We start from the raw sequence: 141,226 nt of genomic DNA, 5'->3' as shown, positions 1-141,226 counted from the left end.
ACTGTTTAGCATACCCATGTATTTGTTCGTGGACAGTTAAAGGACGGCACGATTGAGGGCCTGGACACGTGTGCGCGCATTAAAAAAGTCTGGGGAGAACCCTGCTCTCCATGAGAAACTTTCCCAGCCGCCTACGATTTAGCCATTTTATTTTGCGACCGCCCGAAAATATCAATTCAGTCTACATCACAGACAAGTCCTCCGAAAACAACATCACATGAATTTTAATTTGAATTATAGAAAACGAGGCAGTGTAAGAAAAATATGTACTACACTAGAGAATTGTAAAACCAGAGCTTCTCGGCTTTGCTGTTACAATTCTTATGGAGGACGTGATCTATCGGCCTCCGTAGCAGATGATTTAGGTTAGGACCACTTTTTCAGCTATAATTTTGCCAGATGTCGAAAGCTCTCGATAAGGCGGTGACAGTCGTCTGCTCGAACCCAAAATTCGCATTCATGATAAAAAGGAAAACTAATCCGAATTAAAAGAATATAATAAAATATCCGTTCGGTAATATATATCGCATAAAACTGTTTCTAATAGGCCTAATAGTAATTATAGTGGAAAAAGCTCAGTCAGTTTTAATGTCTTTTAACTTGGGCCAATCCCTAACACTTAGCAATAAATTAATTTCGCAGTTCAAATCAATAAATTAAGATAAAAACGTTAAAACCCCGCAATCAAGCTGCTGCGGAACTATCTCCATTCTCAACATCCTTCTTCTTTTTCTTCTTCTTCTTCTTTTCCGTCGCTGGAGTTTCTGGAGCGGGCGTTTCTGGCGCTTCAGTCGAAGATGATTCAGCTACAACTGCTTCTGAAACAAAGAAAAGTTAAATAAGTTCAATCACTTGAACAACATGAACAATAAAATCTGTTATTTTCAACAATTTTTGCATGAAAACCTAGCTATTATAGGTATAACTAACAAGACCTTACAATTCATTACAAATAAAAACAACAATTTTTAGGATTATTACCACTTTTCCTCTTCTTCTTCTTCTTCTTGGGAGTTTCAGGTTCAGTAGTTTCAGCTCCTTCTTCAATCTTAACTTCAACCTCTGACCCTTCTTCCACCTTTATCTTCTTCTGAAGTTTTGTGATGGTTTTTTGTCGGCTATCGACTAAAAATGCACGATCAGATATTTTATCTTCGGCATTTTGAATAGCCGTGATATTTGGAGTGGACCTCATTTTGAATTGATTTCATATGCCATTTGTATTATCTACCACAGCAATAACTGTGCAGGTTCAACACTAATGGTACAATTTCTGCGGGAACGTGGCACTAATTAGCGTTTAAAACACTAATTTTAACATGTTAAAGCAACTTATGTCTAAGCAAACCTACTAATGTGGAAACCAATCTATCATTATTTACAAGAATAATGTTCAGACTTCAGAGTGTTTAGAATGTTTAGAGATACGGATAGATCCAACCAACCATGATTTATCTAAGATCAAATTCAAAGAGTAAAAACCTTCTTCTTCTTCTTCTTTTCAGTAGCCGGAGTTTCAGGAGTCTCAGAGGTCTCCATCTTGACTGCTGAGTCATTAGACTCACTCCTCGCCCGTTTCTTGGACTCTCCCTCTCCGGTTACCACGGTGTTTGAAGGAGCAATGGGTGTTATCGTTTCTGGAGTATCACCTGTGGATGGTAGTATATTGAGCAGGAGATAAGAGAAAACTGGTGCCGTCTAAATCTAGGATATTTCCTTACTTTTAGAATACGTATAATGAATCTTTAGTGGCGATATAATAACATTTCTCGATTTAAGTGATAAAAACAACAAGTGAACATACTTTTGATAAATTTGAGCCACTCAGCGGGAGTGTTATCATTAGGTTTTCCGTGTTTGTCCAGTTTTCCGACCTTAACAAGGCCCTTCTTTACTGAAGCCATTGGGCCTAGACCCCACTTTCTTGGATACACGTCCCTGTCCATGATGACTCGTTTCAGTTTTACTACAAAGCCATGGTCACATGTTGCCATGGTACTGGAGGTCATGAGAGCATGTCCAATAGCAATAGCTTCTCCTTTTGTAGTCATGAGAACTACTTCTTCTCCTATTTCAATACCACTCTCGAACCGCAATACTCCTGAAACATGATAAGTTAGAACATTTTGAACAGTTGCAGAAACGTGACAAGGTGTAGATGTAACATTACAGAGGGCGGAGACAGAAGCACTAATCAATTAAAATGTAAATGTCTACAAAAAATATGAAATGATACTACTTATGGTTCACTGTAAACCGTAGAACAGTAAAATCTAACCTGGAAGAGTGAGTCTAGCTCCGTAGCAGATAGCATTGATAGCACTGTCCTTAACAACCACCCTCTTGTGGTTCACCAACAAGCACTCCAGTGGTTTAATACACCTCCTCAGATATGACTCATCCTTGGTGTTGTCATAGAGGTACTGAGCGTCCATAACATCGTGCATGGTGACTAGTCCATCTGATTCGTGCTGAATTCCACTCCTGCATCTTCTCAGCTCCTGAGGTTGAAATGGAAATGAAATCTCGGAATCTCAGAAAAACATAAAATGAATATAAACTTTAAAGTCTTTAAAATAAAATGATTATTCAGAAATGCTGTAAACAAATTCTTAATTCAGAAATACAATAGAGAATGCACGATTGTATATGCCAAATTTCAACATTCCTTCGATTACTTCGAAAGATAATTATCTAATTACAAAGTTAATTATCAAATACCTGCATGTGAGCTCCAACTCCCAGTAGTAATCCGATATGTACACAGAAAGTTCGGACGTAAGTTCCAGCTTCACATTTCATCCAGAAAATTCCTGAACAAAACGCACGTGTTAACCTCACTAATCGCAATTGAGTGGGTGCAATATTTTTGAAATTCCATGCGCTGCACTGGCTCCTTGGGAATGGGGATGGTACAAGTCATAGAGTTATAAATAAACTTAAATCTGAACTGACCAAGTTTCTGTTCTGGGTCGTATTCCAGCAGCTTATTCTCGTAAATGGTTCGTATTCTCAGCTGTCTCTTCACAGCAGATATCAGTGGAGGTCGTTGGAATTGAGCACCTAGGTGAGATGGAGGTTGCAAGATGTGGTCGTAAAATAGGAGCGGTAACCTTGATAACTAAGAGGTTTCATCAGACAATCTGATGTTTTAAAAGTGTTATCGAATAGAAATCTTCATGGCTTACCTTTAAGCTTCTCTAAAGTCTTGTGGAGGTCTATTTCATCATCAATTCCGTCATGAAGTCTGACAATACCGATATATTCCTTTCCTGCATTCTGTTGAGATTTCACCAATCGGGTGGCTCGTTCGATACAAACGATCAAACAACCTGGGAATAGTATCATACTTATAATATGCAACAAAAAGTTTCCAAGTTCACACTACACATATGTTAGCCGTTAGGGTGAATATCAAAAACAAGCACAACAAACTTAAATCAGATTTAATTAAGCTGTCGCTTTCCAGGAAAATAAAATCATTTGATAATGAGATTCTGATTGTAGAATGGAAACTGATCGTACTTGTAGTCCAAGTTAACGTTAGTGAGAATAAACACCCTACGCGCGTGGGGTGGACTCCTGGGGTGGACTTTTATTCAGCGCGTATTTTGTAGCCTGTTCAACTTGACGTTTTGAATCGTTACTATCTCAATGTCACAGATACATAGAATGTGAGGTGATCATCTTAAAGAGAAACGTCTCAGCTTTCACCTGGTGTAAAGTTTATCTTTGTTCTCAAAATATAGCTCGCTCAGTGTGCAACAGAAGTTGACATTACAATAACCACGTCCGCGACCGGTCGTCAGATACCGGAGTCTTGCACAAAATTGGGTCCCTAAATTAAAATTTTATGACACAGTTACGATGAACTAGTGTCTAGGGAAACATTTGGTGAAAGTTTCAACTCTCTAGTATAAAAATAGCTATAGTTATTGAAGATAAACCGTGAGAAAATTCCTCTTGTCGGGATCGACGCCATCAGAAAATCCCTTCTGTACCACGTGACAACGATTAGAGCGTCACGTGGCCGTCACGTGACACAAGTGCGCGCATCTGGTCGACCTTTCTCGTGGGAAATCCTGATTGCCTGATCGATCTCCTGGGAAATCCTGATTGCTACGGAAAGGGCTGACAACCACTGTTATTTTTGTTCCTCAATTTTCCAGTTCACTTGCTCAGTGCTGTCAGTTGTTTTTTGTTTGCCCTGCTAAATAAATTTCACTCCGTCATAATCCCCTACTCCCCTATCCAATGAACTGTTTCTGTTACAGCTGCCATTCTGTTGACTTGACCCTAACTTAGTCTTATCATTGTCACTTGATAACTTTATCCGTGTGCACTTTCTCGAAACTCACTTATCTTTGTCAAGACTCAGCCTATCTCAGATCTAAATGTTGCCTTAACAGACTTACTGGTCACTGCACTGGGCCCTCCTTTAAATGCAAATATCATATGAGCAGCCGATCGATTTATTGCTTGAACTGTGCATCCTTTTTTTTAAATACATAAGGTCAATTTTTCTATCGTGAAACTTAGTCACTGAAAGTGAAGACAACGCAATCTGGCTGTGCCGGTTCCCCTCTGCCTAGATCACTTAGAATATCCATAGTTAGCAATACTTTAATCGTTTAATGCAGCGATATAGCCAGTTATAATTAATGCCACATTGTAGATTTTAGCCTGTTCCAATCATCCTTATATCGAGTTAATGAAATTTATGAAATTGCCTACCGTTCAAATCGCTCTCTGTTGTTAGCACCACACTGATTAACTACAATGTTCCAATTTTTTAGAATTATGTCCGACATAATTCTAATTTTTGCTGTTACAGCAGATAGTTATGGTGAAATGGCACGCAGGAATAAGTCATCCCTGTCCTCCAAAAAGCACATGAAAAGGTACTTGGTAAGCCATGTCTTTTCCAATATCAAATCCAATGTATCACAATCTGTGGACTTTTTACTCAAAAACTAGATTGATTAATTGATAATTCATTGCTGATTGTTCACGCGCCCTGTATGGAAGTATAAAAATGGTAATCCGCATACTCCAGGAAGAATTGAAGCAATCTCAAGAGAAAAGAAGGGAATCTGGATCCTTCGTCGGATCGTCACAGAGCTTAGAGGGGAGCTCTACGCTTTACTGGCCATGCAAAGCAGGGAGAGTGACGGAGGCGGAGGCACTGCTGGCTGCTGGAGCGGACATTAACAAGCTGGACAGAGCGCAGTTGAACCCTTTCATGGACGCGATCAACTCAGGTAAATCATTTGACCGCCTTAACAATATGGGTTTATCTAACATTGGTAATAGTAGCAAGAGGTTTTAGTCATGCGTTTGATTACAGCACAGTGTGAAACCCTGAAGCATACGTCGAGCTCTAAACTCTGTTTTGTCTGATAATCAATTATTTGAATAGTGAAGGATTAAATTTGGTAACTTGATGATCACATAATTAACAGAACAGGTCGACTGTGCTAGATGGCTGCTGAGGCAAGACGGTTGAAAGCTCCAGCCCGAGATATGGTCGTTTTGTAGGGAGAGGGGGCTAGAGTCAGTGCTAACAGCTTAACAGAAGGTAAAATCCTGAACTTTTGTTCATTGATTCTTTGAATCAATGAACAGATTCAAAGAATCAATGAACAATCGTTCAGATGTAAAAATTATTTATTCACTATTTTGCATTACATTTAGTTACAGGACTGACATGCGACATCCGTCGTTGACCTTTGTCTTTATTTCAGCAAGGTACGGAGAGCGATCCATGGCTGTCCCGATAGACCCACTCAGACTCCTGCCGGAAGATACTCCTCCGGTTGATCCAGATGAGACAGTTCTAGCAGATGATCAGTTACAGACTGAAGAACATATCCCACAGATCAATGCGTCAACATCTGCAAATGAAGGTACTTCAATCTGCTCTTCTTGTATATGTCTTTGTGCCTGCGTCTGTGATTGTACTGAAGTGTACTCTGTGTGTTTGTGCTTGTGTCTGTCTTTGCATCGAGTGTGTGTCTCTGATTGTACTGCGTGTGTCTGTAATTGTAATGTAGTGTACTGAAGTGAACTATGTGTGTTTATGTGTGTGTCTGTGTGTGTATGTGTCTGTGTGTGTATGTGTCTGTGTGTGTTTGTGGGTGTGTTTGTGTATGTCTGTGTGTTACTGTGTCTGTCTGTGTGTCCGTCTGTGTCTGTGTGTGTCTGTGTTTATGCTGTGTCTGTGTGTCTATGTCTGTATGTGTTTGTGGGTGTGTGTATCTGTCTGTCTGTCTGTCTGTCTGTGTGTCTGTCTGTCTGTGTGTGTGTGTGTGAGTGAGTGTGTGTCTCTGTGCGTCTGTGTGTGTGTGTGTGAGTGTGTCTCTGTGCATCTGTGTGCGTCTGTGTGTGTGTGTGTGTGTGTGTGTGTGTGTGCGTGTGTGTGTGTGTGTGTGTGTGTCTGTGTCTGTGTGTGTCTGTGTGTCTGTGTGTGTGTGTGTGTGTGTGTGTGTGTGTGTGTGTGTGTGTGTGTGTGTGTGTGTGTGTGTGTGTGTGTGTGTGTGTGTGTGTGTGTGTGTGTGTGTGTGTGTGTGTGTGTGTGTGTGTGTGTGTGTGTGTGTGTGTGTGTGTGTGTGTGTGTGTGTGTGTGTGTGTGTGTGTGTGTGTGTGTGTGTGTGTGTGTGTGTGTGTGTGTGTGTGTGTGTGTGTGTGTGTGTGTGTGTGTGTGTGTGTGTGTGTGTGTGTGTGTGTGTGTGTGTGTGTGTGTGTGTGTGTGTGTGTGTGTGTGTGTGTGTGTGTGTGTGTGTGTGTGTGTGTGTGTGTGTGTGTGTGTGTGTGTGTGTGTGTGTGTGTGTGTGTGTGTGTGTGTGTGTGTGTGTGTGTGTGTGTGTGTGTGTGTGTGTGTGTGTGTGTGTGTGTGTGTGTGTGTGTGTGTGTGTGTGTGTGTGTGTGTGTGTGTGTGTGTGTGTGTGTGTGTGTGTGTGTGTGTGTGTGTGTGTGTGTGTGTGTGTGTGTGTGTGTGTGTGTGTGTGTGTGTTCTTTCATAGAAGTTGTTATTTCCAAGATACGAAGTTCGAAAAGCTAGCATTTAGTAATAGACGAATTTTGCAGCTGATATCAGAATCGAAATGATGATGGTACTACACGAGATGCTCATGGAAAAGGTATCAGTTTGCTTTTCTCCTCCCACGAGCAGTACAAAGTGTGGGTTCAACTTTAATCTGATAGAAGATATCGTATGCGGAACCCAAGCCCGGCTATGTCTGTACATAATAACGAAAGAAACCGGTAAGTTTTTAATCATGTAAATGTTCGGCCGAACGTTTGCTTTCATTTTAGACTAGTGACGAAAATCAACAATCGTTTGCCAGTTTGGTTAGTAAAATCGACAAAAAATAGTCCATTCCCCAAGGCCATGATATTCGAATTCTGCCCGTTGAAATCGGCCACTCTGATTTTTATCATTGAACTTTGCATTGATGACATGTTCATTCTCTACAGGTTATGCTGCGAGGGCGTTTAGCTCGATAGATGTTGAAAATGCCCACAGCATTATAAATCATTTGGACCGCCGAGGGGTCCAAAACTCCTCAATCGAAGAGCTTAGTAGACATGTCAGCAACCTACAGAGACTTCAAATTCTCAGGAAAACCTCTCTAGGACGGTAATACATTAACTTGTTTAGTTAATAAATTTAATAAGTAGATTTTGAGTGATGATTACTCAATACTGATATCGAGGTACCATAAAAAGGGTATATAAACTTATCACTTATGCTTATATGCTTATACTCTTATACTATCAATGAATATCAAATCGCCTTCTCTAGTTATCAAACCCAACATAAATTAAATCTCGGCCTACAAGGACTATTCGATATTTACAACAGACCGAGTGAATGTCTCAATCTTTTCAGGAAGCTTTATACTCCGACATCCACAATTTACCACGCCCCTGAGATCGACAAAGGTCTTTCTGATAGATTGACTTCCAGCCAATTCGATCTATCGAAGCCGAGTGGGAAGAACAAAGAACTGAAACCCATGGTCGCAACGATGCTCCTCGCGGACAAGGGAGAGTTAGGGCCATCGGTGGTCACAAGACTGCAGAATATTTATTTTTTTAAGCGTTGAGGTTGTCACGAAAGCGTACTGTAACGGGACTGTATCAGATTTGAGTGATTTGATTTTGTGATTCGCAGTTCACGTGATTTTATTGTGATCTTAGACTGTAAAAACTATAAAGGTTCAAGTTAAACTATCGTTGCCATGATTATGTATTTTGGAACTGTTCACGTTGAAATTGCTTCGTTAATCAGCAGTCTTCCTTGGTTACCTTCTACTGTGTAATGCAGCTACGATCAACGATACTTAGCTAGTACATTCATAGTAACTGCACTGAGAAGAGTAAAAAATTTGAGCTTTGACGGAATAACATTTCCTTGTTTTTAGATACGGTTACTATTCTAGTGAGGGGTTCATAGCTGACCATTAAGGTCTTACTCACAATAATTTGTGCTCTGATATTGGCCGTACTGACTGCTGTTGAAAAAGCCACGCCATCAGATGTGCGTCACGAGAGTCCACCCCAGTAGACCCCACTACGTACAAAATTTGAAATTTTCCCAAAAACTTCTGATTAAGCTAGTTTGTTTTCAATAACTTTTGCAATATTAACAGTAGACCCTTCAAATTTTCACCAAATGTTTCCCTAGACACTAGTTCATCGTAACTGTGTCATAAAATTTTAATTCAGGGACCCAATTTTGTGCAAGACTCCGGTATCTGACGACCGGTCGCGGACGTGGTTATTGTAATGTCAACTTCTGTTGCACACTGAGCGAGCTATATTTTGAGAACAAAGATAAACTTTACACCAGGTGAAAGCTGAGACGTTTCTCTTTAAGATGATCACCTCACATTCTGTGTATCTGTGACATTGAGATAGTAACGATTCAAAACGTCAAGTTGAACAGGCTACAAAATACGCGCTGAATAAAAGTCCACCCCAGGAGTCCACCCCACGCGCGTAGGGTGATAAAGGAGATATTAAGTATTTACCGGTAACTTTGGGATCCAGAGTACCACTGTGCCCAGTTTTCTCTACCCTGAGTATACGTTTTATCCAAGCTACTACTTCGTGAGAGGATGGGTTGGCTGGTTTGTCCAAATTAATGTACCCAGTTCTAACGTGAAGATCTGTAATATGTCGTGTTACACACAAGAATAGAGTGTTATATTTAAATGTTTTAATAAATCTGTTTTAAGCAGTTTACTGAACAAAAAACATCTTCCATGGGTTGATCATAGGGAAAAAACTTAAATTGTTAGCAGTCATTTTTACTGTATATTTTTAAGCAGTGTTAAAGTTTCATGCGATTTATTACCCAAAGGACGTTTAGTAGGAGAATATCCCTCTGTCAGCGGAGTGTAATGTCCAGTCCTTACATTCAATCTGTCGTAGTTCTTTAAAAGTATTGGCCACTCGCTCGTATCGAGTGCTGGAGTTTTGGTCGAGGGTTTTATGACAAAATCTGCATCTACATTAGCGTTCTCAGCAACTTTTTCTTTCTTTACCTTTGGCTTCTTGCCAACTTCGACCACTTTGGTCTCTGTAGCCAACATAACTGGGGCCTAACTGAATAGTGGAATCAAATGGAATGGATACACAAGTGAAAGACTGCATGTTTTTATGGTAGTTACAGTGGTTAAAGAATGGTACTTAGGAAATATTTTCGATTAGAAAAGTCATGAAAATTGACTGGGATCCCAGCAATGTGGGGTTTGAAGTTTTAATGTATTCTTCGTTTTGGAACTTATATTACTACACTATATATTAAACCACTACAAAACAATCTAAATTTCAATATACGTTTTAAGCAACAATATTCTTCTAAGAGATGCCTTCAACAAAAATTAGTGCTTATTTCAGCTTCCAAATTTGGCCAATGAAACAGATTAAACTTGTATACGAAAAGAAATGTGAAGACAGTATACACTGCACCAGCCCTCCTTGGTAGCCCAGTCAAGAGCACGAGAGATATCTTCGAACTCCCTGTTCAATGTAGCGGCCTAGGCATCATCAATCCTGTCAGAACATCACCTCGTGAATTTGATCAACCAACAAGACCCAGACGGGGGGGGCCAATGGCATAAAATGGCATAAAATGGCATAAAATGGAGACTTTTTCTATGGAGAAAATGGAAAAACCCATGAGTAATTCTCCATTTTCTCCATTTTATGCCATGAATTTTGTCTTCGAAATTTCATCTTTAACACCATTTAACACCTAAATTGGACATCCTAACATGTTTATTTACGCTTACTAGGGGCGTAACAAGCTTATGAAAGCTCATAGTAGGATACTAGATGCTTATACTAGGTTAGTAGAGGCACACTTCAGGCAAACTCATAATTACTCAAGCCTAGTGTAAAGTTATTTCTACAGGCTACAGCAGGAGTGAGTAATACTAATAGGGGAGAGTAATAGGCACTGAGAAGTGAGATCTCGGCCTGCCTTCCGAGATCGCATTACCAGGGGGAAGCCTCGAGTCCAAATTTGTGTATCGAGGGGTAGGTGTAGACTTCGGTAAACCGAAAAACCAAAAAAATATTTTCGGCTAATAATGAAGAGGGTAGCATGAAACGTGGAGAAAAGTGGTTTTTAGAAAAACTTTGAAAAATTTTGACTTAGAAAATTTTCGGCCCGAGTCATTCTCGATACGTACCTCTCGTATCGAGAGCTCCCGATTCCGAGCTCGTGTTGCAAAGGGGAGGCCTGCCTTCCGAGATCGCATTACCAGGGGGAAGCCTCGAGTCCAAAATTGTGTACCGAGGGGTAATTTTCTAAGTCAAAATTTTTCAAAGATTTTCTGAAAAACACTTTTCTCCACGTTTCATGCTACCTTGTTCATTATAAGCCGAAAATATTTTTTCGGTCAAAATTTTTCAAATTTTTTCTGAAAACCGCTTTTTTCCACGTTTTATGCTACCCTGTTCATTATTTGCCGAAAATATTTTTTCGGTTTTTCGAAGTCCACACCTTCCCCTCGATACACAATTTTGGACTCGAGGTAATGCGATCTCGGAAGGCAGGCCTCCCCTTTGCAACACGAGCTCGGAATCGGGAGCTCTCGATACGGGAGGTACGTATCGAAAATGACTCGGACCGAACATTTTCTAAGTCAAAATTTTTTTAAATTTTTCAAAGTTTTTCTAAAAACCATTTTTCTCCATGTTTCATGATACCCTGTTCATTATTGGCGGAAAATATCTTTTTTTTAAATAATTTTTCTCGAAATTCTAAATTTTTCAGGTTTTCAATGGCATAAAATGGCATAAAATGGAGACTATTTCTATGGAGAAAATGGAAAAACCTATGAGTAATTCTCCATTTTCTCCATTTATGCCATTGGCCCCCCCCCCCCCCCCCCCCCCCCCCCCAGACGTCATCAAGCTGGATTTGGGCAAGATGAAAGAAAATAAAGAACTGAGGAAACAGAAGAGAATATTCTCCCTCAAAGGTCCTAGATGCTCTGTACTAAGTCAGATCATCAACTAAAGAACCACGTAGACCAAGCAAGAGAGAAGGGAGCCTCAACATGGCTCTCAACACTACCACTGAAGGACCTCAACTATATTCTAAACAGGGAGGAGTTCCAAGACATCATAAGTCTATGCTATGGAGTACACAATGTGGTCTTCCTCCAAAAAGCAAAGTGTACAACAAAGATAGAACTGCACTCCTGTCTGTTTAACCAACTTCATTTACAAAGACGACCAACACCGAGGATGAAGCCCGTCGGTGCAGCTGTTGGACTGTATGTGCCCTTTGAAAGAACATTCTTTGACAAGTCCTAACTACGGCTCAAACACCTTTAAGTCATTAGATAAGATCTGCAGTGACCATGAGAAGGAGAAGAAATGTTTGCATGAGGAAAGTATTTCAGTCAGAGTAGTAGAGAAGTGATCCTTTTACCACTGGTCCCACAGCTCTGCACTGCATTTGTAGATTGGGCGTAGAATCCGAACACGTGTGTTTAATTAAGTAAAACAAAATTTAAGTAAAACAAAATTGAATAAGATAAAAGCGAAGAGAGTTCAGGCTAATGCTAACTTCCTGAAGGTTATCTTGTGAAAATTTAACAGTAGTTTTTAGCGCTCGATTTTCATACAAAGGTGTAAATTAGCGAACATATATATAATATGCGCGGCGCGCCTAAAATTTTTGTTAATTTTTAAATAATTTTTGTCCACAATCGTATTTATAGCGCGATGCGTTACTGTGCCGCGCCGCGCACTCAATGAGGCTTCTCTCTAGATCAGCGAAATGCGCTACTGTGCCGCGCCGAGCTGAGATGAATTGACATCGTCAATTAACAATCGTATTAAAAACATTTAAATTAATTCATATTACAAAATATATTGTCATACTTTGTATGACCCGCCGCGCACGAGTGCGCGGCTCCCCCTGTATCGTCAAAACTCTACTATAGTGAAGCGACCGTGGGGGTCACCACGTGATACAAAAATGTCATGGCATCAAAGTACCAAAATTTAAATGCGCGCGAAAGTCTAAATTGTGAATATTTTTTATTTTTATCAGAAAAAAATTAATGATTAAGAAATTGGCTTAATTTTTTAACATTCTTAATTTTTGATGTTTAGCGACTTAAATAAAATATAATGCTTATACAACATTTTTCGATAAGCGAAAAATTAACTTCCTCAACAAATTTTTAAAATATTGTTTGCTAAATTTTGAGTTCACATACATACATGTTACATGGTAAGGTCTCCTCCTAGTCGTTGGAGTGGCCTGCATCACACACATCGCGTTGGCGGCGTAACATATGTCTCCACTGTACTCGGTTGGTAGCCAAAGCTTCTGTTGTGTTGTTGTCGATGTTTTTAACACCTGTAAACTTAGCAGCATCTTCGAGTACGCAGGACTTCCAATTCTTACGGGGTCTGCCCTTGACCTCTTTCCATAATTTGGCTTCCAGTGAGCTTTGAGTTCACATAGCCATGTGTATATATGTGTACTGCGTGACGCGCTTGTTTTGCGTTATAGCGCTATGCTGTATGCGTTACTGTGCAGCGCCGCGCACTCAATTGTGCTTCTTGCTAGATCGGCGACGCAAATGCAATACTGTGCCTCGCCGAGCTGCGATGAATTGACATCGTCAATTAAGTTTCGCGCTACTGCAACATGCAAGCGACAAAGCTCTGGTCAGAGCAAAATTTTGAGTAAAATCAGTAATTTGCCATTTTACCTGCGGAAACACAAATTAAAAAGCACTAAGCAGTGCACAAAATTATTTTCGTCTATTTTCGTCTATAAACGTAATGCAAAATTAAATATGTACGTTTCCTTTCTCAGGTTAAAAAAGATTAAAAGAATAATTTCAGAACTAATGAAACCACTAAATTCTATTTCATATCTGTAGCTTACCAAAACGCGCGCCGAGTTGAACTCGATCACTCGTCGACGGTGATCCTGGTAGGTCGAATTACGAGTCAATTGTGGCAGAAAGTGCCTTTGATGCTGATTGGCTGAAAAGTTTGCGCCAAGAGTTCTAATATTTGAAATAAATATTTTACGTCTATCACCCGTTAAAATTCTACAGTCAAAAATATATAAGAAATGTATTTGTATGTTGTTTTTAGTTGTCATACGTTGTATGACCTTTATTCATGTCATACGTTGTATGACCTGCCGCGCACGAGTGCGCGGCTCCCTCTGTATCGTAAAAATGCCACTGTAATGAGGGTCACGACGCGACGTTATACAAGTCTTTAGTGTATAGAGTTGACGGATGTTACTCGTCTAAATTTCTTCGAAGTAGCGCACGCCGGGCCCGATCATTAACAATGGTCAATGTATAGAGTAGAAAAAGCCCGTAAAGCCTTTTTGCCTCAACTATTCACAATTTATAAAATTATGCTATTTAAAAAATCAAATATTGTAATCGTTTTAAAGTTGCTTCTTAGATTCGCGCCACATGCAAACAAAATTTAATGAGTATCATCATACATATTACATCCGTCAATCACTTGTGACCCGCTGCGTACGAGTGCGCAGTTCTCCTGTATCGTTGAACTTCTACAGAGGGTTACAATTTAGCTTTGGGGGTCGCGATGTAATACAATTTAATGTTTAATCAATCACCATTCTGATTATACATTTGATATGTTGTAGCGCGATTCACTTCTGACCGCGTATCAAATAATGTTTATTACACTTACTAGGGGGTGCACGATAAAAATAAACTTGCTCGGATTTTCAAAATTTTTGTACCATTGTTTTCTAGAGACTGTGAGAATTTTCACAGTACCAAATTTTTCATACCTTTTTGGAATGATCAGTGAGTTTCGCCTATGTGCCATATTTGATGGTGCGCGGCTTTTGGAGCAAAATTAGGTGTAAAACTTGCGTAATTTGACCAAATTCGTTGACTTTTGTCGTATTATGTTATCATATCTTCGGTTCCTGAACATGAATCATGCTGAAAATTTGTCAGAACCTTCCAATCATACTTACCCACCGAACCTAATTTAGTTGTGAGAGATTGGCCTTGAATAAGAGGTCTAAAAATGACAAAATAGGTATAAATTCGTCGATAATTCAAATTCTGACCATCGAAATTGCTCAAACTAAATTAGGTTCAGTAAAACATAAGTGTTTGCGTACGCTGACCAAATTTCAACAAAATTGTTATATGGGAAGTATTATAACTTTTTGATTATTTCCGAAATAATGTGCTGGCCGAAATACGAGCTAAAAAACCATTCAATGGTCAGCGCGCGCGTCTTACGGTCGATGGCGCACTGCCTACACTTACGTATCTAGAGCTTGCTAATCTATTTAATTGTACTCACGTACTCAGAAAGCTTGAAAATAACGCCGCGCACATATATTGGGGCGCCAGGTAACCTTAACGGATGTTACTCGTTTAGATTTTGTCGAAGTAGCGCGCGCCGATTTCTTCTCGAAATGTTAAGTTCATGTTAACTAGGCCCGAAATGCTAACTTGGCCAGAGCAAGTCACAAGTGATATGAAGTAGCGTGCGCCGGGCTAGTTCATTAACATTAACAATTGTGGACAACGCGATACACGCGCACTGCACTGCTCTGAGTTCAACCAATTCTCTAGGTGGCCCTGCACCCTGATATGAACCACTATTCGAAACCCGGAAACCGGAAACCCTATCTCTCCATGCAATCTGATCCCATCCCTGACAAAAAGCATATGCCGAAACCCTAACGATAAATTAGACCAACTTCCTTATTAAACAATAAACGGTCATATCACGTGATCGAGCTATGACAGTTTTTCGTTGTAGGTTTGAGGTTTATAACCTACCAGGACGCGCGCCGAGTTGGACTCGTCGACGGTCCTGATATTTGAAACCAATATGTTACGTTTATCACCCGTTAAGTTTTTCGTCGATATCTTGCCAGGGGAGCATTTTAAGTTTAACCCTATTTACAATGTCATGGGGATGAATTGGAATGCAGAGTCAGCGTCCGAAAATACTTCGGTTCGAGTTGGTTTCAAAATCAACTTTTTAAAAAAAATCTCGAAGATCGAGTGTAGAGTGATTTAGCACGCTCCAAGTCCACGCTCGCAATTCTACAGAAAATCCGTTAGATTTTATATTTATTTGGTTTCATGTTTCAGTGAAGTTTAATTAAGTTTGGTTTCAGTTCGAGTTAAGGATTTGAATTTCAATTAAAGTTAACTCAAAAGTTGGGTGCCTCGTGAAACTAAAAGTGAAAAGTAAAACGACAATATTTCAAATTATAACAAATTCAACTTTTATGAAAAATGTTGTAAATTAGCGAGCTTGGTTATCATGCCGATTTTACGTATAGTATAGAAATTTACTAAAACTGTGAGATAATAACTCGACAGAGCAAAGCAGAAGCTTCTATTGAATAACTGATGTAATGTGTGTAATAAATTAACTATGAAAATGTACACTGAAACGGTCACCAAAATGTGACAAATTATTTACAGGTTTACAACCTCCCTTCAATACGTTTTACAAATAAACTGTACAAAAAGTTTGGTCACTACTATAAACTTATAAAAGTGGCTTTTATACAAACTGGCTTATGAAAGTTGATCTTTATCAAATACCATTGACCATACATTCTACAAATATTGCTTACTGTATAGTGTATACTGTACAAATATTGTATACTGTACACGATGATAACAGAACATGTTGACTGAACAACATATTACATTATTGATTATGCAATATGCATTCCTGAATGCAAATACAACAAATTCAAACCCACGTCTGGTTCAAAAATTATCTGATTAACTAAATTACGATCGATTAGTCCTTTCTTTCACCCAAAATCCGGCAAAGGCACACCAACATAGTCATAATATCTTGAAGCTTACTTTCGTTATCATTCATCATCAGTAGAAGTTGTATACTCGGTAAACTATAATCTCCTATTGAGGTTTGCTCTGAGCTTCCTTTGAGGCTGCAGGAGTTTGAGGTTTGCTTTGACCTCCACTTACAATTCCAGGAGTTTGAGGTTCGCTCTTAGCTCCAGTAGAGGCTGCAGGAGTTTGAGGTTTGCTCTGACCTCCTGTAGAAGCTGCAGGAGTTTGAGGTTTGCTCCGAGCTCCAGTAGAGGCTACAAGAGTTTGAGGTTTACTCCGAGCTCCCGTTGAGGCTACAGGAGTTTGAGGTTTGCTCTGAGCTCCCATTGAGGCTAAAGGAGTTTGAGGTTTGCTCTGACCTCCTGTAGAAGCTGCAGGAGTTTGAGGTTTGCTCCGAGTTCCAGTAGAGGCTACAGGAGTTTGAGGTTTGCTCCGAGTTCCAGTAGAGGCTACAGGAGTTTGAGGTTTGCTCCGAGCTCCAGTAGATGCTACAGGAGTTTGAGGTTTGCTCTGAGCTCCCGTTAAGGATACAGGAGATTGAGGTTTGCTCTGAGCTCCAGTTGAGGCTGATGGAGTTTGAGGTTTGCTCCGAGCTCCAGTAGAGGCTACAGGAGTTTGAGGTTTGCTCTTAGCTCCCATTGAGGCTAAAGGAGTTTGAGGTTTGCTCTGACCTCCTGTAGAAGCTGCAGGAGTTTGAGGTTTGCTCTTAGCTCCAGTTGAGGCTGCTGGAGTTTGAGGTTTACTTTAGCTCCAGTTGGGGCTTCTCGAGTTGGAGGTTTACTTTGATCTCTTACTTCTGGAGAAAGGATCTTGACTGGATCACCCACGACACCAGGAGCAGATTTAGCGGATCCTGCATCACTGAGAGCATCGAGTGGAACAGATTCTACAGCGTGAGGAGTAGCTGTCTTTAATTTCGGCGTGATACTCACAGGATTTACCCCCTCATCTGTATTAAGATTTGAGAACTCGGGAGGTACCATCACCCCTGCGGACACAGGAGTCACTATGACAACCTCTTTTCCCGCTAACATATCTGTTTGACTCTCTTCTGGGAGTAGAGGAAGAGATACCTCATCGTCAGAAACTTCTCCTTTAGGACTTCCTGGAGGAGTCTTATCTCCGTTCTCCGAACCAGGCGGCGACTCCCCTCCAACAGCCTTAGCTGGGGAGCTAGATGTTCGCCCGAGGGACGCAAGTGGGGAAGCAGATCTAGAACCACTTCTTGATCGAGAGTGGGATTTTCTTTCAAGAATTTGCGAGGCTACAGATATCCTCCTACTACCAGGCTTACTTCCAGAAGGAGGGGTTGGCTGCAAGAGCACGGGTGATTGGGGCTGTAATGATAGCTCAAATTTTTTCTGCGGGGTGGCAGAATGGGGTCTGGAGGAAGGAGTTGGAGCAGCTGTACGGGGCACTGCAAACGATGAGGCTCTGACTAAAGCCTTGTTAGCATACAGGTGCTCTTTTGACTGGATCTGAGGGAGGTTATTGCATTTAAAATCCAAAATGACAGAAAATAACTTCACCAAATTGATTACAGTTTTGAATATTTCAAAGAATTTCGTTAATTATTTATTAAACTCACATCAAATAGAGATGAACTGTCGAAAGCCTTGTACTTGGTGATGTTATGATGCAACTGAAACCGAGGTTTGGTTCTCACGACCACAAGACTGACAGTTAAAAGAGACCAGTTAGAGATTGGTGTTTTGGAGCTCAGCTGGAAATCTACCACACTCTCTGTTCTCTGCTGGTCCAGATAAAGGGGACAGTTAAAGGTGTAACCGGAAACTTCATCGGAGGAAGCGTAGATGTGGACAAAGTGGGGAGCATATTCGGCGGCTCCGTCTTTTAGCGTCTGGTTTTCAGTGTTCCAGTCAGCTCCTACTAGTTTGATTCCTAGTCGAACATCAGCGATGAGAATTGGATACCGTGTTCACTAAAGTGACAAAAAACAAAATTTGTAGATCAACATTTATGAGAAGTATAGAAAAAGTACCTGAAATAAGGACTCCCCCCTTCAAAGTAACAAGTTGGGTTCGTTCGACAGCTGGTAGATTTTCCAACAGGTTTATCTTTAAAGACACCTGAATTGCGGATAAATATTGAACTCTCCTTTTTAAGGCTAAAGATGGGAATAAAGTAGACTAAATTTGTCCCAAATCAAAACGACAATAGTGCTTAACTCTCCCAGTTCAACAAACCTGCGACACCTGGATTCCATCTGCTTCTGATTTCTCCTGCACCAAGGAATGAAGAAGAACTCTAGGATCAGCCAGACATCCAGCCCATATACCACTGCCTCCCTCGTGTAGTGTGATTAGTTGGGCACGTGCTTCAAACAGGACTCTGATCCACGACAAGTTGGTTAGCTTGTTCGGGGACACAGCCTCGTACAGCCAACTTTGTGGCGGCTGGTTCCTGAATAGATTGTAATTGAAAGATTAAAGGGTTGCATGAAGACAAAAAAGTATAATCAAATTATAATAAATAACATTTGTGCCAGGATTTTTGTTTCTCACATAATAACCCAAAACGTGAGATATCAATGCGAGAGATAAAAGATAAAGAAGCACATTATTAAAAACTTCACTGACCTGTAAATAGCCTGGTAAACAACCAGCTCCTTCTCACTCAGGGTAGAGAAACCCTGGATTAGTTTAGCGTGGAGGGTCTTCAAGTCACGTGCTATCTTGTCACGTGTTGCCGAATAATGCTCTATCTCCAGTGATAGCCAGTATTTGTAGAGTTCAGATCCTCCCACAGCTTTGGTAGTGCGTACTCGGGCGGGTAGGGTTGGTGGTAGTACCTCCATGTATTCTGAGGATTGAGATGGGAGATGTGAGGGTTACTATTGTACTTAAATGGTATAAAGTGCTAAATGAGGTTAAAACGAAGGAATACCATTTAATTAAAACATTTCAAATTACAGCGATTTTGAATAAATGTGAGAAATTATAAGTGTCATGTTGGGTTTGAAATAACCATTATTTGAGCTAAAAGTGTAACTCACCAACAATACGTCTCTGAACGAGGACTAGAGGAGAGACAGGACTGGATAGTGTTATCGCAGTTTGCTCCATCAGGTGACCCACCTTCTTTGACAGCACTGCATTCCTGAAATATTTCACATTATATCGGACATGCTATTTACCCAACGTCAGGTCATATTAAAAAACATCAATAATTGAAGAAGGTTTAACTAATAGCTCAGTACAGCAGCTTACCTTGCAAGTATCTTGTTCTCAATAACACTCTGACTTAGACCAACAAAGTCTAGTGATATAGGAATATTATCTTCTACCCACTTCACCCAGGAAGCATCTGATGTTGGTAATGGAACTGCGGGTTATAAGGATTCAGTATTTAGTAGGCGGTCATTGCTCGAAAATGTTACAGTAGGAACAGAAATAATACAGTAGCAACAGAAATAATATAAGTAATATAAGTGACTTTTTGGGGATGTATTTGGATGAGAGTAAAAGTGTTATCATTATTTTACAACGAGAATAACTCGTTTCGTTAACTTATTAAATTATTTTAAAGCAGTGTGATTCTGAATGTGTCCCGCATATCAGAGTATCAGGACGTCGGTTTATTAAAAACAAGTGACACGATTTGACAGCCTAACTTACTTCGACATGTGAATTGAACGAGAGTTTGACTGACAAAACATAATACGTTTTTGTCACAAGATTGGCAGTGTTTAGTTGGCTGCTTTGATAACGAGATATCAATTCAATACTTGAGTTTACTCTATTGTATTTCTCTGTCGTTTGCACATCAAGCGTTTTTGGGTCGAGTTTTAAACGCGATAAATATCGATGGTAATAAAGTAAATCTTGAACCATGAAAACGATGACGACAGATAAGTATTCGTGAATTATTGCAGTACAATTTTCTTTAGATACAAATTATCCACTCATCTTACCCCCTACTAGCAATAATGGACAAGTTCCTTGCGACTCTAAACAAACTACAAGATGTCTTCACAGCATCAGGAGTATCATGCAAGGACATAGACCTCCCCCAGATCGTAGTAGTAGGGAGTCAGAGTGCTGGCAAGAGCAGCGTCCTGGAGAGTATCGCTAAACAGAACTTCCTACCTCGAGGATCTGGGATTGTTACAAGACGACCTCTAGTCCTGCAGATGATAAAGGAAGATAAGGGGATGGAGATAGAAGGGGAGATGAGACATACTTGGGCTAAATTCTTACATTCCGAAGATAAGGTCTTCACTGATATGGAGAGGGTTCAAGACGAGATTATAGCGGATACTGACAGGATATGTGGTAAAGATAAGGGCATCAATGAAAAGGCCATACACCTGAAGTTACACTCCACAAAAACACCCTCTTTGACTTTAGTTGATCTGCCTGGGCTAACTAAAATAGCAATTGGGGACCAGCCTAAAGACATAGACCGTAAGATTGAGAAAATGGTGCTTTCTTACATCAGCCGGCCAAACAGCATAATACTGGCTGTTTCTCCAGGGAACGTGGATATTGCCAACTCTGATTCCTTGAAACTGGCGCGGGAAGTCGATCAAAGTGGGTCTAGGACCCTGGCTGTTGTAACTAAATGTGATCTCATGGAGCGAGGTAAAGAAGCTCATGAGGTTTTAGAAGGTAGCAAGGTTGGTATGAAGTTAGGTTTGATTGGGGTGATAAACAAGAATAACAAGATGCTGGAGATGAATGTTCCTGTTGAAGAAGTCATGGAGATGGAGGAGCAGTATTTCCAGGAGACGTTTCCTGATCTAGCAGACAGAATGGGAACAAGATATCTCAGCAGCCAGCTCTGTGACATCCTCATCAGTCATCTGAAGAAGGTACTACCGGAGGTCTCAGAGAAGATAACCGAGCAACGAGCGAAACACAGGTCTATTCTAGAAGATGTAGGGGAAGAGTCCGTGGATCCAAGACAAGCTCTGGTCTCTTTAATCAGTCAGTTTACAGAAGCTATTACTCAATCTATGGATGGAAAGTTCAGCTATTCGGAAGATGACGCCAGCGAAACGGCCAGAGGACGCACAAAAACAGGGACATTTTCTGCAGGAGCTGAACTTTTCAAAGTTTTCAAAGCCGAGTGCATTGAAAGATTGTCAAACATAAAAGCGGATAAAGGTCTTGTCAACATCAAGGAACTAATAGAAAACACCGGTGGAATTCAACCAGCCCTTTTCATTCCTGATGGAGTGTTCAACAGCCTGGTTTCAAAGCAACTCAAGTTACTAGACAATCCTGCCACTAGTGCCATTGATAAGTCTTACGGAAGCCTTAAGAAATCACTGGAGCTCATCGCAATTAGAACCTTGGGGAGACATCCCACACTTGCATCAGAGGTTACGCAGATCTGTAACGAAATACTCGTAGATCAGATGAAAGAAACAAAAACTTTCATCAAGCAATACCTCGCGAACGAGCACGCTTACATAAACACGAACCACCCTGAGTTTATTGAAAGATACGAGGTTGCCGCTGATATGTTCAGAGGATCTGCGGAGGCAATGAAGTCAAAGCAAGCCACCGAGGCTAAAAAAGCTGAAAACTTGACATACATGAAGACACCAGGGTCCAACTCTACAGCATTCGGCAAACTCATGGGCAGATACGCTGAAGGAGAGAAAACGACAACAGAAGCCAGGTCTAACAACGAAGCTGAACTCCTCCTCAAGTTGATAATCCATTACTTCTGTATTGTTAGAGGTCAGTTGGTTGATGTACTCCTGAAAGCCATTATGAGGTACATGGTAAAGGATTTGACCACGAATTTGCCCAACAAGCTGATTAAAACCCTGTACACGACAGACGAGAGGATTAATTCCCTGGTACAGGAGTCAGATCAGGTCGCCAGAAAGCGCAAGTCTTCTCTAAGATGATGAGTGTTTTAGCAAAAGCAGAGAACTTGATATCTGACATTGCTATTGGGAAAATTTCTGACAAGGAGGAGGCTGAGACATCCGTTGGGGACGAGCAGTGAAAATTATTATGAAATTTGTATAAGAACTGACGATTTGTTAGTTTTTCTGCACAGATTGTTAGTATGTTAGTTTCACTGCACAGATTTTTGTCTGGTTAGGTAAATGTTTGTTATTGAAGTTCGCACATATTTACTGGTCCAGGTACCTCACGTGCCTAGAAAATGTTTTGAAGCTGTTGTAACGTATAATACTGTTTCATTGTTTCTGCTTTTAAGACGATCATAATGTTACTGACAAGTTGCATCAAATTCTTTTTATTTGAGCTGCTTTCTAACAACATTAATAGACTCACTTGGGGCAGTAGCATCTAAGAGGATGGAGTTGGGAGCGGAAAAGATTCTCTCTGTAAGACACATGACCAGGTCCCTCTCTTGTCGTGATTTTAACATACTGCTGTAAACTACCTGACCAAGAACTGCCATTAGTTATCAGTTTCCACTGAACTCTATATATTCTTTTTCTTTTTTTTAAAGAGAAGCTGGGCCAAGATAGCCCACGAGAGGATAGCATTGAAATGCTCTGTCTATATATTCTATTTGTTCATAAAACAGTTCAATAATGAATTGCACATTCGATAACCTACAGAAGAGGTTTATCATTGGTAACCACTGAATAAAATGGACCTGATTACAAATAATAATACCTGTGTCAGCACATTAACAATATCCTGCATATCCATAATATCCTGCGTCTCCTCCAGGGCCATGGTTACAGATACACTGATCTCGTTCTGATCCTTGTAAACCGCCCAGTATTGTCGAATTATACTGTGAAGTATCGCTATTCGCATTTTCTTGGTCCTGGAAAATTAAGACATTCCGGATGAAGTTTGTGGAATTGAAGGAATTAGGATAGAACCGGACCCAATCAAAGCGTTAGGACTTAGGCAGAACATTAGCATTTATCACGAAGCAAAAATAATCGAGAAAAAAAAGCAAACTTAAGGAAGCTGTAGCAATAAATGAAACTGAGGCAGTAAACACTAAACATGGTAGAGACAGTACAAAATAAACTCACGATAGTTCAATTGGCGGAGCGTTAGAAGCACAGAGGGATGGTAGGTGGAGCACGTCAATTGGGGGGATGAGTGTGTCCACACTCACAACGTTACACAGCTTCACCAAACCTGATATAGAGAGGGTTACGTGGATAATATGAGATGTTTTTATATTTAATGATTCAGCTTTCGAGGTAGCTTTAGGTGGTAAGACTAATATATATTTGGGTTATCAAGTAAACATCGGTGAGAAATTAGTAGATTAATCACATTCATCACTGACGAATATCTAAAAACTGCTAAAGATTGACACGAATCTGGTCAGGAGGAAATGTCTGATGAATTGGTAAGACAAACCTTGGTGAAGATTTGATTCCCTCTCAACAGTCAGAATACACCGACTAACACCTGATTTAGCTGTCGGCGTCTTTCCTAAACTCCCCAAACCATTCAACAATCCCATCACATCCTGAGAAGAAAGTTCAAACTTCCTGTTGAGGACAGCCAGCTGCTGGTGCAGGACAGATAACCACTCCTCACTGCCCAGTTGTATCTTGTGGAGCACCAAACATCCGTCGTCAGTGAAGACAGAGTTCAGGTCTGATGTGTTGGACCCTACTGTTATCATGTTCACGTGGTTCTCCTTCTCTATCTGTTACATTTTATGTGAGTATTAATTTATTACGTATTGACAGTTTAAGATTTGTTTAGATAACAATTCGCTAAACGATGAAATATTGCCAAGGGTCTTGAAAAAATCACATCTTCATATCTCACTATATCGTGAAATCTAAAAACTAAACAAGCACAAACTTCATTCTTGAAGTCGACACTGACCAAGTTTTTCTCGAGGTAGTTGTTGAGCTTGTTGGGGCAATGGTCGTATATGAGTAGAAGGGGTTTCCCTGCACCAAGGTCTCTCAGGGAAAGCATCCTGGCGGGGGAGGAGAAGGCTGGTTCCACTGAGGCTACGTAGTGGATCATAGCTTCTCTGACGCGCAGTGGTCTCAGCACGTGCAGAATGAGGATGTCGTAGAAACTACCCTCAGCTGGGTGGTAGAAAATGTGTTACACGGAATATGGTGGTTAGGCATGTTTGATTAAATTTAAATTAAGTATATAATGTAGGGTCAACCTTGCATCTTACAGTTACATTTAGAACCCAAGTAAAAAAGCAACCTTGTGGTCTTGTAGCGTGCCATATCCCAGGAGAAGGCTGACACTTCCAGTCCTCCAACCACTCGTTCCAGCTAACATCAATCATCTGAGAGAGTCCCTGTAAGGCAGGTACCTCTTCTAAAGCACAGATCTTCTGCCACTCGTCTTCAGTAGCTACCCAGTCGGGCCGGTCTACTACCCCAGATCTTGCGAGTTATCTTCACTTCCTAAACCTGAATCAATGATTTCTTGACATTTTGGGAGAGTGAATTCAGGAAACAAGGGGATAAGATGACAAAAACCAACGCTTCAAGTCGTGTTAGGTTATCTATTTCATCTCTAGCCGATCCAATTACAAATCATAATTTAACTAGTCATCATGATTGAGGGATAGTGAGAAACCATGATGCGACTTACTATCAGTGAGAACTTGGAATACAGTGTAGGGTAGACGTTCGATGTTTGTTGCTACCATCACACTGAACAGCACGCTTACTATCAGGGAGTCACTCTTGAATATGCTCCTGACAGACAATACAGGTTTAAAGGTATTTCATTTCCCATTTTTAATGGTTTTAACTAAGCGATCAAATGTCACAATTTGATATAATATCAATTTTGATTTCTTTGGTTCGACGTTCTAGTGGCAGGATACAGCTGTCGAAATGGGAACTCGTTACTGGACTGGAGTGGAATAAAGGCAGCGATCTCGCTGTCCGGGTGGTCAGCAACTCTGATGACCCGATAGAGGATTCTATGAAGCACACCAAAGTAACCAAAGTAAGTACGTGAAACTCAAGAGAAATATAACTCACGAGGATATGCTATCCCAGATAGCAGAAGTAACGGTTTGGAGAATACTCTCAACCCTCGAATCATCTGGAATTATTAAACTCTCCAACAAGACCAACATTTCTGTTTCTGACATTTTGTCGAGGTCTCCTTGTTTTGTCTGTGGATTTATTGGATCGTTATCTTGTTTTCCTTTTAATCTTTTTTAGATTCGAAAGAAAGATTTACGCAACTTTTTTTGAAGAAGCGCTGTAAATTGACGAAATTGATGAAAATGAATAAAATATCACTTACCGCTATAATTTGAGGACCTTCAGTTTTCTCGATAGCATCAACAATCCAAGACTTGAAGGTTTTAAAGGCGACAGCGTACTTATTGTTGAGATGGGAGAGGGATTGGATGGCGGTGTGGAGAGTGGAGCATCTGTTGATAATGGGAGCAAGAGAGGCGGATACGAGGAGACATTTCTCCTTACAGAGGAGCAATTTGGAAAGAGTCTCGTTCAGCTGGAGTGTATTTAAAAGTGAGGTTATAGCAGAAATACAGATAACAAGACAATAAAGACCGAATAAATGTTAAGATTTAGACAAAATGATGAAGAACGAAAAACAAACCTGGTCTTGCTGCGTTAGTAAACTGTTCAGCCCATCTATTTCAGTCTCAACACTCTGTCCCAGTTTCTTTCTCAGCTGATTGCAGGTGTTCTCTAATTTCACAGCCACTTTCGATATCATCTGGGGCACGGCTTGTTGTACCCACCCTACCGCCGGGAACAGCTGAGGGGATTTTAAACTGGTTAAATAAATCGAATTGGCATGTGTGAATGATAAGAATGACTAGAATGACAAGAATGATAAGAATGAAAAGAATGATAAGAATGAAAAGAATGATAAGAATGATAAGAATGAAAAGAATGATAAGAATGATAAGAATGATAAGAATGATAAGAATTATCGCTACAGAAGTTAAAGTTGAAACCTTCCATAAATCCACCCATAAGAACGATAAAATCAGGGGCGGGGGTTAACTTACGATAGCCAGTAGAGCAGTTTGTAACAGCTCCTTCACAAGGGGAGGAGTGAGGGTGAACTGGATAACAGGGGTGTAACTCAGCAAAGTCTGACTGATAGACTCCTCCGGCTCTGTTGTTGCGAGGTACAGTCTGAACTTTCTGTTGTACTGGAACTTTTGTCCTCCTAGCTTTATTGTCTCCACTGATTGAGGTGGTGACTGGTGAGTTGGGTCTTACAACCGATAATAATCACAATTACATTGCCAGTCAATGAAAAGAAAAATGAAATAAATTAATTTAAACAAGATAACTAATAAATTAGCAATATATTCGGTTTAGATCTAGACTAACCATCTCCATCAATATGGCGCCGCTGTTCAAAGAGAGGGTAGATGAGGGGAGGTATATCAGTTCCGATATTCAGAAGAACGGTCGGGAGCCCTAGTGAGATTGCTCTACCCAATGCTGCAATCGCACGTGACTCGCTGAGAACAACGATTATGAGACACGACATAACATGGGGTCTTAAGAAACATTGTTTCGGATTAGCGGGGGTTGGCACTTATAATTTATAAATTGTAAAATATCCAATAAATATTACGACACTATATTACAAGAAAGAGTTACGACGATTTATTGCAGGCTGATTGTTGAATCTGAACCTCTTACCTGTTACTCATATCGATAGTAACGAGTTTATTTGAACTCTCCCACTCTTGGATACGCTGGTATCCGATACCATCGGGGTCTATCAGAAGGGGAAACTTGGGAGCGTATTCCTGGAAAAGTGAGGAAATTAAGGAACCGTTTCTATCGTAATGCAAATACTAGCTAGTTTAACAGAGATTCATCTCAAAACATTAAACCACAATCAAAATTGATTACTATAAAAAAGATGAATATTTCAGATTTAATTTCCATACCCCATCAGAAGAGAACTGGGCCGAGACGATACCAAGAAGATGACCCTGGGTAGGACCATGTCCGACATCCCACCTCAACAGATCCTTAGACCCGGATATTAGGGTGAAGATTTCACTCAGTGATAGGTCCTCTGGCGAGGATACTTTCTTATCTTGTCCTGTAATAACCGTGGTTACTGTTTTTAAGGGTGATACTTAATATAAAAATCGTACTTTGAATTTCGATCATCGAGAAAGAGTATAAAAAAAGGAACCATATTCTTAAAATATTGCCGGACTTAACCGAATAAAGGCAGTACTGGCACGCATTTACCTATGTATCCAGGGAAGGTGGAAACAATCCTAGAAGTGAGATCCTCATCATTACTGAGCTTCACAGAAATGGAATGCTCGGAGAGACACGGTAACCACTTGTCCGGAGGTAACAGCAGTTGTTGAGAGTAGGGGTAGGATCCCATGTAGACGGAGGAGGCGGCCGCTATAGCTGCACTGCCCTCCAGGTGCCTGGTTGGGGAAGAGATGTTATGACTTATATATATACATATCACCGGAGACTCGCGGGCGGAACAAAATATTGCACGCGCACGCGCGTGCAATATTTCATATGTCCCCGAGGGCGCTAGCCCGAGGAGGACATATTTTCGTATAGCACGGAGGGCCCATAGGGCCCGAGTGCTATACGATTTTTCCGCCAACGGGTCGAGGTGATGTGGATTATATCCACCAGCGGGCGTATTACAGTTAATATATAATTTTATAAATAAACAATGGAGCTTGTATAAAAGTCAACTCTAGAAAAGGTCGCCACTAATTGTTGTAACCATGGTAACACGTCACGTGTTCAATGTAAGCCAATCATAAAGGGCTGTGTCGTATATAGGGGCTGGAGATGCACTGCATTCCTGGGCCGTGGGAATAATGAATGTAATGTCAGTGACGATGAATATCAATAATATAGGGGGATTATAGTGCTGATGTGTATTATGTAGTGTGTTATAATAACTTTGATATAAATCAAAGTATCATGTCATCTGCTCACGAGCTGCATGAGCAGCCCTACCGGACACAAAAATAAAATGTATATAATATAGTCAGTGTAATAAGGAATTTCACATGGAGACGATACAGAAACTGAAAATATTTTAGAGAACTCCGGGCTATATTGCTACTGGTCAAATTAAATGTCACTTGTTAGCGGGCTATATCATGGGCGGGCTGATACTTTGATTTATATCCACCAGCGTGCGCTTTTTCGCATAGCGGGCTCTCACCAGCCCGCTGTCAAAGGGCCCGATATCTCTACAGCCCGCTCATGATATAGCCCGCTAACAAGTGACATTTAATTTGACCAGTAGCAATATAGCCCGGAGTTCTCTAAAATATTTTCAGTTTCTGTATCATCTCCATGTGAAATTCCTTATTACACTGACTATATATAATACATTTTATTTTTTTATCCGGTAGGGCTGCTCATGCAGCTCGTGAGCAGATGACATGATACTTTGATTTATATCAAAGTTATTATAACACACTACATATAATACACATCAGCACTATTATAATCCCCCTATATTATTGATATTCATCGTCACTGACATGACATTCATTATTCCCACGGCCCAGGAATGCAGTGCATCTCCAGCCCCTATATACGACATGACAGCCCTTTATGATTGGCTTACATTGAACACTTGACGTGTTACCATGGTTACAACAATTAGTGGCGACCTTTTCTAGAGTTGACTTTTATACAAGCTCCATTGTTTATTTATAAAATTATATATTAACTGTAATACGCCCGCTGGTGGATATAATCCACATCACCTCGACCCGCGGGCGGAAAAATCGTATAGCACTCGGGCCCGATGGGCCCTCCGTGCTATACGAAAATATGTCCTCCTCGGGCTAGCGCCCTCGGGGACATATGAAATATTGCACGCGCGTGCGCGTGCAATATTTTGTTCCGCCCGCGAGTCTCCGGTGATATGTATATATATCAAAGTTATTATAACACACTACACAATACACATCAGCACTATAATCCCCCTATATTATTGATATTCATCGTCACTGACATTACATTCATTATTCCCACGGCCCAGGAATGCAGTGCATCTCCAGCCCCTATATACGACACAGCCCTTTATGATTGGCTTACATTGAACACGTGACGTGTTACCATGGTTACAACAATTAGTGGCGACCTTTTCTAGAGTTGACTTTTATACAAGCTCCATTGTTTATTTATAAAATTATATATTAACTGTAATACGCCCGCTGGTGGATATAATCCACATCACCTCGACCCGCGGGCGGAAAAATCGTATAGCACTCGGGCCCTATGGGCCCTCCGTGCTATACGAAAATATGTCCTCCTCGGGCTAGCGCCCTCGGGGACATATGAAATATTGCACGCGCGTGCGCGTGCAATATTTTGTTCCGCCCGCGAGTCTCCGGTGATATGTATATATATATTTGCAATTCTATCAGCTGGTTTTTTTGCCTATGGACAATTAAATAGAGGTAAAATTGTCGTCACTATGTTTAATGCTAACAAAAGAAATGCGGTATTCGTAAAACTAACTCTTTGAGGAGAGGAATGCTGGCTAGTTCGTTACTCCACGTTTTCTCCATGTTCTTGAGAGCGTCAGTAAATGAGACAGCAGCAGCCAGACTTCCTCTCATTTGGATAGTCTGACTGTTTTGGTGGTCCTTGTCTATTGTTGCTTGCTCGTATGAGCCTTGTAAACCGTCCAGCCTTTCTTGGAGAACCTAGTAAAGTTTGGCCGGTTTAAATTTAGAAAGATAGGTTTAGGAGCCTGAAGATGGTGATATATTATGACGAGATGATATTTTATTTTCAAAGGTTTAAAAACGCTTCCAGAAGAAATTCTCACATTTATTTTGGATTCCATGACAGCTAGCTTCTGCCTCGCAATATCAAGAGCCTGTGTAGCCTTATCAACTCTAACAATGGCTGGCTGCACTTTGTTCAGAAGATGGACATGGTACCTGAAATATGGTTAATATTAATGAAAGTCACGTGATCAAATATCGATTTCCAGAATCAATGCCAAATTTGAAAATATAGCAATACTAGAAGTACTCCTACCGAAACAAATTAAAAAGAAGAGACTGTTCGGTCTATGATAAAAGTATAACCTCACGATAAAAGACTAACTTGACAACTGCAACAACCCAAAGACTGAGTATAGGAACACAGCTGATGGAATGATCCTTGGCTTGGTACTCCGGGCTGAAAGCATGACTTCCCAGCAGTTGCGTCACACTCTCCAGGGCCTTGTCAGGGAGGGGGTTCTCGTCGAAACCGTGGAGCAGCTCTATAAGACGGTCTATACCGGCTAGTAGTCTCTTCCCTCCTTTGTTCCAAGTTAGGTCAGCCATAGGCGATTTTACTGGGGAGAGTAAAACGGAGTCAGAATATAATGTCTATCCTGGATATCTTATTAACATTTATCTTGCGATTGCAACACATTAAAGATGCCACGAATACAGCCATGATCGATTAATAACTTAAATATCTCCACTTTTGGCCTATTTGACGGCCACTTATATTTTTCATTACCGCACCGGATTTTCCCCCGGTTTCTTCTCCTCCGGGCTAAATGAAACTTGTGACCAGACGTGACACGACAGGGAGTACGATTATAAAATAATCGCACTGTTTTGAGAAACACCAAAAACATAGTTGGTGCGATTAAAAAACTAATCGCACTGATCTTCTGAAGGTCTGAATATCGTGTTCCGCAATTTGCTGCTCATACGCTAAGTTTACATTAGTTGAACGAGTGTAATAATATAATGTCAATAAAAAGTCACGTGTGAGTCACAAGATCGAATAAACTTGACAGATGCAGGCACGTGCCAACGTATTCACTACTCTGAGAGTTGAGGTATCTGGTAAATTGTGGAAACTCCTAAAATGCATCTATGGCTTGGTTGATGGCCCAAGAATGTGGTATGTCGAAATGAGAGATACCCTAGGCCTAGTAGAGCTTTGTGTAGCAGTGTCAGTGTACGATGAATCCTTTTTCTTTTTACAGAGAAATGATAAGCCGTGTGGGATCATAGTGATCCATGTTGATGATCTTATATTTGGAGGACTGGAAATATTCATCAGAGAGGTCATTGATGCCTTAAAAATTAAATTCAAGCTCAGTATGGAAGTCGATACATCCTTTATATACAGTGGTCTCGAATCTCGATCTCAGTCAAAGTTACAGAATACAGGGCAATCAAAATAATAGAAAATCAAACAATTCATTCACATTCACCTATGAGGCTTAGTGTGATCAGTCATATCATGAGGTGTATTCTGCACACATAATACACATGATAATACATAACTTGTTATTATTTATCTTGCCATTGCATAGATTTTCATATTTCGATGTTGTATAGATGCTGTCCACGATTACAGTCATGATTGATTAATAACTTAAATAATGTAACCATATAGTTATAAATTAGTCGTTGTATTTATAATTTGAATCTGTTATAGAATAATATTTGGACATATCTTTTAGGAGATCTTAGTTATTAACCTTAGAAAGTATTGCACATTTCTCCATTTATTATTTGTACATTTGTCAACAGTCATACCAGCTAGCAGATATAAGTTATAACTAACATAATTAACATAATTAACATAATTAACATAAATAACATAATTAACATAATTAACATAATTAACATAATTAACATAATTAACATAATTAACATAATTAACATAATTAACATAATCAACGAATAGGTCACTACTCACATAACATGATAACGGCGACAATAATATCCTCAATATGCGAGTCCGGTTTATTGATGGATCTCAGCTCTGTCAAGCTGATAGAGGTCAGCTGACCCAGAGTATCTTTTATTGTCAGCTTTATGTTCTTCGAGTCAGATTCGAATCTCTTCCGCTGTATCTCCAGTTGAGGAAGAGCCTGTAAGAATAATAATCTTGATCTTCAGCGTTAGAGGAAGATTATGGTCAGAAGTTTCTATTAAAAATAGCAAACCCTGTATTAAATAACTATTTAAGCTTTTAAAAAATTATTTTAACTATTTAAGCTTTTTGAGCCCTTATGATCGAAGGGTAAAAACGTTGAAATTCTACAATATATTGTCTTTTCATTCCTAGACTAGATAAACTGAAAACCTGGCTAGGTTACCTGTTGGATTTGGGCAACTTTATCCTGCTGCTGTTTCAGCATTAGTTTGTGTGCCTCTATGATAGCAGTATCTCGACCCAGCTGTACAAGAATGTTGTTTACTCCAGCGTCCTTCTCTATCAGAACTGTGGCTTCTCGTGCCAGCCTGGCCTCTAGCACTTCTGAAACAGTTGAAATTAGCCTTTTTAATTGCTAGAGTTATAAAGCCTAACGGAGTTGAGAAGTTAAACTTTAGCACCTCTTGCACTCAGGTCCGATCAAATTGACGTGATGAAGTTTTTGTATCATTTGAGTGGGATAAAACATTCAAAAAGTTGCTCGAGATCGATGTTAATTTTAATCTTTGTATCCTGATTTTCTATTAGAATTCTGAAGCAAATATTTTACTATTTATTTCGAACAAGATGGTTAATCCAGATCTCGAACCTGAAATTAGACATGAAACTGGTTCTTTAATCAAACCAGTAAAACTGTGGACAAGAATGGATAAGCTTTTGTTAATATTTGGTGTCGTCATTAACCTTGGAGATGGAATGGAAATCTATTTGCCTGGTTCGTCCAATTAAAGAATTCCCAGATCATTTGGTGCTTTCTAGAAAAAAGTCAAATTTCTTTCATTAAAAAACTTTTAAAACTTGAACCCAACAACATATCATCAGAAACTAGAAATCACCATTTTTAATCCAGGAGTGATAACACAACAAGTTTCGTGCGAAATTGAACTTTCTCCATGGAAGGAAGCAATACTGGACTGCATACAGTACTCCACTTTAGCAGTTGCTGTCGCCTTCTCAGGAATATTGGCTCACAGGTTTGCTATCTTAAGAAATTAATTTATCGATCTAGCTGACATACAAACCGGAAAAACATTAATATTTATTTTCGGAGAGTTAAAGCTTACTGGGCGGCGCTCAGCCTGTCATTCCGCCGAATCTCTATTAAGTTTATGAACATAATAGCTTGGAGTCCCCAGATAAGTTAAAGCTTACTTCAGTGCTTCGTTTTCCAACACAAATTTAATCTTTTGCAGGTTTGGGTGTAGAGTTTTGACTCTGTTTTCCCTCTATTTGAGCGCTATCAGCACAGTTGCCTGTGCTATAGTAGCTAACTACACCACACTTCTCATTTCTAGAGCCCTTATCGGGTTTTCTCTTGGACTCAATTTTTCCGTCCATAGCGTCTTGATTGCTGAGCTGATCTCTAGTAAGAAAGTTCTTGACGAGATGGTGATGGCATTGTTCATAACGTACAGTGTCGGAGGAATGTGGTCGGCGATTCTGGGATACCTGCTGTTAGATGTGGTAGGATGGAGGATTTTCATTCTTCTGACATCATTACCTTTCTTCATACCACCCATTTTCATGCTCCACTTTAGTTCCGCGTTGACATCAGGACAGAAAACGGGACAAACTGTGAATGAGCAAAACCAAAAGGAGGAGAAGGAAACGGTGTCTGCGACTGTTCCAAATTTTGTTGCCAGAACTACAAAACTAGGGTTGTTCGGCTTTGTGGTCTTCTTCCAGGGCTGGCTCACTATTCTTCTCGTACCCACTTTAATCCAGGCCTTCAAGACCAAGGAAGCCGAACCAAACAGTGACTGCTCAGTGACTGTGACTCAAGGAAAGGAACTCCTGCTACTGGCCCTCGTCACATTTGCAGCTATCCTCGGACGGTTATTCATGCACTTCACGAGGAAGAAATTCAATTTTCGCAAATTTCAAGTGATAGTTGCCATACTGAACGTGGCGAGTTTTGGAGGCATGCTTGCACAGGATCATCTTGCAGTAGTTGTAACAACCAACTTCATCGTCAAGTTCTTGTATGGGGTCACTGGTATGGCCAAAGGTTACATTCTCTACGACATAGATTACTTCGGAGCGGAGATGTTTGCTCTTGGCTCCAGTGTTTCGCTTGCTATGAACTTGGTTGGAGGTGCAGTTGGAACAGCTATGGTGGCCTTTGCACCGCTACCTTCTGTTATTATCACTGCGTTAGTGCTCAGTGCTCTGCAGATTCTGGTGGTTCTCTCAATGACAGAAGTTCAGTAGATTTCAGAAGAGGGATATACAAATATACGATGCATCTTTCATTAACTCGGGGAGATCGGAAGACCCCTAGTTGGGAAAACATTCTCGGCAGTATCGAGATAGCCCGACCACGGTCCGCGGACCACTGTCCGCGGACCACTGTCTGCGGACCACTGTCTACCAGATCATATTACTGTATAATAACAGTATCCCCTGAATCAAGCAGGGTTCACATCATCCCCTGAGTCAAGCAGGGTTCACATCATCGCACGCGAATTCCAATCAGCGGTGGTGTCAAGGCTTATTAAACGATTAAGCAACCTTACGAGATCAGTTCACATCATGCAATATATAAAGAATAACTATTATCAGACTGCATCAATCATTTCTAGTCGTAACTAATTGCATCCAAAATACCATACATACCATTCATATGATCTGGTAACCAATCAACTATTCACAAACACCTGTTGCTTGATTCAGGGGATACTGTTATTATACAGTAATATGATCTGGTAGACAGTGGTCCGCAGACAGTGGTCCGCGGACAGTGGTCCGCGGACCGTGGTCGGGCTATCTCGATACTGCCACATTCTCAACAAACCTTCGAAAGGTGCCGAACCCCGCGAACTTTTTAAACCATTTACTGAACTTTTACCGAACTGTTAACAGTTAAAGTAAATATATCAAATAACTTATTGTGGGCCGACCCGATAACAGAAGCTCAGTAGATAGCTATAGGTTATATTATGTTAAGAAAAGGAAATAACAAAGGGATTTTTGATAAACCTGGAAGCTCTTCCTCAAATCGCTGTTTGGTCAGGACAAGATTTTACATTCATGAATAATGAATATGCCTCTCTATATTATGCGGAAAACACAAAAAAAGCACGGAAATTATGAACTGCGTCAAGCCAAAAACCGTTTTTCGTCCATATTTCCGAAAAAAAAGCATTTAAAGATAATAGATACATATATTATATGTTGCTTCATAAGTGGTATATAAATATGGCTATTAGGCACATTTTGGTGTTTCAAAATAGTCTCTACGATCTTCCTTGGCTAAAATACAAAAATTCAAGTGATCGCGAAACTCTAGAAAAGGGAGTGGCCCAAAACACCATTATTACATTTAAAAGTAAAGAGTGAAATAAAGGCGAAATATTTTAAGCATCTAGAAAGGTGATAACAGTCGAGAAATCGATTTTAACCCAAAAAGCAAGTGAGTTCCCCTTTCGTCTCGGAGTATTTCCATGTACATATTTTGAAATTGTTTGTCCATTTTTGTCCAACCTATTTTTGTCCACTTTAAAAATATAGGGTGCCACATGGACAAAAATGGACAAAAAAATGATCCCCTCCCCTATATAACCACTATGATTTGCGTATACGCTCTCGCTTTACTTACAATGTTTTATTTTACGATCGAACCTTACTGTACGGAAAGTGTCATATTTTTAATAAAAATGAATCCATATCAACTAGTTGTTTCGGTATTATATTTTTCAGCACAATAGGAATTTACAGTTGATTTGTACAGATTAAAACAAATTTCCCACCTGCATGAGATGACACTTTTCTAATACAAGACAAGCTCTGTTCCAAGTGTTTCCGCTTAGCTTTCACTATTACCCCCTGTTTAAGAAATATGTCCACGAACCTGCACAGTTACATTATAAGTATTTCGTGAGAATGAAATTACAGATGCCACAAACAGGGCAGATAATTCAAATTCCGCAGAGGAAAAAACGATATAACAAACTACGAATAGTACAAATAGAGGCCATATGACAAACTTTTTGACGAAGTTCTCAAAATCGGTGTTGTTGAAGTTTCCGGAAGGAGATGTTGCTTTGTGAATGTTTGTCAGAAGATGGCCTAGATTATTAATTTCCTTTTCCGTTTGACCTTCTATACCTGTAGAAGTATCACATTAAATAATTCAGGGAGAATTTAATCTAAAGAGCAGGAAGTTTTTAATTTTCAGAACGATTGGTCGCTAAATTTTTGAGCTGAATTAAATCAGAAACATAAGAAATTTCAAACTGTTATAAGAAACAATTTCATAAAATCAGGACGAACCCTCAAGATGATATTTGGAGACATGGAGCAGTTGTACGCTATCCCAGTGTGGTAACCACATGACATTGATACAGTTCAACATGGATGGATACCGGGACGACCATTCCCAAAGCTGGCAGTTGTTTGTTGAAGTCGTCATTACTACTCTTAGATTCTCTTGTACGTTCCTGAAATAGGTAAGTTTGACAATTTTCATTCGACCTTAAAAATGTTAACTTCAATAAAGTTATAATTATGCTATGATGAATTTCTAGAAATTACGATGTCCTTAAACTTACTTCAAGAAGAATTGAAAAGCGATCTCGTGGTTGAAACTAATCCCAGCTTGAGTGAGATCAGATCTGAGGGAATTGCCGATGTTGACCTGCTCCTCCGCCGAGAAGAGCCCAGCGACAGAACAGGACGAAACATACTCGCTAACGTGCACTAGAAACTCAGGATCCGCCGCCTCGTGTTCTTGAAGCAGAAACATGATCTTTTTGCCCTGCGACAAGAAGGATAGTTATGGAAAATGAAGATTAATTTGCAAGTAAACCGGCATAGAAGTGGAAGTTGAAAGATTGAATGTTGATACCTTGACTCCTGCTTCGACTATGGCACTGGTGAAGTCAGCACAAAAATCAGCAAGGGAATAGTTTGATGGATTCTCAGGAGAGTAGGAAGGGGAAACCACGGCAGCACCTGGGAGAGTTGGGTTTAGTTTTGATAGCTTGGGCCTTGGATATCGCTCGATTATTAATTGAATATAGAGTATTTTTAACCAAGTAATATTATAACTTAAATTGTTGCAAAATTACGAAAAAGTACGTCAGACAGTTTTATATAACATACCGAGAATGCTGGCAGCGATTGCAGCAACCTTGTTGGCAACATCCGCGCAGCCATCAGCAACAAGGAGCACGTGTCCTATGTCGTGAGGGTTTTGCAACACATGCAACACGCGCGATACCAGCGAAATCGTGCTCTGGAGATAATGTGATAATAAAAAGATACCAATTATAGTAACTGTAAATAAGTCTAAAAGTTTAAGTAAATGTCCTGGTTCGAAGTGCAAAACCTAATAAGGCGATCCTGGTCCTGAAAATTATAATTTATTTTCAAGAGGACACAGCAAATGCATGTCATGATAATGATAAAGATCAGTTCAACCATTTACCTCGTAAAGTTCGATGTTGATGGAGCCGAAGTGTTTGACAAACTCAGATATGTTGTGCTGCATCCTGATGACGACGGAGGCAGAGTCCGGCATAGCCCGGTACTCTTTTAGTGCACCTTCACTACCTGCAGAATCTTGACCGTTATCTTTAAACATGTGCTTTCAAATGTCACAGATCGGGTGTTGATGTATATAATGTATCTAGTGTATATAATGTATCTAGTGTATATAATGTATCTAGTGTATATAATGTATATAATGTATCTAGTGTATATAATGTATCTAGTGTATATAATGTATCTAGTGTATATAATGTATCTAGTGTATATAATGTATATAATGTATCTAGTGTATATAATGTATCTAGTGTATATAATGTATATAATGTATATAATGTATATAATGTATCTAGTGTATATAATGTATCTAATGTATATAATGTATCTAGTGTATATAATGTATCTAGTGTATATAATGTATCTAGTGTATATAATGTATCTAGTGTATATAATGTATATAATGTATCTAGTGTATATAATGTATCTAGTGTATATAATGTATATAATGTATCTAGTGTATATAATGTATCTAGTGTATATAATGTATCTAATGTATATAATGTATCTAGTGTATATAATTTTTGATTTGTTTGGAGAGGCGAATCATACACAGTTTAGGCTCTTGAAATCTTCGAATTAAAAATCATCTTGAGAGAACCTCCTGAATAGAAATAAGTTAGGCTCATATATAGGTAGAAACAAAACAGACTTAAAAACAAGAATCCCAAAAAATTTTTTGTATGTATGGAAAAAAATCTTTTATTTTAATTTAAATAAAATTAACGGGACACCAATCATAATAAAACATAAATACTGACAAAAATTACGGAAGGCAAATAAATTACACAACAAAAATAACTAAACTTATCATCTTATAACTTTTATTCTATTAATCCCCAAAATATTAGTTCTGAATATAGAAATTAATCGATGCTCTTCTCTATCAAGTTCTATTGCTGGACACTTCTTGACAAATGCAACTTTAAAATTAATAAGACTCATAAATTCCGGGTGTTCATTAAAGCAATGCTGCGATAAAGCTGATTTAGTATAAGACTTATCAGCATCTAATTTAAATTTACTCCTGTGCCCATTAAAACGTTGTCTCACTTCAGTGGTTGTCTGACCAAAATAGGTGCTCTCTCCTAAATTACTACCTGTACAAATACTACACTGGGCAACATATATTACATTTTTGTCTCTACAGCTCAAACTCATGTCCAGGATAACTTCTTTTCCATTGACCATTACTTTCTTTCCACTCTCAAATAATAGGGGACAAGTTCCACATTTCTTACCACCACATGATTGAGAGGATGCTGTACGAAATTGGTGTTGGGCAAATCCTCGGCTAAGAGATCTATTCTTTATGACATAGTCATTAATTGCCTCGTGTTTCTTCAGGGCAAAGATAATTCGTACATCACCTATCAATCTCTCTATATCCTCTTTCATGTCATGTACTACGGATTTAAGACTTTTCACCTCTTTGAAGTACTTTGTCGTGAACACCAAGGAACTTGCACTCTTTTCCTTCTTAGGGGCTATTCTGTGTGCTGCACTAGCATTTCTCAAGGCTCTTTCTACTGCTAAAGGCTCCAATTCGTCCAATTTGTCTGCGTTGTGCCCACATCTAGAAAGGTCGGTCTTCAGATCTTCCAAGTCTTTGAGGCTGGTGTGTTCCTGAGAGTTCCTTTTGATGACTCTAAGCAGTTGGCTGAATGCCACCGAATCAAATACTTGGGGAGGGTGGAAGCTAGTAGTGTTCAAATACTGCCTAGCGTCAGTCTTCTTCCTATAGAGTGAGTACTGGATCTGGCCTTCTTCATCTAGGTACAGTTGGACATCAAGATAGTTCACAGTTGTATCAATCTGGGCGTCAGTGTATATAATGTATCGTCAGTGTATATAATGTATCGTCAGTGTATATAATGTATCTAGTGTATATAATGTATCTAGTGTATATAATGTATCTAGTGTATATAATGTATATAATGTATCTAGTGAAGTTGTTTTTGAATACATTGATTATGTATTCATCTATATATTTCTACAGCGTGGTTTTAGTTTTGCTCATCCTGGAATAAAATTTCGATCATAAACAAAAATATTCCGTGAAAGGGCCAATCCCCGTCAACCTATTCTCATTAAAAAACAAATTTATTTTGTCGTGATTCATATGAAGATAAAATGTACCCTCGTATCCGTGGTAAGCGTCCGATCCCACAATACTGCTGAATAACGGTTGTTCAACTGCTGTACACACCGACACCTGAATTTTATGAAATTGTTGTTATCTACCAAGATTTTGTACCCTTATTTTCTCGGGTTACCAGTAATCATCATGAAAATCTTTCAAACTTACTTCAACAAATTATTCAATGAACACTGAAATTATTCAAAAAAAAAAACGAAGCTAAACTTACTTCAACAAATTATTCAATGAACACTGAAATTATTGAATGAAAACGAAGCTGAACTTGGGGGGGGCCCCCCCCCCTGAACTTACGTAGTCATCCTTGGAGAAGTGTTTCTTGGCGGACATGGCGAAGGTCTGCTGGAATCTCTCCTTGTCGACTGTGTTTATCATCCTGTAACTGTACCCACACGACATCTCGTGACTCCACAACAGGAGCAGGTCCTTCGCTGTGTTGTCCTGACAACCAGAGATCAGAAAAATACAGAGAGATTGGATAGATAATAGATAGAGATGATACAGATTACAGATTGTACCTAGAATAGAAACACCCCCTATAATCTATATTCAATTGAAAACATTCCTACGACGAAAGAGCCTGGAATATCTACGGTCGTACAAGAATTATCGGAGGAATAATAAAATAATTGTTCATAAATCAAGAAAATAAATGTCTGAACTAAATCATAGACACAATTGCTTAAAGTTCACATGTACCTTAGGTTTGAGAGAAACAAGGAGGTTTCTGAAGATGTTTGATATAGTTCGGAGACTAAACCGATAGTGACATCTTTCTTTAGTTGGCAGGTACATCGTTCTCAATCTGAGAAGATTGTGAAATTATAATGATTTAACTTTAAGCCAAAAAAAGTTTGCATCATCTCAATTCCCGATCCTAGAATGTACGTTATCGTATCAAAATATTGGATCCTAAGCCGTAATATAAGCGAAGATTTAAGATTCAAATGTCAAGACCGGCGGCACGAGGCAGTTATCGAATTTTTGTTTTCACTCCATTTTATTTCGCTATTTCAACACTACGCCCGCTCTGATTTCCTGTGCTGCACTTCAATGGTGATCCAATTTATTTTAATTATGTAATTATGCAATTATTTAATCACCTGTCCTGCACTTCAATGGTGATCCTAAGAATGCTATGGATAAGATCCTGCGTTATCTCCTCCTGAGAAAGCCTATCCTCTGACAGTTCTGAGAATTTGCTCGAGTTTATTGAGCAAGAGGATAGTTTAGACTTTGTGACTGCTGTGAAGATGTGCTCCAGTGCTCCTTTCCTGCCGGGGATGCCACGTTATACATTTGAAATTCACATGATATAATCACTGATTCGAAGAGCAGCAAATTAAGGGCGCTTTCTAATAATCAGAGCATCCTATACTCAATATTCTATAATTGTAACACCAGAAATTGTAACTAAAATGGACTTTCGGCATCAAAGGCCAAACAAAAACAGAGCGAAATCCGAAACTTACTCTGGGTAGTGGAGAACAAAAGCGGCGAAATGTCTGGTAAATCTGGTGGATAGTTTGTGGTTCATTCCACAGGTGACGTTGTAGACGGTGTTGCGGAGGTGGTTCAGGGACATGGTGGACTTGTTGAATATGAAGGTGTGGTCTATGTGCTGTCGGATTGTTTCACTCACCGTCATCTGCCCATCTCCTTCCACCTGGGTAGAGATTTTAGGGTAGTATTGATAACAAGTCATAATTACATAATTACATAATTACATAATTAAAATAAAGTGGTTCAAGTTGCTAACCTTAATGTGTTTGATATCAGTAGTCAATAACTACACAGGGTTTTTGTAATGAAAATGAAATGATGGCGTCTAGACTTGAGACCAGCTCGCAGTACACATAAACGATCACTCAAGCAAATCTAATGATAATCTACCTTGGCCATGTTGAGGTTGTCGATAAAACATATAAGGTATCGAGAGTTTTTGGGATCGTAATAGTTAGCTGCTTTCCACTCCATGTGCTCATGTAACCGGTTACTAAGCACGTAACCATCGGTGAAACTGAGGTTGTTTTTAGCTTTAGATTGGTTAAATTAGTTGTAGAATGTCGAATATTGAATTTTGTATCTACCTCAAATAGTGTTCAGTTCTAGGGATTAAAATGTCAAGAGCGAACTTACTTATCACAATTGAGGGTGACTTGAAGGCCCTCTAAAGCCTGACTGTTCCTTAGCTTCTCCCTCATGAGAAGTGTTTTACCCACTCCCATCTCGCCCACCAACAACACGGGCCGTTGTACGTTCGTGCACATATTCATTACGCTTATACACCTCTGTGGAAGAAGGGCGTTTTTGTTAAGGAAAAATTCGACAAAGATTTCATCATGAAGTCACATGAATATTGAATATGTACAAGACAAATCCTTCAGACTCATAAGTATTCAGAAAAACACGAATACCATTTACCAAATACTATCAAGAATCCAAAAGTATTCAGCTTTAAGTTCAGTCTTTGCAACCAACCTTCATGCGATGTGTATGGACGAAGGGAATACCAGTGTTGACCTCGTTAGAAAGACCAGCAGTAGGAGAGGTCGGGCTTTCAGGGAGTAGCACACAGCTCTCTCCCAACGTACAGTCCCAGATCTGAAATAGAGGTATGAACTGGCATGGGGGGGGGGGGGGGGGGGGGGGGTTGGAGGGAGCCGAGTGGTTCAATTTTTCAAAATTAATTATCAGTAGCTTTTAGCTTTATTTCCATCAACTGCAAGTTTTAGCGGAGAACTGATCCGTCTCATAAAAAGTGATGGTGCTATAAGTAATTTAAACTATAATTCAGTTTTAGTTTAACGATTTAATTGATGTAATCAGTAGTCATAGTATTATTATGATTTTCTACTCCAAGAGGTGTTCCCAGTTAAATGTGCATTAACTAACTGTAGAACTGTTGTTGGTTTGGGGGAAGGGCCACGTTTTCAGAACGAAATCGTTAAACTTGGTTTGCGAATCTGGCGTTAGGATTCCTCCGTATGCCCAGGAAGCTGCAAATACCACTAAGCTCTCCACCAAAGCTGTCTCAAGAGGGTTCGCTTGTAGTAAACTCTGAGGAAATGAGATTGTAATTGGATATATAAATTATCATCAACAGTAAAATGTTGTTATATATAAACCATTTCTTGTACACGGTTATTCTTAGACAAATTCAAGATACAATTTACAAAACACTGAATTATTAAACTCAGTATTACCGAGACTATGGCACAGAATGTCATGACCACACTTTCCAACGTCATCTCAACAGCTAGCTCCACTTTATGAGTCTTCACAAAGTTGGACATTGCACTCAGGACAGTGATGGCCGTGTTGACCAACTCCTCGGACTCGTGAAGGAACAGCTCCCGTTCCAGAACGCGGCACCACAGATCAGGGTCGGAGGCGATGACGAAGATGCCGGCTGTCGCACAGGTGGTCGGGGACAGACTCGACAAGTCTTCCATCTAAACAATGTTAAGGTTGTGATGAAATGTTTCCTGGTACTTGTGGGGCAGGGATAAATTTTATCAAGCCGGTCCTGATGAACATAACCGTATAAAGGTAACATATATAAGTCAATGATATCTAAAACTAAGCTGAAAACTATGAAAATAATCAAAATGGCGCGTCGTTACATCTTCTCGCTAGGTAGCTTAAGAAACTGACCTCCCATATAACCCGGACATTTGCCCCGGCTTTAACTCTTGCAGAGTTGGGGAGCAGGAGAGTATTGTCAGAGTGTAGAATGGTCGTTAGCGTGTCCAGCTGACCTAAAAATCGGGATAATTGTACCATTTGAATCATAACTATGAAGATTAATTTTAATTTGTTAACCCATAAGATACTCTGAGGTATGAAACCGCACATTTTATTTTACTGACAAGCTCCTAAAAATAATAAAAGAGCTCTTTCAATACCATTACGGAATAATCGCCCCTTGTCTATCTAAATTTATCGTGAAACAAGCACTGTGTAAGAAATCGATAAACTCAAGATAACGATATCAGTAAATCATTTAAGAAATATGACCGATTAAATATCGCGTGTCTAGTCAAGTGTGCTACTGTTCCCACGCCGAGGAGAGGGAAAGAGCCGCGCGCACGCATCCACTCACAGCTGATTGGCCGAAGAGTGGTCGCATGGGGCGGTTCTCTTACGTGATAGGTCGGACACTCAGACAATCAGAAAGTTCAGCTCGCCTACTTCGCCATTATTAAAAACAGGATGGCATGAGGTAAAAGTATCAATTTATGATAAGCACCTGTTGTAACCAGTCCGTCAAGGACGAGCCAGCAGTACCCTTCAGCTTCACTCATGGAACTGAACTGCTTTAGAAGCAGGGTGAACATGCCATCCTCCCACGAGGAGCTCTCAGAATAGCTGCCGAACAGATCCGCTGTTTTCAGAGCGTGTGTGACAACAGTCTCGGTGTTGACGGGAGTCCCCATTACACGGTGAGCTTGGCCGACGGTGTTGATGCAGGTGGTCTTACCGCAACCAGCCTCACCCACAACTATCACCTGGGAGTATGTGAATTCAGCAAGTAAATCAAGGGAGGGATTGTAGGGATTTGATGTCCAAAGATTGGTATCAAAGTCATAAATCACCATGGATTGAACAAGGAGTAACACAGTATGTTTTAGTTTTACTTACGATTTTTTGGGTGGATAGAAGCAGAGCGAGTTGGGAAAGCTTAGCTATCATGGGTACGGTCGGACAGATTCCATTCTCTTTTAGAACTGACACTAGGGCCTCTTTGGGGTCGACAAATATTGCAGTGTCTGATTTGTTGGGTGCCATCAGGTCACTGGTTGATTGTAGGGCAACTTGAAGCCTTGATTCTGTCATCGTCATATCTTCTTCGATAGACCTGTCGCTTTATCGATAATTTCAGTATTCGGGTGTCTTTATCACACTCAACAGTCAACATATTCCATTAATTACCGAGAAAAAAATACCAAAAAAATCATCATGTACACTGTACAGATTACAGAAGCTATTCACTGTCAGTATGCCATGTATGCGGAATCACTCATAAAACAGTATCCTTTGTACCAACAACAGGGCTTTATTGACAATGTTTCCAAAAAAGCTGAGAGTACCTGTTAAAGTTGACATCAGGATAGAATGTAGAGAAGAGGTGCTGAAGGAGAACCACATGATCCTCAGTAAGTCGAGGAGTCAGGATATCCCGGATTGCTAGCAGCAACACCTCTTCTTCTGCAGCTAGGGTGGGTATCTCGTCTTCTTTTACTACGTACTCCCTGGGTTTAGTAGGTGGGGGATCTACTCAAGATAATATCAAGCGTTCGTGAATTGAGTGGAGCTCAAGCGGAAAAGGCGGCAAATTAAAGTATTACGAATTTAAAGTTCCTGAAGATCCAACAATATATCAGGTAAGGCCGATTGTTTTATAGTTAAATACGAACCTTCTATCGGCTGCGTCAGTGAACCAGGCCTTAACATTGTTGAGCGAGTAAACAGAGGGCTGTACCAGCGCTTTGAAAGATTCTAGCAGTGAGACCAGCTTTGTAGCGAGACCTCCCGCATACACAAATCCGTGTGTCAAAAGAAGTGCCTGCAGCGGAACATGCATAGCGTGAACAAATGTAGCAGGTTAGCTATAATAGAAAAACAGGAAGATTTTAGCTTATGAATCGGAAATATGCTAAAAATGCTTAGAAACACAGTAACAAATACTTCTAGAAAAGCACACACCACATGGCACATTCTTACCTCGTAGATAGTGCGCTCCTCAGGTTGAGTAAGAGTGACAAGACGGAACACTCCTTGAGTTATGTCAGATAGGTTGATAGTAGGGGTGGGGAGGGAGGTACCGAAACATCTTCCGGTTAGCGTGAGAGGTACATCGTGGTCCTGCAGAACCAGATTTCAAATTAATTGGGAATTTTTAGAAATAAGTATTTGATAAAACACTTATTTAATAAAACAGTTATTTATTTTTACGGCGCAATCAAACAATATCAATGGTAAACAAATAAGCTATAATGTACAGAAATTTCAAAATACTCTGTATTGAACGAGATGAGACTCTCAACAGAGTTGCATTGTAGAAGTTAATTTTCAAAATCTATCGTCCCGGACGTTGTTTGTTTGTTTATAGGACCCGTCCCCAATCTCGTATCGGAAAATGACTAAACTCAGGTCTGAGTCCCGGACGTTAATGCGTATACAAAAAAAATCAGTTATAATACTAACCAGAACGTTGACATGGTCGTGTTTTTGACTGATAGCTGACATGATGTCCCGGACAGCGACCACTAGGAGGGACAACACCCCCGGTACCAGAGACGGCATTCCTTCTAAACACACGTGACAACCTGGCAGTGGGCAGGGGGTGAAATTGTGAAATTAGAAACATGTTACAAATGTTACATTTTCGCACTTATGTTCAAAGCTTACGATATTATTTTAAGTTTATCTTAAATTATTCATATTGTAATGAAAAAAGTTCTAACTCCTACAAAAATATTATATTTCAATCGAATATTTATCACACTGTGATGGTGCATTATCTGCAAAAGGTAAATAATCTCTCACCGGAGCTGGCCATGCCAAGACAGATGTCCCGGACAGACTCCAGACTGGTGCTGGCAGTAACACTGAACATGTAGAGGGTCTCTCCCAGACATCTGCTGATGTCACGTGTCAGCTCCGTCTTACCACTCCCCTGGTGTGATGTCTTTAATGGGTATTGTCCATATTTACACTTTTTTGTTTGAAATATTCCAGATTTTAATGAAATAGACACAAAAACTTGATGTGAGAAGATTATATTACACAGAACTGTGAAGTATTTTAAAACCACAGCTTGCGTTAGCAACACAGTACTTTAATCTTTGAATAAATAGCAACATACCCGATGACTGAGGAGGACGGTTCCGTTGTAAGCATGGCAGGCAGCAAAGAGTGCTAGTCTGGCTCGGTCAGTATCAGGAGTAGTGACTATCTTAGGACATGTGCCCTGATACTCGTACCCGTACCTGAACAAGTTTCCCGGTCAAATATTTGACATCCTTTAAAACGGACTGCAGTGAGGTAACAGCGAATATGGCTCCTACAAATTTTCAAATCCACGTGACATAAACTGAACAAGTGCTGGCCACTGAATAAAACTTTAGAGAAAATTTACTGACTTGTAAGATTTGTTCAGAACAGAAACAGTAAGCTGATTCTCCACCATGGCATAGCACAGTTGAGATTTGAGGGTGAATGAGTCGGGATTTGCTGGTTCTTCAATCAGCTTGTTAGTAAGGTTTCGTAGACCCAACAGACTCAGGATGAGGTTTCGTACTTTCTCCAGTTGGTGTGGTACCAGCTGGCATCCTGCGAACATACCAGATTAAAACTGGTAAAAACTTCAAGCTAATAATAAGGAAACAAATAAATGATTGATAAAAAAGGATTATTGATGAATTTATTATCTATATTATGTATGATATTGAATATCTCAGTGGTATCGCATTCTCAGAGCTCATATTAATATTTTAGAGCATCAGATGCAATGTACGTTCGAGGTTTAACTTTAGTTCTATTTCAAATTATTAAACCGTATCTAGATATTGGTTAAATAGGTCATTCAAAGTTCCATATTTCGACATTTATGGGGTTGGGTGTAAACGAGAGCGGTAACGTGAGTTAGTGCGGCCACTAAACCGCTGCAGCTCAGTTACAACGAGCTTAACACATACACGTGACGATATTATAATAATTATGGAAACAGGTGATGTTAGCCAGTACAATTATTTATAAACCAAAATACTTAGTAGCAACTAGCACCGAATCCTCCCCGCTTCACCCTGCTCCATATTTATCCCAGTTGAGATGCTGATTACAGCTGTTCTGCTACTCGTCTCGGTAGCCTCAGCTGACGACTGTCCACTAGGTCACTATCTAGCCTACCAGTCTGAAGTCTGCACACCTTGTCCTCAGGGCACGTTCAGCAACATCGTGAACCCTGTGGCCTGCAGAGCGTGTCCTAGAGACCAGTACAGCTCTGTTGAAGGAGCAGTGCAGTGCGTGTCATGTCCCAAAACTGCTTACACTCTGTCTGAAGGATCCAAATCTCAAGATGATTGTGTTGGGCCTGTCATGGAGATCTGCTCGAAAGTGGAGTTTGGAGGGGACTGTTATAAGTTCCATGATAACAGTTTAAAGGTACATATGGCGGTAAATTCGCTAAGGGTCATTCGAGGGGAGTTCAAGGTCTACGAAGACGTTGAGTTAATGGGATCTTCTAGTATTCTTAAGGAAGGCTTTGAAGCAAGGAATACGTCTGATATTTCCGCTATTGGTTCTTTTTCTGCCCTTACAAACGACGTCTTTTGTTACATGGAGAATGGAAAAACCTTCCGCGGAAACTTTGCAAAAGCCCAGTCAGGAGACTGCATTAACTGGAACATAACCTCTTTAGCACAGTTTGCCAAGCCCAACAACCTCTGTCGGAACCCCGACCCAACAGGCGCGCGAAACAAGCCCTTCTGTTATGTCTCCGAAACAAAGACTGAGACCTGCGAGGATATACCCGCGTGCGTGTGGGAGCAGGAATGTTACTTCGGATTAGGGCAGGATTACCGGGGCAAGGTCAGTGAAACTGTGGGAGGGAGCACCTGTCAGAACTGGAGCTCCAACTTCCCTCACGTCCACGGATATGATTCTGATGATTACAGTTGGGCTGGGATTGGGGATCACAATTATTGCAGGTCAGTTCTGTTTCAGTAAATAAGGAAACATTGCGTTTTAATCGTTTAGTTGAAAAGATTCGTTACTTTTATTTGTATCTTTCTAAATAAATATTCCCAATATATATTTCATTCGGCTGAAACGTATTTTACTTTTGAAACATGTTCTAATCCACAGGACCCCTGACAAAGGCGGGAGACCCTGGTGTTACACAAGTAGTGTGTTTACCAGGTGGGACTACTGCGATATTCCAATATGCAGACGAAATTGTAAAGTCCCAATATGCAGTGGGAAGGAGTTTCCTTTCTATAAGATTGCTTAATAGAATCATCTTTTTCAGTCAAAAATGTGTTTTGCTACGACTTTTCCGTGCTGACCACTCAGCTAATTTAGTGTCTGCTTTTTGAGCCCACCGCGTTTAAAATATTTAATATGATAGAAAATTTACAAATCTGATGAACCGGACGACAAAATATCACTAACCCTCGCTTCTAGCCTCGCTCTTAGCATCCTCCTCCACCTGCTGTACAACAGGAGAGGCAGGAAGAGGAGTTCCTTTCCTGCTTCGTTCTGGAACATTCTGAGAGACAGACCGAGGAATCTCGTCATCTGACGGGGGTACATCCTCCTCGGCTACTACTTTAGGTCTCAGTTCTTCTCCGGCTGCCTGCAGGATCCGCTGGAGTTGACCTGGGAGCAGTTAGGGGTGGTTTAGAAAACCATCCGGTCATGAAGTGTATTATAGTGCTGTTACCAACGAAGGAAGCCTATCAAATCGGGTTTTGAAATGTTGGCAGATAGATTAGTCCAGAGGGATAAGAAAAGCGAGTTCAGCAGTGTTAATTACCAAATATTCATTTTACCTATCATATGAGTTAATTCCTCAGCAAATTCTGACAGAGCACTTTTGTTGGATCCATCAACAATGGCTTGACAACAATCCCGTAACTTCTTCCCCAACAGCATTTGTACTGCCAGTAACACACTTTCTGTAAACAGTAAACATTAATTGAACGCTGGAGACTAAGAGGACTAGGACCAAAGAGAGGGAGAAGGGAATGATTTGGTTACCAAAGAGAGGGAGAAGGGAATGATTTGGTTACCAAAGAGAGGGAGAAGGGAATGATTTGGTTACCAAAGAGAGGGAGAAGGGAATGATTTGGTTACCAAAGAGAGGGAGAAGGGAATGATTTGGTTACCAAAGAGAGGGAGAAGGGAATGATTTGGTTACCAAAGAGAGGGAGAAGGGAATGATTTGGTTACCAAAGAGAGGGAGAAGGTAATGATTTGGTTATCAGATAACCGGTGAATAACTGAGGACTAGGAGTTATATTATTAAAATGTAACATGTCTGCTGAATTCATATAATAACATAATTATGATGCATATTTTTGTTTGGTAATTTTGAGCTACTTAAATGGGTAAACTAACCGCTAGAACACTGGAAGATCCAGTTTTCCTCATTCAAATTCTCAAACTCAAACACGGCAGTTCTTAGAGTTTCGTTCAAGTCAGCGGTCACCGAGAGCTTCATTATGTCCAGCAGACAGGATAGCCACTCGAATATTTCAAAGTCAGTTGGCACCGGCTGAAAATAAAGACGGATTAGTTGTTGGAATACTGCTAAGATACGATATCGAAGTTCGAACTGTTTAGATGAGAAATCATGTATGCAATTCTACATTGATTCTGAAAATTTCATGAAAAAATATTGAAACCCTGGGGGGGGGGGGGGGGCCAACCATATTAAAGTATATTAAAATGTAGGATTTTTCCCGATTTTGACCCGGGGATATACTTTAATATACTTTAATATACCTACAATATACTTTAATATCCCTATCTCCTTGGAGGCCTACTTCAAAAATTGTTGCCCAAAATAAGCTTGAAATGCAATTCTTAATCTATTCCAAAAAGTTCTTGAAAAAATATTGAAAACTGATGGAGTTATTTCAATTTTAATGAAGTCATTTTGGCTAGTATTCCGAACCGAGATATTATGTGCAATTTTCCCAATTTTGTTCATGGAGGTCTTTTTACTTAGTATCCACTATATTCAACAAACACTGAGTTATATCTTTCACATAGAGTTAGTCTCATTAAAAAATATTGAAATTTTATCGAATTTGGTCAAAAGCGAATTTGGTCAAAAGCGTATGCCCAAATATGGGCATACTTTTTAAAGCTCATAGCTCAGCCAATTTTTGACCAATCTGGATGGAAATTCATGTACTAGTCCTAAAACAGGCTTAGCTTGCGAATCTGAGTGAAAAATATAGTTCATCATGTCAATCTTAACGAAGAATATAAATCTTCTAATTGTAGGTATATTAAAGTATATTAAAATGTAGGATTTTTTCCGATTTTGACCCGGGGATATACTTTAATATACTTTAATATGGTTGGCCCCCCCCAACCCTATTTATTTCTATGGTTTTGATCAAAATCAGCTTCGCGAATATCGCGAACTGAGATATGGGCGATTTTGTTCATTTTTTTGCGATTATTTGAACACAGAATTCACAGTGCAGTTAGGTAGAATGTAGATATTGAGATGATAATCATAGAGAACATGTGAAGTTTAGGCTTACCTTTTATATAAAGTTGGTTTCATTCAAAAATATTGATATTTGAGCAATTTATGGGCCAAAATCAATCAAATTTGGTGCGTATGCCCAAATATGGGCATATGGTTTTTGGCTCACAACTCTGTCATTTTTGTCCGAACTCATAAGTTCGGTCACAGGCCCTAGCTTGTTGGTCAATTGTTATCTCAGAATCAAATTTCACAAAAAAATCAGGATGAAAATAATATATTTTCAAATAAACCCATATTCACTTCATCACTTGGCCCGGATAGAAGACAATCCTTTTAAAAATTTGTATGAATTTCCAGTTTAGATTTTAGCCAGGAACTCTCAACCCTCACGTATGCTCTTATCAAACTTGCACCATTTGAATATAAAATAATGAAGCTTTGCCTCACCACCATGAGGTGATAATCACATGTTTTTCATGAATTTCCCAGCAAATTATCATCGTTAATTACCGTAATCACATTATGTTTCCACGACCATGGCCTGAACAGCGTGATTATTCAGAACGAATGAATTATTGGAAATAATCAACACCCTAAATTTGATTTTTTAAATTATTGCAGCTGAGATAATCCACATACAAAATTTAATTAACAAACCGCTTACCAGTGAAGAGAATAAAAACCATAATGATATCAGCACAATATACCATAAAAACACAAACTTAGTCGACTTTAGAATCCAGATTTAGGTTGAAACTTCCATCATTTCAGATGTAATTTCCAAATCACAAATATAAATCTAGAAAAAGCCAGCTTGATAACAGACCTCCTGTAAGATGAGCGTCTCCCCGATATCAGTGGAGAGTGCAGTAACGGGCTGTGCCACACTGTCCAGGTCTATCTGGAGAGAGGAGACGGCAGGAAGCAGCCTGCTGATGTAGGACGACATCGCTACTAGGTCGTGTCCTGAAGGTGTTCACTGTTCAGCAGTGTAGACTAGAGTATAGACTAGAGTATAGACTAGAGTGTAGACTAAAGTATAGACTAGATTATAGACTAGAGTATGGACTAGAGTATAGACTAGATTATAGACTAGATTATAGACTAGATTATAGACTAGATTATAGACTAGAGTGAGATTTATAAACAGTGTCTTGTTATGAGTCTCGTTATAGTTTTCAGGTCGAATGTTAATGAACACAATTGGTATGGTGAAGTTTGTGCAGCTTTATTAGCGAATAATATAAATAGTATGATTACATTGCCCATGAAGATCTCATGAATTGGCAAGTATGTATAAAAAGCTGAGCACCTAACTATTCCTGGCCAGTAACTATCCCTAGCCAGGAATTATTACTGGTGAGTTAATATTACTGGCATGCAAGTGTTGAACTAACCGTGACACATGATGTGGAAGTGTTGAACTAACCGTGACACATGATGTGGAAGTGTTGAACTAACCGTGACACATGATGTGGAAGTGTTGAACTAACCGTGACACATGATGTGGATTGTGGAAGTGTTGAACTAACCGTGACACATGATGTGGAAGACGTCTTTAGCGGACAAGAAGTAGAACCGGGGAAATCTGGAGCACTGTTTATGCGTGAAGTCCACGAGAGCTCGCTCACAGGTTTCTAATTTCTCTAAGATACTCTTCAGTGCAGCTAGAATTCCTGTAGAAAATTATTTTGTATACCTCTATGTTATATTATATTTAACACGTTACACAGATGCGCAATGTTGATAGATCCAATGATATCTTTAGCTCACTTAAGCTCACTCCCTAGACTTGGTGACACTGGGATTTGAACTGGTACAGTATTTGACAATATCGTGGTCCCGGACCCAACCCGGATTTATGATGTGATCCATGCCGCCCCTTGACAATACTATCCGACATATAACTAACCAGGTTTGCAGCACTGCTGTACGATGTTAGGATTCTCCCCGACACTCTTCATCATGTGAGTGAACTCTAGATCCACGTGAGCGTACACACGAGCGTGGGTATTCAGAGACAAAATAATATTTATCATGGAAAACATTTCCTCCATTTCCAGCCACTTGGTCTGTACCGACACCCACGTCTTTAGAGCCAGCTCGACTGTCTGCAACTTCTTCTGCCACTTGCAGATATCGTCACTGAACGCTGAGCCTGGGCTCATGATACTGTCCAGTATCATCTCGTGATGCCACAGACACTCGAATATAGAGTCAGTTTCTGCCAGAATGGACACCGGCTCGGATTCCTGACAAAGATATTATTCAGGGTTAACTAACAGATCGTCCGATATCTTCAATATCTGAAGAATATTTCATAGGAAGGTTAAAGCAGTGTGGGATGAGGGGGGGGGGGGGGGGGTTAGGATCAGGAGGGGAGTCCGGGAAGAGGCAGGTGAGAGAAAGGGTTCAAGATCTCACCTTATAGCTGTTCTGATCAGTAAGTTTACTGTCTTTACTAGCGATGGAGAACGCTCGGGATCTACCTTCAGAGAACGAACCCAAAACTTGAGAGTCCCGGGTGGTTTTTACAAGTTCCACACGACCATTACTCTCGGAATCACCCTGGGCATACATCTATAGAATTGTTAGGAAATTGTCTAGGATAGTAGGAGGATTCAACTGTCGATTATATCGTTTATTTAAACGATATCATATATGGATATCGTTTATTTATGATTCTTTATAAAAACAGATTTAAAGATGTCAATAATCGTTTAAAAATCAGGTTTTCAATTTTTATTACTCACATTTATTCTCTTACGCGTGATTGTCTTCAGCTCAAACACCTTACTTAGCCACACCTCTTCACAGTTCTGAAGTGAGAACTCCATCTGAACGTCTGTCTCTGCACGCTGGCAAATCACCAATACCTCTTCTTTGTAATCTGTGGAGTTATCCGAGTAAGAATTTATCACAGTAAGTTCAAGGTTCAGGATTTGAAGTTAGAAATGAAACGCAGCCTTAATAACTCAACTTGTCCAACAATTTCGCGCGCAAAGTGCAAGTGTGCGGTTTATGTTTATTGTTTGAACATGCGAAACGGGAAAATGATAAGGCGTTCAAGGCTTTCATATGTTTGAGAAACTCTATTAATTTTCGCCGAGTCTCTTATAAAGTCCGAGTGTTGAGATTTCAAATTTTTTTCGATGGAAAAAGGGACACACTAATTTTGGTCTACTAGACCCAGTTTTTGGGTTGTGGTAAAAATTATTGATAGCATATTGATATAGCCATTTAAAAATGTAGTGTCCAGCTAAATCATTGATTACAATACTTTTCAGTTGGTGAAGCCTACATATTTGAAAGAAGCCTATTACATTTCCATTTTTACATTTCTAAGCGGCATTTGAGGAGAATAGCTCGACACATTGCATTAATTCGTGGGTGCGATTATTTGGGATCGTTTACCTGATCAAACAATATTTCAACTAGGCGATGGATTTCATTCACTGCCATTATTGCCTAATTACCAATGCCTTTTTTTGCAAGCCTTTTGTAAATGATAAGGCCCCGTGGAACTGACGATTTCTTAATACTAATCATAATAATTTTCTATAATTATTGTCCAAATCTGATTCTTTCGTGGGCAAAGTTTCACCTCGGTAAGTTAATCAGTTAAATTTGATTTGAAGAGAATTTTCCACCGGGGGTAGCACTCTAATCGCACCTTCAGTTCAACATCCGATGCAAACGGTCGAGATAGGAAAAGATCAAAAAATCCTTAATAATAAGCACCACGTTTTTCTATGGAAACATATTCGGTTACCCCTTATTATCAAATCTTCTTTTTTTGCAGATAAGTGCAAATACAATTAAATCGATATAATTACATCCTCATGATTTGATAAGTTCAAGTAGTACTTAAACCGCACCGAAGAAAGGAAGTTCATCATTTCCAGTTTTACTTTGAAAGCAATCACAGCACTATCTCAGTATGAATAAACTTCTCGTCGTTCTTGTTGTCGTTGGTATGCTCTGTGTTTATCAGGCAGAGGCCAGTGTGAAAGCCTGCACCCAAGCAGCCATAGCAGCATTTTCAGAAACCGGAGACCCCTGTGCAGCGATAGAAGTTCTAGAAGGTTGCTTGAGCTCACCTTTCCTCATCCGTAAAGTGAAAAAGAAGCTACCATTCAGCTGTTAGTGAAGTGGACACAAAGGAACACTGAATTTTGTAAAGAGTAAACCCAATAGAATATTTCTCTTTATTTTGTGATTCATATAATTTAAGATTACTGTATGGTTATTTCTATAATGATTTATGCAACCAAAATTGTCCCCTTCATTCGACTCTTGAATTCTACACTGAAATCAAATATTCCAAAATGTGTGTCCAAATCCATACCCTAAAACATCCATATCTAATAATCAGTTACTCTAAATTAAACCAAGACTATAAACTTAACTTTATGTGGTAGAAAAAATAAATCAAATTTCACGTGATAAAATCATCTCGAATAACATTACTATTCAATTTTATAAACTGAGCGATGGGATGCGGAATAACTGTGTAACGTGATGTTAAAAAACATCTAATTCTATTCTTCAACTTCAACGTTCTGGATTGCCGTATCTTACGAAAGGAGGGAAATCGATTTGTGGAAGGTAAGAAGTTGGTTCATCTATATTTTTTCCATTCACACCCTTTTGTAAAAAGGCAATAGTGAAAGGTAAGGAAAGATGAAATGTGAAAGTAATGAAGTCAATGTTCTTGATTTTATGGCGACTGATTCCAATCACATATTACAAATGGTTTCTCAGATCTTAAGCATGATATTATGAAGTGAATTGGTAAGTGTTTGAAGTGAATGGAAATCTAGCGTCCGCCACCACAAAAAACGGGCGCAATTCTTGTTATGTTAAGAATTGTGATTGATTTTTCCCGCTAATAAAAATGAAACTTAAATATAGCTCTCACGGATTAAATTGTGAGTTTTAAAATAACTACTATTATAAAGTAGGAAGAATGACAAAATCTCAACCTCTAGCTCTTGCTGTACTGCCAACCTCAATCTCCCTCGCTACTTCTAGCTACCTTTTGGTACCTTCAGATTGTACTTCAGCCCCCCTCACCCCTGGCCTCTTCAGCCCACATCATCCCACAACCTTCTTTTACTCCCGCTTACTTTAAGATACACCGACTCTAGTTACTCTTAGAAACCTCCCAAAATTTTATAAGAGTCGATATTAGCATCACTGGGCACCTTCATCCTTAATTGGGCCCAATTTGATTTTCGTCCAATATTTGAATGATTGTTGTCAATTTGAGTCATCATCAATAATAATTTTGAGGAGTTACAACTGGATTGCGATTTGCAATAGAAACTTGTAGTGTAATTTTAGAAATATTCTAATGGTCGTAATTTTTGATCTGATCAATCGATTTTCATGCTTTAAAAAGCACAGGGACAGGTAGGGGGCAAAATTCAGTTTACAGAATACAGACGTTGGTCTTTATAGCTCAGTCACTGAGTGCCCGATTGAGGTAATTATTTCTGGTATGACTTACTATCACCACTCATTCGAGGAATATATCAAATCATACAATATTCATGTTAATTTTTTTCGAATGAAGGTTAATTTTTTAATTTATTTGATAGTTTGAATAATATACTCGGATCGAGCCAAATTGTATTAAATTGTGTTTGGCTATTCAAATTACATTTACCCGAAAAAAAGAGAGTTCTAGCTTCTCGGATGACGGAGATATGAAACATAACGAGCTTATTCATTACGTGCGATAAGGTGAAAAAACCCAAACATGCACTATCAACGATATCTGCAGTATATCTATCTATCAGCTCCTGCATGCATGCGCATTGTTTTATTGCGCGCATTTTGGAATACTAGACTGTTGCGCGAAAATCAATTTGCTTTTCACTTATTTCACGCCGTTTCCATGGCTACGAAATCGATATTTTGAGGGGTTTTGGCGCTATGTTGACAGCGCGGCTCAGTTTCGATCCGAGATGTTCCCAATTTTAAGATATGATAACCGTTAAAAGGCCTGATCTGAAAAGTGTCACCAATTTAAGTAGGGCTCTGAAGCATAGCAAGAAACGTTATCACAATACAGATGCACCCAGGAAAGGGTACAATTTTAAGTGATCACAGTGGCTATTTAATTATACAACAATGTACTTAAAAAAGATGAATAGGATCAGTGTAACATGGTTAACTTACTAAGAAGGCCAAGATCGATCAGCTCTTTCAAAGAAGCTTCTTGAAATCTATCAGGGATGATAGTATGTTGTGCTCCGAGCGTTCTAACCAACATTTTCCAGTGTCGCGGTCTCATAGATGAATTAGATAGACTCTTTATCAGCGGTACACATGCCTGGACGGGAAAATATACAATCTCGGAAAACGGGTGACTTTTTAAAAAGGCAAACAGTCCTACCTAATGAAAAGTAGCTTGCCGAATAGAAAGATGTTATTTCAATTAAAAAACTCAAGAGTAAAGACCTTGATCTGTTTTATGTTTTCCATAAGCCCACAGTACACATCCCATATATGAGCGTTTTCGGGTAACGATTTCAACTCCAGAATTTGGCACTCGGTCTCATGTGATATAGACGACAAGTTTAGTGATTTCCACTGCCCATTTCGCCATAGCGAGTGGTGTGCTTTCATTCCTTTAGACGTGTTCCATACCTGGAGAAAATATTAAGGTGCTTAGCTGGTTTCTGTTGGATTTTTAGGATTTATGTAAAAAAATTTAAAATAAAATCATTGGCAAAATTTCTGTAACCTAATTAACGTTATCAGCTAATCCACATGTAATCGCACCCTTACCTTTTCCAAAGTCTCAATATCACTTCTAAACTCGGAAATACAGGTGAAATCCACGATATGGGCCTCCAGAAGTTCCTGGAGCTCCACGAGGTTTCTGCTCCGGTCCTCCAAGTCTGTTACTCTGACTTTGAACCGCTTGATCAATTCGTGAGCATCTTGGTAGTTGCAAGTTCGGAGGAATGCTTCACAACCGGCAAATTCTTCGCGAGATTTCTGGCATAGGCTTGCGAATTCCCTCAAATCCTAGGAGATCAAATTTTGTGGACGACTTAATTCAGTTAATGTTCCCACAAATGCATATTTTGTTGCAGAGTTGCAGTTACTGTTAATCTAAAGTTACTAATATTACCATACCAATAACCGAACTTACGTGTGATATTTGCTCGGATCTTAGTTGCATTTTGGGGGCTATTCTCTGTTTAGCCAGCACTACTTTAGCTCGCAGGTTACTCCACCTGAATAAATGAACTGTTAGACATATGTTCAGTATGTGAGGGAAGCTTGTTTACGATACCTGGTGTACCTTGAAAAGGTTCTCCATTGTTCAATAGGCATGGGGCCGTGTAATTAGCAGAGTTGGACCGTGTACACACTACCTGTCGTTATCAAGTTATAACTACAATACGCACACACACACATGAGCGAAATTAGCATTCATCGTTTACCTTAGAAAGAAAGTAAACAACTGTGATGAGTATCTAAACAGTCAAGATGTGACAGAAATTTCGGAATGAAGTTTCAAAGTCTGTGGGAAAACTTAGAAAAGATTATAAAATACAAAGATATAAATCCAAAATATGTCCAACTAAACTTATAGCGAATTAAAGTGTATTACCTAGAGGGTGCAGCCAAGAAGAACTCCTCTTTTTCCATTCTGAAGTTGTACTTGTTTAACAGAACCACAGTCTTGCGAACCACCCCAAACCTGCTGTCGAACTCCTGTTGTTTGCTGGTAACCTGAAATAATAAGCTTTAGTGATAAGCTTTAGTGATAAGCTTAAGTGATAAGCTTAAGTGATAAGCTTTAGTGATAAGCTTTAGTGATAAGCTTTAGTGATAAGCTTTAGTGATAAGCTTAAGTGATAAGCTTTAGTGATAAGCTTTAGTGATAAGCTTTAGTGATAAGCTTTAGTGAAAAGCTTTAGTGATAAGCTTTAGTGAAAAGCTTTAGTGATAAGCTTTAGTGATAAGCTTTAGTGAAAAGCTTTAGTGGTAAGCTTTAGTGAAAAGCTTTAGTGATAAGCTTAAGTGATAAGCTTTAGTGAAAAGCTTTAGTGAAAAGCTTTAGTGATAAGCTTTAGTGATAAGCTTTAGTGAAAAGCTTTAGTGATAAGCTTAAGTGATAAGCTTTAGTGATAAGCTTTATTGATAAGCTTTAGTGATAAGCTTTAGTGAAAAGCTTTAGTGATAAGCTTTAGTGAAAAGCTTTAGTGATGAGCTTTAGTTAGCGTTTTTAAAGAATTTTTGCATCGATATCAAAAGACGTGTTATGTGTAATATGTTGGCTGATGGGGCGGATTAAATTTCAAAAGATTGTTAATTGATTTGAAAGTTATTTACCTAGGATTACAGTTGTGCTTAAATACTAAGACTGACATTTATAACGGATAAGGAGTAAGATAAAAACCTTGTTGAAGAGCTCAACCAGCTTCATATAAGCCGATGGCGCAATAGCTGCATCAGTAGGAGACGCACTCAGTGTCTTGATCAGAGTTTCGATCTGCGGCTCCGTATCCAACAAAAACTCCTCAATACTTCCCAGCATCTTAGTGCATTGGTTTATCAGATACTCTGTAAAAACATACACCCAGCGAGAAGCGTGGGTGAGCAGCACTTGTTTTATCGGTTTTATGTCCACAAATAGCCACCCAATGGCTGATTCGTCGGGACTGGAGTTGATGGTGTTGAAAGCAGTTTGATAGGCGGATATCTTCTTGTCGAAATCGTCCAGAGTCGGCACACGACCTATGGAACCGCTTCCTGAGGAAACTTGAGCGTAGAGTTTAGAATCTCAGAACATAGGATGGTGTACAGATATTTAATTTAGTGTGCCATTTATAATGGTAAAAATTCAATAAAATTACATGCATACCGGTAATTCAACTTTTTTTTTCTTTTTTAACAGAAAACAAACCGGTTGAAACAGAAGGAGCTAGAAAATTCCTTTCAGCGTTACCGAGAACCACACTACTGCTGAGCATGGAATTTGGGCGGGAGGGTGAGGGGTTGATATCCTCCGAGTTTACTGTGTGGGAGCTAGATGACAGAGGCAGGCTTTTACCACTGATGAACTGTGAGAAGGTATGGTGTGCATCGTCCTTCCAGAGATAGCTGTACCTGAAGGAGGGGTTATGGTTGAGTAATGGTTCCAGAGATAGCTGTACCTGAAGGAGGGGTTATGGTTGAGTAATGGTTCCAGAGATAGCTGTACCTGAAGGAGGGGTTATGGTTGAGTAATGGTTCCAGAGATAGCTGTACCTGAAGGAGGGGTTACGGTTTAGTAATGGTTCCAGAGATAGCTGTACCTGAAGGAGGGGTTACGGTTTAGTAATGGTTCCAGAGATAGCTGTACCTGAAGGAGGGGTTATGGTTGAGTAATGGTTCCAGAGATAGCTGTACCTGAAGGAGGGGTTACGGTTTAGTAATGGTTCCAGAGATAGCTGTACCTGAAGGAGGGGTTATGGTTGAGTAATGGTTCCAGAGATAGCTGTACCTGAAGGAGGGGCTATGGTTGAGTAATGGTTCCAGAGATAGCTGTACCTGAAGGAGGGGTTATGGTTGAGTAATGGTTCCAGAGATAGCTGTACCTGAAGGAGGGGTTATGGTTGAGTTATGGTTCCAGAGATAGCTGTACCTGAAGGAGGGGTTATGGTTGAGTTATGGTTCCAGAGATAGCTGTACCTGAAGGAGGGGTTATGGTTGAGTTATGGTTCCAGAGATAGCTGTACCTGAAGGAGGGGTTATGGTTGAGTTATGGTTCCAGAGATAGCTGTACCTGAAGGAGGGGTTATGGTTGAGTGATGGTTCCAGAGATAGCTGTACCTGAAGGAGGGGTTATGGTTGAGTTATGGTTCCAGAGATAGCTGTACCTGAAGAAGTAATTGATCACACTCCTGAATTATTAACCACGCTCTTGGACATCCTCATTTGTATTATCAAGTTCACTTCTTATTCAATATCAAATTTTCTAACGTACGGGAGAAAGTTTTGGAATTTCTTTGATTCTTAAGTCAGGATAATGAGAATATTCGACTGAGTTACATCACTCTCTGCCACTCTTAAATCAGGATATTTCCCAGTCAATTGAACAAAAAATTATTATCATATCAAACTGGTTGGACACAGGTTTGTCCTATGATCTGACTGTTATCTCACTAATCATCCTCTCCCGTCCCGTGCTAGCTACCATCACGTGACTATGATATCAACTGTATCTCCTCATCATGATACTGGATTATGAATCCAAATCTACGATAGAGTAGCATCAACTGGTATGTACGGAGTACCGTGTTAAAATTGAACAGCGAGGTTTATTTCTGTGAGAATCATTTATATTTTGTTTACTGTTCCAATGTCGACCTTAGAATTCTAACAATTAAATAATATTTCTAGTTTTCTGAAGTTGCACAATACAATAATATTTCTCCCCTAAACTTTGGATGAGTTAGTTGGTTACTGTAACTAGTAAGTAGTAACCAAGTAATGCGATAAGTGATACATAAGTTCTAAACAGTATCACTATATTGCAATGTGATTACGACAATTGTTATACAAGTGCATACTAAAAGCTGGCACTTGACAATGCCCATGAATTCGTGAATGCATCTTTATTAAGCAAACAGTTTGTTAGAAAATGACAAAATTATATAGTGCATATTTTGTGGTTAAATCATTACTGTATGACACTTCTTATCTTTGCTGCTGAGCTTTGGAGTTTAAACCGATTAACGGACCATATTGATCATAAATTCTTAATTAGTCGAACTCGATAAAAAAATACAAACGTATTTTATAAGGCAACCATACTTTTTAAAAGGCAAAGATTTGTAATATCATCATTTGGATCTCTCTATTCTCTGTGTGACCGGTCCCTCTTAATTGCTAAAGCATAGATACGATAACACACATTTTTATAATTTAAAACTAATTTTAAATAATTATTGTTTAGCTAAGATCGAAAAAAAGACCTCCCTGACCCAGAATGACGGATGACTTAACTTCGAACACAGACATTTATTTCACAACTAGCTCATCTTACACCACCGAATCTCCCTTCGTTTACTGGCCGTCCGGTGCCACTGCTGTTTTCTGTTTCTGTTTCGGTGTGCCGGCCAACATCTTCTCTTTTTCCTACTTCTTAGCGAAAAACAAGAACAAGTACAGCTATGTGAATCTTTTGTATATGATCATAAATATGGTAGATATGTTGATCTGCTTGCTTTGTCTTCCCATGGCGGTGACTCAATTATCAGGTGGAAAAGAATTTTTCATTTCAGTAGATTTCCTGTGCAGCGTTTGGGGGTATATGTGGTATATTCTGGAAAAACTATCCATATTTTCAATCGGGCTGATGAGTATTTGCCGAACTATTTCTCTTTCGTTGTCGTTCGTAAAACTGTCAAAACGACACGTTCTCATTCCAGTTGTCGTATATTTGGTGATAATTATGATTTGGGAGTCTCTCCCTTGGTGGGTTGGAATAAGCTACGAATATTTTTTGAAGTATGGCATATGCGGCTGGACATTTTCTATGCTTTCCAAGACTTTTCTATACAAAATCTTATTTCTGGACTCCATATTCTATGCTCTTCCTTTAGTTGCAATAATCATCAGTTGCTTGATATCAGTCGTAAAACTGGCAACTGACTCGACCTACTGCAATTCGGGCTTTTCAAGAGTTGGTGATGAGAATGCAGCACGAGCTAAGAGAAACAAAAGAAAAGCAACAATCACTATACTAATTCTAACAGTTGCATACATCTTATTCAATGTACCCTTTTGTATCCTAAGAATTGATAGTTCTATCTACTTTTGGAGTGAAGGTAAAACATACGTAATTTTACCTTGGCTTTGCTCGAATATTCCTTATTGTCGTGAAATTTACTCCTTCTTAATAGTGTCTACAGTTCCATTAAACAGTACAGTCAATCCGATTATATACATCTTAAGAGTCAAGAACCTAAGGTACTACATTTGGAAAACTCTGAGCTGCAAAAAAGTGATCCCTCCTGCTCCCAGACTGCAACTACATAGAATATAGCTGAACAGTTCAACTCTGTTTATCTTCATATTCCGATATACCTTACTCGGGATTATTATGACCGGGATAAAGTGGTGGGTTTAGGGTAATTTCGCCATATTTTTCCCGAACCACATTTTCACCGGTCGTTAATAAACCCGCCTACTCAGCTTTTAGGGTTCCCAAGAGGTATGGGTGCTCATATTTTAATCGTTGTCTTATATTCACTAAAGAAGACTATTGGGACGCTTGTTGTAGGTTTTTCGACTTCATTTGGCTAAAATTGCAAAAAATTCACCTTTTTGCCCAATTCTTGTCATATATGAATATCCTTATTGTCAAATTTGATTTAAATAGGCCAATTTTTAATTTCTTAGGTATTGACTACCTATCTCTACATAATGAAATAGGACTCAAAGTAAAAGTAACAGTTATATTAAAACTTGAATTAATTAAAACTGATGAAAGGGATGATCCAGATGAAGATAACGAAGATGATTACAACTTATTGGAAGACTAAACAGCTCTCCCTTTATCTTAATATCGATCTGGTTGTTACGCTTCAAATGTTAAAAATTATTTTCCATCTAGTTTGATTAACCACGAGTCATTATTTCTGTCTACTTTCAACAATTATTGATGTTTCACAAGTTTTAGCAATGCGAAAATTTCTAAACTTGCTTATCTCTAATAAGGAAATTTACATCTGAGACAAAATTTTTGAATCTAAAATTGAAAGGTTGGACACCGGTAAAATGGCGACCGGGAAAATGTGGTGGGTTTTGAGCAATTTCGCCATATTTTTCCCGAACCATATTTTAACCGGTCGTTAATAAACCCGTCGTAATAATCCCGAGTAAGGTACGCTAAAGCTCAAGTTATGTTGTGCTCTAAACCACTGATTAGCTAAATAATCGATTTTGCTTCAAATTTTTAGAGAATGTCAATCATAATTAGACACAACTTCGTGCCAAGTTTTTTGTGAGTCTGAGCTTGTCTGACAATTTTAGCTCCTGAGCGTGCTAGCTTTAATTTCTCACCCAGAAATGTTTACATTGGTTAATAGGAACCACCAAAAAAAATCCTGGGTAAAAAAATTAAAAAACCACCGATTTATTTATGTTTTACCAATTCTATTCACCATGATACATCGCACATTCCATGTGAGAAGAACGAAATAAACAAGCAGGAAGGATCATCTGTGATAGTCCTTATCAGTTAAAATATAGAGAGAATGGAATGTGCGATGGATCCATGCGAATAGAATTGGTAAAACGTGAATAAATCGCTGTTTTTTTTATTTTGTTACCCAGGATTTTTTTTGTGGTTCCTATTAACCAATGTAAACAGTTCTGGGTGATAAATTCAAGCCAGCTCGCTCAGGGGCTAAATTGGTCAAATAAGCTCAGTGAAGCTCGCAATCACACAAAACTTGCCACAAAGGTTTAGCTACTTGTTATTAACATTCTGTGAAATTTAGAAGCAAAAATATTTATCAGAACGTAAGTTATACCACTTTTTGTTTTTAAAATAATTATCAAGATCTCAGCGAGCTGTAACAATTTTAAGAGATAAGGATGGGTAGTGTTTTATGGCCCACCCTGCATATGAGGATATTTTATATTTATATTTTTGGTGCACATCGTCATCTTGTAATCATTATTCATTACATTAGTTAAATTTTGTTACTGTTTAAAAAAATATTCCTATGTTTGAATACTCTTTACGTTAGTGATTTATTTTTATTCTTTTAAAGATCCGTGCGTTTTCATGTTTCCAAAATTTATGTCATTATTATAATTGTTCAATTTCCTTTTGGAAAGCTCTTCTGGTCATGACAAAAATTTGTATCTGTGCAGGTTGCTTCCTAAATTCAATGCACAGTGCACACTGCACACGAACCAAAAGTATTATATTTTATCAAAAAGTTACCACTCTAATACTCTAACACATTTTAGTACCTAGCTACAACCTTCCCGTAGAACCAGAGGTTACCAATCAACAATCACTGACAGAACAAAGTCAGGAAAGATGACAAGTATCCCAGTTCCCACACTGAGTATGATCGACACGTGATCAACACGTGATAAGATTATCCTATCATCTCTCTTTAGAAATACATTTTACTAGACTGATTAACATTCTAAAATCTTGTTCCTTGTCAATAGCTATGAAATTAAAGATCACGACATAAAGTCACTAACATGAAACATCTTCAGACTGAAAAGAACAGCAACTGATAAGTACTGAAGCTGAACAGAAGGACAAATAATCCAACCCACATAGTCCCGTAGTTCCGCAGCAACACTCACTGGTAAGCATAAATCCCTTCGATTTAGTTTTATATCAATCTTAAATCTTTAACAAACAATATGTAATTTAACATCAATGATCCTACTCCCAATCTATTAAACTTTTAACACAAATACCCGCAGGTGCTGTATAACGAGCTGGACGTTGCATTAATAGTACTCAACGGTCCCAACTGAACTCCTTCTAACATTGAAGCTTTCTCTAACTCTCGACTTCCTGTTGCTCCATGATAGCCTTCATCAACGCAGATACTAAAACTACCAACATTGTTTACGGCGGTTAAAACACGAATCTTCAATCCATGGACAAGAAAAATAAATTTTACAATGATATTTCTCACAAAACGACAACATAACTTGAAAATATCCAACCTTGTGACACAAAAGCTAAGAAACTTTTATTTCCAGGCTACCGGGCAATTTTATCTATTTTGTAGCTTTTATACAGCAATTCTATTAGTAACCATGGTAACTATGGTAACCATGGTAACGCAACTCGGTAATCTGTCGATGGCGATCTTAGGGCCAGACTTGAATGTTAAAATGTTTTTAAAGTTGTGATTTTTTTGTGATATCTGTATCACGTGCTAGTGAGATTTCGAGATGTTTTAAATCATTAATATTACTGAAGTTGTTGTTCCAGGATTCCTTTACATAGTTATACAAAATAGTCTGTTTTATTTATTATTATAAACTGACCGTGGTCGAACGGGGCTCAAACATATTCACAAATTTGTTTCCCGAATTTCGTAGTTCTGAAATTGCTTCCAACTGTCCAAGCTGCCATTGATTGGAAAAACTTCTCTGGTTCATTAACATCAGACGATTGATTGCAGCGACTTATACTCATGAGTCATTCAGAGTAATCTTCAAAGGATCCCCGTCGTCAGAGAGAGAATAATTCCGACTCATTATGAACAAAAATTAAATTAACAAAAACTCTCAATTCAATCTCAATTGATATAATATAATTTAAGAACAAATTCGTACCTCATGAAATTATCCTGAAGTAGCTGGCAGGATTGGTGGTTATCGTCCATGACACCCCTGATACTATTAATGAGGTCCACAATCTCTGGGGTCTGCTCGATAACCTTGGCGTATGACTCACAGTCTGGAACCAGACGTGGTATCAGCTCGCAGTAATCTACCATCTGGGTTACCCAGTTAAACACCATCTCCTGAACATTTTGAATTATGTCAGTAAAAGTATTGTGATGGAATCATGCAATTGCCATAATATATAATTACGAATAATCAATAAATGCTACAAAAAATGAACAGAACAACAAAATAGCAAGTACGACCCAACTTGCCTGGACACTGATATCAGCAGACTCCTTATCAATGGGAGGATGATACTGTACCATACCCCCCACTAGCTCCACTCTGACCAGTATCTTAGGTTTATCCTCTGGGTCAGTCAGTGCTATCAGGTTGTAGAGCTGTGTCAGAGCGTCCCTCATTGCTGCTACCAGACCTGGACAAGGTGGGGTTCAGGGCCCAGGGGTGTGTAACATTTACTTTAAATTAAGTGTTACAGTGTGACAGTACACAGTGTTACAGTGTTACAGTGTCACACAGTTACAGACTGTAGAGAGATGATGTTACACATTGTAGATTATCTCTAAGGTATTACAGAGTGGTAGAATGCAGCATAGCCTTGCCAATGCAAGTGTCACATAGTTTGAAAATGTCACCGATTATTAAAGTGTTACGCTGTCACACATTATATTACCTGTGCTGATAAGATTATCAAGGAAAGCAGTGTAACTCTGCCAAGCTGGACTGTTCTCGGACACCTGCAGCAACTTGTGGACCTCCTTCACCACACTGCTAATCTTACTTCCGTACATGTTGGCTAACACTGCATATCCTTCTGATACCTGACCATCATTAACATCTGTTAAAAACTGCTTATCATTCAACGTACCAGGGAATTAAATGATCGTTATGTTTAGCTTCCGATAAAAATATTAGGCAGGTAGATAATGAGTTCGAAGGGTGAATAAATAGAAATATAGATTCCTAAAGATCGTTACTCCAACCCTCTGACATTAAACTGAACGAGGCATGAAGGCAAGTAAAATCTAAATTCCACAAACCTCTTTCTGTTTTACGATCCAATCCTCAATAAAGCAGGACTGGTCACTGGTAAAGAGGCTCTGACACAAGTACCCATGCCAGTGTGCCACCTTAGCTTCTATCTGACTCTGTGCTGCTTGGACTGCCTGTAACTTCTTGAAGCAGTCCTCCAACAGCAGGGATGTTGCTTCCTCGATAAAATCATCTGTTTCTAGACTCTTCCACGTTAGAGATTCTTTTCCTGAAAAAGCCTATGTTAAAATACAAACACTCAACTATAAGAACAAACTAAGACTAGTTCGATTCAACTGTAGATTAGGTTAGGGAGCAATAAAGTCTCAATCTGAGTTATCTTAGCAAATACCCTGTCTCAACAAAGTCTTAATCAGAGCTATCTTAGCAAATACCTTGTCTCAACAAAGTCTCAATCTGAGCTATCTTAGCAAATACCCTGTCTCAACAAAGTCTCAATCTGAGCTATCTAAGCAGTAAATACCTTGTCTCAACAAAGTCTCAATCTGAGCTATCTTAGCAGTAAATACCTTGTCTCAACAAAGTCTCAATCTGAGCTATCTTAGCAGTAAATACCTTGTCTCAACAAAGTCTCAATCTGAGCTATCTTAGCAAATACCTTGTCTCAACAAAGTCTCAATCTGAGCTATCTTAGCAGTAAAGAGTTGCTCCTCGTGGGGTCTGATCCTACTGCGGAGTTTGTTGTAGTGAGTGGCGATGGTTTCCAGTCTGGCTGCTGTCACTTTCAGAGTGTTCGTATCCACCTGAATTATTGTATGTACTTTTACGAAACTGATCATATCAGACAATAGTCAAAGTTTGAATTTAGGTAAAAGATACATGTCGAAATATTAGGCAATTTCTATAACATTATAAGATATCAATTCTAGTACTTTATTAGTATCAGATTTTTTCAACCAGACCGGATATCAATTTTAGAACCGGAATCAACCCGATTATTGTCCTAATCACACTTGCTTATTTTACTGTTCGAGCCTATGAGATTAAACTCGCTGTTCGTTCGAATTTGGCACGGTACTCCGTACAAACCATTTGATGCTACTCTATCGTAGATTTGGGTTTATGATCCAGTATCATGATGAGGAGATACAGTTACTATCTCATAGTCACGTGATGGTAGCTAGCAGAGTCACGAGGTCAGGAGGGGATGATTAGTGAGATAATAGTCAGATCATAGGACAAACCTGTGTCATACGTCAAACCGATGTCATACGACATGTCCCACCGGTTTGATCCGATAATAATATTTGGCAACTTGCATTGGTCGTTTAGCTCCGGACAGTCTATGCAACGTCTATGCAACGTCCATGCAACAACAAAAGAACCGTCTATGCAACGTCTATGCAACGTCCCTGCACAATGAACACTCTATGCACACTCCCTGCACGGTCAGTCTATGCAACGTCTATGCAACGTCTATGCAACGTCTATGCAACGTCCCTGCACAGTACCATATGAACACCGGCTACTAGCCGGCTACTAGCCGGCTACTAGCCGGCTAGTAGCCACTTTTGTAATAACAGCTCCTCAACTTCACATTACCAACCGGCTACTAACCGGCACTTGAAAAGTGGTCACTAGCCGGCTACTAACCGGCTACTAGCCGGCTAGTGACCACAAAGTGGCTACTAACCGGCTACTAAGCGGTCACTAGCCGGCTATTAGCCGAGCTCTAAAGCAGACCTACTAGTAGCCGGTTCCAAACCGGCTACTAGCCGGCACTTAGAAAGCGGTCACTAGCCGGCTACTAACCGGCTACTAACCGGCTAGTAACCACCAAGTGGCTACTAACCGGCTACTAACCGGTCACTAGCCGGTTTAGAACCGGCTACTAATAGGTCTGCTTTAGAGCTCGGCTAATAGCCGGCTAGTGACCGCTTAGTAGCCGGTTAGTAGCCACTTTGTGGTCACTAGCCGGCTAGTAGCCGGTTAGTAGCCGGCTAGTGACCACTTTTCAAGTGCCGGTTAGTAGCCGGTTGTTAATGTGAAGTTGAGGAGCTGTTATTACAAAAGTGGCTACTAGCCGGCTAGTAGCCGGCTAGTAGCCGGTGTTCATATGGTACTGTGCAGGGACGTTGCATAGACGTTGCATAGACGTTGCATAGACTGACCGTGCAGGGAGTGTGCATAGAGTGTTCATTGTGCAGGGACGTTGCATAGACGTTGCATAGACGGTTCTTTTGTTGTTGCACGGACGTTGCATAGACGTTGCATAGACTGTCCGGAGCTAAACGACCAACTTCCCTAATATTTAGTTGAGTAGATTGAGAAATGCCCTGATTTAAGAGTGGTGAGGCTACCTCGAGGAGTCATCTAAACACAATAGCAAAAATACCCTGATTTAATATACTTCCTCCCGTATGAGATAATTTGATATCGAACAAGGAATGAACTTGACAATACAAATGAGGATGGTCAGGAATGTGATTGGTAACTCAGCACTGTCATTAGAGATTAGATATCCTTCTCAACAGCTTAGAAAATACACGGCACTGTTGCTAATATGGAACTGACGTTTCGTGATAGAATTAATAACGCGTTACATGTATATATGTGGTGGTTCCATTATCTATGATGTTTTGATGACATTTTGATCAAGCAAGTTACGGAATGTAAAAGATTAAGCAAGTTCAGGATAATCTCATAACAAGCCCCGGGGTAGGCTGATTAGTTTGAATTCCGTCCATTAGCAGTACATTTATTGGCCATTTGATATTATTTTGGCCTATTGATACTCTTTTTGGCCGTTTGATATTATCAATAATAAAGAGTCAATAAATGAACCATTATAAAAAACCAAAATAGCAGCATATTTTTTACAATTCTTTTAATTTTGATATCCGTCAGCTAATTTCTGGTGTTTATTAAAAAACGATAACGGATTAAAATCGTCCATTATCTGGGCTAATCCGGTATCAGCCGGATATCCGGTCGATTCCGGCAGGAATATCATTTCGGAATTTTCCCCGGTGGATTCAATTATAAAACATTAGAAATTATGGTACCCACTTGGTCAAGAAGAGCTTGCACAGTGACAGGAATCTTGTCAGGATCTGATATGAACTGTACCTCCTTCAGTACCAGCAGCAACGAGTGATCCAGATTGACCTGGTTAGTTTGTCATCAAGATGAACAAATCCTTAAAAGTAAAACAACAGTAAAAGATAGTGAATCAAATCAATCAAGCCTCCCTACATCTTAAAAAAGAGGCCACCTTATTACAGTTGAACTTTCAACATGTTCCAAATAAGAAAACTAACTTAACTCCTACCTTGATCAAGGGTCCATCTCCAATGTTGACGTACAAGTTCTGGGTAAGTTTAGAAGTGAGCTCTGTCTTGATATCCTTCCTCCAGACATGCTCCAGTCTGGACAACGCCTCGTCGATGTCAGCTAGAACTGTGTCGTATTGTACACGCAGCTTCCAGCCCTGTCACATCATGTTTTAATGAGTTTTGTTGAAACTCTTGACTACTGACTAGTCCTAATTTTGGTGATCTATCGCTTTTTATCGAAACAATTTCATGTCCAGTCTGACCCGTGAATTGTTTAAAATCGTATTTAAATACATTATTTAATTACATAATAGTTATATGATAATGATTGAAATGAGATGAAAGTACAACTTCAGTAATTAAAAATAACTGATAATCTAGGTAACGATATGGAAGTATGAAGGTGCATTACAGGTGGGTGATCCATGGTGCTGCTGGAGTATAATGCTGCTTTTAGTATTGAACTGTTCGAGTAAACAGAATCTTCGTCAACGAACCAAAACTGTGAAGTATGAGGTGGTGTTACACTGTGTGAAAAAACGGTGAAAAAGTGAATCAAAACGGTGAACAAGTACATAATAAAACGGTGATATATTGTAACAAGTGTGCAGATCAAGAGGTATGCCATAGTCTTAATACTACCTATAGTTAAAATCACGCGCTTCTTCTAATGCTTTACGTGATTTTCATTGCCACAGATAACCAATAAATGTGATCTTGACCCCGTCAACTATAATTGATAAGCAGATAGCATAGATTATCATTTCATGGATTGCAAGAAAAATATAACACGATGAATACTTTTAGGGCGCTCGCCTCTATAAGTTGCACGCGAAATCGCACTTACGATAATTTTAATCGATAATCTAATGCAACCTGTTCAAGCACAATCAGTAATTTTCGCAGTTGCCCTGGACTAGCCCATTCATTCACTACAGTAAATATGTCGCCGTGAGGAGCTCCAATATTATAGAGGCCACCATTCACAGCCTTACTTTTTCCACACATCTCAGCCATATACTTTTTACAGAAGCTGGTCCACATATATATTCAATCCACATATAATGCTCACATATTATATTCACATATATTATAAGAAACACGTGACTCTCACGTGACCCAATACAGACAGTGCACGATCTAATATTAGCTGATTTGACGGAAAGTGGAGTGTAAGAACGCGTGAAATTAGTATATTTGAAGTGCAGGGGATGGAATGTGTCATGCAGTGCAATATTCACTGCTATTCTAAGCTATTCACATGGTATGCTGCAGTGCGTGAGACACCACTGTCCATTAGTATTAGAGTTAGACTGTTCAGCTGAGGATTGAACAAGAATGACCAGGCAAAGGCCAGGCAAACCTCAAAATCAGTTTTATTTGATTTATTTGGACAGTTTTATTTGATTCAAAATCAAATCTAAAACCCATTTAACCAGACTTGTTTTCGGTGCAACTCACCTCATTATTACTCAGAAGTTCAGGTATAGTACCCCTCAGCTTCTCCATAGGTTTAACAATCCTCTCTCTAAGTGCCCGTAACCAGCACATATGGGACGCTGTGTCTGGCATGTTCTTGTGGTTTGGAGCTGAGATGTTCCGGTCTAACATATCCTTAACATCCAACACCTCGTCCATCATACCTGGTAACATGTCCGGTTTATATTACCTTTTGGGAGGAATCGACGTGTCTTTTTCGAGAACTATAATTTGGATTACCTCACTTGTGTAATCATATTTTAAACGAAAATGTTAATCATGATTAAAATAGGATGATATTATTACCTGATACAATTTTGGAGAGTTTGTCTGATAAGGCACGCTGCACGCTCTCCCTGCCACTAACCCCAGCAAATACCTGAATACAATCGATAAGACGAGGATAATATCCCCACTATCCATTAATAATGGAATTTATTTGTTCCTCTTTTTACCAGCAACCACTACATAGCAACCACTACATAGCAACCACTACATTATATTGCATGCTTTACTTTAACCAGGCCCAAGGTTTGATATTATAATTTCTTCTTTAATCTGAAAATTTTAATTTTACAGAAGCTTTTAGCTGTCAAGTACAGGCAATAACACCGCTAAGCCGCCGTATCATAGCTTCAAATTGTATAATACTAATAGCTGCATTGATTCAGCATATTATAATTATATTGGCAGATCATAGGATTATGCACGATTGCACTATCAGACACATGCACGTTGCAGTGTCACTCCACTCTTTGCAGAAACTCGCCGCTCAATGCTGGATTGTTCGCATAATGTATTAAAACTTTGCTTGTGTGCGGTAAAAATAGAAACAAACAGCTACAGTGTAGTTTGTAATCGTCTCGGAACACAGAAACAATAAAACATGAACTTTTCCATTCATTTGATGTTTGTTAAACTTCAAAGGCAAATTCAGAAAAGGCCACAAAGCCAGTCATAAACATAATCATGGTTTTGACTGGCTATGTGCCCTTTTCTGAGTTAACGTTTTCTTTGAAGTATTTATGTATGGATATCATACATAAGTAGCACAGTGGTCAACAAAGCTTTATCAAAAATGACCAAGAGAACATAATTTGCAAGCTAGTCAGTTGAAACATACGGCTGCAATAAAAATAAAAATTGCGGAATCGCACATTTCTCTATCTTTTACCCTGGTGATTAATTAAGCTGGTAAATAACTCGCAACTAACCTCTAAGAGTCTGATGTGAGCTGAAGTGTTAGCACACCTATCAAAACATATCCTCATAACGTGAGCCATCTGGTTCTCCAAGTCCCGGACAAGAGCTCGGAACTCGAAGAACTCCTGTTCGAAGAGCTCGTCCTGCTTGCTGACATCCAGCACGTTCTGTTCTGTCAGTGTCATGAAACTCTTCATTGCTGAGTCGAACCTCCCGTGTATCTCCGTCACAATGGTATCTGTTGGGGACCAGGGTGTGTTATTTACATAATGTCTTTCATCAAAAAACGTTTTTTACTTCTTTATCTAGCACGATTATCATAATTGGGTCAATAACATCAAAAAGTTGTATTAGAGTTCGATAAAGTAAGGTTTATGACATGATAGACATAATGGTTATCATCAAGAATGAAGTGAGGTTAAAAAACCCAGTACCCACCAAGACTCTTGTTCCGACACCCCCTATCTCTGCAACACTCTCCAGATTCTTGAAGTGCTGCGCGGTCTGGACCAGGTCCAACACATCGTTAGCTCTCTCCATGAAGCTGTTCAGGATCGAGAAAGGAGGAGCGTTGCGGGCTGGCCACGAAGAGTTGGTCCACATATCGGGATCTTTCTCTTCTGCATCCTGGTTGCTTACACTAAACATACCTGGGGAGAGAGAGAGAGGTTATTTACAGTAAACATACCTGGGGGGCGGGGGATGTGCTCAAGATAGCTTGGAAATAGGTTGTGCAAAATGTAAATAGTCTGGTTTTCCAGAACTGTTCTAGAGGTTATAAAGAACTGTACAAAGAACTGTACAAAGAACTGTACAAAGAACTGTACAAAGAACTGTACAAAGAACTGTACAAAGAACTGTACAAAGAACTGTACAAAGAACTGTACAAAGAACTGTGCAAAGAACTGTACAAAGAACTGTACAAAGTACTGTACAAAGAACTGTACAAAGTACTGTACAAAGTACTGTACAAAGTACTGTACAAAGAATTAAACCATGGTGTCTCTTCATGTGCATGGTTATGAAGGGTCCAGTAACCATCTTAATTCCATTTTCACTTTTCTTGTTTTCGTTGTACTGACTGACTTGTTGTTTGTTGTGTTCGTTACACTTCTCCCGCTTGTCAAGATAACAACCTGTGCAATAGAGTCTTCGATTTATTTGACATGTATGATGTACTACATGTGCAAAAAATGCGTTAAAGTGTGAAAATACTAATTCAGAGCCTAAAGTAAGATGCTAAGTATTTAGCTTGAACTTTAATTTGAAACTTTTACCGAAAGTTGTACTGAAAACAATTCAACAATGATTAAACTCTTATCGCTAGAAATATTAATACATTTTAAGTTAATATGCTATCGAAACAATGAACCTTTCATGCAGGCAGCTTGTGTCCTTAGATAATGTACAATACAAGCAACAACTTTAAATAAATATAAAATATCCACTCAAAGTTGAACAACCAACCTCTGAATTTAGCGCAGAGTTTCAGAGCATGTTTTAAGTTTGTGAACGCTTTCTCGGTGCTGCTGAGAATCTGAGCCCCCACGAAGCGATGAGCGCTGCTCACAACCAAAGTAGACAGGTGACGTAACAGCCGCTTAAAGTTTCGTGGTTCGTGGTAGTATCTGCTGTGTCTCCAGATCAAATCTGGAGATTTTATTATTTTGAAAAGTACGATCAAATCTGGACATTTTGTTACTTTGAAAAGTACAGTATGTGTCTCCAGAGCAAATCTGGACATTTTATTATTTTGAAAAGTAGTCTAATTTTCTGATTCTATAGCGAATGAAAACTTTCTTGCAAAAATTGAAGCTTCTTGAATTGAGTTAATTAAACATAAAAATACCTGATATTCAAAATATGACAATACTAACCAAGGAGATGAACGATGGGAGCGATGATATTAATTGATTTATCAGTGGTAGTAACCACAGCTAGCTTGTTCAGATACGGCTCCAGTGGTTTGAGGTACATGATATTGTCTTCTGTTTCGGTTAGTGCCTGGTTTGTATGTTTGTAAGTTCGTATGTTCATGCTCAGCATAAAACATAACATATTGAGATTTTGCTACGAACACTAGCTAATATACAAGATGAGCCTGAATGAGAAACTGAAATATCAAATTGTACGGTTAATAATCTATCAATATAACTTTTGAGCTGAAAATAAAATAGTAGAAAGCAGAAAGGCTTACCTGCTTTATATCGTCGATAACAACGGTAAACGACTTAGCGTAAACATTTCCCAGGTTAGCCAGCTCCTTCAGAATCTGAGTGGCTAGCCGACAGTCAAGTTGTTCAAGGATCGAGTTCAACTTGCTTTGTCTTTCCTCCCAGACCTTGGAAGGTTTATTACTTAGTGAAATTATTTTTTTAAGAGTACGTTCAACTCTTCTATAAAACAAATAATTTTAAGTGTTCCTGTGTAATAAGATGCGGAACCCGCATTGCAGGTGATAAAGTAAATCAGTTTACTAGTTAAGAAATTAGTTTCAATGTGCAATAGCTGTTAAAAATCCAAAATATTATTAGTGCATGAAGACTCTTGTTACTTGATGGAGTTGTAATGCAACATTTTGATAACCTAAAATAGAATCCGCCCATTCAACTAGATATAGTAGCTTACTTTGAGCTCAGCCAAAGGTCCTACAACTTTTTGAGCTCTAAGAGCTTTGTCGAGATCAAGTTTGAGAGCAATTCTGATCTGCTTGGTCCAGGAGATGACGGTTGTCTCCAAGATGACAATGACGCTGTTGTTGACAACTGCTGATTCTAGTAGTACGTCTAGTAGGGGTACTGGTAACACTACATCTCCCTGAAAGTGCAGGTTTAATAAAAAGGATGTATGTATACTTAGTAAGATAAGAAAACTGTAGAAACCTTTAACTTGAACATGTCATTATTGTCAATTCTAACATGGAAAATGGAAATATGCATTATAAATGATATTTCTTTAAATAAGCGGAATACATTGTTGCTTGCTCTTCCAAATTGAATCGTCAAACAATCATTATAAAATGTAGTTTTTCATAGGTCGTAATATACCCGTTCGTTTCCAGCAGTGATCTGAAGGATAGAAGCAAGTTTGTGCAAGTTCTCCATCATCTTCTCCCCACGATGAGAGTCCTCTGTGAGGATCAGTGGCACGAACACACTATCCATCATACCTTCTATCTGTTCCACCGAATTCTTGGACAAGTCAAACAACGTGATACTTTCTTCTATTGCATCTTTTCTGACTTTGCCGATGTGTCCCCCCTTGAGAAAGACGAGGCATTTTTGTGAGGAAGGAGGGTGGGTGAGCGAGATGTTGACCACTGAACCCTCCACACCCACAAAGAGTCTTCTGATGTCTTCATTGTTTAAAAAGTCAAGTAGTGTATCCCTGAAACGAGTTCAATCAGCTAATTGTCAAATACCCCAATTATGTAACTAGTGTAATTTATTACAATTTTAACGATTCATGATCAATAGAACCACGCCGTTTTTTCTGCTTTATTTACCATCTAAATGAGTGAAGTATACCAAATTAAACAGAGAAGTTTACTAATTTGTGTCTACTAACTTGTGTCTACTGAATTGTGTCTACTAACTTTAAACTAACTACCTACTGAACACTACTAACTTGTTGCAAGAATCACTAAACAGCGTCTTTATCTGTTCTGTCTTGACAGGTAGAGATAATGATAACTTTCCTTCCAACCATCTGAGACGTTCCTCCACAAACACAGACATTACATTGCGACCCTAGAGAATGCTCTGACCAAGAGGTTTTTATTAGGGATAAAAAATATCAACTAAAATATCATCTAACATATTATCACAAAGTTAAAGGTACGGGATATTTCGAACATAATCCAAGGTCATAAGCTCACTTTCTAAGATCGTTGTGGAATAATTTTAATCATAAGAAAATAAAAGGATATGAGTACGACGTGTATCATAGTATCATGCAATAAAACTTTATTATCAATATAACAATTTACAATACAACAAACAGTTCACAAATTAAAGATCCCAGCAACAGTGTCGTATAGTGGTCATCTCGTTCAAAACGTTTGTCACTGGGATTAGGATAAAACGTAAATGTAATGTCACCCAAATGTTTAAACAATAAATAACAGAGTAAAAATAACTAAGTATCATGCGTTACCCACAAATTCACTGGAGTTACTATAATGTACTTTAACACTAAACTACTGACAGCACAATAATTACTTTTAAAGCTAATACAGAGTCAGTTACATGATGAATCAGAAAACTTATTATCAGCAATAAAATTCCCAAAAAAAGAGATCTATTTGTTTACAAGTTGACAAAGGTCCCCATAGCCAGCTTGTTTGAGCATATCGAGAAAATTGTGAAACTGACTGAAGGATGTTTCAATAGTATCCAAGAGCTCTGGTTCTAGTTCACTTTTATCAATCTGTTGTTGGTTTTTAAGGAACAAGTTCTCTCTTTCAAGGGCATTAACTTGACTTTGCAAGACTTTGGTCTTCTCCTTCTCAAGATATAATTCTTTTTTGTATATTTCCAAGTCATTTTTTAATTCATCAAGCATGGCAAAAATCTGCTTTTCCTCTTGTTGTTTAGATGCAACAGCCTGCTTTACTGGAGGGGTCTGGTGAATCAGAATAGGGGAAAACTTGTCTTTGTCATTGTGTAAAGATATGTCATTCAAATGTTCAATGTTCTTAACAACTGAATTTTTAAGCATAGAATTGTAATAATTCTCATATTGAGTCACCTTCTTAGGGGCTTTAGATTCGTTTGCCTTTTTGGGAGTTCTAGCTTCATTCAGTGAGTTTCTAAGATTGATATTTGAGATGCTTCGCCTGGGAGTTTTCTTTGGTTTTGGAGCCTTTTTAGTTTCCTGTAATTCCCCAACAGCAAAACATTCTGCATCATTTTGTTTGTTTCGACCCAAACAATCATTGATCTTTTCTAACAACTTACCATCTTTGATTTGTGGATTCATCCTTAAATCCAAAACTGATATACAAGCATTATCCTCCAGCAATATTAAAAACAGCTTTGCACCTTCATCCGTTATATCACACTGTTGAAGATCAAGAGCCCTGATCCAATAATCATCTTGCATAGCATCTGTTATAACTTCACAACCCTCATCACCAATTGGATTGCCATTCAATGTGATTCGCTTTAAACCTGTCACATTTGCTGCATCTGGATTATTGTAGCGCAAAGTGTGTTTCCATGTTTGTGTGTGTCTTTCCAAGGTTTGAGACCTAAGTAAAGCTCCTATGTGGGAACACGATTCATCTGACAATTTGCAGTAAGAAAAGTCGAGATGGGTTATATTCAACGACGTTCTTACTGTGGCAAATATTTCGTTGAACGCTTTCTGTCCTATGACAGATCCTTTCAGACAAAGAAACTCCAAGGACTGGTTTCTTGACAAACCCCGTGATAAATGTTCTAACTGAGTTTTCTTCAAGGGTACACTAATGATGGATAGCCTATGAATTGCAGAAGAGCACACTAGACAGCTTGAAAGACTTTTCATGAATTGGTTTTTCACCGTCAAAGTAAACGAGGGAGTTGTTGATCTTTTCACATATGCACAGTGGGTGGGAACTGTGGCTTCTATAATAACCTCTGTGATAGATGAATTGTTCTCCAAACATTTAATGATAGGTGTCCATTCTTCTGGCTGAATTTTGCCAACCCTTACATGAAGAATCGGCTTCTCCAATCCCTTGCAAATGAATGAATTTTGAGCTATTCCCATTGTGGCACATGCTGTTTTGTATCGATCCAGTACAGAAGCTTTCATTATACTGTACCTATAATTAAGAAATATTGTTAGTATAATTAAATAAATTACAAAACTATAATGAACTAAAGATGGAATACAAATATTTAGTATTATACTATTGTTGTTAGCTGCCCTGAAATACAAAAGTATCATCAGAATTTAAAAGGAATCGTACACAATTTCGTAAAGCTATCTTACCAACTGACTCTAAATTAAACTAATTACAACACTACAAATCTATTACATTTATTGAGTTCAGGGATGGCAAACAAGGACGGGCAAACGGGGCACACTGATAGTGCCCCAGCCAGTACAGAACATGTAGAGACCAACGGACAAGCTGAAGAAGAAAGTACTAACGAACCTGTGTATAATCAGAAAGTATTAAACTCAACCAATTCTATCAAACTTCAATCATCTTCTTCGAGATATGACTTTCGGCGCCACATCAGAACAGAGAAACCCTTGTTAAATAGACCTCAAGTCCTAGAAGTAAACATCAATCATAAAACAAGAGTTGATAAGAAGAAAAAATGTAGACCAAAGGAGAAGGAGAAGATAGATGACATATGTCCTATATGTAAAACCAGAGTTGAATGGCATGTAGATGCTTTGCAGTGTGAGGAGTGCGAGGTTTGGATTCATAAGGCCTGCTTGTGTATGAGTGATGAAGAGTATGAGGATCATAAAATCAGTGAAGATGATGAATGGTACTGTGACTGCTGCCAGTTGAATAGATCAAATAATCTGATGTGGGGTACCATGGCTGGGGAAGGGTGTATACGGTCAGAACTTACGGGGATATATGATGAAATTATTACGTGGTGTAGGAATTTGTTTATGGTGCCAAGGGGTAAGAGTGGGGAGAAGTTTATCAAAGAGTTGACACGACTTTTGTACCTGTTTGTGAATAAAACGGCCTGGGAGAGTCTTTCATTGCAGCTAGTCCATATATTTATCCCTATTATGTTACAGAAGCCTTCATCTAAGTCAAAAGCTAGAGACAATGCCAAGTACCTGGTAGATAGACTAGAAAAGTGGAAGGATGGCGACCTCAATTCCCTCATGGATGAGGCTCGTGTCATCCAGGAGAAGCTAAAACGAAGGAAAAAGTCTGAAGATCCATCAAAAATGAAAGGCTTTAGTAGGTTAATGATGGTGGGTAAAGTATGTCAGGCCATGAAGCTCATCAACAACGAAGACTCAGTTGTTGGGGTACACACATTAAATAGAAAGATAAAGAGTCTATTACAAGAGAAACATCCTAAAGCTGAGACACCTCCAGCTGATATCCTTCTACCTATAACAGCGCCTCAGGCACAGTCGGTGATATTTGCTGAAATATCGGCAGAGCTAGTTGAGGGCTCAGGTGGCCCAACCCATTTGGATGCAGATGGGTGGAAGCACATCTTGTGCTCTAAAGCGTATGGGAAACTTCCTTTTCAACTCTGCGGTGCAATAGCTGAATTTGCAAAGCGTTTGTGTGTAGAGGATGTTAACCCAGAGAGTCTGAATGAGTTTGTGGCCTGTAGACTGGTACCACTGAATAAGGGTGACGATAAGAGAGGTAATCCTGGTGTACGGCCGGTGGGGGTAGGAGAGGTTCTTCGGCGTATTGTTGGCAAGGTGGTTATTGGGGTAATTAAGGATGATATACAAGAGGCTGCAGGACCTCTTCAGTCATGTGCTGGGCTAGAGTCAGGCATTGAGGCATCCATCAGAGCAGTTAAGAGGACATGGGAAGATCCTAAGACAGAGGCAGTGCTTCTTGTTGATGCTGATATTGCGTTTAACAGGCTTAATCGCAAAGCAGCTATTCACAACATTAGGCAGCTATGTCCTCCGTTTCACCAATACCTGAAAAACACCTATCAGAAATCAGCCAAACTCATTGTCAACGACACATATTCGTGTGAGATAATTTACTCTGATGAAGGGGCAACGCAAGGGGATGTGGCAGCAATGGCAGAGTATGCTATCGGTATTCGTCCTCTTATCAACATCCTGGCCAGCGTGACAAAGTTAGGAGAATTGATGCAAGCGTGGTATGCAGATGACTCTGCAGCAGCAGGTACCCTGAAGAAACTCCGGCTGTGGTGGGATTTACTCAGTGTAAACGGTCCTAAGTTAGGCTACTTCCCTAAAGCAGTGAAGACTATTCTTATCTTAAAAGAAAAATCGCTACTACCAGCAGCCACGTTTTTATTTGGAGAGACTGGTATAGAGATCACATGTGATGGGGAGCGTCATCTGGGAGCAGTGATAGGTGGAGAGGAGGCTAGAGAGACATATGTAAAAAAGAAAGTAGAGAAATGGGTGAAGGATGTAGAAGAGTTGTCAGATATTGCCCTCGATGAACCTCAGGCAGCCCTATCAGGGTATACCAAAGCCCTATGTCATCGGTGGACCTTTGTGATGCGTACCATCCAAGACACTAAAGACCTCTTCATCCCATTGGAGAAGTGTATAAGAGAAAAGTTCATCCCTGCAATTATTGGTAGGAATGTGTCTGATCTGCACAGGAGAATGTTTGCGCTACCTGTAAGATTAGGGGGGCTTGGTATTGTTAATCCAGTAGAGATCGCGGAGAAGGAATACCAGACGTCACTTAAGATAACAGAGGAGCTGGTTGACCTTATCTATCACCAGGAGACATCCCTGATGAAGTTGGATAAAATTAAGATAAAGGGCAGAGTAGATTGCCTCAAGTTAGTTAAAGAATTACGCTTGAAGAAGGAGCTTGCTGAGATAATGAGTGAAGTGGATGAGAATACCAGGGAGTCATTGCAGCTGGTACAAGAGCATGGGTCAGGAGCTTGGCTAACATGTCTCCCCATTCAACAGCTAGGGTATGCTTACAGCAAGCAAGACTTCAGAGATGCTGTTCATCTCCGGTATGGTTGGGACATCCCTAACACCCCAAGATTCTGCGATTGCGGAGCCAAGAATGATCACAATCATATCCTCAGCTGTAAGAGAGGGGGGTATGTGAACTACCGTCATAACAACGTGAGAGACTCCGTTGCTGAATACCTTAGGCTGGTGACCAAGGATGTGAGGATTGAGCCCCTTTTAACACCTATAGAATCGGCCAACTTCCAACAAAAGGGCAACAATGCTGATAAGGCTAGGCTTGATATATCAGCAAGAGGAGTGTGGAGCACATTTGAGAGGACTTTCTTTGATGTGCGCATTTTCAATCCTAAATCGCCTACATATCAAGGAAAGACCATGCCACAGCTCTACACTCTGCACGAGAATGAGAAAAAGAACCAGTACATGAACCGAGTGCTACAATTGGAGAAAGGGTCATTCGTCCCCCTTGTATTTACCACTACAGGAGGAATGGCACCGGAGGCCAAGTGTTTCATAAGAAGACTTGCTGTGTTGATAGCCACCAAGACAAAGGAGGACTACAGCCAGGTGATGTGTAACATCAGGACACGCCTGAGCATGGATATAATGAGGAGTGTGCTAGTAGCTGTTAGAGGTGTACGTGGAAAGGCAAAGAAGGCATGGACTGCCCCTATATCCAATGTCTCCTTCAACCTGATACCTGAGGAGAAGAGCTACGAGGGATAGATGATATCTATTGCTCAGGATTTACGATTGTGCTCTGCCAATTGCATCACTTGATTTAATTTATTGTATATATACTGTTTGACACGTTTTCACTGGCTCCCCTACCAACTGACTCATATTCCTATCTAGAACTCTAGAAGAAGTTCTAATATCGAATTTCTTTGGGAACAAAATGAATCTCTCCAGGACTTAGCCAACTAAATAGACTAGAAAACAAAAACTCTGCAAACATCTCTGAGAAATGATAACACCTTAAAGAATAAAGAGGGAGGATCCTGGACCCCGAAATCCACCACCTTTCTGTACTTTCAGAGGTACCAATGTGGCAGGAAACCAGGGCTCATGCTGCCGCTGAGCTAAAGCAGTAGAGGAGATGGCGGCTTCTCTGGGATCTAACACATCCTGAAACAGACCAACACTATGTCCCAACGCACTGGTGTTGGGATGCCCCCGGTGCCTGCCCGGGTCAATAAAGCAGTCAAGCATCATGAATGTTATGTTGAGCATTCTCAACCAGCAGATGTGGGTACTCCCACTAAAGACCGAAACAGATCTAAAGAGACAATTAGCAAAATCGGAAAATAGACTTGAATTTGTTTATATAATTTATAAAGCGTATGTTATTGCCCACAAGGGGCCTGTTAATAATTGATTAAATTATTAGCTATTTTAGATTTAATAATAATAATACCATTATAATTATCTCTATTATGATTCGAAACTTTCTCTTCGTACCACCACCCACGTGCAAATTTGATGAGAAATAAGAAGTTAGGTGAAAATCAAAGGTTGCATAGCAACGGTGTTGGAATGCACACCTACAATGATTGTTGGAACAGCATTTTGTTCAGTTGTGTGGTAATTACGTTGTGTTTAAAGTGTTTTATATTTAAATCGGCTGTATCCTCAGTTGGGATGGATATTTTTTTATGCGATAAAAACATTTCTATCCAAGAATACTATTACCTTGGCCTTCCTCCCAGTGACCACAGCTTTTCTAGTAATGTATAATTCGAAAGATTATTTCTGTCTGTATGTATCATGTATGTATGTATGTATGTACGACCGCCCTTGTGTTAGAACGAGAGTTTTAGCTTTTCTGATCACTTTACTTTACTTTATTCATTACATGTAATCAGGTCAGCCAAGCAAAATTTAAGCCGAACAAAATTTCAGCCAAACAAAATTTTAGCCAAACAAAAAACCTTACCACTTGCCGGGCTCGCTAGAGGTGATCAATTTTCAACAGGACGTTTGTCCTCGCGAGTCACATGATCAAGTTCACATTTTTTGTGTCACGCACCTTTTTTTGTTGTTAATTTTGCCAAAATTTCCGGACGTCCAGATTTTTAGAAACCACCCCTCCCCTGACCAGAGTTGTCCGAAATTCCAAAACCATCCCCTCCCCCTATTTAGCAAACTACCTATAAGTAGATACTAAATGGCCCCTTATTAGATGCGCGGCGCGGCCCAGTAGTGAAGTCAATCCCGAATTTTGGGAAACCTTATGCAATGTAATTTTAATAATTTTAGCGCCTAGATTAGTTTGCTAATGCTTTGACCATTGTTAATGATTTGGCCCGGCGCGCGCTACTTCGTAGCACTTGCCATCGGGCCATTTCGAGAAGAAAGCGGCGCGCGCTACTTCGAAGAAATTTAGACGAGTAACATCCGTCAAGCTAATGCTCGAATCTTCGATTCAAACGCTGGGTAATAAATAATCATGATATAACACTCATCGCCACACGTGCTTTTATTTCATATTTCATGTTACGTTGCACGTGTTGTTAGGTAGTGCGCCATCGACAGTGAGCCGCGCGTGCCGACTGAATGTTACCTGAGGACCCCAGGCTATTATGTTCATTAACGAATAAAGATTTGGCGGAATGACAGGCTGAGCGCGGCCCAGTAAACTGTATGATGGTTTTTTAGCGCTAATTTCGGCCAGCACAATTTTCTTCAAACAAATAGATATTAAGTATCCTTCCCGACCTCTGATTGCAACAAAAATTGGTAAGCTTACTCATAAACTTACAAGGAAAGTATCTGAAAAGTTTAAAGCATATCCAACCATCAAAAATTATGTTACAGCTAAAAGCAGCGTATTTTGCCCCATTTTGATCACTATATCAACTCCGATATCCAACAAATTTTTCGGACAGTTGTGAAAGCCCTATTGGAAGGTCGTCGCCAATTTTCAGAATGATCTCATTCAAGGAATTGACGGATGTTACTCGTCTAAATTTCTTCGAAGTAGCGCGCGCCGCTTTCTTCTCGAAATGCTACCCGACGGCAAGTGCTACGAAGTAGCGCGCGCCGGGCCAAATCATTAACAATGGTCAATCAAGGAACTGAAGATATATCCAAATAATACGACAAAAATCAACAAATTTGGTCAAATTTGGTCAAATTACGCGACTTTTACAGCTAATTTTGCTCCAAAAGCCGCGCACCATCAAATATGGCACCTAGGCGAAACTCACTGATCTTTCTAAAAAGGTATGACAAATTTGGTATTGTGAAAATTCTCACAGTCTCTAGAAAACAATGGTACAAAAATTTTTAAAATCCGAGCAAGTTTATTTTTATGGTGCACCCTCTAGTGTTGTACTGTTGTAAAATATATGCGCGCATCTAGCAGTAGCACTGCTAGCTGCCTGATCCGACCACTTTGTTTTTAGTTTTGTGGAGTGTGGTTGCTTTGCTGCGCGCGAGTTGGTTTCGTTTATACACGTCGATTCACAATTGATCATTCAGACTTTATTACTTTTTGCAAACAAAGCTACATGTCCGAGTTTACTGCGAATTCAGGTGACGATGTAAAAGTTCTTGCGAGGTTCTTTTGACAAAAGATGTGCATTTTCATTTGAATGGATAAACTGAATGTTTTGAACTAATCTTTAACGATTCTAATCAAAATGGCAATTGACACTTTATACTACTCAAGTATTAACGGGTGACACTCGTAAAATATTTGTTTCAAATATTATGTCGACGATTCCAACTCGGCGCGCGTCCTTGTAGATTATAAACCTACACACTACAACTCAAGTACACTTTTATGAAACTCGTAGTCGAACTCCAGGATTCGCACCATTTGTTTTAACAAACTTTCAATGTTCAATGTTCGGTAAATTCCCGATTTTCGGGAATCCGGGAAATTTTTCCCGATTTTCGGGAATCCCGGGATTTATTTCGGTCGGTATTCCCGAATCCCAGGATTTGAAAATGAGATCGGGAATGAATTCACTACGGCCCAGTAATGCATCGCGCTGCAAATTTTTGGATTGAAGCTTTTTCATTTTTGCCGGTGTTTTGTTTTATGATCGAAATTTCACAGTTTTTATCGAATTTTTGACCAGTGACCAATCAGCGAGGTCAGTGTCAATAATATAACACAAGTCACAATCGCATCGAGGTACTGGAAGCTAAATATCAGGAGAATTAGAAAACTGTGATGAAAAGAAAATTTAACTATGAAAACTAAAAAGCGTAAATCAGCAAAGCCAAAAGAAAATGACGTTTAATTTGCTAAATGGTAGAAAATTATTCGTGGAACATTATCAATTATGAGTATGACTTATGTGTGATGTAAATTGTAAAGTAATGTTTAATCTAAACCAGTCAATCATCAATAAAATCGATTATAATTATATAATTTATAAATGTTAATAACACATTTGCATTGATGATTGAATAAAAATTAGTGAGACACAACCATGTTTTAATAAATTATATTAACAAAGTTTAAAATTTTCAAAGATACACGATCTAAAAATGTTTTCATCAAATAAACGGTGTGGTAATCTTTTAAAATGTAAAAGCAAAATTGTTTAATCATTAATAAACGTTGATACCCTAAATTAAAATAAAAAGCTACAATTCATCTTTTTCCGATGCGATCAAATTTTGCATTAATCTTTGAGCCACCTGCTTGAGGGTTAACATAATCCAGAATGTATACCAGAGTAAGCAGGATTCTTTGTTTCCTTTTTTCCGGGGTTATTTCTATGCTTCTTGCTGGCATCTAGCCAGGCCTGAAGTAAAATTTTGGAAAACTTGTGGAGAGCGATAAAGTTAGTTAATATTAATAAGTATTGCAAAACTTTGAATATTATAGCGAAGCCGAAACGAAGCGACTGTAAAACAACCACGACGGAAAAAGAGCATGCCAAATCCTGTGTGCGGCCTCGTACTATTTCTTCCTTAAAAACGTCAGAGAAATAGTAAAATTGAAAATAGACCAGAGCGACGAGATTAGCAAGCTGATTAAGTACAATCTAAAACTAAACTAACCTGCCGTGCTTCTTTTTTGGTTCTTGTAGGTCTTTCTTCTGTGTTCTTGTGCTGAATAGCTCTGATATTTGAGTTTATCATCAGCATACACTTCGCGACAAGAACCTGATCATGATGCGGGACAGTCATAACACAATTATACTAGCAAATTAATTTAACAGAGTTTGAGTTGAGCTAACTTGTGAACTCGACAACTATACAAAAAACGCCCTACGATAATTAAGGAGGGTATAATAAACGTGTTTTTAAACTTAAAATAATAAACTGATCAGTTTTACCTCCCTGTTCTCTCGGTATAACAAGGTTTCGATATGTTCTGTGTAGTGCTCTACTATCTTTATTATCACTAAAGAGATGAGACAAATTGTCGTTATTATCCAGAAGTGATTATTATTTGTTTCCTTTCAGGATAACAGGTACATTCTTCAAGCATAGCAATCAACTTATTGGGTCAAAAATTGTGCTTTAACAGAGCTGTACTCAAAAATAAAATGGAACAGATTTTTGTACTTGTCATGAACTGTTCCGAGAATTCTTTTTCTCTTGGGGTAATCTTCCTTAAAAACTTCTTGCTGATAAAGTAGGGCTGAGTATTGCCATCCAGTTTTACCTGTAATAGATGAGAGACTCATTCGAGTGTTATATTACGGAAACCTCCTGATTGGTCCAAAAAACTGATATTCCGATGCAGACATAAAGAGACTGTTAGTGTTATTTTCCGTGAACTGTATAATACACAATTATAAATTATAATAGATTCAGGTGGATAATTTACCTTTAATATCGAGTTAGCAAAACTATGGATGAAAGAATCGGGTATGAGGTCTTCGATCTCTGCAATTTCTTTATCACAATCATCCTCGTATTGAATGCGTTGAAGACAAGCTGATAAGAAGTCTTCAAAGTCCGACTCTATAACTGAAATCGAATTCACCATTTCAGAATAAATTTCACTGCTGGCATCAATTTCGCCACGCAATCATGAAATAAATCACCCAAATATTTATCGCAAATGACATCCAAAGGTAACAATTGGAGATATTTAAATAGGCCCGGTGCTATAAACAATATATTTTCTCCAATCTCGGTCTTACGAATAAAGCAAGAAAAGGCGTCTCAAGAAACTAATATAGCCTGAAACATATTCAGATTGGAGGATTCAATATAAGAACCATCCACTTACACTGAACACATTTAGCAAATCCATCTCCAGAACCACACTTGAAATACGCCGGACACGTCACTAGATCACAGGAACCAGTATGACAAGAGGCCGGGTCCCCGCTCCACTGCCCATCCTCCCCACACTCTCGGGCCGCTGAGCCGACCAGAATATGGGTCACGTGACATGTTGTTGTGACGGAGGAGAGGGTTGTGTGCTGGGTTCCTGTTCCTTCTGTGAGCTGCGCTGGTTCCGGGCACTCTGCAGGTGTTTTAAGCTAGGTTAACAGTTCCGGGCACTCTGCAGGTGTTTTAAGCTAGGTTAACAGTTCCGGGCACTCTGCAGGTGTTTTAAGCTAGGTTAACAGTTCCGGGCACTCTGCAGGTGTTTTAAGCTAGGTTAACAGTTTCGGGCACTCTGCAGGTGTTTTAAGCTAGGTTAACAGTTCAGGGCACTCTGCAGGTGTTTTAAGCTAGGTTAACAGTTCCGGGCACTCTGCGGGTGTTTTAAGCTAGGTTAACAGTTCCGGGCACTCTGCGGGTGTTTTAAGCTAGGTTAACAGTTCCGGGCACTCTGCAGGTGTTTTAAGCTAGGTTAACAGTTCCGGGCACTCTGCGGGTGTTTTAAGCTAGGTTAACAGTTCCGGGCACTCTGCAGGTGTTTTAAGCTAGGTTAACAGTTCCGGGCACTCTGCGGGTGTTTTAAGCTAGGTTAACAGTTCCGGGCACTCTGCGGGTGTTTTAAGCTAGGTTAACAGTTCCGGGCACTCTGCGGGTGTTTTAAGCTAGGTTAACAGTTCCGGGCACTCTGCAGGTGTTTTAAGCTAGGTTAACAGTTCCGGGCACTCTGCAGGTGTTTTAAGCTAGGTTAACAGTTCCGGGCACTCTGCAGGTGTTTTAAGCTAGGTTAACAGTTCCGGGCACTCTGCGGGTGTTTTAAGCTAGGTTAACAGTTCCGGGCACTCTGCAGGTGTTTTAAGCTAAGTTAACAGTTCCGGGCACTCTGCAGGTGTTTTAAGCTAGGTTAACAGTTCCGGGCACTCTGCAGGTGTTTTAAGCTAGGTTAACAGTTCCGGGCACTCTGCAAGTGTTTTAAGCTAGGTTAACAGTTCCGGGCACTCTGCAGGTGTTTTAAGCTAGGTTAACTGTTCCGGGCACTCTGCAGGTGTTTTAAGCTAGGTTAACTGTTCCGGGCACTCTGCAGGTGTTTTAAGCTAGGTTAACAGTTCCGGGCACTCTGCAGGTGTTTTAAGCTAGGTTAACTGTTCCGGGCACTCTGCAGGTGTTTTAAGCTAGGTTAACAGTTCCGGGCACTCTGCAGGTGTTTTAAGCTAGGTTAACAGTTCCGGGCACTCTGCAGGTGTTTTAAGCTAGGTTAACAGTTCCGGGCACTCTGCAGGTGTTTTGAGCTAGGTTAACAGTTCCGGGCACTCTGCAGGTGTTTTGAGCTAGGTTAACAGTTCCGGGCACTCTGCAGGTGTTTTGAGCTAGGTTAACAGTTCCGGGCACTCTGCGGGTGTTTTAAGCTAGGTTAACAGTTCCGGGCACTCTGCGGGTGTTTTAAGCTAGGTTAACAGTTCCGGGCACTCTGCAGGTGTTTTAAGCTAGGTTAACAGTTCCGGGCACTCTGCAGGTGTTTCAAGCTAGGTTAACAGTTCCGGGCACTCTGCAGGTGTTTTAAGCTAGGTTAACTGTTCCGGGCACTCTGCAGGTGTTTTAAGCTAGGTTAACTGTTCCGGGCGCTCTGCAGGTGTTTTAAGCTAGGTTAACTGTTCCGGGCACTCTGCAGGTGTTTTAAGCTAGGTTAACAGTTCCGGGCACTCTGCAGGTGTTTTAAGCTAGGTTAACAGTTCCGGGCACTCTGCAGGTTTTTTTTAAAGCTAGGTTAACAGTTCCGGGCACTCTGCAGGTGTTTTAAGCTAGGTTAACAGTTCCGGGCACTCTGCAGGTGTTTTAAGCTAGGTTAACTGTTCCGGGCACTCTGCAGGTGTTTTAAGCTAGGTTAACAGTTCCGGGCACTCTGCAGGTGTTTTAAGCTAGGTTAACAGTTCCGGGCACTCTGCAGGTGTTTTAAGCTAGGTTAACAGTTCCGGGTACTCTGCAGGTGTTTTAAGCTAGGTTAACAGTTCCGGGCACTCTGCAGGTGTTTTAAGCTAGGTTAACTGTTCCGGGCACTCTGCAGGTGTTTCAAGCTAGGTTAACAGTTCCGGGCACTCTGCAGGTGTTTCAAGCTAGGTTAACAGTTCTGGGCACTCTGCAGGTGTTTTAAGCTAGGTTAACAGTTCCGGGCACTCTGCAGGTGTTTTAAGCTAGGTTAACAGTTCCGGGCACTCTGCAGGTGTTTTAAGCTAGGTTAACAGTTCCGGGCACTCTGCAGGTGTTTTAAGCTAGGTTAACAGTTCCGGGCACTCTGCAGGTGTTTTAAGCTAGGTTAACAGTATCAGGAGTATGTTTTGTTTCGCTTTGACTCCACAATACACTGTTTATGGTGCTCAATGAACGAAAATGTGTATTTTGTGTACTTCTCCTATCATGTTGTCATACGTACTTGGCCGACAGTGAGGAATATTCTTGTTCCATATTCCTTTCTGGGTACAAGTGATAACAATATCTCCGCCAACATGTTCACTATTGTCACTATAATCAGGGAAATAGCCGATGTCGCATGTGATGAGTGCGGTGAGATTGCGATCATCAACTGTACCATGCTGTATGGTGAGAGCTGGACATCTTGATCTGGGTTTATTAGATAATTCGGTTAGAGATGATCGGGGCTTTGGGATAAAGGAGATGAGATCAATGATATATTGAAGGAGGGAAGGAGTAGGTTTTTACTAACCTGCAAATGGCGAAATATTCCATTTCAAGACAGAATTGGCCAGTTTCACAGTTCATAACGCTACAAAAAGTAGGATCACATGATGGGATTATATCACTCCATAGACCAGTTGGAAGACATTCAAGAGACCTGGATCCTACAAAATATCTGGGTAAATTGCGTGGCGTTCAATTAAAAGCTTACGATTTCATTTTTATCTTGTCCTACCTTCTCGTTATTAAGGTTGAGACATCAATAAATATATCTTTATGCCTAGCTTTAAAAGAAACGTCTTTGCAAATACCTCTCAAGCGGTAGTTTGACGTTTTGCAGACGATGTAGGCGCTACTGTTGTCGTTTTCTACAAATCCATTCAGAATCGTGAACTCAGGACACTCTAAGAAAATTAATAAAGGTGTGAGAATTAAAACGTCTCCACGATGAACCACAATAAAAACTCAACTAAAATTACGACAGCTTGATTTGCAGTTCAGTTATATACCAAGCAACGAGCTTGAATCAGTCAGACAAGTCCTACTTTTGAAGCATTGAGGTGAGATGGGGTTGTGGAAAGGGTCGTCACTGTGTATATAAGGAGGAGGATCAGGGGTTACCAGCCTACAGTATTCGTTTTCTTCGCATTGGTATGTCTCACAATCTTGCAGTACACATTTTCCCGGAAGTGGTTCCCATCTGAAACAGATAGCATTGATTACTGAGTGATACAAATCAAATAGCACCGGGTCAAGTTGCGGAGACTGAAAGCGACAAAGCGACAAAATATTAAAGCTTGATGTCCATATAAAAAGATTTTCTGTCGATTGATATCCAAATATTTTGAATAACAACCCAAGAAACTTATGCTAACTCAGTCAAGATCGCAGGAAGATTAAAAATCAAATAGGCCGAACCTGCCGTCTAGTGTACACATGTGTTTACTGTTCACAGAGTACGAGTATTTGTTGTCACACGTGACCTCAGCTGTCGTTCCCGTGATATTCACGTGTCCGTCTGGCACCAGGAAACCTTCACACGCTGCAAAAGAATTTAAACAGTTTATCAATAAATCATCTCAAATGTTATTTTTAAGATGCAAGGAGTAATGAGTAATGAGTAATGAGTAATGAGTAATGAGTAAGGAGTAAGGAGTAAGGAGTAAGGAGTAAGGAGTAAGAAGTAAGAAGTAAGGAGTAAAGAGTAAGGAGTAAGGAGTAAGGAGTAAGGAAATTTAAGGTTTGCAACATACCCATGGTACATGTTGGTAGGTTATCAATGATCCTGCAATCCCTAAACGGAGGGCAGATCATTTCTTTGCACGTTGGACAGTTTGCCATTATGTGCGGAGACCTACGATAATAAAGTGTTAATTAAAACTCTCCTAATGTGGTGGATACTACTCTTCAAATAACTGATTTCTCAAAAACTCATTTACTTTATAAATTCGTATTTCTAACGATCTCTGAGAGAACACGGTGCTGAGCGACCACTAACGTATCACCAGATGCAGCACATATGAGACTAAGAACACAGGATCCTAAACTCTCGTCAAAACACTTCACAGAGCAAACCCCATCTTCAGTTACCACCACCTCACTTGTACCTTTAGTGACATCTTCTGATTCCCTCCTGTCATGTTTCATGGATAATATCGTCAAGACTTCCAAAATAGAACATGTATTGTTGGTATTAGGCGACGGTACGGCTGCTTGAAGATTTAAAGTGTAAAGAAAGCAAAACATTAAGTTGTAGCATACCAGTGAGTTAAGCTGTCTCCCTCAATAACAGCCACAGTACAGGAAACAGGAGAAGGGTGAGATGAAACTGCACAGGAGATGCTGGGGTGGTTTGAAGCTGTGGATCTCGTGTGGATTAGTTCCGGGATCTCAGAGAAATAGTCGCAGTGATCTGGTACTGTCTTGTTTTTCACACAAACTGCATATCCCTATAATAAAATTGCTGTTTGACCTCTCGGATTGTATTATCTTAAAGTTAGCTTTCAGTTCCCCTTTAGTTGGAGAATGAAGGAATAAATACTGACATTAACTTCACAATGATGAAGAATTTATCTGAGAAGTAACACTTTCAGTTTCGTTACGTACAGATGAAGACAGAGCACTTACCGTCATTTTAACGAGGTTATTGTCGGGAGAGTTTGTGAAATAACAGTCTGTTCCATTAACACTAATCTCACTCCCTTCACAGTTCCCGGGAAAATCTGCCCTGCAATCAAACACGCAGATTGCGATGAAAGTACAATAAACCTCTAATCAAATCCTTCGGAACTCTGAAATGCTAACCCACTATATTTCAGCAATCTAACGCAACAATACTTACGTTTGAAGACACCTACACGTCCAGACGACATGACCACCTGGACATCGGGCTCTGAACCGCCATCTGCCCAGCCACCGGACCAGCCGGGTAGCATCAAACACTGGTCTGGAGACAGCTAGAGTTCCTCCTCCCTCATCTGGGACGGGTTTTGAGCGTCAGTGTTATGAGTTGTATGTTATTTGTTATTAATATTTGACAGCATTTTGTTTGCACTCTTTTGATCACTATATAAGTTTGAGTAAGTTTGTGCTTAGAAGAGAACTGAAGGTCTACACTGCCAGATTTGGTTGCTGTACGGGACCTACCAGGTGAACACCACGTCCTTTCCTCCCAACTCCCTGACTCAAGACATGTCACCATCCTCCTACCCAGTAAAGAGAAACCCTCGTCACAGTTATAAGTAGTATGGGTTTCATTTTGAAATTCCACTGTCCCGTTTAGAGGAGCCTGGGCTTCTCCGCAACCTGATGTAAATCTCAGTTACTGTACGGAGTTTAGAGGAGCCTGGGCTTCTCCGCAACCTGATGTAAATCTCAGTTACTGTACGGAGTTTAGAGGAGCCTGGGCTTCTCCGCAACCTGATGTAAATCTCAGTTACTGTACAGAGTTTAGAGGAGCCTGGGCTTCTCCGCAACCTGATGTAAATCTCAGTTACTGTACGGAGTTTAGAGGAGCCTGGGCTTCTCCGCAACCTGATGTAAATCTCAGTTACTGTACAGAGTTTAGAGGAGCCTGGGCTTCTCCGCAACCTGATGTAAATCTCAGTTACTGTACAGAGTTTAGAGGAGCCTGGGCTTCTCCGCAACCTGATGTAAATCTCAGTTACTGTACAGAGTTTAGAGGAGCCTGGGCTTCTCCGCAACCTGATGTAAATCTCAGTTACTGTACAGAGTTTAGAGGAGCCTGGGCTTCTCCGCAACCTGATGTAAATCTCAGTTACTGTACGGAGTTTAGAGGAGCCTGGGCTTCTCCGCAACCTGATGTAAATCTCAGTTACTGTACGGAGTTTAGAGGAGCCTGGGCTTCTCCGCAACCTGATGTAAATCTCAGTTACTGTACAGAGTTTAGAGGAGCCTGGGCTTCTCCGCAACCTGATGTAAATCTCAGTTACTGTACGAAGTTTAGAGGAGCCTGGGCTTCTCCGCAACCTGATGTAAATCTCAGTTACTGTACGGAGTTTAGAGGAGCCTGGGCTTCTCCGCAACCTGATGTAAATCTCAGTTACTGTACGGAGTTTAGAGGAGCCTGGGCTTCTCCGCAACCTGATGTAAATCTCAGTTACTGTACGGAGTTTAGAGGAGCCTGGGCTTCTCCGCAACCTGATGTAAATCTCAGTTACTGTACGGAGTTTAGAGGAGCCTGGGCTTCTCCGCAACCTGATGTAAATCTCAGTTACTGTACGGAGTTTAGAGGAGCCTGGGCTTCTCCGCAACCTGATGTAAATCTCAGTTACTGTACGGAGTTTAGAGGAGCCTGGGCTTCTCCGCAACCTGATGTAAATCTCAGTTACTGTACGGAGTTTAGAGGAGCCTGGGCTTCTCCGCAACCTGATGTAAATCTCAGTTACTGTACGGAGTTTAGAGGAGCCTGGGCTTCTCCGCAACCTGATGTAAATCTCAGTTACTGTACAGAGTTTAGAGGAGCCTGGGCTTCTCCGCAACCTTATGTAAATCTCAGTTACTGTACAGAGTTTAGAGGAGCCTGGGCTTCTCCGCAACCTGATGTAAATCTCAGTTACTGTACGGAGTTTAGAGGAGCCTGGGCTTCTCCGCAACCTGATGTAAATCTCAGTTACTGTACGGAGTTTAGAGGAGCCTGGGCTTCTCCGCAACCTGATGTAAATCTCAGTTACTGTACAGAGTTTAGAGGAGCCTGGGCTTCTCCGCTACCTGATGTAAATCTCAGTTACTGTACAGAGTTTAGAGGAGCCTGGGCTTCTCCGCAACCTGATGTAAATCTCAGTTACTGTACAGAGTTTAGAGGAGCCTGGGCTTCTCCGCAACCTGATGTAAATCTCAGTTACTGTACGGAGTTTAGAGGAGCCTGGGCTTCTCCGCAACCTGATGTAAATCTCAGTTACTGTACGGAGTTTAGAGGAGCCTGGGCTTCTCCGCAACCTGATGTAAATCTCAGTTACTGTACGGAGTTTAGAGGAGCCTGGGCTTCTCCGCAACCTGATGTAAATCTCAGTTACTGTACGGAGTTTAGAGGAGCCTGGGCTTCTCCGCAACCTGATGTAAATCTCAGTTACTGTACGGAGTTTAGAGGAGCCTGGGCTTCTCCGCAACCTGATGTAAATCTCAGTTACTGTACAGAGTTTAGAGGAGCCTGGGCTTCTCCGCAACCTGATGTAAATCTCAGTTACTGTACGGAGTTTAGAGGAGCCTGGGCTTCTCCGCAACCTGATGTAAATCTCAGTTACTGTACGGAGTTTAGAGGAGCCTGGGCTTCTCCGCAACCTGATGTAAATCTCAGTTACTGTACAGAGTTTAGAGGAGCCTGGGCTTCTCCGCAACCTGATGTAAATCTCAGTTACTGTACAGAGTTTAGAGGAGCCTGGGCTTCTCCGCAACCTGATGTAAATCTCAGTTACTGTACGGAGTTTAGAGGAGCCTGGGCTTCTCCGCAACCTGATGTTAATCTCAGTTACTGTACAGAGTTTAGAGGAGCCTGGGCTTCTCCGCAACCTGATGTAAATCTCAGTTACTGTACAGAGTTTAGAGGAGCCTGGGCTTCTCCGCAACCTGATGTAAATCTCAGTTACTGTACGGAGTTTAGAGGAGCCTGGGCTTCTCCGCAACCTGATGTAAATCTCAGTTACTGTACAGAGTTTAGAGGAGCCTGGGCTTCTCCGCAACCTGATGTAAATCTCAGTTACTGTACGGAGTTTAGAGGAGCCTGGGCTTCTCCGCAACCTGATGTAAATCTCAGTTACTGTACAGAGTTTAGAGGAGCCTGGGCTTCTCCGCAACCTGATGTAAATCTCAGTTACTGTACGGAGTTTAGAGGAGCCTGGGCTTCTCCGCAACCTGATGTTAATCTCAGTTACTGTACAGAGTTTAGAGGAGCCTGGGCTTCTCCGCAACCTGATGTAAATCTTAGTTACTGTACGGAGTTTAGAGGTGCCTGGGCTTCTCCGCAACCTGATGTAAATCTCAGTTACTGTACGGAGTTTTCCACAACCTGATGTAAAATCTCAGTTACTGTACAGAGTTTAGAGGAGCCTGGGCTTCTCCGCAACCTGATGTAAATCTCAGTTACTGTACGGAGTTTAGAGGAGCCTGCGCTTCTCCGCAACCTGATGTAAATCTCAGTTACTGTACGGAGTTTAGAGGAGCCTGGGCTTCTCCGCAACCTGATGTAAATCTCAGTTACTGTACGGAGTTTAGAGGAACCTGGGCTTCTCCGCAACCTGATGTAAATCTCAGTTACTGTACGGAGTTTAGAGGAGCCTGGGCTTCTCCGCAACCTGATGTAAATCTCAGTTACTGTACAGAGTTTAGAGGAGCCTGGGCTTCTCCGCAACCTGATGTAAATCTCAGTTACTGTACGGAGTTCAGAGGAGCCTGGGCTTCTCCGCAACCTGATGTAAATCTCAGTTACTGTACGGAGTTTAGAGGAGCCTGGGCTTCTCCGCAACCTGATGTAAATCTCAGTTACTGTACGGAGTTTAGAGGAGCCTGGGCTTCTCCGCAACCTGATGTAAATCTCAGTTACTGTACGGAGTTTAGAGGAGCCTGGGCTTCTCCGCAACCTGATGTAAATCTCAGTTACTGTACAGAGTTTAGAGGAGCCTGGGCTTCTCCGCAACCTGATGTAAATCTCAGTTACTGTACGGAGTTTAGAGGAGCCTGGGCTTCTCCGCAACCTGATGTAAATCTCAGTTACTGTACAGAGTTTAGAGGAGCCTGGGCTTCTCCGCAACCTGATGTAAATCTCAGTTACTGTACGGAGTTTAGAGGAGCCTGGGCTTCTCCGCAACCTGATGTAAATCTCAGTTACTGTACAGAGTTTAGAGGAGCCCGGGCTTCTCCGCAACCTGATGTAAATCTCAGTTACTGTACGGAGTTTAGAGGAGCCTGGGCTTCTCCGCAACCTGATGTAAATCTCAGTTACTGTACAGAGTTTAGAGGAGCCTGGGCTTCTCCGCAACCTGATGTAAATCTCAGTTACTGTACGGAGTTTAGAGGAGCCTGGGCTTCTCCGCAACCTGATGTAAATCTCAGTTACTGTACAGAGTTTAGAGGAGCCTGGGCTTCTCCGCAACCTGATGTAAATCTCAGTTACTGTACGGAGTTTAGAGGAGCCTGGGCTTCTCCGCAACCTGATGTAAATCTCAGTTACTGTACAGAGTTTAGAGGAGCCTGGGCTTCTCCGCAACCTGATGTAAATCTCAGTTACTGTACAGAGTTTAGAGGAGCCTGGGCTTCTCCGCAACCTGATGTAAATCTCAGTTACTGTACAGAGTTTAGAGGAGCCTGGGCTTCTCCGCAACCTGATGTAAATCTCAGTTACTGTACGGAGTTTAGAGGAGCCTGGGCTTCTCCGCAACCTGATGTAAATCTCAGTTACTGTACGGAGTTTAGAGGAGCCTGGGCTTCTCCGCAACCTGATGTAAATCTCAGTTACTGTACGGAGTTTAGAGGAGCCTGGGCTTCTCCGCAACCTGATGTAAATCTCAGTTACTGTACGAGTTTAGAGGAGCCTGGGCTTCTCCGCAACCTGATGTAAATCTCAGTTACTGTACGGAGTTTAGAGGAGCCTGGGCTTCTCCGCAACCTGATGTAAATCTCAGTTACTGTACGGAGTTTAGAGGAGCCTGGGCTTCTCCGCAACCTGATGTAAATCTCAGTTACTGTACGGAGTTTAGAGGAGCCTGGGCTTCTCCGCAACCTGATGTAAATCTCAGTTACTGTACGGAGTTTAGAGGAGCCTGGGCTTCTCCGCAACCTGATGTAAATCTCAGTTACTGTACGGAGTTTAGAGGAGCCTGGGCTTCTCCGCAACCTGATGTAAATCTCAGTTACTGTACAGAGTTTAGAGGAGCCTGGGCTTCTCCGCAACCTTATGTAAATCTCAGTTACTGTACAGAGTTTAGAGGAGCCTGGGCTTCTCCGCAACCTGATGTAAATCTCAGTTACTGTACGGAGTTTAGAGGAGCCTGGGCTTCTCCGCAACCTGATGTAAATCTCAGTTACTGTACGGAGTTTAGAGGAGCCTGGGCTTCTCCGCAACCTGATGTAAATCTCAGTTACTGTACAGAGTTTAGAGGAGCCTGGGCTTCTCCGCAACCTGATGTAAATCTCAGTTACTGTACAGAGTTTAGAGGAGCCTGGGCTTCTCCGCAACCTGATGTAAATCTCAGTTACTGTACAGAGTTTAGAGGAGCCTGGGCTTCTCCGCAACCTGATGTAAATCTCAGTTACTGTACGGAGTTTAGAGGAGCCTGGGCTTCTCCGCAACCTGATGTAAATCTCAGTTACTGTACGGAGTTTAGAGGAGCCTGGGCTTCTCCGCAACCTGATGTAAATCTCAGTTACTGTACGGAGTTTAGAGGAGCCTGGGCTTCTCCGCAACCTGATGTAAATCTCAGTTACTGTACGGAGTTTAGAGGAGCCTGGGCTTCTCCGCAACCTGATGTAAATCTCAGTTACTGTACGGAGTTTAGAGGAGCCTGGGCTTCTCCGCAACCTGATGTAAATCTCAGTTACTGTACAGAGTTTAGAGGAGCCTGGGCTTCTCCGCAACCTGATGTAAATCTCAGTTACTGTACGGAGTTTAGAGGAGCCTGGGCTTCTCCGCAACCTGATGTAAATCTCAGTTACTGTACGGAGTTTAGAGGAGCCTGGGCTTCTCCGCAACCTGATGTAAATCTCAGTTACTGTACAGAGTTTAGAGGAGCCTGGGCTTCTCCGCAACCTGATGTAAATCTCAGTTACTGTACGGAGTTTAGAGGAGCCTGGGCTTCTCCGCAACCTGATGTAAATCTCAGTTACTGTACAGAGTTTAGAGGAGCCTGGGCTTCTCCGCAACCTGATGTAAATCTCAGTTACTGTACAGAGTTTAGAGGAGCCTGGGCTTCTCCGCAACCTGATGTAAATCTCAGTTACTGTACGGAGTTTAGAGGAGCCTGGGCTTCTCCGCAACCTGATGTAAATCTCAGTTACTGTACGGAATTTAGAGGAGCCTGGGCTTCTCCGCAACCTGATGTAAATCTCAGTTACTGTACAGAGTTTAGAGGAGCCTGGGCTTCTCCGCAACCTGATGTAAATCTCAGTTACTGTACGGAGTTTAGAGGAGCCTGGGCTTCTCCGCAACCTGATGTAAATCTCAGTTACTGTACAGAGTTTAGAGGAGCCTGGGCTTCTCCGCAACCTGATGTAAATCTCAGTTACTGTACGGAGTTTAGAGGAGCCTGGGCTTCTCCGCAACCTGATGTAAATCTCAGTTACTGTACAGAGTTTAGAGGAGCCTGGGCTTCTCCGCAACCTGATGTAAATCTCAGTTACTGTACGGAGTTTAGAGGAGCCTGGGCTTCTCCGCAACCTGATGTTATTCTCAGTTACTGTACAGAGTTTAGAGGAGCCTGGGCTTCTCCGCAACCTGATGTAAATCTTAGTTACTGTACGGAGTTTAGAGGTGCCTGGGCTTCTCCGCAACCTGATGTAAATCTCAGTTACTGTACGGAGTTTTCCACAACCTGATGTAAATCTCAGTTACTGTACAGAGTTTAGAGGAGCCTGGGCTTCTCCGCAACCTGATGTAAATCTCAGTTACTGTACGGAGTTTAGAGGAGCCTGCGCTTCTCCGCAACCTGATGTAAATCTCAGTTACTGTACGGAGTTTAGAGGAGCCTGGGCTTCTCCGCAACCTGATGTAAATCTCAGTTACTGTACGGAGTTTAGAGGAACCTGGGCTTCTCCGCAACCTGATGTAAATCTCAGTTACTGTACGGAGTTTAGAGGAGCCTGGGCTTCTCCGCAACCTGATGTAAATCTCAGTTACTGTACAGAGTTTAGAGGAGCCTGGGCTTCTCCGCAACCTGATGTAAATCTCAGTTACTGTACGGAGTTCAGAGGAGCCTGGGCTTCTCCGCAACCTGATGTAAATCTCAGTTACTGTACGGAGTTTAGAGGAGCCTGGGCTTCTCCGCAACCTGATGTAAATCTCAGTTACTGTACGGAGTTTAGAGGAGCCTGGGCTTCTCCGCAACCTGATGTAAATCTCAGTTACTGTACGGAGTTTAGAGGAGCCTGGGCTTCTCCGCAACCTGATGTAAATCTCAGTTACTGTACAGAGTTTAGAGGAGCCTGGGCTTCTCCGCAACCTGATGTAAATCTCAGTTACTGTACGGAGTTTAGAGGAGCCTGGGCTTCTCCGCAACCTGATGTAAATCTCAGTTACTGTACAGAGTTTAGAGGAGCCTGGGCTTCTCCGCAACCTGATGTAAATCTCAGTTACTGTACGGAGTTTAGAGGAGCCTGGGCTTCTCCGCAACCTGATGTAAATCTCAGTTACTGTACAGAGTTTAGAGGAGCCTGGGCTTCTCCGCAACCTGATGTAAATCTCAGTTACTGTACGGAGTTTAGAGGAGCCTGGGCTTCTCCGCAACCTGATGTAAATCTCAGTTACTGTACAGAGTTTAGAGGAGCCTGGGCTTCTCCGCAACCTGATGTAAATCTCAGTTACTGTACGGAGTTTAGAGGAGCCTGGGCTTCTCCGCAACCTGATGTAAATCTCAGTTACTGTACAGAGTTTAGAGGAGCCTGGGCTTCTCCGCAACCTGATGTAAATCTCAGTTACTGTACGGAGTTTAGAGGAGCCTGGGCTTCTCCGCAACCTGATGTAAATCTCAGTTACTGTACGGAGTTTAGAGGAGCCTGGGCTTCTCCGCAACCTGATGTAAATCTCAGTTACTGTACGGAGTTTAGAGGAGCCTGGGCTTCTCCGCAACCTGATGTAAATCTCAGTTACTGTACGGAGTTTAGAGGAGCCTGGGCTTCTCCGCAACCTGATGTAAATCTCAGTTACTGTACAGAGTTTAGAGGAGCCTGGGCTTCTCCGCAACCTGATGTAAATCTCAGTTACTGTACAGAGTTTAGAGGAGCCTGGGCTTCTCCGCAACCTGATGTAAATCTCAGTTACTGTACGGAGTTTAGAGGAGCCTGGGCTTCTCCGCAACCTGATGTAAATCTCAGTTACTGTACAGAGTTTAGAGGAGCCTGGGCTTCTCCGCAACCTGATGTAAATCTCAGTTACTGTACAGAGTTTAGAGGAGCCTGGGCTTCTCCGCAACCTGATGTAAATCTCAGTTACTGTACAGAGTTTAGAGGAGCCTGGGCTTCTCCGCAACCTGATGTAAATCTCAGTTACTGTACGGAGTTTAGAGGAGCCTGGGCTTCTCCGCAACCTGATGTAAATCTCAGTTACTGTACAGAGTTTAGAGGAGCCTGGGCTTCTCCGCAACCTGATGTAAATCTCAGTTACTGTACAGAGTTTAGAGGAGCCTGGGCTTCTCCGCAACCTGATGTTAATCTCAGTTACTGTACAGAGTTTAGAGGAGCCTGGGCTTCTCCGCAACCTGATGTAAATCTCAGTTACTGTACAGAGTTTAGAGGAGCCTGGGCTTCTCCGCAACCTGATGTAAATCTCAGTTACTGTACAGAGTTTAGAGGAGCCTGGGCCTCTCCGCAACCTGATGTAAATCTCAGTTACTGTACAGAGTTTAGAGGAGCCTGGGCTTCTCCGCAACCTGATGTAAATCTCAGTTACTGTACGGAGTTTAGAGGAGCCTGGGCTTCTCCGCAACCTGATGTAAATCTCAGTTACTGTACGGAGTTTAGAGGAGCCTGGGCTTCTCCGCAACCTGATGTAAATCTCAGTTACTGTACGGAGTTTAGAGGAGCCTGGGCTTCTCCGCAACCTGATGTAAATCTCAGTTACTGTACGGAGTTTAGAGGAGCCTGGGCTTCTCCGCAACCTGATGTAAATCTCAGTTACTGTACAGAGTTTAGAGGAGCCTGGGCTTCTCCGCAACCTGATGTAAATCTCAGTTACTGTACAGAGTTTAGAGGAGCCTGGGCTTCTCCGCAACCTGATGTAAATCTCAGTTACTGTACGGAGTTTAGAGGAGCCTGGGCTTCTCCGCAACCTGATGTAAATCTCAGTTACTGTACAGAGTTTAGAGGAGCCTGGGCTTCTCCGCAACCTGATGTAAATCTCAGTTACTGTACAGAGTTTAGAGGAGCCTGGGCTTCTCCGCAACCTGATGTAAATCTCAGTTACTGTACAGAGTTTAGAGGAGCCTGGGCTTCTCCGCAACCTGATGTAAATCTCAGTTACTGTACGGAGTTTAGAGGAGCCTGGGCTTCTCCGCAACCTGATGTAAATCTCAGTTACTGTACAGAGTTTAGAGGAGCCTGGGCTTCTCCGCAACCTGATGTAAATCTCAGTTACTGTACAGAGTTTAGAGGAGCCTGGGCTTCTCCGCAACCTGATGTAAATCTCAGTTACTGTACAGAGTTTAGAGGAGCCTGGGCTTCTCCGCAACCTGATGTAAATCTCAGTTACTGTACAGAGTTTAGAGGAGCCTGGGCTTCTCCGCAACCTGATGTAAATCTCAGTTACTGTACAGAGTTTAGAGGAGCCTGGGCTTCTCCGCAACCTGATGTAAATCTCAGTTACTGTACAGAGTTTAGAGGAGCCTGGGCTTCTCCGCAACCTGATGTAAATCTCAGTTACTGTACAGAGTTTAGAGGAGCCTGGGCTTCTCCGCAACCTGATGTAAATCTCAGTTACTGTACAGAGTTTAGAGGAGCCTGGGCTTCTCCGCAACCTGATGTAAATCTCAGTTACTGTACAGGAGTTTAGAGGAGCCTGGGCTTCTCCGCAACCTGATGTAAATCTCAGTTACTGTACGGAGTTTAGAGGAGCCTGGGCTTCTCCGCAACCTGATGTAAATCTCAGTTACTGTACGGAGTTTAGAGGAGCCTGGGCTTCTCCGCAACCTGATGTAAATCTCAGTTACTGTACAGAGTTTAGAGGAGCCTGGGCTTCTCCGCAACCTGATGTAAATCTCAGTTACTGTACGGAGTTTAGAGGAGCCTGGGCTTCTCCGCAACCTGATGTAAATCTCAGTTACTGTACAGAGTTTAGAGGAGCCTGGGCTTCTCCGCAACCTGATGTAAATCTCAGTTACTGTACAGAGTTTAGAGGAGCCTGGGCTTCTCCGCAACCTGATGTAAATCTCAGTTACTGTACAGAGTTTAGAGGAGCCTGGGCTTCTCCGCAACCTGATGTAAATCTCAGTTACTGTACAGAGTTTAGAGGAGCCTGGGCTTCTCCGCAACCTGATGTAAATCTCAGTTACTGTACAGAGTTTAGAGGAGCCTGGGCTTCTCCGCAACCTGATGTAAATCTCAGTTACTGTACAGAGTTTAGAGGAGCCTGGGCTTCTCCGCAACCTGATGTAAATCTCAGTTACTGTACAGAGTTTAGAGGAGCCTGGGCTTCTCCGCAACCTGATGTAAATCTCAGTTACTGTACAGAGTTTAGAGGAGCCTGGGCCTCTCCCCAACCTGATGTAAATCTCAGTTACTGTACAGAGTTTAGAGGAGCCTGGGCTTCTCCGCAACCTGATGTAAATCTCAGTTACTGTACAGAGTTTAGAGGAGCCTGGGCTTCTCCGCAACCTGATGTAAATCTCAGTTACTGTACGGAGTTTAGAGGAGCCTGGGCTTCTCCGCAACCTGATGTAAATCTCAGTTACTGTACAGAGTTCTCCGCAACCTGATGTAAATCTCAGTTACTGTACGGAGTTTTCCACAACTGTCGAATATCGAAATTACTCTGGAGATGTCAGAAATTAAACTTGCCGGGAAGTCCGAAGTGCTATAATGGGTGAAGGCTTTCTCGAGAAAGGAATGATTAAAATTTACCAAGGTACAGCTAATACTATATCGACCATATAACAACAGTACCCGAATAACAGAGAGGGATAGCATGGACCAGCCTGCAGGACAACTTGTCATCACACATGTTAGATTCACATGTTGGAAGACAGTAAGGGAGGGGAGTCCACTTTCCATTTAGACACCGAGCTTTTCCTTCCACGACAACGTCCGTGAGATTCAAAATACTTGTTTGAGCTGGGAGTGAGGTTTATCAAATATTGCCAAAATATTTTAATCAGGGCTGGAGGGAAGATAAGTCCGGTAGAATTCGATATTCGATAAGTCAGGTAAATAGTCATTCGATGGTGCACACTGGATAACGGATATCCATCATTCACATAAAACTTTAAAAGTAGAGAATAAAATGTGTTTACTGAAAATAAACAAACTGTAATAGCGGCAGGTTGGATCGCAGGTGACAAGAACGTACTGACTGGAGTCCTGGTCAGTGGTCACTATTCCGTTCAAAACAGTCAACTCTGGACAATCTGTAAGTAATACACTGTAGTTATTGTAACATTAAGAACCGGTTATTTACAAATACGCTCAATAAACTTGAAGTGCAAATCACCGATGAAAGAAAGTTGCTGACTTGTTGGAAATATAAAATATGATTTACAGGAATTCTTGAAACATGAAGCGGTTTAATGATTAATATCATTGGCGTAAATTCTTGGGAATAATTAAAACTGCTTTGATTTCCCTTACCTAAAGATGTGACAACAACTTCATAAACTTTTATATAACCGTGACTTGCAGATTTCCTCAATTTCACCATATCTCCTTCTGCGTCGCATGAAACACTGCAGAAAATGGAGACTAATTTTAAATTATATTTTAAGTCGCAAAATGATAAAAATGGAACAGTCAAACAGGCCCATAAATCCCAACCTTGCTTCAGCCCTTAGAGGTGGGGTAAGCCGTAAATCGTTTGAACCTCGTCGTATTTACCTTTATCAATGATAATTTTGCAAAACTGCAATTTTCGCAAACCTATAAGTCTGATCGACTTGGGTGAAGTCTTGATTTGTTGTTATTGTGCCACACGTTTTAACAAACACACCATTACGGTAAAGGTCTACTATAACACCACTCTCCAACATCTTACAGGACCTGTAGGCCTCTTCACTAGCCACACATGGATCACTTGTATTGTACCTGGGAATAATGGCTTGAACTTTTATAGAGGTCCATCTCAAAAGTTAAGTAACGTGAGCACATTTAATTGTATCAATTCTTTCAATTAAACTTTGGAACTTTAATTTAGACATTAAATCAAACTGCAGTTAGATTTCTTTAATTCAACATACCAGTTATCATAGAAGTTAGTGAAAATGCTGACATTGTTAACGTATCTCATTTCATCAAGAACAAACTCAATCCAAGCCTCGCCATCAATTGCTTCTGATCCTGAACGATGAGTTTAATCAGTGTGAACTAGGTAATAGATTTTACTGCTTATAGTAAGAGGAAGAAAACTTGATCTGTTACAGTGATGTACCGATAAGAGTGATCGCTGCTGGATTTAATGATTCTAAATCTCGTTATACTGTAAAAAATGATAAAAACGGTTGACTTGCTACTACCGCTGCAGGTTTTTAGGTTCATATCTTGCCCTGCTGATCCTGAAGCGTCACCACATTCGTCTAGAGAACTGCTTACTGATGCGCTGGTTATATTTACTCGGTGTTTCACCAATGGACCTGATAAAAACACGACTGTTGCAGGAAGAGCTTACGATTAGACAAACCCTTAAACACTTGGTAAAAGTAGATCTTGTCATTTGAGCGTTTTTCATCCCATAAAAAAGCAATGAAGTCGTTGCAATGAGCGGGGGGGGGGGGGGGGGGGGGGTGCTCTGAGAAGTGTGACCAGGTATCTCTTACTTGCTTCACAGTGAGGTTGTTTATCCCCCACATGGTAGTATATGTCTCCCAGACAGGTGATCACCTTATCACCTCCGTTAAAATACCCCGCCTCACACCCGACATCCACCTCATCCTGGAACTCTGATGGAAGCTGACTGGGAGACGCAACAGTTGAGTGATCCCAACGATCACTGACATCTTCGCAATCTGTGATTGGGTACATGAAAACGTTTATAAATCTTTAAAATTTGTATATTATTATACTTTTCAAGTTTAACGAGCTCTAAACATTTTTCCTTTCAGATTATTATAACATCAATAAAGGTAGAACAAGAAGCAGATATTGATTATTTAAAGCTAGTTAGATGATTTTTAAATCGTTACGTTTTTGATTTAAAGGATTCTGTGAAATGTCGTATGCTGTAAAAATTAAATTAAAAGCTCACCTGGAAGAACAGACTCTTTTAAATTGGGTGCGTTTGTGGAGATGAACGTCACACCACCGTCAGTTAATCTTTCTTTGCAGTCACTAATTGACTGTACATATTTTGGAAGATCACTGTCACTTCCTTCTTCGGTGTCAAAGTAAAACACAAAATCTTGAGTCAATTCTGCAAAAATCAGTATCTGTTCTTCCCCTTCTGTGACAAACACGTCATCGTTACAAAAGCTTGTGAGCTTGATTTTGTCATAAAACCATTCAACTTCAACAAGCACCTCTTCATTTGAATCTTGGTCGAGTTGAGAAAAAGAAACTATCCCAAACAAACCCTCGTTCGATTCAGGGTTATCCATGCTTAGCTGTAATGCACCCTCTTCCTTATCATAATAAATGTACTTCGAGAATGGTACTGCAATGAGAAGTTTACAAAATAACTAAATCATGAAATTATAGTATATTACGTAAAAATTTCAACATAAGATATGTCGTTAATCATAGCTCAACACATTACAAATTATAAAATTAAAGTGAAAATATTCAAACAACAACGCATGGAAAGTTCAAAAAGTCTTACTGATTTCGCATTGAGCACCATATTCGCTCCAGAGTCCAGAGCCAAGACAACTAACTACGGAGCCTCCGCTCAGACTCAGAGCATACCCCTCATCACACATGATGACAGCTCGGGTCAGGTTTTGAACTTCAACGTAACCGTTTGCGGGTGCCAATACTCCCCCACAATCTGGTTAATGTATGAAATAATCGAAGCCAAAGAGTTAACTTTTGTGCGATCAGATTGATAGTACCGCTATTCACTAAACTTTCATCTTATTCCTTCAATAAAAAAGATGTTAGAAAAGGATAAAAGTTAAAACTGCAGCAACATACAGAGTTTACTTACTAGGGGCACACCAAGGCGTTTCCTCCCAAATCTCTGATTCAAGACATCTAATCATTTCGTTCCCAACAAGGTAAAAATCGTCATTGCAGACGAACCTTGCGTTAGTGAGGTTATCAAAGTCTTTGAAGCCGTTTAGGATATCCTCAGGCTCGCCGCAATCTGATAATCACAATTTTTAGTCACACTCACCACATTCAAATTTGTGTATAGTTTTGATATTTACAGCCTCAGATTTGTAATTTTATTTGTTTACTTATTAACTCTGAAGCTACCTAAGGAATCATGGAATTCTATCTTTAATGTAATCCCACAGCATGTAAAAACCTCACCAGTAATACAGAGAGGACTTTCCTGCCACTCTCCAGTGTCAAGACACTCCAGGTCCGTGCTCCCAATGTTTATAAAACCCCAGTTACATTCGACCACTGCGTTGGTCATGTTCATGAACTGCACGAAACCGTCAGCTGGTGCTGGACAGTCTCCGCAATCTGCGGCAAGATGTCTAGATCAGCTGTGCTATCTAGATGTGGAGAATATATTTGCATTTATTTTACGAAAAATCGATTAATCAAAGGTTTTCAAACCAAGAATTGACTTCATTGGCAGAATACAAAACTCAATTGAAATCTTTTCTTAAAAAGTTGTGCTTCCAACAATCTTACCAATGATACACTCAGGGTGTTGCTCCCATTGTCCAGTTTCCAGGCACGTGATTACTGAGCTTCCAAGTCGAGTGAATCCATCGTCACATTTAAAAGTGGCGATGGTGAAATTGTCTGATTCCACCATCCCGTTCTGGGGCGTTTGAACTTCTCCGCAATCTTATCAAATAGAAACAAAGTTATCGCCAAGCATTGGATTAGCTGAATATTGAGTTATTAATTCTACATATTATTATATTCCATAATAATAGTTAAAATTTTGGCATAAGGGGCAAATTAAAGTATTACGTTATATGCTATGAAATAATTAAAATATGTATGTTCATATCTTACAAATCGTGCACTTCGGACTGTCTTCCCAATTTCTGGACTCAAGGCAACTCACTACTGAGTTTCCAAGAAGACGATAACCCTCGATACATTGAAAGGTAATGTGAGTGTAGTTTTCTGATTCCACGATTCCGTTTAGAGGTGTTTGGGGATCTCCACAGTCTGGAAAGTTGGGTGAAATTAGATTTCAGAAAGTAAGTGAAATTTGACCGGACATTGCGTGAACCGACATAATTTTGAATGGATATTAAAATGAACGTTCGAAGGTTTTTATCTAATTTTATCTAATTTAACTACTTTGTCGGATTTTATTTGAACGGACATTAAAATGAACGCTAAGGCCTCCAGCGTCCAATTAATGTCCGTTCAAATAAATTTCGATAAGGTAATCACAATTTACAACTAGAAATAGTGTTTTGTAACCTAAATAGCAGATGGAACCAGTTTTCCACGATCCAGACTCCTGGCATGTAAGCGTCGACTCCCCGAATAAGCCGAAGCCTATGTTGCATTTGATTGTGACAAGTTCAAAGCTTTGAAATTCTATCACGCCGTTCGAGGGTGCTTCAGCTTCTCCACAATCTGATGGAATAAAATAATTGATTTATGAATAAATTGTGAACATCTTATACATTCATAATAATATGATAATTTTAAATCTAATATGCATGTGGCAGAAATTGTCAACACAAACGAATGCCGTGCAGAAGCTCATTGATACGTATAATACAATGTACAGTATAAATTATACATCACTATCAATTCCAATTTCCAATCAGACTAGTAGATTACAGACTTCTCTTAATAACTGTTCATCTTACCAACATGGCACTTCGGGCCATCCTCCCATTGTCCATATTCCTGGCAAGTAACCAGCGAACTCCCAATTAGATGGTAACTCTCATCGCAGGAGAAAGTAGCATGGGTGAAATTTTCTAATTCCAAAATGCCATTATCAGGTGCCTGAGGTACCCCGCAATCTGAGATATGAACAAATATAGGAACAAAGATAGGAACAGAGTGCTTAATTATATGAATCAATAGATAAAGCTCACGTTCAAGTTGATCGTCATAAGAATAAAAGTTGGCTATTCTTACCAATTGTACACTCAGGGCTATTTTCCCAAACTCTGGATTCAAGACAGCTCACAACTGATCTCCCCAGAAGAACGAAGCCCTCGTTACAATTGAAAGTAGTTTGTGTAACGTTTGTTGACTCCACGACCCCATTCTCAGGTACTTGAACCTCTCCACAATCTTCGGGAGAAAAGACAACATTAAAATTTAGCAGGTATGATTTCTCTTAGACTTAGAGCGAACAGTATAATACGATCACGTAAGGTGAAAGTTTTCATTACGGGGGAAATATAAGCTTTCTGTTTAAAATTTGTTCCTAAATTATCTGACTTATCCACCATCGAAAAAGTATCAATTATCCACAGTTGAACATCCATTACCAGGGGTACAAATAGGACTGTCCTCCCAGCTTTCTGACTCCTGGCATGTCAATAAGGATTTTCCAAGAAGGATGTAACCCTCGTTACATTGAAATTCAACGTGGGTGTAATTCTGTGATTTCAAGATTCCGTTTAGTGGCGTCACGGGATCTTCACACTCTGAGGAAATGGAATGATAGAGTATTCACTATTCATACCCCACTCGTATTCACAATAAAAATTACCCACGTCGAAGTGGATTTTATCTTCTTACAATCTAACGAAAAAAAAAGATAAAAACAATGCACGAAAATAAAGGTTGATTAGACGGCGTCTTACCAAGTGAAGTGATAACCACTTCAAACATTTTTACAATTCCATTGTCTTCCAAATTCGGATTACTAATCCTGATTCTGTCTCCTACTCCATCACAGGAAAATCTAAAATAAAGCATTAAATTAATAAAACACACTTGAAACGTTTTTCAAAACAAAACTATTTTTTAAATAAACATCTCAAACCAAAAATACAGTCCATTTAAACATACATGAGTACAAACACAAACATCAGCTTACTTAAATATCTGCTCTTCTTGCGTTAATCCTTTATTTTCAGTGATGCTTCCACAGGATTTAACTAAATCGTCTTCCAGATAAAGATCTACTGTAGTCCCAACCTCTGTTTCCTTGCATAGCTGAAACGCCTCTTCGCTTAACACACACGCCTCATTGTTATCATACCTGATGTTTGTTATAAGGGTCAAGGATTTTAAGATTTGAAGGTTAAATCAGTGATAAGGTACCACTTTTTTCAGATTGAAGTAATCCTCGTTACCTCCAGCGAAGCAGCAAAGGATCCGTATCTTTACCGTGGTTATATTTAAGATATCATACAGACTCACCAGTTGTCATAAAAGACAGTGTATAAGCTAGCGTTGTTTACATAAGTTATTTCATCGAATTGAAAGTCAACCCAAGCCTCTTCAAGTCCATCTGCTGATTGTGCTCCTGGAGGATGGTCATTAGTTTGAAAAGCTGACAGGTAAATAATTATGTTGGTCTACACGGAGATTACAATTGTACGATATTTTGCGTGTTATTGTTTGCCAAAAAAGAGGACATTGTAAACGGTGCCAGACAAGTAAGATACATTTATTCCTTCAATATCCAGAAAAAGAAACCAACTCTTGAACTGACCAGTGCAAGTCGTCAGATCCAAGTCTGCTGCCTGAGTTCCCTCAGCATTGTTACATTCAGGCAAAGCACCGCTCAGTGATATATCTATATCAGTAAACTGGTGGTCTTCCACTGGCTCTGAGGTGACGTTATTCATTTGATTTTAACTGTCATTTACTTTCACTTTCACTTTCACTTTCACAAGACTTTCACTTTCATTAGTGATAATCAATGCAGAAAACCTGTCTAGAGCTGAAAGCCTTCATGATCATCTTTAAAAATGATAACAAGCATAATATGTAGGATGAGGAAACAATTTTACTCACGTGCAAGACATAGAGGTCCATTATTTTGAACGATATAGAAGCTGTCTCCCAGACAGGTGATCACCTTATCACCTCCATTGAAATACCCCGCCTCACACCCGACATCCACCTCACTCATAGACTGTGCTGGGAGCTGACTGGGGACAGCAGCAATCGAGAGATCCCAACGGTCATCAACGCGAATAACCTCACAATCTAGGATTTATTAAGGTTTATATTTTATCACTACACTCTGTTTCGTTGCATGTATAAAGAGTGAACACGTCCCGAGCGTAATTTATCTGTCCAATGTGAATTAAAGAATTTAAAAATCGTACCTGACACAGTAGTTGGACCAAATGAAGGAATGGTCGAGAGAAAAACTAATTCATATTCCCTCTCTTCCTCTCGACACTCACTATAATCCAATACAAATTTACGGGGACTATCCGCATCATTTTGATCTTCTACGAGAGAGTAAAAGTATAACATGAAGTGGTGCTCCAATTCTGTGACGACCATAACTTGATCCTCTGCCTCGCACACTATTGACATTGTGTTGTCGTTACATAAGCTTTCAACTGTTACTCTGTCTTGAAACCAGCTTATCCGAAGAAGGTGTTTGAAATGTTTCCCCTGTACATGTTGAGCAAGGGTGGTGGTTCCAAGGAGATCGAGTCCCTCTTGCACAACTGTCTCCCCGATGGAGTAGGGTCCTACGACAACATCAACGTAATCTGGTAGAAGTATTGGTTAGAAACTAATATTTTAGAATTATTTTTATACAAGTACGTAAGAATGAATTTCGCACAACCTATCGGCTCTATTTTGGCGGTAAAGTATTCGTTTTGAACTTTAAAAGAAACATTCAAGGTTGGAAAGACAAAAGCTAAGAGGTTTAGGTTATTTTCTGACCTTTGACTTTTTTTTGTCCTAAATTTATATTAAAAATTAAAAAATGAAAAGTTGCCATACAACCATTCAAAGGTTGGAAAGACAAAAGCTAAGAGTTTTATATATAGGTTATGTGGTTCTTTTGCGATAGTCAAAACGCGACAACTAGCGCTGGATGGCGACAACTAGCGCTATCCAGCGCTAGTTGTCGCCATCCAGCGCTAGTTGTCGCTATCCAGCGCTGGATAACGCTGGCCAGCGCAAAATATATATGTTCGATAATTGTCGCTATCCAGCGCTAGTTGTCGCCATCCAGCGCTAGTTGTCGCCATCCAGCGCTAGTTGTCGCTATCCAGCGCTAGTTGTCGCTGGCTATGCGACACTGTCGCACGCGATAGTTTGCGATGGCCAGCGCAACTGGCCATCGCAGAAAACAGTTCGATAACTAGCGCTGGATAGCGACAACTAGCGCTGGATAGCGACAACTAGCGCTGGCCAGCGCTGGCCAGCGCTAAGCGATAGCCAGCGCTGGCCAGCGCTGGCCATCGATATCCAGCGCACAATTTTTGCGCTATTACTCGTCAGCTAGCGCTGGCCAGCGCTAGCCAGCGCTAACCAGCGCTAGCCAGCGCTAACCAGCGCTAACCAGCGCTGGCCAGCGCTAACCAGCGCTAACCAGCGCTAGCCAGCGCTGGCCAGCGCTAGCCAGCGCAATGTATCAAAATCATATACTTGTGATATTACTCGGATGATGATTAATCACTTTACACTCGACTGTAACGTGACTTTTTTAACCCATTCTCTGACTCTAGCTGGTTCTGAACGACTTTTCGAAACCCTAACCCTCTAATCTGATCCCAACCCTAACCCTAACCCAATCCTTAACAAAAACATTATATGCTGAAACCCTAACCCCGACGAGAAATTAGACTAACTTCCTTATAAGGCATCATGTAGCCTCCAGGCTCGACAAACCCCGACAAACCCCGACAAACTCCGACAAACGGGGTTTGTCGGGGTTTGTCGAGGGGTTTTGCCTCGGGCCCACCGGCTACATGAGGCCTTCTTGTATAGTGTTTTTCCACGTAAAGCTTGATGACTCCGTCTCGGCTTTTTGTTGGGAGACTCAAAAAAAAAGAAAAAAAAAAAAAAAAAAGCCTCCAGGCTCGACAAACCGGAAACCCCGTCAAACCCCATCAAACCCTGACAAACCCCGACAAACCCCGACAAACCCCGACAAACCCTGACAAATCCCGACAAACCCCGACGTGTCAAGATATGTCGTATCATGTTGGGCCCACCGGCTACATGATGCCTCTTATACGGTCATATCACGTGATCGATACAGTTTTTCGCCAATATCTCGTCAGGAGAGCATTTTAACCCTATGTCATGGGGGTTGATTCGGAATTAGCGTCCGAAAATACATTGCATTGATTCAAGTTGGTTACAACCATCGGGGGCCCTTTTAGAACAATCTCGAAGATCGACTGTAGAGTGATTTAGCACGCTCGATATTAGTATTACTCGTCAGCCAGCGCTGGCCATGAGCGCAATATAAATGCGATATTATTCGTCAGCTAGCGCTGGCTAGCGCTGGCTAGCGCTGGCTAGCGCTGGTTAGCGCTGGTTAGCGCTGGCTAGCGCTGGTTAGCGCTGGCTAGCGCTGGCCAGCGCTAGCTGACGAGTAATAGCGCAAAAATTGTGCGCTGGATATCGATGGCCAGCGCTGGCTATCGCTTAGCGCTGGCCAGCGCTGGCCAGCGCTAGTTGTCGCTATCCAGCGCTAGTTGTCGCTATCCAGCGCTAGTTATCGAACTGTTTTCTGCGATGGCCAGTTGCGCTGGCCATCGCAAACTATCGCGTGCGACAGTGTCGCATAGCCAGCGACAACTAGCGCTGGATAGCGACAACTAGCGCTGGATGGCGACAACTAGCGCTGGATGGCGACAACTAGCGCTGGATAGCGACAATTATCGAACATATATATTTTGCGCTGGCCAGCGTTATCCAGCGCTGGATAGCGACAACTAGCGCTGGATGGCGACAACTAGCGCTGGATAGCGCTAGTTGTCGCCATCCAGCGCTAGTTGTCGCGTTTTGACTATCGCAAAAGAACCGGTTATTTTCTGACCTTTGAATTTTTTCCGTACTAAATTTGATCTTAAAAAACAGTTGGGCCATACTCATAAACCATTCAAACACGTACCCAATTCACAGTCACTCTCTTCAGAAGCGAACCCTGCCGGAGCAGTAAACCCCTCAGGGCATGAAGTACACTCAAGGGTGAGGAAACCACCCGCACTGTAAGTGTTCTCCAGACACAGCACACAAGTGTTGGTTTCTGCTACAAGGTGCTGACCGCCAGGGCAGTCTTGTGCTAGGGGAGGATATAGAATTAGATATTTTTTATCTAAAAACAGCAATTAATTATGAACATTAAATTAATATACTGGTCCTAAAATGAACTGTCAGTTATCCCGCGAAGGTCATTATTTTTCACGGCAGGACTGCGTTAGAGGTGATCAAATAAAGAAAAAACGAGGATCAACGTCCTTACAGTTATGGTCCGTTACAATAAATTGCATCATAACTATAAGCATAACAATACCCAAAAAATGTGCAAAATTGTGTACAATACCTTGTGTATACGCAACCACTTCATATAGCTTGATCCAACCTGTTGGTTAACAAAATTAAATAGTAAACTTTGTAATATTAGTGTCGAGGTAATAATTATTATTATATTCTAAACTTTTAAGCCTGGCGAGTTGCTAACCAGTTATATTATAGTTTGTGATAAGTTTACTGAATTATTATTATTAACTAAAGACATTGTGTTAGTCATGATAATCTACAGTTTGTATTATTTTCAATTGTATTTATTTTTCGATCAGGAATTACCTTCGCCAGACGTTGATTTGCTGAAGAGGACTGCATTTCCTTCATATCCACAACTGATTTGGTATTCTTGACTGGTTTGAGTTAGTCCGTCAGTTAGTTCAATAGTACCACAGTTGTTGATCAAGGTATCGTCTGAGTAAACGTCCACTTGAATATCCGTCCCTTTGTTTTTGCACTCCTGTTATTCATATCGTTTATTCAGTGTTACCAAGAAGTTGTCGTTCGGCAAATTTGTTTGATATGAATTCTATATTTCCTCGTTCAGCTTTGACAGGCAATTATTGCGGCAATATAATGAGATATAATAAGATTCCAGTAAAATTCAAGAATCGTCCTACTCCTAGGCAATTCATTTAATAAGATGAACGGATAACCAATAACCATAATAATATGTCTACGATAATAAACTGACCTGATAATTTTCCTGGCTCACACGACAATAATCTTCCGGGTCTTGACAATAGAACCAGTCTGAGTAGAACTCTTGAAAAACTTGCACCGCGTACAGAAAAACGTTTTTATCCTGGGAAAACTCCACTTTGAACCAAATGTCACTATCGGAGGCGGAGGCTAGGGAGTAAGTAGACAGATCATTGTCTGTAGCATACGACGCCTTTTGGGATAGTGTGGTTATACTTTGTGATACAGATTCTGGCTGTAGTTTCTCTGGTTCTTCTCCGATTCCATATGGCTCTGAAAATGTATTTGATGATGGGCAATAAGAAGTCAAAATTTAAAGATTGTGATTTGTGACAGCCAAAATTCCCGCACACGTATCTTAGGACATGGCTGTGGCTTAGAATGCGGTATTAACATCAAAATTGATCTATAGGTATTATAGGATTGTAAACTGAAGGTTTTGAGAGAAAGTTATCACCAACCCCAATGACTGGTTGAGACCTCAACCCTATCCTCAGTACAACTCGTGGAAGAGCACCCGTGACTGTACAGCCCAGAATCACATTGAAGACATATGTTGTTCGGTTCTTTTAAGAAGTGGTTAGCTTTGCACAGTTCAGCTGATGGGGGTAAATTGGTTTGGGTGGCCAAATATTTGTAAAACTGCGTTACGAAGACAGAAGTGAGACTTTATGGGAAAATAAATATTAAATACCAATAACAATAAATTCTAATATTTATACCACGCTTCGACATCAAAAAACATACCCCAAAAGATATATTCAAGCGTGACCTGGTATGGAAAAAGGTCATTAAATTATGCACCCTGGCCCTATAAATGTAATTCTAACTACTCAGGTAGCTTCCAGCTTAACGAATAAGTTCCTTGGAGACACAACACACTATGTTACACATTCAACATAATATATATTATATTATACTATATTATACAATATCACAATTTTTAACCGTTAAATAAAACAGCGCACATTATTAAATAATTACTAATTTGGACTAATTAAATAATTAAAAGTAATCAAATGAATAAATAAATAATTAATTGCTAATTAAATTTACCTGTGCCCCTCAGAACTACGATTTCGGAAATCCGAAATAAAGACAGAGAGAAGAACCCTATGTACTGACCGACAACATTGCATTCGAAATTGTAAATCTGACCGTTTTGAGTCAAATCGTGTGTTGGGTTCATCTCAAACCGATCGGAAGTTTCAAAACCCACTGATATAGAGATTGATTCTTCGTCTTTGCAGCTCTGAGAAAGGAACTGATAATCGAGATATGAAACGGTTAGGCGGTGCTTGCAGATTATTAGTAATTTATTACCAGTTACGTTATCTATAAGTGTAGGTCGTAGGATAAACACGAAACTGTCCAGTCATCTCATCAAGTTTAAACTCACGTTAAATTGATCGCTATAATTAGTAATTGCTTTAATTAGAAATTGCTATAATTAGTAATTAATTAGTAATAACCTCATAATTTGATATGCTGTGGAGACAGGGCTGTGTAGGACAAAAAAACCAATCACTGAAGAACATTGTGTGAATAGTGAAGCCCCCTATTTTCCAATTTTCTCCCAGATCCAACTGTATCCAGTCGGTTACACCAACCAAATCGGTCACCGTCGATAAGTCTTTGTCCGACAGAAACAAAAGAGATTCTTCGATCTCCTCGATTGTCGTTTTTTCCAGGGCACCCTCAAGTATACTCACAGCAGTGGCTTCATAGTCGATGGTGTATTCAGCTGTTGGCTCTTTAGAAAAATTGAAAATAAACGGATAGTGATCATAATAATTTGAAGTTTAATAACACTACTTTTGTGTTATATATTAAATTAGTGTTAAATCTCAGGACTGTGCTTGAATATAAGGTAAGGACTTGAAAAGATATGGGAAGATCTAAACAATACATCCTCCTCGCAATTACACGCAGAAGAGTCTCTGTTAGATTCTGGAACAATATGGGCAGGTGAGGCATATTTGTTTTACACGTGCCAATAATAAACCAATCAGCATGCCACTATTAACCAATCAAACCCCAGAATCACTGTCACGTGTCAAAACAATACGCCTCACCTCCCCACAACTATTATTGGGAGAAGCTCACCCCACATGCTGGAAGACAGTGTAGTCCTGTCAGAGGAGCAGGTCCCAGTTTGACAACCGTAACTCAGCTCGCCCTCAGGGCAGCTGTGACACGTGTTGCTACTCTCCTCGAAAAACTGGTCAGTCGTGCAGTTCTGTTCTGAGGCGGAGGATATCAGACGTTCTCGATGTTAGTGGTGACATTTTCTGTATTTTACTGATGTACATATTATTATTAATGGCAAAGAACGAAATTTAAATTTTTTTAAAAATAGGGTTATAAAAATAATAATTATTGACAGGACTTATCCTTTTTTAATGACCTGATAAACTTACCTCCTGATTCCACAACGACCTCACATATTCTCAGAGCAGAAGTTCCTGCAGACAGGATGATTGAATCACCCCTCCCGTTACATGTTACAGTGTAGATCTGATCGGCTTGGAGAGTATCGGCAGCTGATATAGCTAGAACCCCACACTCCTTCACCTCAGTTTCTCCGTCGTACAAAGTAATCACAGAATTTATCTCCGCTTCCTTGCAGTTCTGGGATATGGAGAAATTAATTTCATACTTACGGTTGTAATCAGTAGTAAATGACTAGACAGTGTACGGTAAAAAATGTTGATGGACAGATCTGAATTTTTCCAAAGTAACGGGCTAAATTGGTTGTCGTGTCAAGGCTGAAGGCAATAGGCATGTTCCTTTAATTCAATTCCTTATATAATACCAAAGGAATATTAAATAATAATAGTGATATTTTGAGTATGAAGTGGAAAGCTACAACAGTTTATACCTCGTAGTCTCCATTATTCGTGTGACACCCGTACCGTCTAGGAGGATAGAAGAACCAGTCATCCTCAAAAACAGTGTAAACGGTTACATTTTTCACCATATAAAGATCTCCAAGGTTCACTTTCAACCACAGAGAAGGCCCTCCGTACAATTCAGTGCTTGTTAAGGCAACACAAGTGTATAAGTGACGATCAAACGCGTTGGCAGGGGGGAACTGAGTATAATTGTCAGGGATCTCGGGATTCCAGGAAAGTGTGACGTCACCGTTCACCTCATCGTCAGCGACAGAAGTGAGATCTGGGGAGAAAATTGATATATCTTAATTAACAGAAGAATTAACATGGAAAATAGATTCGACCAAATTATTTGCGACAGCTGCAACATGAATGATTACCTGGGGACCTCAGGCTATTATATTTATGTTCATAGAGATTTTGTAGGTTTATAACCTACCAGGACGCGCGCCGAGTTGGACTCGTCGACGGTTGGAGTCGTCGACGGTCCAATATATGGAACAGATATTTTACGAGTATCACCCGTTAATAGAGATTCGGCGGAATGACAGGCTGAGCGCGGCCCAGTAACATGAATGAGTGGAAATATGTATTATCCATAAATCGCAGAACATTTCGACTGAACATATTGATCGATCAGTTTCAATATAATTTTACCCCAGGTAGCGAAGTCAGAGGAGCACATATAAATGTGTTCGGCAAGGTTGGTATCAGGATCACATTCCCATTCCCCGTGCTGGCACGAGTAGGGGAGGCTGTTGTAACGGTCAGGACAAGGCAGGCACACGTGACCAGGGAAGGTGAGATAGTTTCTGTCGGGGCATTCTTGGGCTAAACGGTGACACGGTTAGTGTTTTGTAGGAACTCACTTTAAAGTTGAAGTTAGGAGAGTATGAAAAGTATTTCATTCGATTGCCCCAATGTTAACCATTGGGGCGATGGGTTTGACTGGTCAGATCAATCCATAGATCATAAAATATTTCTAAAAATAAAGGAAATTGAACTCTATCTCCAAGGATCAGGCGCTGGATAACTTTTTCCCGTCCAGCTCGAAGGAGGTCTTTCTCGACATGTGCACTTACGATAATTGCTGATCTGTAACTCGCATATACGGACGTTTCCTGGGGTTTCTCGTAGAACTACCAACATATCTCCAACAGATCTGCATGACACCTTGTAGATCTGGTCTTCCTGAGAGAAACAAAATGTTTACATTTTAACTAACGCCCGATTCCTTGTTTTGATATTTTTCAATGCTAAACGACTGGAAAATAATTTGAGACTTTTAACCTGCGAGAGTCCTTGGTTTGTATTAATTTCACCGCAGAAATATTCATCATAGACTGAACAATCGGAGTCTGAACAGTTTCTCATGACCACCTTCAAAGGGCCGTCATTTTCTTTGCAAGCCTGAAATACAATGATATTTATAAAATTCAAAAGTTTAGACTTCCGCTCTCACCCTCCCACTCCTCCATCTACCCCTCTTCCTCCTCCACATCCCACCCTCCTTCCCCACTTTTTTTCCCACTTACATAATAGTGATCAGCGGTGAGATGACAATTGTCGTAATCGTAATTTCCCCCGTCAAGCCACTGCTCTCTTAGACCACTTGATATGAAGAACATCATGTGAACCTTAACCTCGTCCACAAAATACGGCTTTTCAAAGGCCATGCTGAAGAAAGCGAGGTCATCAGCACCACTTGACTTTGACCAAAAGCAGGTGTAAATGTTGCCGTCAGTTGCAAGATCTGCGCCGTACGTTACGTAGCCCTCTGGTAGACGGAATTGCTCGGGTTCACTCATGTTGTATACTTGTAATTCAGTCATGTCGATTTTCGATTCCGTAACATCAAAGGGCTCCAACATAGGGGGTTCTGTTGGATAATGTAGTTACACTCACAGTATGTCATCTGCAAAGTTGCAAGTCTCCAACATGAAAAATGACTTTGTTATAAGCCCATTCGTTTGCACACTGACTTATGGGCATCTCTGTATAAAAGTGGTATGATAGCAATGACATAAAAAAAGCCCTTACCTTTGTACAAAATAGAAGTCACCTTGATAACGTGACTGTGCTCATGTTTCATTTTTACTGTTATGTTCACCTCTATCTGAGAAAATTTCGTTACGATCTCTAATAAGTGTTCTGTCAAAGGGAATTTGTTGTCTACTGTACTAATGGATCATAAACTACACGGGGATAGAATGGTATCCAAACTTGATTAAAAGCATCCATTTGCATTAATGGACATTTTGTTGTGATAACGTGTCAGAAATAAAAATTTTCCTATTGAATTGATGAGATTTGAAATGGAAAAAAATGTTCATCCAAACTTGTCGTTCTGTCACGTTGTGAATAAACAGTGATACATAGCCGGAGTCACTATTTGAGGGGTCCAGGTACTTCATCTCGAAACTGGGATCATTTGTTTCTACAGGAATGCCATCAATTCTCCAGATTCTATTTTTTGCTTTTCTTTTTGGAAGTAAGCATTTTATTTCCAGTTCCTTATAAAGTTCTCCTGTTATCGCATCGGGGCATTGCAGGCCTGTTAAAGGTTATATATTATATATATTTAAGCAGGGTACATCGTTCTTTACATCGGAAAATACATGTTTTTGCGATTTGGTGGGGACAAATAAAGAATCTTAAAATATATATCCCTGTTATTCATTTAAAGTAATAAATCATTGGCGAAAATTTGGAGGGAATTAATCGTTCATATTTTGTTTCCCGACCAAAATTACCTGGAGACCCGGCCAGCCGCCAGGCTAAATGTTTAAAAGTGCTCAGCTTTTTAGCCGTTTAATATTTTTACCGACCATGCAGTCTGATAAATTGAGACAGCACTAAGCTGTAGACAAGAAGGTTATACTTAAAAAACGTCGAATGTTTTTCAAGGAGAAGATGTTGGTCATTCAAACATTTCAGCCAATTTTTATGCACGCCTATATTTTAATATTTACATATTTTAAAATTGCATATATGGTGATTGGTTAGAGAGGTCAAGGGGCCTTCAGGAGAATTCTTTTGAAATTTTCATGAATATTTAAGACCACCCCCTCCCGTCCCCCTTAAGGAAACCCCTCTCTCTCACTCACCAGACAAACAGGCCCAGTTGGCAGTATAGGAGAATATGTTGTCCTCAGCCGTCACATTGGGGCCGTGAAGTGTACATTTGAGAGTAATAACATCCAGCGTAAAAAAGAAGCAGTTACCGCTGCAATATAAGAGTTTTGATAACATTGAAAAACATCACAACAGACAGTGCGCGGCGTTTATGACGACATGGCCCAGTTTGGGTCTCACTCTGATAAAACTTACTTGTACTCCATGCATCTTTTGTTGCAAATACTGGGATTCCGGTAGGCGTATCGAAAGTCGATGGCTTCTTGAGTAACAGAACCCTTTCTCAATTCCTCCAGTTCATCTCCGCGATAACTTATTTCACGTTTGTAACAAACTTCATCTGGAGGGATATTTTAATGAGTAAATTTTGGGCTGTAAACACTACGCGATCTGTATTCTGTTATTGTTAAATACGTAGCATTTTCAGCAAACGTATAACTGTCTATCCATTGTCCTATCTATTGTCAATATAAATGATCCTTGACTTTCACGACAATATCAACAAAATGATTCTTAAAATGCTTAAAATACTGACAGATTTGTGTCAGTAACTATAAGTTATAACACGCGGCTGCGGGCTGGATTACTTACCAATGCTATCTTGAAACAGGCAACCCATTCGGGCTGACACTAAGGAATATGAACGTGATGTTTCGTTGTTTGACAAGACTGTCCCGAAGACTTTATCGTGTATCCAACAATCATTGCTTTTCCAGTAGTAAGTGAAGCCAATCCGTTTTTTTGAATTTTTACATGTGTCATAACAAGCTACTAAACTTGTGGTCTTCACAACATTATGTTTTTTGGCGTTCAATTCAACTGAAGGCGGGATAAAATACTCCAAACAGTGCTGCAACGTGTCTGAACGAAAGGAGAGGTTAAATAACAGATAACAGCATTTCATAGATGTTCATTTTTAAATGATTTTATCGATGTTAATAAAGCCACAGAAGACAAGTCCACGTGATCTGGATTGACCTTATGAATGCGTATGGGAGAGTCCCGCACAGCCTTATTATTTATGCCCTACGCCGGTACCACCTACCTGAAAGCTTCATTAAGCTTATAATTGAGTATTATGGAAGCCTCAGTGTCCTAGTTAAGTGCAGAAAATGGACATCCAGAACATTCTGGTATGAGCTAGGCCTGTTCCAGGGAGACCCACTGTCCGTGATCCTGTTCCTTATAGTATTCAACATCCTACTGGAACTTCTAGCTGTACTGTGCAGTCAAGTTGGGTATGAGCCAAGCTTCAGTGATAGCAAGACCTCAAAGAAAGCATTTGCTGATGACCTAGCCCTATTGTCGAAGAGCGAGAAGGAGATGAAGAAGATGTTGAAGGTAGTAGAAGAGTTCCTGGACTGGTCGAAGAAAATGAAGGCTAAACCATCGAAGTGCCTGTCTATGTCTATGAAGTGTACTGGAGGAAAGTACAATACCTATGATGCAGAGTTTGTACTAAGCGAACAACAGGTGCCGTCCATTATCCAAGCACCAATGAAGTTCCTAGGAATGTACATGTATGTAGATCTTGAGGTGAAGGAAATTCGGTCCATGATTAAGAAGAAGTTAGAGGACCTTTTGGAAACAACGTCTAATGATGAAATCACCGGTCCAATGAAGGCGTGGGTGTATAACCACCTCATCATTAGTAAGATGTCATGGGGGTTTACTGTTTATAACCTACCCATCACATTTGTGAGAGAGCTTGAGGCACTGTGTAACAGATACCTTAAGAAGTGGCTAGGGATTGCGCATCCTTGTACCACCACCGTCCTCTACAGGAGTAGAGACCAGAAAGGATTGCAGCTGAAAAACATCTGCACTGAGTACAAAGTCATCCAACTTATTAAGGGACACCAACTTTGTAACTCAAGTGACCCCTACATCAAAAAAGTGTACTCTAACCATAAGGCTATTGCACACACACAGAAGATGTGGTCTTATCCCAAAGAGCTGAAAGACCGTCAGCGCCAACTTTACTTCCAAGAGTTAGTTGGAAAACCTGCAGTTGGTACAACTGGCCTCGGGTATGAGACAAGATATGAGGACACATCAGAGAGGAAACTGCTAACCAACATGGTGAGGACCTTTGATGAAGAGACACTTATTTGTTCACTTTTTGACAAAAAGCGGCAAAACCTCTTTCTCACATGGGAAAATACAATGACATTTGACACCACGTGGAATAACCTGATCTATCAACTTAGTCCGGAACTGTTAAAGTTTCATGTCAATGCTATCCATGACACTGCGTCAACACCTAGCAACCTAAAGCTTTGGAATAAAGCCGTTTCAGGAAACTGTAAACTCTGCAGCAAACAAGGGACACTCAATCATATCCTCACGTTCTGCAAGGTTGCACTGAGACAGGGACGTTTCAACTGGCGCCATGATCAGGTCCTACGTGAAATCATGAAGACTGTTTCATCACAGATTGAAGAGTTTAATTCCGACATCGCCAAGGAATCGAAGAGGGCACCGTCGGTCTTTCACAAGGCAGGCAATAAGCGCGAGAAGGTTACCTTAGCTGACCCAACTCATCATAAGACCAAAAGATATTTCTTTTCAGATGCCAACGACTGGAAGATAATATTTGATGAGGATGAGAGACAGAGGAACTTCCCGCAGCACATTGCAGCTACACCACTAAGACCTGATGTAGTGATCTATTCAGATAAAGCAAAGAAGGTTTATCTAATGGAGCTGACTTGTGGAAATGAGCAGAACTTTGCTGATCAAGAGAAGCGAAAGATGAAGAGATATCAGCAGCTGACAGAAGAGATAGAAGCCAACGGATGGGCTTGCAAGCTCCAGACAGTAGAAGTGGGAGCTCGAGGCATTTACAACTATAGCCTCCCAACCTTTATGAACCACCTGAACGTAAACAACAAAGAGAAGAAGAAGGCCTGCATGAAGATCGCTGAGATCAGCCTGAGGGCATCGTATACCATCTATTTGTCCAGAAACAATACCATATGGACAGATGATTGGGAGTTAGTCAAGAGACCAGTAATAGCATAGTAGGAGCGTAGAATGTTTGGGCCCAGAAAAACATGTTTAATACCGCTATGAACCCGTCATAAGCCGGGGACTACTATGAAAATGATGATGCTGTGTTGTTGAAAGACCTTCGACCAATCAAAGATGTACCTCATCACGCCAAGCAGTTATGCTTGTAGGTGAATATACACTTATAGAGTACAACAACTTTATAACACTCCTTATGCAGCTTAAGAACCCGACAGCTTAGAAGGATTTTAAACTTTAAGACTTTAAATTTAAGTCTCCTTTGAAAATTGGCGTATACAATACATCCCAAATTGACGCTCTTTTCCTGACTATAAATTGAACCAACCTCTGTAACTCCAATATTGACATGTCGTGTTGTAAGTCCAACTTGGAAGATGACTAACCAGTGCGTTTTTCTCGTCAATAAAGTAATCCGTAGTAAACCCGGTCCAACCAGGCCACACATTGCACGTGACATTGTCCATCACTGTATTATCGCACGTGACGAATAAGCACGTGGAGTTGTGATAGCACTCGCGGATCAGATTAAGCGGTTTTTTAACTTCTGTGAACACGAGGGCCTCAATCGGCTGCAACTTCATTTCCGGAGTAGGTGCAAACTTTTTACCCCAGGTAAAACAGTCGCTCAAATCTAAAAAAGTTAGTTACTAGCGAGTTTAAAACTTGATGTTGACAATGATCATAACAAGTCTGCAGTTAAAATTTGGATGGTTTATTAAATTTTTGAACTCGTTGTTATCTTTGGAAATGGAAGTGATGTTCTGTATCGCGGATATCCAAATCCATCAGCAATATTAAATTCGATTTCATTGGCGATTTGAACGATAGAAATATGTACTTACCCTTGTAAGTTGTATTCGCTACTGATATATGGATAATTTCCGGTTGGAACCGGATATTATCCATATAATATCAGTATTTCAATCATGAGACTAATAAACAGCGAACTACTCCGTTATTTGTATTCGCTAGATAGAAATATAGAAATATGTACTTACCCTTGTATTCGCTATATAGAAATATGTACTTACCCTTGTATTCGCTAGATAGAAATATGTACTTACCCTTGTATTCGCTAGATGGAAATATGTACTTACCCTTGTATTCGCTAGATGGAAATATGTACTTACCCTTGTATTCGCTAAATAGAAATATGTACTTACCCTTGTATTCGCTAGATAGAAATATGTACTTACCCTTGTATTCGCTAGATAGAAATATGTACTTACCCTTGTATTCGCTAGATAGAAATATGTACTTACCCTTGTATTCGCTAGATAGAAATATGTACTTACCCTTGTATTCGCTAGATAGAAATATGTACTTACCCTTGTATTCGCTAGATGGAAATATGTACTTACCCTTGTATTCGCTAAATAGAAATATGTACTTACCCTTGTATTCGCTAGATAGAAATATGTACTTACCCTTGTATTCGCTAGATAGAAATATGTACTTACCCTTGTATTCGCTAGATAGAAATATGTACTTACCCTTGTATTCGCTAGATGGAAATATGTACTTACCCTTGTATTCGCTAGATGGAAATATGTACTTACCCTTGTATTCGCCTGTATCCGAAGAGTGTATTTCAGCCAGCGTTAACAAAATGGAGATGACGACTATAAATCTCACCATCCTTCAAACGTAAAATTTTATGTAAAACATAGCTTCAGAAAATCTCAGGATCGCTGAGATTTTATTTGACATTGTACCAAGTACAGTGGTCAGAGTATGAACGGTTTGAGAACGCCTTTTTCAACAAAAATTTTTTGTACATATTCGATCTATAAATCATTTTAGAAGCGGTTGGCACTTGGCAGCCTGCAGCCTGATGATTTGTTTACAAATTTTCAAATAGTTGGCTCATATTTAGCGCTATCGGCTATTTAATTCGGCCTGTGTTTGGTTCCAAAGTAATGTAATGTGTAAATATGTTATGTTAAGATCAAAACCATTTTATTTGTTTGAACATTTCGCATGAGTACAGAGTAGTCATAAGTGTAATGATGAATTTATTGCGGCCGCGGGCACCCTGTCATTCGGTCATCCTACGACCTACAGCTCAATATGCTCATTTTCATGGCGTTACCATGACGTGTGCAGACTCGGTTGATCAGAGGAGCGATACAGTTTAACCGAAAATATGCGCCAACGTAGTAAATTTGCGGATTTTTGTTACTTATTTAGTAAAACTGAACGGCAAACCGAGTACCGACAAACCAACGCGAACGATGCAAAGGTTTAAATAATGAAACAAACTGGAAACAAACATCAAACAAGTTATATGCCGCGCGTTTTTGCATTCTGGTTGCACTGCGCGGCGGAAGAGTGTAAAATTACACACGTGACAGAGTTGCACGTGGGCTACGTTTCAAAACTTTTACACGTGTTTAAATTGTAAGTACAAGTTTCTTTCAAAATTACGTTGTTTAGTAGTGGAACAGCAATACTTAGGTAATGGGACTACTGCAGACCCTCTACCGGCCAAACCTTGTTAACAAAATTACGTTGTATGTAGAAAATCAAATTCATGTAATGATAATAATAAATAAAATGAGGGGCACCGTTATTTTGATCCAAAGTGTGACAAGATCCAGAAGTGAGAAGCGAAAAAGGTTATTTTATTATTAATTAAGGCGTGTAAAATTATTTTCGCCGGTATTTTGTCATGTAGAACCTCCTACAGCCTTTTTGGATATCATCGATTTTCGCGAATCTCAAAAATTGCAAGCTATCTAGACCCTAGAAATAAACGTCAATTTACATTGTCATACGTTGTATGACCCGCCGCGCACGAGTGCGCGGCTCCCCCTGTATCGTCGAAACTCTACAGTGAAGCGACAGTGGGGGTCAGTGTCAGGGGTTCACCACGTGATACAAAATTTACAATGCTGGTTTGGCTAGTAAGTTGTGTCCAAATGGCAAATACCTTTGTTTAAGATTGAACTTGAAGATACGGCGGACACAGTAATTTTAAAATGATCCATGGATTTTGATTACCGATACCAATTCTTTGCGCAGTTTACAAAATATGACAAGCGTTGTTTTTATAAAAATAAAGTACTGAAGTCCTAATCCATATTCAAACTGTAATTTTGAATAAATTATAAAGTTTCTTATTCATGTAGGTAGAAAAGTAAAAATGAAACTATGGTATAGCATTTCATAAAAGTCAAACTTGGTATTTATCATCAGTGTTGCTTGATCACGAAATATTGATAAAATATCGCATTTAAGAAACTATAAAATAAATTGTGCAAATAGAAATACAAATAAAGAACTGTAAATATATCCATTATGAATCAAAAGGTGTGAGATTAAACAAATTCAAACTCTACCTGCCCTAATTGTAATTAAAATTTGGTAAACTCTCAATAAATCTGGAATTTGGTTGGGAGTTAAAAGATATTTTTCCTGAGACGTGACTGGTAGTGGTAGCAGCGAATGATCATTAATAAATCAGCTTCCATCATTGACCAATTTAATCCCTGAAGCACTGTCAAGTGTCAAAACAAATATTTTTCACCTCCCCGTTCTAATCCAGATATTTGAAAAAAATATTTGTGTACGATAACATTATAAAATAATTGTGATATTATGACGAAAAAGCGTTCAAAGTCTATCATTGTCTTGAAAAATGAAATGAACTCCATTTATAAAATATAATCGCGACAAATAACATTTAAACACTGACATGGTCCATAAAACATAGCCGATGGGCAATTATTCATTGTTTATACTCCAGCGTAACGTTTAAAGAGTAAGGAATGGAAATTCATATTTCTTTTATTCCTATCCTAAAATTAGTCTTCAGTTGGAAGAGTTTGATATTCCGTCGTTCTGGCCAACTATCGATATCTGAAAGAAGTAAAGCTGTGTATAATTATAAATGAAGTACCAAAGTAATATCACATAGAATTTGGGGGTAAATTCCTCTTTCTAGTCAATCTGGGGAAATTAAGCTTTATAAAGTTAACCACTTAAAGTTAAGGTATCAGAAAACTTTTGCAAACCTTTTCTTAAGCATTAAGCTATATCACTTGTTGGACTATCAAAGATTGCAGTGAGCAGTAGCAATAATAGGTCTTCTGGTGGTTTTGTTGGTTCAGTATTCATGCGCTGCACAAAAACCTGATGGAAAATGTCATCAGTAAATTTTAGTGTAAAATGATGTATCGTTATTTCGAGTATACCCGTTGATTTATCGAAAATAAAGCATGATGTCAGATTTGTGCTTCATCTGCCCCAATCCATAATTACGAAACCATGGTCAAGATTCACTTATTTAAAATTTCGTTACCTGGAAGTCAAGATAGAGACAGGATTAGTTAAAAGGTTCTCCTTTATTTTTCCGTCAGAGCTTTTGTAGTTCATGATCATTACCATTTACAATTTTCTATTTATTAATTGTATCTTGCATTTTGCTTATGCATGATACAATTAACATTCTAAATTATTTTAATAACGATTCTAAGCGATAAAAAACATATAATTGTGAGTAATCTAGATAATAATTAAATGTTAAAGCAACATCGTGAACAAAAAACATTCCCATGAGTTTTGCTGCACGATATCACACCTTAATTAATCAACTTAATAATAAACTATAATATTAACTTTTTTATACATGTTGGGAGACGTATAGGTTTGTTGGGGACCCATTCTGGAAACAACTGACCTTCTTTCTCTAATCCGATATTAATTGGTTGTTTTCGTACCTGTTTTTACACAACCAGAGTTGGTGAGACAACAAGTCAGGTTCAGCCCCCCGTTCTGACAGGTCGCTATCATTTCACTCTTGTTACAGTCTCGGTTAGTGTACTTTCTCTTGCACTTTAGCTGGATAATGTCACCGTGCTTCACTGGTAGTTGAGTCAGTTCAGGTTCCATGATTGATAGGTTCTTCCATGAAGGATCCATTGGTATTACAGTGCACTTCGCTGTGAAAATATTAGAAACGTTAATATATAGATATGAATGCATTAAAATAATTTATAAAATAATCCTTTTTTTTTCGTCATAGAGGAATTTTACCTAGCTTGCTAGTCTATTGCACGCTCCTCTCCTATTCAGGAAGCTTGAAAAGAGCGCCGCGCACATAGATTGGCGAGCCAGGTAAAAATAAGCGAATATTTGTTTTTTCACCTTTACAAGAAGGTTCCGGGTCAGCTTCAAACTGAGAATCGTTCAAACAAGTCACCGTATTGTTGCCCACAATATCATGGTCCGGTTCTCCACACTGAACTGTCAGCACTGTCCCCGGTATCACCGGAAACTTCGTTACAGTGATCATGTCACTCCACGTTGGATCCAATGCCGTGCACGATTCTGGGATGAGCAAAAACTGATCATTGAATGGCATAAATTAAATTATTACAGAATATTTTTGTGTTAATTCTGAGAAAGATGGCATTATAAAGCAATGAAAGGCATTAGTTTGGTCAAATCAAACGGAACATATGCTATCAGACTTTCAACTGACTAAGGCAGGGTTTATAACAGCCATTACTGCTGTACGGCAAGTTAAACAAGGAACTGAAACTACTAGGTTCCGTACAGACTCAACTCTGCACCCATGTCAATATGTTCATTATATGCAAGCCTCTTGATTTATTACATATAGCCATTCACTGTTACAATGCACTAGAATTTAACATAACTTACCACAAGAAGTCCGCTCTGTGTTAACTTGCTGTCCCTCTTCACAATCAGTGCAATCTGTAGCACCGGCAGCACTGTAGGAGTTTGCCCTGCACTGATCACATTGGGTCATCTTACCATTTCTGTAGTATCCAGATTTACAGTCCACTGAAATAAATAATATTAGTATACTTAGCTTGAGGAACAGAATTTAGAGATGATACCAAGTTAGATCCAGTAATATCAATATTAGATTAATTTTGTTAGAAGTTAAAATCAAAGAAAGTTCATATGATTAGTGACTTACTACAACCAGTTCTTTCTGTGTTAACTTGCTGTCCCTCTTCGCAATCAATACAAGCTGTAGCACCGGCAGCACTGTAGGAGTTTGCCCTGCACTGGTCACATTGGGTCATCTTACCATTTCTGTAGTATCCAGGTTCACAGTCCACTGAAATAAATAATATTAGTATACTTAGCTTGAGGAACAGAATTTAGAGATGATACCAAGTTAGATCCAGTAATATCAATATTAGATTAATTTTGTTAGAAGTTAAAATCAAAGAAAGTTCATATGATTAGTGACTTACTACAACCAGTTCTTTCTGTGTTAACTTGCTGTCCCTCTTCGCAATCAATACAAGCTGTAGCACCGGCAGCACTGTAGGAGTTTGCCCTGCACTGATCACATTGGGTCATCTTACCATTTCTGTAGTATCCAGGTTCACAGTCCACTGAAATAAATGACATTGGTATACTTAGCTTGAGGAACAGAATTTAGGAATAATACCAACTCCAAGTTAGCTTCAGTAATATTAATATTAGATGAATTTTGTTAGAAGTTAAAATCAAAGAAAGTTCATACGATTAATGACTTACTACAACCAGTTCTCTCTGAGTTGACTTCTTTCCCTTCTTCACATTCAACACAGATATTAGCACCCTCGGAACTGTAAGTGTTGGGTTTACACTCAGTGCAATCTGTAGCACCGGCAGCACTGTAGGAGTTTGCCCTGCACTGGTTGCATTGGGTCATCGTACCATTTCTATAGTTTCCAGGTTCACAGTTCACTGAAATATATAATATCAGTATACTAGTTTATAAAGAAGATATCAGTATTTCCGCGTCATGATTTACAAAATTATAAGTTACTTATTACAAATTATTATTAAGTTACTTTCTTTTACTTGACTGTAAGTTCTTGAATTATATTAATATTATGTTAAGCCGTAGTACATACATATTACATTACACTGGATCGAGCTTACACAGTGTAATTTCCTCCAGTCTGCGCCGCGCGCCTATATAAACGTACGCGGCGTAGACTGGAGGAAATTACACTGTGTAAGCTCCAGTGTAATGTAATATGTATGTACTACGGCTTTATGGTGTAACTGTATTATGGTTTGATATCGAAATTTACGATACTGTCTATTAAAGCACTAGCATTAATCAATCATACTGGCTATGAATGCATTTGGTGGTTCTACACAGCAGAATGATGGAGTGACATGCAGAGCCACGTTATTAAGATTAAGCTCGTATAATGGCTTTAGAATCTAACCTGGAATACACTCCCAAGTGGTGGTTAAGTATTTGTCTTCTCCAGGACAGGGATCTCCAAATTCCTTATTTGTTGCAGATACTTCACAGGAACTCTTCTCATTACACTTCCCTCTCATCACCTGAATATACGGTAAATTATCAGAAATGCAATTTGTGTATAATCCCTCACTCAAACTGTAATTCAAATTGTATTGGAAAGGCGATTATTTATTATTGTCAATTCCTTCATAGCACCTCAAGTGAAGTTTCTGAGATACAGTCTCCATTGTAAAAACAACCACAAGTGTTATTATTCGAGTAAACACCATAGGCTGCATACGTGATATTTATCACCCCCTCGCCACAGTTGATTGACAACGGAATTTTGCTATGTTCGCATGCCTCTGCTGTGTAAAGACCTGAATTCATGTTTTAAAGATACAATCTACAGAGTTAAAAATAGCCCCCTCGGCCCTCCCGGTCCCTTTCCCCTACAAAGTTACCGTAAGATTTTAATGCTAATATAAATATAAATTTCAAGCCGGAACGGCACATGAAATGCCACAATAGTAATAGTATTTAAGCAATGACTTACTGTTCTCCATCTCTGTCATTTGCAGTCTTACTAGTACTAACAAAGTTAGCACAGAGAAAATTTGTATCCTCATTGCGTTCGCGTGAAATCCCGTCATATTCACGTTAGTCCTTCAGACCAACGCAATCAAACATTTTCTGCAGATCAGTCAACGGCATTAAAGAATAACATCTTTACAAACAATAATTTTAAACCATGAAACAAATTAGAATTGGGTAGGTGGGTAGGTGGGTAGGTGGGTAGGTGGGTAGGTGGGTAGGTGGGTAGGTGGGTAGGTGGGTAGGTGGGTAGGTGGGTAGGTGGGTAGGTGGGTAGGTGGGTAGGTGGGTAGGTGGGTAGGTGGGTAGGTGGGTAGGTGGGTAGGTGGGTAGGTGGGTAGGTGGGTAGGTGGGTAGGTGGGTAGGTGGGTAGGTGGGTAGGTGGGTAGGTGGGTAGGTGGGTAGGTGGGTAGGTGGGTAGGTGGGTAGGTGGGTAGGTGGGTAGGTGGGTAGGTGGGTAGGTGGGTAGGTGGGTAGGTGGGTAGGTGGGTAGGTGGGTAGGTGGGTAGGTGGGTAGGTGGGTAGGTGGGTAGGTGGGTAGGTGGGTAGGTGGGTAGGTGGGTAGGTGGGTAGGTGGGTAGGTGGGTAGGTGGGTAGGTGGGTAGGTGGGTAGGTGGGTAGGTGGGTAGGTGGGTAGGTGGGTAGGTGGGTAGGTGGGTAGGTGGGTAGGTGGGTAGGTGGGTAGGTGGGTAGGTGGGTAGGTGGGTAGGTGGGTAGGTGGGTAGGTGGGTAGGTGGGTAGGTGGGTAGGTGGGTAGGTGGGTAGGTGGGTAGGTGGGTAGGTGGGTAGGTGGGTAGGTGGGTAGGTGGGTAGGTGGGTAGGTGGGTAGGTGGGTAGGTGGGTAGGTGGGTAGGTGGGTAGGTGGGTAGGTGGGTAGGTGGGTAGGTGGGTAGGTGGGTAGGTGGGTAGGTGGGTAGGAAAGTTGTCAATGATACGGTATACAGAATAAAGCAACGAAAGGAACCAACGGTTGAAGACTCTAAATGACCTTAGTTTAAGATTGAAAATACGACGGACACAGTAATTTTAAAATGATCCATGGATTCTGATTACCGATACCAATTCTTTGCGCAGTTTACAAAACATGACAAGCGTTAATTTTGTAAAAATAAAGTATATTGAAGTCCTAATCCATATTCAAACTGTAATTTTGAATAAATGATAAAGTTTCTTACTCATGACCATGTCGGTAGAAAAGTAAAAATTAAACTCTGGTATAGCATTTCATAAAAGTCTAATTTGGTATTTATCATCAGTGTTGCTTGATCACGAAATATTGAAACAATATCGCATTTAAGAAACTATAAGATAAATTGTGCAAATTAAAGAAATAAAAATAAAGAATTACAAATATAACCATTATGAATCAAGAGCCGTGAGATTAAACAAATTCAAACTTTACTCGCCCTTAACTTTAAGTTGGTAAACTCTATAAATCTGGATTTTTTCTGAACGATATTTTTCCTGAGACGTGACTGGTAGTGGTGGCAGCGATTAATCATTAATAAATCGAATCAGCTTCCATCATTGACCAATTTAATCCCAGAAGCACTGTCAAGTGTCAAAACAAATATTTGTCACCTCCCCGTCTTAATCCAGATATAAAAGAAATAATATTTTTGCACGATAACATTTAAAAAAACGTCGCAAAATATGTCAGTCTCTTGAAAAAGAAGTAGAGAATGAACACCATTAATCAAATGTAATCATGACAAATAAAATACTAAACACCGACATGGTCCATAAAACATAGCCAGTTGGCAAATTCATTGTTTATACTCCAGCTTATCGCTCAAAGAGTAAGGAAAAGAAATTCATATTCCTTTTATTCCTATCCTAAAATTAGTCTACAGTTGGAAGAGTTTTATATTCCGTCATTCTGGCCAACTATCGATATCTGAAGGAAGTAGAGCTTTTTAAATGAAGTACCAAAGTAATGTCACGTAGAATTTGTGAGTAAATTTCTCTTTCTAATCAATCTGAAGAAATTAAGCTTTATAAAGGTTACCACTTAAAGTTAAGGTATCAGAAAACTATTGCAAACCTTTTCATAAGCTGTCACTTGTTGGACTATCAAAGATTGCCGTGAGCAGGAGCAATGATAGATCTTCTGATGGTTTTGTTGGTTCAGTATTCATGCACTGCACAGAAATCTGATGGAAAATGTCATCAGTAAATTCATGCGCTGCACAGAAATCTGATGGAAAATGTCATCAGTAAATTTTAGTGCAAAGTGATGTACCGTTATTTCAAGTATGCCCGTTGATTCATCGAAAATAAATCATGATGTGTGCTTCATCTACCCCATCCAAGATAATTACGAAATTGGTCAAGATTCTCTTATTTAAAATTTTGTTACCTGGAAGTCGAGATAGAGACAGGATTAGTTAAAAGGTTCTCCTTTATTTTTCCATCAGAGCTTTTGTTGTTCATGATCAGTACCATTTACAATTTTTTATTTATTAATTGTATCTTGCATTTTGCTTATGCATGATACAATTAACATTCTAAATTATTTTAATAACGATTCTAAGCAATAAAAAACATATAATTGTGAGTAATTTAGATAATATTAATAATTAAAGCAACCTCGTGAACAAAAAACATTCCCATGAGTTTTGCTGCACGATATCACACCTTAATTAATAAACTTAATAACTAATAAACTATAATAATAACTTTATTATACATGTTGGGAGACGTCTAGTTTTGTTGGGGACCCTTTCTGGAAACAACTGACCTACTTTCTCTAATCTGATATTAATTGATTGTGTTCGTACCTGTTTTTACACAACCAGAGTTGGTGAGACAGCTAGTCAGGTTCAGCCCCCCGTTCTGACAGGTCGCTATCATTTCACTCTTGTTACAGCCTCGGTTAGTGTGCTTTCTCTTGCACTTTAGCTGAATAATCTCAGCCGTGCTTCACTGGTAGTTCAGGTTCCGTTATTGCTAGGTTCTTCCATGAGGCATCCATTGGCATTACAGTGCAGTTAGCCAATGGTTCTGAAACAAATCGGATATATACGAGTCTTTTTAGTAATCTTTCGGAAAATTAATTTATCAATTATTAATTTATCAATTACGGTATTGAACGGGCAATCAACTAAAGGTGAAGTTATGAAAGGTGAAGTTATGAAGGGTGAAGTTATAAAGGGAGAAATAAATATTCTTGGTTGATGGAAATCTATGAATTCCGCGTGTTTTAAAAAGTCGAATTACCTTCTTTTACTTACCACAAGCAGTCTGGTCGGAGTTGACTCTTTCTCCTTCCCCGCATTCTATACAAGAAGTCTTGTCAGCAGGTCTGTAACTGCTGGCTCCACAGGGAGTGCAGGAACTAGAACCAGGCTCACTGTAGCCTGGGGACCCCAGGCTAATAGAATTCATAGAAGCTGCGGCGGAATGACAGGCTGAGCGCCGCCCAGTAAGTCGTTCCACACAGCTGTGTTTTTAAATGTTTTACTTTCTTTTACCTACCACAAGCAGTCTGGTCGGAGTTGACTCTTTCTCCTTCCCCGCATTCTATACAAGAAGTCTTGTCAGCAGGTCTGTAACTGCTGGCTCCACAGGGAGTGCAGGAACTAGAACCAGGCTCACTGTAAGTGTTAGGTTCACAGTCCTGGCAAGTGTTCAGCTCAGAGTCAGAGTTCTTGTATGTGTTAACCGGACAGGAAACTGAAGAATAAAATAAGATATCAGTATATCCGCGTGATTTACAAAAGTAAAGGTATAAATTAAGTTATTTTCCTTTTGTTGAATTATATCAGTATCATGTTATTGTTATGGCGTATAATTCTGGTTTGATATCGAAACTTATGAGCTTGGCCTTGATTTCCCTCTGTAGCATTAATTACTAGTAGTAGTATGGAATATGGATGTATTTGGTGGTTCTACACAGCAGAATGATGGGGTAGACATGCAGAGTCACGTGATTAAGATTAAGCTCGTATAATGGCTTTAGAATCTAACCTGGAATACACTCCCAACTGCAGGGACAAAAGGATTTCGCGATTATTTTGGCCAAAAATCGCGGTACCGCGAAATTTAACAGGCTATACATTAAACTATACATAAAATTTGTCGCGGAGAATGGGAAATTTCGCGATTTCGTACATGCCGCGAAATCCTTTTGTCCCTGCTCCCAAGTGGTGGTTAAGTATTTCTTTACTCCAGGACAGGGATCTCCAAATATAGTATTTTTTTGCAAATACTGCACAGGAACTCTTCTTATTGCAACTCTCTTTCATCACCTGAATGTGATTAATGATTAGAAATGCGACCTATGCAATATGCATAATCCCTCACTCAAACTATATTTGTATTAGAGGAACGGATATTTATTATTTTCAATTCCTTCATAGTCAGGATGGAATGGAGTGACGCCCCCCGCTAGCAGAATGGCAGTTGTAACAGACGTGCTAGCTAGAAGTCTACCTTTGCTCACCTTACTTCTCCTTATGCCAATGTCTTCGACTCTGAACATTTCAAGTTGGAACCTCAATGGTATTAGAGGTAACATTCTTAGGAGACAACATTTAGTAAGCGACGCTATACGTTATCATTTAGATGTAGTGTGTCTCCAAGAGACAAAATGCCGAGACTTCGAGGAAACAATTATTGACGGTCACAAACTTGTAACACTAGCCCAATCAGACAATTGGTATCATTATGGTCTCGGTTTTCTAATCTGCCCAGCCCTTGTACCTTCTATTGTTGCATGAAGATCACTTAGTAACAGAGTGGCTTTCATTGATATAAGACTCACAGAACGCAACGGATCTCATCGTATGATCAGGATCGTTAACGTGTACGGACCAACCAAGAAGATTGTCGATGATGACATCAGTAGGGTCACAGGTAACTCCCCATTGTTACAATCATATTTCAATGACCTGAAAACTGCTATCAATATCCCAGCTCGATACGATTTGTATGTTGCTGGAGATTTTATAAAATAACGCCCGCCTTGGGAGATGCAGTAGGAGAGAGTATGATGCTGGCCTTAATAATCATATTGGTCAGTTCGGTAATGGTCTGAGAAACAGGAACGGCGAGTTTCTACTGGACTTTATTGTTGATAATGGTCTGTTTGCGTGCAATACTGCGTTCCAACACAGAGCGAAGTATATTACCACCTGGAAGGCTAGATGTGTTCCCAAGGGCAGACCCAAGGGATCAAAAGACACTGTGAACTATTTTAAACAAATTGATTACCTATAATTTATGTCGTACTAATTTTAAAGTCTGTTTAACAGACTCCCGCTCTTTTTGCGGTGATTTTGTGAAATCTGACCATAAACCTGTGGTCGCACGTTTTAAACTTGGTTGTAATTACATTGTACATAAGCGGCCCAGGTCTGACAAAATAAAGTTGGATGTCAATCGCCTTAATGATTCTGATATAAAGTCTAAATTTTTTGATTCTTTTAAAAGTAATATTGATTGTAGAGTTTTAACTAAAAATGCTATTTCTGAAAATTCTGATATATTCGATATAATATATCGAATATATATAATAATCGGATATATTAAGTAAATGTGCCGTCCAGGTGGTTGGTAAAATGCCCCCGAGGAAGCCTCATCAGTACAGCGATGATCCAACTTGATTCACGATGTCAATCCTTCGCAGCTCGGTGAGGCACAGTGGTGCATTTCGCCGATCTTGCGAGAAGAATTATTTGATGCGCGGCGCGACCCAGTAGTGAATCGCGCTACAACGATCCAACTGTCGCTAAACTTTCAGCAGAGAGAAAGTCCCTTCAGCAAGAATGTAGCCTCACAGGGATAAGTGACAGGAGTGACCTCAGGTATGTGTCAAACAATTGTTTAACTTCAAGATTTATGAAAAATTATGTTATTACAAAGAGTAGCGGAGAATTTTTCCACAATTAGATCAAAAATCAGTTTTCAGCGATTTTACATGACACGGGGAAAAACGTCCGCAGTAAATCTAGATTTGCAGAAATCGGGAGTTAACACCACCATCAGGAGTGATTATTCAGAGCTTGGTATGTTTTAAGTGCTTGTAGTACTGTGTAATGGGGAGTGTTTGGTGGAATAACTATTAACTTCTTTACTTAATCTACGAGGACGACTCCTCTTCGCAGTGTGAACTTTTTGCACGAGGGTTCATATGTGATACAGCTCCACAGTCTAGTGGAAGAAAGTGGTATTTAATACAATGTGAATCGAAATTATACCAGAAGTTCTGTATAATTATATCTTTAGTGTATTTAATTTCAAGATAACCAATTAATTCTTTATTAACAGCAAGTGTGAATTACTGACCGGGTCGATTGGGACATTCACTCTGAGCTTCCAGAAGACTGTCGTACTTGATTGTTCCTGCGCTGTAGCCGCCCAGATATTTACCAGGGTTCTTGCTCTGGTTACTGGAAGCAAATAATTATAATTTCAAGCCTGAACGGCACATGGTTTGGGCATAGGGCGAGGGACAAATCTTAATTTGCTAAATTAATGGTAAGCGCCCATTAAAATAGATTGAACTCTGCTCATTGACAAAAAAGTTAACGGTAAGCAAACTTGGAATTTTGTCAAAAGTGACTGGTTTTGGGTTAAACTTATGGTAAGGGCAAAAGGGAAAAGCGAGCGACCGATTTAACTCTCGGTATCATTTTGCATTTGAGAACGGTCATTATAATTAGGAGATAGAGAGAACTTTGCTCATTCCCAAATGTCAGTTGAAGAGAAAATGACAGATGTGAAGAATAATGTTAAGGATGCAGTTCTTCTGGCTTTATCAGAGGGGAAAATCACAGAAAAAGACAAGAAACTCATTACTGGACTTAATGAAAATAATAACCAAATGCATGCACATGTATTCAAACCAGTAGTCCCTTATGTGTACCCTCTATTTAAGCTGCATAAATTAAGTCCACAACAGATTGAGGGGAAAATAGTTCCCCCTACCAGGCTTGTCCATGCCACTAAGGAAGGCCCCCTTTACAGACTAGAAAAGTGGGTTAGCCCATACCTAACAGATATAAGTAGGATTTATTGCCAACAGGAGTTTCTCCTGGATACACCAGACCTTCTCAGTAACATAAAAAACCTTAATGAATCTGCAGACATGTCAAAATATAGCACCATCAACTTGTTTACTTTAGACGTGATCAGTCTGTATCCAAGCATAAAACCTGAAATAGCTATGTCTGCATTGGAACATGCCCTGAACGGTAGTGCTATGATTGATAAACGAAAGGCTATTCTGAAAACATTCACGGAGATTATCTTCACAAACTCCTTTGTCACTTTTCAAGAAAATGTGTACACAGGCAAAAAGGGTATCCCAACTGGAAATTGTATTTCGCGTCAAGTCGCTGATATCATGCTTCATTGGGTGCTGTTCATCAACATCTGGCCTGAAATGATACAGCTATGGAGTCTTATTTTATTCTGGCGACGCTTCATCGACGATGTCTTTGGAATTTGGAAGGGCTCCAGGAGGCAATTTGATCTTTTTGTGTCGAAACTAAATGAAGCCGCAAAACGATTTGGAATTCAGTTCGGTGATTGTCAGTTTGGCAAATCAGTTAACTACTTGGATGTAGAACTCTCACTGGGGGAGAACAACAACATCGACTACAGACTATTTAAGAAAGAGACTGATGCCAGGCTTTACCTTAATACTGATAGTTTCCACCCAAACCACGTCTTTAAATCAGTAGTATTCTCACAGATGATCCGAGTGATCAAGCGAAATTCGCAGGATCACACATGTGTGGAGGACCTGGAGGAACTTAAAGAAGACCTAATGAAAAGTGGACACAAGGAGGGGACCTTAACGGAAACAGAGCCTGAAGCAGTCTTGAGGTCAATAGAACACGATTTGTATGAGAGGGAAGATAAGAAGCCAATCACTGATAAAGTTGTCTTTTCAGTGAAATTTTTCAAAGAGGTCACTGAACTTAGGAAGTTGGTACACACTACTAGTGAGGACATCAAACAATTATGCGGAGACGTACAGATATTGTTTGCACTACGTAAACACCCATCTATAGGCAACACAGTAGTGCGCAATAGAAAACTCAGTTCGTGCTCCGAAACGGATTCTTTCACCGTCAGCCAAAACTGTGGCGGGAGAGGCTGTGCAACCTGTCCCCAACTGTTCAACTCCAACGAAGTTATCACTGTCAATGGTTTGGATTTAACTCTGGATTTCCGGTTGACATGTAAGGACAGCAATATAATTTATGTCGCCCAATGCCAAATTTGTAATAAACTTCCCCAGAGCCTAAAAGACGACACCTATTTCGGCCAAACGGTTTCTCCATTTCATATCAGAATGAATGGACACAGAAACAAGTTTAAAATTGATAATGAATTGTCATTTGAGAAGTCGGCACTTTCCATGCATTGTTTTCTAGCGCATAAATCTGATTTCACTATGGGAGTTTTTAAATTAGGTGTAGTAAGAAAAGTCCG

At 40.1% G+C, this 141,226-nt stretch overlaps 9 protein-coding genes and 1 long non-coding RNA gene across 15 annotated transcripts; 4 read left to right on the top strand and 6 right to left on the bottom strand.

Moving 5' to 3' along the window:
* Nucleotides 1–669: 669 nt before the first annotated feature.
* Nucleotides 670–9,619, bottom strand: LOC134816630 (uncharacterized). Of its 3 annotated transcripts, none has more exons than XM_063825565.1 (10): nt 9,362–9,619; nt 9,036–9,173; nt 3,189–3,332; nt 2,956–3,063; nt 2,722–2,813; nt 2,279–2,501; nt 1,805–2,101; nt 1,483–1,649; nt 982–1,090; nt 670–818 (listed from the first exon to the last, which is right to left on the bottom strand). In XM_063825565.1, the coding sequence occupies exons 1-10, from the start codon at nt 9,597–9,599 to the stop codon at nt 685–687; spliced, it is 1,650 nt and encodes a 549-aa protein (XP_063681635.1). In that variant the 5' UTR covers nt 9,600–9,619; the 3' UTR covers nt 670–684. The 3 variants fall into 3 exon arrangements, with proteins under 3 accessions (XP_063681635.1, XP_063681637.1, XP_063681638.1); XM_063825567.1 differs by having other exon boundaries at nt 982–1,087; XM_063825568.1 differs by having other exon boundaries at nt 982–1,084.
* Nucleotides 6,953–8,218, top strand: LOC134817208 (uncharacterized). Its single transcript, XR_010160483.1, has 3 exons — nt 6,953–7,263; nt 7,477–7,639; nt 7,892–8,218. It is a non-coding gene; the product is annotated as an uncharacterized LOC134817208 (long non-coding RNA).
* A 6,829-nt stretch (nt 9,620–16,448) lies between the features above and the next one.
* On the bottom strand, nt 16,449–17,021 carry LOC134816954 (polycystin-1-like protein 3). The gene has a single exon (XM_063826013.1). It carries the CDS (start codon nt 17,019–17,021, stop codon nt 16,449–16,451), a length of 573 nt encoding a protein of 190 aa, XP_063682083.1.
* Nucleotides 17,022–20,331: 3,310 nt separating this feature from the next.
* On the top strand, nt 20,332–22,266 carry LOC134816953 (dynamin-1-like protein). Its single transcript, XM_063826011.1, has one exon. The coding sequence runs from the start codon at nt 20,332–20,334 to the stop codon at nt 22,264–22,266; it is 1,935 nt and encodes a 644-aa protein (XP_063682081.1).
* A 2,366-nt stretch (nt 22,267–24,632) lies between these two features.
* Nucleotides 24,633–74,154, bottom strand: LOC134816424 (dynein beta chain, ciliary-like). Its single transcript, XM_063825260.1, has 69 exons — nt 74,075–74,154; nt 73,648–73,874; nt 72,740–72,812; nt 72,416–72,597; nt 71,367–71,456; nt 70,951–71,109; nt 70,689–70,787; nt 68,278–68,422; nt 67,667–67,887; nt 67,300–67,447; nt 66,878–67,041; nt 66,552–66,742; nt 60,145–60,347; nt 59,638–59,990; nt 58,846–58,967; nt 58,381–58,465; nt 58,011–58,253; nt 57,681–57,869; nt 57,399–57,552; nt 53,966–54,102; nt 53,637–53,780; nt 53,125–53,464; nt 52,745–52,888; nt 52,039–52,178; nt 50,105–50,261; nt 49,537–49,662; nt 49,157–49,363; nt 47,128–47,317; nt 46,851–46,974; nt 46,532–46,661; nt 46,190–46,311; nt 45,707–45,847; nt 45,400–45,548; nt 45,073–45,234; nt 44,624–44,846; nt 44,232–44,490; nt 43,637–43,740; nt 43,186–43,434; nt 42,875–43,039; nt 42,461–42,583; nt 42,119–42,270; nt 41,873–41,999; nt 41,452–41,645; nt 41,083–41,253; nt 40,679–40,784; nt 40,274–40,420; nt 39,961–40,036; nt 37,706–37,830; nt 37,381–37,513; nt 37,124–37,230; nt 36,828–37,033; nt 36,550–36,716; nt 36,264–36,384; nt 36,027–36,127; nt 32,441–32,601; nt 32,038–32,212; nt 30,433–30,667; nt 30,149–30,263; nt 29,836–30,023; nt 27,565–27,755; nt 27,252–27,409; nt 26,998–27,107; nt 26,680–26,813; nt 26,349–26,530; nt 25,931–26,092; nt 25,610–25,822; nt 25,339–25,475; nt 24,941–25,047; nt 24,633–24,756 (listed from the first exon to the last, which is right to left on the bottom strand). The coding sequence occupies exons 2-69, from the start codon at nt 73,831–73,833 to the stop codon at nt 24,719–24,721; spliced, it is 10,782 nt and encodes a 3,593-aa protein (XP_063681330.1). The 5' UTR covers nt 73,834–73,874; nt 74,075–74,154; the 3' UTR covers nt 24,633–24,718.
* LOC134816785 (synaptic vesicle 2-related protein-like) lies at nt 32,849–34,488 on the top strand. The gene is made up of 3 exons (XM_063825780.1): nt 32,849–32,992; nt 33,128–33,251; nt 33,471–34,488. Exons 1-3 carry the CDS (start codon nt 32,923–32,925, stop codon nt 34,486–34,488), a joined length of 1,212 nt encoding a protein of 403 aa, XP_063681850.1. The 5' UTR covers nt 32,849–32,922.
* On the top strand, nt 47,512–49,013 carry LOC134817206 (uncharacterized). The gene is made up of 2 exons (XM_063826344.1): nt 47,512–48,693; nt 48,851–49,013. Exons 1-2 carry the CDS (start codon nt 47,816–47,818, stop codon nt 48,993–48,995), a joined length of 1,023 nt encoding a protein of 340 aa, XP_063682414.1. The 5' UTR covers nt 47,512–47,815; the 3' UTR covers nt 48,996–49,013.
* Nucleotides 74,155–77,535: 3,381 nt separating the features above from the next.
* On the bottom strand, nt 77,536–79,448 carry LOC134817096 (centrosomal protein of 78 kDa-like). The gene has a single exon (XM_063826202.1). It carries the CDS (start codon nt 79,433–79,435, stop codon nt 77,936–77,938), a length of 1,500 nt encoding a protein of 499 aa, XP_063682272.1. The 5' UTR covers nt 79,436–79,448; the 3' UTR covers nt 77,536–77,935.
* Nucleotides 79,449–86,722: 7,274 nt separating this feature from the next.
* On the bottom strand, nt 86,723–126,638 carry LOC134817001 (uncharacterized). 4 transcript variants are annotated; one of them, XM_063826062.1, is made up of 61 exons: nt 126,519–126,638; nt 125,285–125,590; nt 122,518–122,787; nt 122,122–122,266; nt 121,899–122,017; nt 121,131–121,345; nt 120,832–120,907; nt 120,327–120,670; nt 120,082–120,201; nt 119,874–119,982; nt 119,449–119,622; nt 118,779–119,074; nt 118,318–118,528; nt 118,004–118,141; nt 117,370–117,650; nt 116,954–117,149; nt 116,359–116,496; nt 115,890–116,170; nt 115,478–115,655; nt 115,215–115,253; nt 114,783–114,953; nt 112,018–112,416; nt 111,701–111,895; nt 111,396–111,512; nt 111,101–111,206; nt 110,775–110,939; nt 110,539–110,639; nt 110,221–110,379; nt 109,862–110,020; nt 109,585–109,743; nt 109,187–109,345; nt 108,767–108,925; nt 108,434–108,592; nt 108,101–108,259; nt 107,772–107,930; nt 107,445–107,612; nt 106,875–107,279; nt 106,447–106,635; nt 106,147–106,263; nt 105,871–105,970; nt 105,554–105,718; nt 105,269–105,363; nt 104,950–105,048; nt 104,588–104,755; nt 93,914–94,072; nt 93,609–93,744; nt 93,395–93,494; nt 93,029–93,216; nt 92,766–92,900; nt 92,521–92,621; nt 92,186–92,309; nt 91,813–91,967; nt 91,579–91,671; nt 91,296–91,431; nt 91,005–91,192; nt 88,479–88,718; nt 88,071–88,213; nt 87,806–87,905; nt 87,574–87,641; nt 87,296–87,400; nt 86,723–87,036 (listed from the first exon to the last, which is right to left on the bottom strand). In XM_063826062.1, exons 1-61 carry the CDS (start codon nt 126,595–126,597, stop codon nt 86,941–86,943), a joined length of 10,014 nt encoding a protein of 3,337 aa, XP_063682132.1. In that variant the 5' UTR covers nt 126,598–126,638; the 3' UTR covers nt 86,723–86,940. The 4 variants fall into 4 exon arrangements, with proteins under 4 accessions (XP_063682132.1, XP_063682133.1, XP_063682134.1 ...); XM_063826063.1 differs by lacking the exon at nt 93,914–94,072; XM_063826064.1 differs by lacking the exons at nt 91,005–91,192; nt 91,296–91,431.
* Nucleotides 126,639–128,905: 2,267 nt separating this feature from the next.
* Nucleotides 128,906–136,699, bottom strand: LOC134816951 (major surface-labeled trophozoite antigen 417-like). The gene is made up of 10 exons (XM_063826009.1): nt 136,636–136,699; nt 136,259–136,456; nt 136,015–136,140; nt 131,482–131,673; nt 131,193–131,336; nt 130,910–131,053; nt 130,627–130,770; nt 130,108–130,290; nt 129,681–129,902; nt 128,906–128,910 (listed from the first exon to the last, which is right to left on the bottom strand). The coding sequence occupies exons 1-10, from the start codon at nt 136,697–136,699 to the stop codon at nt 128,906–128,908; spliced, it is 1,422 nt and encodes a 473-aa protein (XP_063682079.1).
* Nucleotides 136,700–141,226: the final 4,527 nt, after the last annotated feature.

The sequence above is a fragment of the Bolinopsis microptera genome, chromosome 6 (assembly GCF_026151205.1).
Source record: "Bolinopsis microptera isolate Bmic1 chromosome 6, MBARI_Bmic_1.0, whole genome shotgun sequence".
NCBI classification, from domain to species: Eukaryota; Metazoa; Ctenophora; class Tentaculata; order Lobata; family Bolinopsidae; genus Bolinopsis; species Bolinopsis microptera.
Note: the sequence above shows the minus strand (reverse complement) of the source record. Positions and strands in the feature narration are given on the sequence as shown.

Excerpts from the sequence above, each read along its gene's own strand:
- LOC134816785 (XM_063825780.1), top strand. The coding sequence starts at position 32,923 with ATGGATAAGCTTTTGTTAATATTTGGTGTCGTCATTAACCTTGGAGAT. Across the intron at positions 32,993-33,127 it reads AATGGAAATCTATTTGCCTG|GAGTGATAACACAACAAGTT; the intron begins GTTCGTCCAATT and ends TTTTTAATCCAG. Across the intron at positions 33,252-33,470 it reads TCAGGAATATTGGCTCACAG|GTTTGGGTGTAGAGTTTTGA; the intron begins GTTTGCTATCTT and ends AATCTTTTGCAG.
- LOC134816630 (XM_063825565.1), bottom strand. The coding sequence starts at position 9,599 with ATGTTGGCTACAGAGACCAAAGTGGTCGAAGTTGGCAAGAAGCCAAAG. Across the intron at positions 9,174-9,361 it reads TCCTACTAAACGTCCTTTGG|ATCTTCACGTTAGAACTGGG; the intron begins GTAATAAATCGC and ends GACATATTACAG. Across the intron at positions 2,502-2,721 it reads GAGTTGGAGCTCACATGCAG|GAGCTGAGAAGATGCAGGAG; the intron begins GTATTTGATAAT and ends TTTCAACCTCAG.
- LOC134817096 (XM_063826202.1), bottom strand. The coding sequence starts at position 79,435 with ATGAAAGCTTCTGTACTGGATCGATACAAAACAGCATGTGCCACAATG.
- LOC134816954 (XM_063826013.1), bottom strand. The coding sequence starts at position 17,021 with ATGGGAGCTAAGAGCAAACCTCAAACTCCTGTAGCCTCTACTGGAGCT.
- LOC134817001 (XM_063826062.1), bottom strand. The coding sequence starts at position 126,597 with ATGGTGAGATTTATAGTCGTCATCTCCATTTTGTTAACGCTGGCTGAA. Across the intron at positions 121,346-121,898 it reads CAACTGGGCCTGTTTGTCTG|GCCTGCAATGCCCCGATGCG; the intron begins GTGAGTGAGAGA and ends AACCTTTAACAG. Across the intron at positions 107,613-107,771 it reads AACGCCTTGGTGTGCCCCTA|ATTGTGGGGGAGTATTGGCA; the intron begins GTAAGTAAACTC and ends TACATTAACCAG.
- LOC134816951 (XM_063826009.1), bottom strand. The coding sequence starts at position 136,699 with ATGTCTACCCCATCATTCTGCTGTGTAGAACCACCAAATACATCCATA. Across the intron at positions 131,674-136,014 it reads CTCCGACCAGACTGCTTGTG|TGAACTGTGAACCTGGAAAC; the intron begins GTAAGTAAAAGA and ends TATATATTTCAG. Across the intron at positions 130,291-130,626 it reads CACAGAGCGGACTTCTTGTG|AATCGTGCACGGCATTGGAT; the intron begins GTAAGTTATGTT and ends TGCTCATCCCAG.
- LOC134817206 (XM_063826344.1), top strand. The coding sequence starts at position 47,816 with ATGCTGATTACAGCTGTTCTGCTACTCGTCTCGGTAGCCTCAGCTGAC. Across the intron at positions 48,694-48,850 it reads GGGGATCACAATTATTGCAG|GACCCCTGACAAAGGCGGGA; the intron begins GTCAGTTCTGTT and ends TCTAATCCACAG.
- LOC134816424 (XM_063825260.1), bottom strand. The coding sequence starts at position 73,833 with ATGAAGAGTTTCATGACACTGACAGAACAGAACGTGCTGGATGTCAGC. Across the intron at positions 46,312-46,531 it reads TCTTGGCATGGCCAGCTCCG|GTTGTCACGTGTGTTTAGAA; the intron begins GTGAGAGATTAT and ends GCCCACTGCCAG. Across the intron at positions 32,213-32,440 it reads AAGTTGCCCAAATCCAACAG|GCTCTTCCTCAACTGGAGAT; the intron begins GTAACCTAGCCA and ends TTATTCTTACAG.
- LOC134816953 (XM_063826011.1), top strand. The coding sequence starts at position 20,332 with ATGGACAAGTTCCTTGCGACTCTAAACAAACTACAAGATGTCTTCACA.